This window comes from Delphinus delphis, chromosome 20 (genome assembly GCF_949987515.2).
Source record: "Delphinus delphis chromosome 20, mDelDel1.2, whole genome shotgun sequence".
Taxonomy (NCBI): domain Eukaryota; kingdom Metazoa; phylum Chordata; class Mammalia; order Artiodactyla; family Delphinidae; genus Delphinus; species Delphinus delphis.
In genome coordinates this window covers 16,467,280-16,611,458 of record NC_082702.1, presented here as the reverse complement: position 1 = coordinate 16,611,458, position 144,179 = coordinate 16,467,280, and the positions used below count along the sequence as shown (strand labels likewise).

Sequence of the window (144,179 nt, the reverse complement as noted above, 5' to 3'; positions counted from 1 at the left end):
TATATATATATATATATATATATAAACTGAATCACTTTGCTGTACACCAGAAACTAACACAACATTGTAAATCAACTATACTTCAATAAAAATAAATTATAAACAAACCAAAAAACAAAACCTTTGTCTCCTAATCAGATGCTTGGAGATGGTCTTAGGACATTAGTGCAATTTTCCCAGGTTGCCGCCTCCTGAATAAAGCAATTTTTCCTTTTCCAGCAACCCTTGTCTCTCCAGTATCCACCTTTCCAACAGTGAGCAGCTGAATTTGGGTAGGATACCAGCCTCCTCCAGTTACGCTCCTGGGTTGAACACAGTCACTGACTACATAGACAGGGATGTTTACTGTGGGAACGGCAGCAGAGTTCCATACTTGACCACCTGCTCAGTCACCCAACATCCCTCCCCCATTTTCCCCAGTATGACCTTGTCTAGACTTTTTCTCTCTTGTCACTGCCCAAATATACTGTAGCCCATAAAATTGACTTCAGCCCACATGTATTTGAAGAGAAATAATATTTATTAGCTTGCAGATAATAAGTGGATTCACTGCGTATGGAAATGACAAGCTTTCGTGTGTCTTTTGATTTTGTAACTTTGTGAAGCATAATACAATGTCTATTTCTTTTTTTTCTTTCTTTTTTCTTTTTTTGTTATTATTTTTTACATCTTTATTGGAGTATAATTGCTTTACAATGGTGTGTTAGTTTCTGCTTTATAACAAAGTGAATCAGTTATACATATACATATGTTCCCATATCTCTTCCCTCTTGCGTCTCCCTCCCTCCCACCCTCCGTATCCCACCCCTCCAGGCGGTCACAAAGCACCGAGTTGATCTCCCTGTGCTATGCGGCTTACAATGTCTCTATTTCTGTGATCGGTTGCAGAGTACACACCACGGAAATCTTCGTGCGCCCCTTTGAAAGGAGCGAGAGCGAGACCCCATCTCTTTATGGAAACTTCGGGTCACCACTTACGAGAAAGTCTTGCTGGGCATCTTGGCCTTTGCCGAGAGGTCTGGAAAGGGTGCCCCTAGCCAGCGTCCGCGTCTGAGTGAAAACTACATTACCCAGATGTCTCTGCGCTGCGCGTCTGCGGCGCTGGGCCAATGAAGGCCGAGGAGAAGGACGCTCTCTTACTTTGCGAAACCTGTCAAGGAGGGACTTCCGGCGTTCTCCTGGCGGCGGTCATTTTGGTGACCATGGGTCGGTCGGCTTGATCCGGTTATGCAGCTCTTGGTCCGGCCCGAGGTAAAGTGAGCGGGAAGGGGCGAGAGAAGACGGTGTCTGCAGCTCATAGAGGCGGGTGTGTGGCTCGGAGAGGGCGCCGCCTGGTGTGACTCCGCCCAGGGGCTGGGGTAGGGGTTTGGCTGAGCCCGCGGCGCCCGGGCTTTGTCGCCCGACTTTCCCGGCTTCGCTCCGCTACAGGCTCTCTGGCGGCTGTGCTGAGGGACCCAGCAGAGGTTGATGCTCTGTGCCACAGGCCTTCACCTGCCCAGACCCCCACCTCCGAACCCTAAAGCTTCGAATGAGGGGCGCTTGCCCAGGTCACTTTAGGTTGTCCCCTTTAAGACAGTGGAGCGTTCCTGGGTGGAGTCCCCATTTCTGACACCCAGTGTAATGCGTAGAGGACTGTTACATGCAGAGGGACCAACATGTGCAGAGCCATGGAGGTGCGATAGAGGAGCATTCGGGAAACCTGGGGCGAGTCTCCTTATGGAAACATTGTGAGCGGATGAGCGCTATGTGGAATGGTAGTTGCCCGAGCAGCTGGGCCTGCATTCTGAATACACTGGTAGCCACGGAGAGTTGTGAGCAGATAGACTAGATTTGAGCTAGAATTCTAGAAGTTTCCTAAAGGATGCTGAGAGATCAAACTGCGTGCGGGGTAGAGGGTAGGGGTGGGCAGTTAAGGATAGTGGATATGGGGTGACCTTGTGGAGGCTACTGCAAACAGACCAGAATTACCATGGAGGCTGGACCGGAGAGGTGGCTGTAGAGTGGGGAGAAGTGATCCAATTATGAGACTTTTTTTTTTTTAATAATTTATTTTGGCTGCTCTGGGTCTTAGTTACGGCACGTGGGATCTTTGTTGTAGCATGTGGGCTCTTAGTTGTGGCATGAGAACTCTTAGTTGCGGCATGTTTGCAGGATCTATTTCCCCGACCAGGGATTGAACCCAGGCCCCCTGCACTGGGAGTGCGGAGTCTTAACCACTGGGCCACCAGGGAAGTCCCTATGAGAAGATTTTAAAGGATAGAAAAATTAGCATCCACTCAACCCTCTTTCCCCATTTTTAACTAGGAGTTTATGAAACAACCACTCATTTCCACTGAGAGATCAGTATTCTGAATGTGTAGGTGTAGGTAGGCGTTTCAGTTCAACACTGAAATGTGTGAATTTAACAAGTTTATGCGAACACTTAATATTTGGTTCACACCTGAATATACCATAAATCAGTATATTAAGACACTAAAAAGTCTTAACTATTACATTTTCTCAAATACTCAAAAGGTAAATATAACACACATCTAAAATTTCAAAATCCATTAAGTCATTTGCACTGAAAACATTGACAAAAGCCTCAATTCTGTGGATGGTAGTTATAGCTCATATTTAACACCTGACATACCCTAAGGCATATGATACCAACGTTAGCCCTATGAGGTTGGTACCATTTTTATGCCCATTTTAGAGATAAAAACACTGAGGCACAGGAAGATTGAGTTCTAGTTTAAGGTTACACAGCTAGTAAGAGGCAGCACCAAGGACTGAAGCCCAGAAGTTAAAGTCAGGCCATCTTGCTTCAGGGTAGGCATAGGACGTTGGATCAGCCCTTGAGACCCCACCATGGATGCCCTTCACTCATAGTCTCACTCTTCCTGCAGGTTTCCATGGCTTCAGAAGCATTTCATGAGCAATGTATAGGTGAGTAAAGATTGGCTCAGGACCTCACTCTCCCCATCTCCCACTCATGGTCTCCAGGATGTGTCCTGGGACCCCCTGCCTGCCACTCTACTGTTGTCATTGGTTCTGAGGCCTCTCCTCAGACTCAAGACCCTGAATCCAGGCCAGGGGTTGTATGGAGGGGTCCCTGGTTTCTGGCCACTAATAGTCTGTCCTGTAGAAGGTATTAAATGTACGGGAATCACCATGTGCAAATGCTTAGAGGTGAGACTGAGTGGCAACCGCAGTTCTCCATTACGTCTTATGGGATCAGAGAGCCGGGGTGCAGGAGTCAGGCCTGAAATGGCAGGCTGAGGAACTGTGCCTCTATTCTGGGGACACTGGGAGCCATGGAAGTTTTGGAGTAGAAGAGGGTCTGAATCAGGTCTAAACAGACTTTCTCTGGTTGCAGAGTGGAGAGCAGACAGTAGGAGTGAGGGAGGCTTTTGCAGTACTCTAGATGAGTGTGGTGACAGCGGGACCAGGTTGGTGGCTGGATCAGGGTAGTGGCTGTGGATGGGGATTTGTGGATGTGTTTTTAAAGTAGGTCCAACAAGACTTTCTGACTAGAGAGGGGAGTTGTCTAAGTGTTGGCCTTTGCAGCTGGAAGGAAGGAGATGCCATTAACTGGAATGGGGAAATCACTTGTAGGCATGTAATTTTCAAGAGGGAATATTAGGAGTTAGATTTTGGCCATGTTGAGTCTGAGAAGCAGAGAGCCCCCCAAGTGGAGGCATTGAGTGGAAAGCTGGACACAGGTCTGGTTTTCAGGGGAAGAAATCAGGTTGGAGACACCACAAGCTGGTGGCCTGTGTGTGGACTGGGGTGGAGCTGTGAGTCATTTAGTAGGGGGAGTCTTCAGATCATGGTGACGGTGTTGTTAGGGGACAAGGAAGAGGAGGGCCAGATTGGAGGACTGGGCCTCTCTCTTGAGCACCTGAATGGGGCTGGTGCACATCACAAAGGCAGATGAGGGAGAGTAGCGGCCGTGCGGGAGGAGGTAGGTGTGGAGGAGAGGTGGGTCTGGTAGGGGACCATGGCTTCCAAGGGGGAGTGCACATGAGGTGGATGTGGGAGCATAGCAGTAATGGAGGTGAGATGGCAGTGAGGCCGAGGCCTACTCCCCCTCTAAAAGCACGCTAGAGTTTTGTGACCTTTGGTGAGGCCTGCAGGGTTTCACTTAGGCTGGCAGATAAGCTCAGGGGCAAATGGGTCAGCTGGGAGAGTAGCTGGGCCTGGGCTGGGGGATGGGAGGTTCTGGGTTTTGAATGAGGCTTGACTGGAAAGAGGAAGGCTGAGACTGGTGAAGGGACAGCATGTGTAACACAGCAGGAAAGAGAATTTAAAGTATGTGGCACCTGCATGTGGTTCTAGGTGGCTGAAGCTGAAGCAAGGAAAGGGCGTGGTGGAGAGGCCTTTAAAGCAGGGCTGGGGCTTCCCCTGCCAGCGTGGGCCATCAGGGCTCTGGGCAGGTGGATCGTAACTGCGTTTGGCAAGCACTTTCCAGATGCCTTGTGCAGAGTGGCATGTGGGGAGGCCAGGGAGATGCCTTTGGTGTGGGCTGAGGTGGAGGAGGTAGCAGTGTTGGTGGGGGGTTGGAAATGTGGGGGAGGTGTTGTCAGTGGAGTGGTGCGCTCAGTGGGGAGAGTGAGAACTGAAGGTCCCAGGGACTTGCTCCCAGCAGCTTAAAGGAAGAAAACTGAGCCCATGTTTGGTGTGTCTGGGAGGCATGATCTGGGAACCCTTGTGGAACTTGCTGGCAAGAGTGGAGGTGGAGACTTTCATGCCATACCCAGTGCTTGGATGGCATTTATTTGCCCACATGCCTATCGTGGATGTGGGATGGCACATTGATCAACAGGAAGGAGAATGCTGGCACCAGTGGCATCTGGGCCTCGTATATCCTGAGTTTTGGAGCTGGAGAGGAGTGGGGGCAGGGAGTGGATGTCTGGGGGACTAACTGAGGGTCCTGGGGAGAGAGGCTGCTCAGGGACGTTGCCTTCCCCATCATGGTAGGGCACTGTAACCTTTGAGGATGTGGCTGTGGACTTGTCTCAGGAGGAGTGGGAGCTTCTTGAGGGACTCAGAGGCTCCTGTACCATGATGTGATGTTGGAGAATTTTGCACTTGTAGCCTCACTGGGTGAGTCCTTCACACTCAGCCGAGTGTCTTTGACTGGTTTCTTTCCTTCCTTGTTTCTCCAGGGGCCACTCTTTCCTTCACAGCCAGACTGTGGACATTGCTCCCTTCCTGTGTCTTCTTTCATAGGTGCTGTGGGTGCCAGGCTTGGCTGAGTGTACTTTCCCATCCTCTCCCAAGCAACCCTTCAGCATCCCTGAAGCCTTTCAGGGAAGGATATGGGAGTAGGAAGTCTGCAATGAAACCAGTGGATCCCAAAGACTTGGTCACCCTAGCAGAGTGACTGTCCAGATATATTGCAACTCTCTGCCCCAGGTCTGCCCCCTTCCCTCCAGCTGGCATTTCCTCATGCCTGACTGTGCCAGGAATTGCAGGCACCAACATGGTCACTACTTGTGGGGACCACTGGGCTGTTCCTATGAGATACTCCTCCAGGTTTCTTTTTGTAACATTAGTTTTTTTCCCTGTGTTCATGGGGTGGGTTGCTCTGCACCAGTGTTGTCTACTCACCTGCCTTGTCTTTCACTTAGGACTTGTGTCTTCCAGGTTCCATGTAGTTGCCCAACTGGAGTTGCAGGGAGAGATGTGGGTGCCTGACAGGGTAGGCCTGACTCCAGCCATAGCAAGAGGGCCCTGGAGGGGGACTGGCCTTGGGAGGTGGGACCTGAGGGATGGCTTCATGTCAGGGCTGGGTTCACATCACACCAGGAACCTCTCTGGTGCCCATTGTTGTTTTCATGCCAAGGTCAGGGGCCATAATTTACTTCTATCTTTTAATCTCCATTCTTGACAATTTGCCCCTTTATCATTTCTAATCTGACTTCTGGCCAGGGCTAATCCATGCCTGTCTGGCCTTCAGGTCTCCCCTGTTCCTCTCCACGGCTCCCTCAGAAGGGCTCTCCAACATTGAGCTACACGTAATGTATTGGTGAGATGTAGACATATTCTAAGCAGTACATGAACACCAGCTACTTGGTTGCAGTTGATTTCCCCTTTTGTTCAGTGCTCATGTCACTAGCAGACAAGCCCCTGCTGAAAGCCATTTGCAGAGAAGTGAGTTGGGAGACCCAGCCTCTTCTTCCTGTACTGCATCCCACCTGTTTCCTTGCCCATAGTAGACCTCCCCATTGTGTGATCTCGCCAGGCTCAGAACTGCACAGCAGACCCTTTCTTACCTCACTTCAGCCCCTTTGTCCTTCCAACAGTCCTATGTACTAATTCCTGGGTTTGTAAGAAGTACATTTGTGATAGGGCTGCCCCCTCCCACCAGAGGCTGCATGCTTTCAGATTGTTGGTTTTGAATGAAGGATGAGGAGGCACTTTCTCAAGGCGTGTTACAACTCAGGACTCCCAAGGCAGGTCCAACCATCCAGAAGGCCTACCCTTGTGGGATGTGTGGCCCAGTCTTGAAAGACATTTTGTACCTGTCTCAGCAGCAGGGAATATACCCCAGGCAGAAACTGCACGTGTGCAGCATGTGTGAAACAACTCTGGTTCAGTGTAAGCATTCACCAGCAACAGAAGCAGCACAGTGGAGAGAAACACCTCAGAAGGGTTGAGGACTGGCTTTTGTTTGTTAAGAATTGCAGAGTCCACATGTCAGAGAATCCCTTTATGTGTGGGGATTGTAGGAAGGACCTCCTGCCCAGCTTGGGCCTTCTCCAGCGCCAGAACACTCACAGCAAGGGGAATTCACCTAGAAGCACTGAATGCAGGGAGACTTTTCGCAATGGAGAAGGGCACGATAGGTGAATGTGGGAAAGCCTTTAGCCACAAAAATAAGTTCGTTGAACACCAAAGAGTTAACACTGGAGAAAGACCTTATCAGTGCGTTGAATGTGGAAAATTCTTTAGGCACAACTCTAGACTTATGGTACAGCAGAGAGTTCACATGGGTGTAAGGCCTTATGGGCGCAGTGAATGTGGGAAAGCCTACAGCAGAAGTTCCCACCTTGTTTGGCATAAGAAAGTTCACACTGGAAAAAGGCCTTATGAATACAGTAAATGTGGGAAAGCCTATAGCAGCAAACACTTGTTCAACACCAGAGAGTCTACACTGGAGAAAGGCCTATGAGTGCAGCAAATATGGGAAACTGTTTAGCCATAACTCCAGCCTTATTGTACACCAGAGAGTTCACAGTGGAGCAAGGCCTTATGAATGCAGCAAATGTGGGAAAGCCTTCAGCTATAGACACAGACTTGTTCAACATCAGAAAATTCACACTGGAGAAAGATCTCATGAGTGTAGTGAATGTGGTAAAGCCTTTAGCCAGACTTGTCCAGCACCAGAAAATCCACACTAGAGAAAGACTTACGCATGTAGTGAATGTGGGAAATGCTTTAGGCGAAGCTCTGGCCTTATTGAACATCAGAGAATTCACACTGGGGCAAGACTTTATAAGTGTAGTGAATGTGGAAAATTCTTTGGCCACAAAATCACACTTGTTTGGCACCAAAGAACCCACACTGGAGAAAGGCCTTGTAAGTGCACTGAATGTAGGAAATCCTTTAGCCAAAGTTCTGGCCTTATTGTACACCAGAGAGTTCACACTGGTGAAAAGCCATACGAGTGCATAAAATGGGAATTTTTTTAGCCAAAGATCCAGCCTCATTTTACACCAGAGAGTTCACACTGGCAAAAAGCCTTCTGAGTGCAACGAATGTGGGCAACCCTTCTGCCTTAAACCCACACTTGTTCAACACCAGAGACTACACACTGGAGAATGGCCTTATGAATGCAGTGAATGTGGGACATTCTTTAGCCACAAGTCCAGCCTCATTAAACATCAGAGAAGTCACATTGTAAAAAAGCCTTAAGCTAGTGGCCTTTCCTCATTTGTTACCAGAAAGTTCAAACTGGAGAAAGGCCTCTGCAGTGCAGGGTGTTTGCTTGGTCAACGGGAATGACACCAGGGAGAAGTTCTGACAGTAGTCTTTATAAAGTAGCCATCAACCAAAAGTTGTATCTCACACATCTGAACGTCCACAGTGGGGAGATTTCCTATGAGTGCCAGTTATGTGGGAAGCTCTCAGGACCTGTAATGCAGTTTGACCTGCTCAAGGCCCTTGCCTGAGTTAAATCACTGCCAGTACCTGTGGCAGAAGCCATCTCGCCTCTGCCTTCTGGCTAATGTGCATCAGGTTACCCAGTGTGCCCAGGGAAGGCAGACCTCTGTACTCTCCCCTTCTCTGGAGGAAATCAAGAGTGGTCTAAGGTCATTGGAGGCATAATTACATTCACACACTGGGTGTGATTAGAGTTGGGGGGAGCGAGCTAAAGAGGATGTACCCCATCTGAAGTGCTTCCAGAAATATTCTGCTCACTAAAGCTGTGAGGGATGAGCATGTATAGATATTCTCAGTACTTCTAGATTTACATTTCTTCTATGGACAAGGGTCACCGGCAGAGCAAATAATCTTAAAGCTTTCTGGATTCCTGGGGCTACTTGGGCTGTTTACCTCAAAGCCACTGTTAGACAGGCAAGAAAATGGAGACTGAGAGAAGAGAGATATTGTAGTCCAAGAATGTGACTTTTGTGACTCACAGTCTTTATTGCTTGCTATTCTTTCCTTCCATTGAAGTAGGGGTGTCCCACCAGAGGGCTGAGAATAGTTATGGTCAAGTCAATATGTTTGTCAAATATTCCAGTTCTTCAAGAGAAACAGGAGATCCAGATTTTTTGAAAGCTGGATTGAGATATAATTGATGGGTAGTAAACTGTGTATATTTAAAGTGTAAAATGTGATGTTTTGTCATGTATGGGCATTATACATATATGGTTTAATGATATTTAACAAATTCATCACCCTCCAAGTTACCTTATCCTCCTTTATAATCCCTCCTGTCCTCCCGCCCTAGCTCCCCATTCTCACGTCTTTCACTAAAAACTTCCAATTCTAGAATTTTGTATAAATGGAATAACAAGATGTTTACTCTTTTTTGCCTTTTTTTCCTCCACATATCATAATTATTTTCAGATTTCTCCATGTTGCATGTATGGGTACTTTATTTGCCTCATTAGAGAGTAGTATTTACTTGATGGATATATCACAATTTGTTTTTCTATTAATCTTTTAATGGACATTTGGATTGATACTAGTTTGGAGTTACTGCAAATAAAGCTGCTATGGACATTCATGTACTAGGCTTTCTCTTGGGTTGTCAACTTAAAGAAAAACACAACATAAGAGTTGTGAGTTTAAGTTTTATTCAGGGTCTTACTGAGGACTGTAGCCCAGGAGACAGCTCTGAGGAACTGCTCCAAAAACGTAGGGGAGGAGCCAGTATATATATGAATTTTTTGGCTAGGAAATACATGTAGTCAAGCATACATCTTGGTAAAAGATTACTGCTAATCACAAAGAACAGATATCTCAAGTTAATGATTTTAGTGCTTTTCTATGTATGAGAAGATGCAAGAATCTGGGGTCACTAAAGTTCTTCCTGAGATATGCATCTAATTATCTAGGGGACCATTTATCCAAAGCACAGAGTGACTCATCCTGTTTTTTCATCCTGAATTCCCCTCAAGGTACACTGCTGGTGGTGACTGCAGTGGGTTGTGGCTTAACCCCTGTGTACCTGGATGATGAGTGATGCTCTTTGTTCTTTTTTTTGTTCATGTTCCAATACTTAGGAGTAAAAGGCTTGAATGTCTCATTTGTGACCACAGCATTTTAACTTATGCAGTGACTGAGTGCTAACACAGAGATGTTAATACCATTGAAAGATTTTATTACATTTCCCAAGGGAAAGGACACATAGGGCTACATGGAGATCACCACTGTTGGTCAGGAGGCAGAAAAGAGTGAGGGGAAGGCAGAGGCCACAGCCTTTATTGGGGTTTTTGTGGGAGGAGCAAGGCAGAGTAAACAGCTTAGGATTGGCTAGTTTGAATAATGACAGCAGGTTTTGGACTAGGGAACTGGTCTCAGATTGTCTGGTACCTGGCCTTGTGTTGATTTAGGGCAGGGGAAATATTGGCTTTGTGTGTGACTTGGTGGTTGGGGCTATAGATTTGGATCAGTTGGTTTGTACGTTAGAGACATACTTCTGGCTAAACCCTTTGCTGTCTCAAGAATGGGATAGTCCTGGGAGGGGTGGTCTCTCCAGCAAGCTTTTTAAGATGTCAAAACATCAAAAAATACAGAAAATAAAGAACATGATAAATACACTGAGTCAAAGAGTAAGTGGATGTATATCTTTTTATAAACTGACAAACTGTTCCAAGGTGGTTATACCATTTTACATTCCCACCCGCAGTGTATGAGAGTTTTATTTGCTCTATATTCTTACCAGCACTTGGTGTGGTCAGTGTTTTTGATTGTAGCCATTTTCCTTAGGTGTGTAGTGGTATTTCTCTGTGACTTTATTTTGTATTTCCCTAATGGCCAGTGTTTAGAATTTTTACATGTGCTTACTACCATCCCTCTGTTTTCTTTGGTTAAGTGTTTGTTCAGATCTTTTGCCTATTAAAATCTTTTTCTGATGTATTACTGATTTTTCAGATTTCTTAAATTCTAGATTCAAGTCCTTAATTAAGTATGAGATTTGCCAGTACAGTTTTCTAGCCTGTGGCTTGGTTTTTCATTCTCTTAACAGTTTTCCTATGGCAGAAAATTGTAATGTTGATAAAATAAAGTCCAATATATTGTTTTTTTCATTTTATTGAACATGTGTTTGGATTGTATGTAAAAAGTCTTTGTCTAACCCATAGTAAGAAGATTCTCTCTTATGCTCCCTAATGGAGGTTTTCAGTTTTAGGTTTATAATCCATTTTGAGTCAATTATAATGCACTGTGTAAGGTTTGGAGTCAGAGTTCTTTAAAAAAAAATGATACTCAGTTGCTTCACAACATTTGTTGAAAGAACTATCTTTTCTCCACTAAATTGCCTTTACACATTTCTCAAAAATCAGTTGCTCTTATATGTGCTACTCTTTTTCTGTACTTTTTTCATCTATATTTTTGCAAATATCTTAGTCTTAATATAATTTTATAATATGTCTTGAAATCATGTAATGCAGTCCTTCAACTTTGTACTTCTTTTTCAAATTTCTTCTTGCTATTCTGAATCCTTTGCATTTCCATATGAGTTTTATTTATTTTTATTATTATTTTTTTGCGGTACACGGGCCTGTCACTGTTGTGGCCTCTCCCGTTGTGGAGCACAGGCTCTGGACGCACAGGCTCAGCGGCCATGGCTCATGGGCCTAGCCACTCTGCGGCATGTGGGATCTTCCCGGACTGGGGCACGAACCCGTGTCCCCTGCATTGGCAGGCGGACTCTCAACCACTGTGCCACCAGGGAAGCCCTCCTCAATCATTTTTAATTAATTTGAGTCCTCTTCCTTTTTTCCTTGTTAAGTCTGCGTAAAAGTTTGTCAGTTTTATCTTTCAAAAAAATTGACTCTTGGTTTCATTGATTCTCCATTGTTTCTGTATTTTACATATTCACTCTGTTCTTTATCTCCTTCCTTTTGCTAACTTTGGGTTTAGTTTGTTCTTTTTCTAGTTCTTAGAGTTGAAAAGTTAGATTGTTTATTTGAGATCTTTTTTCTAATGCAGGCATTACTCACTATAAAGTTCCCTCTTAGCACTGCTTTTGCTGCATCCCTTAGTTTTGGTATGTTGTGTTTTTATTTTCCTCTGTTTCAAGGTATTTTTTCAAATTTCCCTTTTGTTTTCGTCTTTGGTTATTTTAGATTATATGTTTAACTTCCACATGTTTTTGAACTTTTCAGTTTTCTGTTATTGATTTCTAGTCGATACCTTTGTGTTTAGAAAAGGTACTTGGTGTGATTTCAATCTTTCTGAATTTGTTGAAACTTGTTTTATGACCTAACATATTATCTATCCTGGAGAACATTCCATGTACACTTGTGTATACACATTCCATGTGTATAGTTCAAGTCCAATGTTTTGTTACTGATTTTCTCTCTGGATTTTCTATTCACTGTTGAAAGTAGGGTTGAAGTCCCCTTCTATTATTGTATTGTTGTCTATTACTCTCTCCAGTCTGTTACTATTTGCCTAATACATTTAGGTTCTCCAATGTTGGGTGCATATATATTTACAGTTATTATATCCGCTTAATGAATGAACTGTTTACTATTACATAATTAACTTCTTTGCTGTTAAACTTTTTGAATTAAGGTCTGTTTTGTCTGATACAAGCATAGTTACCTGTGCTGTCTTTTAGTTTTCATTTGCATGGAATATCCTTTTCCATGTCTTCACTTTGAGCCTGTGTGTGTCCCTGAAGATGAAGTGAATCTCCTCTCTGCAGCACCTAGTTGGATCTTGATTTTTCTTTTTATCCACTCAGCCATTCTGTGTCTCTTGATTACAGAATTTAATACATTTATATTTAAGTAATTATTGATAGGGACTTGCAATTGCCATCTTGCTTGCAGTTGTTTTCTGGCTGTATTGTAGTCCCTTTGTTTCTTTTTTCCTCTCTGTTGCCATCCTTTGTGAATTTATGATTTTCTGTAGTGGTATACTTTGAGTCCCTTTATCTTGTGTTTATCTACTATAAGTCTTTATTTTGTTACCTTGAGTGTTATGTGAAATATCTTATTCCTGAACAGTCTGTTTTAAGCCAATGACAACTTAACTTTGATTGCATAAAAAAACTCTACCCTTTTACTCCACCCAACCATCATTATGCTTTTGATGTCACAATTTGTATCTTCTAATATTGTGTATCCATTACCAAATTTTTGTAGCTATAGCTATTTTTAATGCTTCTGTCATGTAACCTTTATACTACAGTTAAGTGTTTAACACACCACCATGATACAGTATTAGAGTATTGTGACTTTTAACTATATATTTACCTTTACCAGTGTGTAATACTATTTTCATATGTTTTTCTGTTTCTACTTAGCAACTTTTTGTTTCAGCTTGAAGAATTCATTTCAGCAGTTCTTGTAAGGCAGTTCTAGTGGTCATGAACTCCCTCAGCTTTTCTTTTTTTGGGAAAGTCTATCTTACCTTTATTTCTGCAGGACAGTTTTGCTGGGTAAAGTATTCTTGGTTGACAGTTTTTTTCTTTCAGCACTTTGAATATATCATCTCATTATCTCCTGGGCTGAAAAATTCTGCTTAGATATCACTGATAGACTTATGGGGGTTCCTTTTTTTAAGTGTTATATCCTTTTAAAAATATCTATCTATCTATCTATATTTGGCTGCACCAGGTCCTAGCCGAGGCACACGGAATCCTTGCTGTGTGCGGGGTCTTCTTTGCAGCATGTGGGATCCTAAGTTGTGGCGTGTGGGATCTTTTACTGGTGGCATGTGGGATCTTCAGTTGTGGTATGAGAACTCTTAGTTGCGGCATTTGGGATCTAGTTCCCCGACCAGGGGTAGAATCCAGGCCCCCTGCATTGGGAGTGTGGAGTCCCAGCCACTGGACCACCAGGGAAGTCCCTGGGGGTTCCTTAATATGAGAGAAAATTTTTTTCTCTTCATGCTTTGAAAATTCTCACTTAGTCTTTGATGTTACACAATTTTATGGTATTTTGGAGATGACTGTTTCAGAGTGAAATGTTTTGGTTTACCTATTAGCTTCATGAACTTGAATGTCAGTATCTCTCCCCAGGTTTGGGAAGCTCTCAAGACATTTCTTTTTTTTTTTTTTTTTCTTTGTGGTACGCGGGCCTCTCACTGTTGTGGCCTCTCCCATTGCGGAGCACAGGCTCCGGATGCACAGGCTCAGCGGCCATGGCTCATGGGCCCAGCTGCTCCGCGGCATGTGGGATCTTCCCGGACCGGGGCACGAACCCGTGTCCCCTGCATCGGCAGGCAGACTCTCAACCACTGTGCCACCAGGGAAGCCCCTAGACATTATTTCTTTTAAAGAGTCTTTCTTTCTCTCTCTCTTCTTCTGGTATTCCAATGATGCATAGATTGTTTCTCTTAGTGGTGTCCCATACGTTCTGTAGTTCTCAATCTTCTTCTTCATCCTTTTTTATTCTTTTTTTCTCTTTCCCTTTCTGATAGGATAATTTAAAATAATCTGCCTTTGAGCTCACCAGTTCTTTCTTCTCCTTATGCTATTTTGATGTTAAAGCTCTCTATTGAATTCTTCAGTTCAATCGTTGTATTATTCAGCTCCAAAACTGTTTGGTCTTTTTATTTAAAGCTCTCTATCTTTGTTGAACTTCTCATTTTGTTCTTGTATTGTTTTCCTGATTTTGTTAAACTGTTTAGCTGTTCTCTTGTAGCTCTCTGAGCATCTTTACATCAACTATTTTGAATTGTCAGGTAATTCATGTAGTGCCTTTTTTGTGTGAGTCAGTTATAGGATGTTTACTGTGTTCCTTTGGTGGTATCATGTTTCCCTGATTTTTCATGATCTCTGTAGCTTTGCATGGGTGTCTGTCCATTTGAAGAAGAAGTCACTTCTTCCAGACTTTATGGACTGACTTTGGGAAGGAAGAAACTTCACCTGCAGGTGGAGGCATGCTGGAACATGTTGAGACCCTGGTTCTAGTGCTGCAAGGCATGAAGTGTGAATATGTGTGTTGTCTCTGGGTCTGGGTGGAAGTGGTGACTCTGGCTTAGGCTGCTGGGGTACAAGGCATCAGCAACTTCATGGTCATTGGTGAGTGATGTAGGGGGTCCACAGAGGCTGCAAGGATTTTTGGGGTCCTCAGCAGCACCGCCAGGTCCAGTGGCTAGGGAACAAGGCATGGAGCAGTGGTAGCCAGAGCTGGTGGTGTGTATATGCTCACCTGTGGGGGCCAGCTGTAGGTGCATGTAAACTGTCAGGGGCCAGTTCCAGACACATGCGTAGCAGTGGGGGCCAGGGTCAACTGTAAAGGCCAGGGTCAACTGTGAGTGCACTGGCAGTGTGCACAACCAGGGCTGTTGTGTCTTGCCACGGGTGCATGTAGTAGAGGCCTGGGGTTAAGAGTTAGGCTGGGGGTATGCAGGCACACAGCTAGAGGGGTTAGCTGAAGGTGAATCCAGGAGTGCAGGTCAGTGACATGAGATGGGGTCAAATCTGAGGCCACAAGGAGCTGTGGAGGCCCTGGCTGTTGACATGCACTACTGCGGCTGCAGGATCTCCCCAGCCATGTGCCACAGCACTGTAGGCCAGCAATGGGGGTTTGGGCCAGACAGTGCACTTCAGGAGGCTAGTTGTAAGTAAGCCCAGTGGTGTGGCCTGGAACAGGAGATAGGGCTTAATTCAGGCCTACAAGCAACTGTGGGGGCCCTGGCTGTTGGCATGCCCTTCGGTAGCTGCAGGATCTTGCTACAGGTGTGCACAAAGCAATGGAGGCTATTGACAGGTTTCAGGCAGGCAATGTGTAAGTGCACAGAAGGAAAGGCTAGCCCTGCACATGTGCATGGCAGTAAAATTCATTTTTACTTACCTGATTGGACCCCTTCATTAGCCTATAATTTTTCTTAAGACAAACTTCAGAATTCCTGGTCTGTCCCAAGTGCCTATCCAGAACCATCTGTCGGTTTTTTTTCCAGTTTCATATCGTGCTGTCCTACCCATGTCTCTATTCTCAAAACATCAGATTTCTACCATTACCCTGAGGCTGCACAAGACTTCCATGAGATTCCTCCAGTTGGTTGTCCTAATGTCAGAAGCACCTGAACTATGCTTAGAAAATCCATCAAACTTTCATAGTGAGAGGCTTCTTTCAGATCTCCAAACAAAAAATTTTCCTCTACCACACTATTTCAGAATTTCGTGGATTTCTTCATTGAAGAACCTAGTATAGTTAATTTGAGTAATCTTTATATAATTAATTATATGCATAATGTTAGCATGTACATCTGTTATAGGATTTATGAGTTCTGGGACATTATTTCTCCATCCACTGTTCACTGAATCACAGATTCCTAGGGAGAATCTGAAACTCCTAAATATTAACAGATGATGGAAAGAATGATTGAATGCCCTTTAGAGAACAGAGTCATACAGTTACAGTTTCACTGTCCAGGAAGCAAAGCAAAACTGAGAGACATGGGTATCACTGACAATGACTATAAAAGGGCCAAATGTGGGCTTCCCTGGTGGTGCAGTGGTTGGGAGTCCGCCTGCCGATGCAGGGGACACGGGTTCGTGCCCCAGTCCGGGAAGATCCCACATGCCGTGGAGCAGCTGGGCCCGTGAGCCATGGCCGCTGAGCCTGCGTGTCCGGAGCCTGTGCTCCGCAACGGGAGAGGCCACCACAGTGAGAGGCCTGTGTACCGCAAAAAAAAAAAAAAAAAAAAAGGGCCAAATGTTGAGAAACATGAAGCAACAAACAAGATATGTTCACCACTCACTGGCCTAAAATAACAATAGAGTCCTCTAAACAGTCAAAATGAAAGAGGGTGAGGAAAAGGAAGCAACACCTCACTAGGTATAACATGATGTGTGTGGCTCTGGTTTCATGGTTAGGACTGGGGGAAGGGCTGTTTTTTTGTGACTGGATTGGACTCATGGCTTCAACCTATGTAGGACGAAGACCATGGTGACACTACCCCAGACGATGGGGCCCAAACACATAGTCAATTGTAGAAACTATAACTGTAAGTAGAGGGCTTAGAAATCTGTCTGGAAAGAGTAAGGAACATACCCATAATTTATTATTACACTTAAGCTTTGGCTGTTCAATGTACTACTTTCATAGGAACAAAGGTATTAGCAAGAGATTAAAGATCCAGCAAATAGAGGAAGCCAGTGCACTTCTGGGAGCCAGTCTGAGCTCCATCCTCCCTGACTTACTGGGGAGAAGCTTAATACCCTGGGAGCCATTCATGAGGCTGGTCGTGCTGAGGGGCACCCCTGTGCCCACTCTGAAAATACAAGTCGTCATCCTGTGTCATCCCGGAAATATTTTGATCCAAATGCTGCCACTCTCTGAGGCTACCTTGCCTTGTGTTCATGTCACATATATTCTTTCCACATTCCTTTTTCTGCCTCTTAAGGTATTGACTTAGGTCTTTTTTTTTTTTTTTTTTAATACTCGGGCCTCTCCTCGTTGTGGCCTCTCCCATTGCGGAGCACAGGCTCCGGACGGGCAGGCTCAGCGGCCATGGCTCACGGGCCCAGCTGCTCCGTGGCATGTGGGATCCTCCCGGACCGGGGCACGAACCCGTGTCCCCTGCATCGGCAGGCGGGCTCCCAACCACTGTGCCACCAGGGAAGCCCCTCACTTAGGTCTTCTTTAATATTGCATTTTATCAAAAAATTTTTGATACACCGGTTTTTAAAAATGAAGTGGTTCTCAACAGGTGACTGTGTTGCCCCAAGGAGACATTATCAATGTCTCTTGAAATATTTATTTACTTACTTAAAATTTAAAAGCATATTGTGGTAAGACTATTTAACATGAGATACACCTTAACAAATTTTTAACTCTTAACAAATTTTAAACTGCATAATACAGTATTGTTGGCTCTAGGTACAATGATATATATAGTAGATCTCAAGAATTCATTCATCTTGATGAACTGAAACTTTATGCTCATTGATTAGTAACTCTTCATTTCCCCCTCCCCCCAGCCTTTGGCAACCATGGTTACACTCTATGATTGTATGAATTTGACTCTTTTAGATACCTCATACAATAGTGGAGTCATGTAGCTTGTTTTTCTGTGATTGGCTTATTTCACTTAGCATAATATTCTCAAGGTTCATCCATGTTGGCACATACTGCAGAATTTGCTTATTTTCTGAGGCTGAATATTCTGTATTTTATATATGAAAGAAATATTTACATACTTATATATACATTTATATATTTAATATAGTATTATCCAGCCTAAAAATGTGATAGGCTAAATATCTAATATATGTTATATATAATATAGTAATATATATTATAAAATTATATTGCATATATGTATATTTTCTTTATCCATTCATCTGTCAATAGGTTGTTTTCACATCTTGAATATTGTGAATAATGCTATAATGAACATGAGAGTGAAGATATCTCAATACCCTGATTTTGACCCTTTGGGATAAATACCCAGAAGCAGGATTGCTGGATTGTATGGTAGTTCTATTTTTACTTTTTTGAGGAACCTCCACATTGTTTTCCATAGCTGCTCCAACACTTTGAATTCCCGCCAACAGTGTACAAGGGTTTCAATTTCTCCACATCCTCACCAGCTCACCAGCACTTCTTGTCTTGTGGTTTTTTGATAATAGTCATCCTGTCATTTGTGAGGTGATATCTCCTTGTAGTTTTTATTCGTATTTCCCTGACAATTAGTTATGTTGAGTACCTTTTCATATATACCTGTTGGCCATTTGTATGTCTTCTTTGGAGAAATATCTATTCAAGTCTTTAGCTAATTTTTAAATCAAGTTACTAATTTTTAAAAACTGTTGCTCTGTATATATTTTGGATATTAACCTCTTATCAGATATATGATTTGCAAATATTTTCTCCTATTCTGGAGGTTGCCTTTTCATTCTATTGATTGTTTCCTTTGCTGTATAGAACTTTAGTTTGAAGTAGTCCCACTTGACTATTTTTGCTTTTGTCACCCATGCTTTTGGTGTCATATCAGTGAAATCATTGTCTAGACTAATGTTGTGAATCTATCCCCCTTTTTCTTTAGGAGTTTTACAGTTTCAGGTCTTATGTTTAGGGGTTTGTGTTTGTTTCTACAGTAGATCTCCAGAACTTACTTATCTTGTATATCTGAAACTCTGTACCCTTTGACCAACATCACCCCATTTCTAAGCCCCTGGAATCCACCATTCTGTTCTCTGCATTGGGCTATTTTATCTTTTTTCCCCAGGTTTATTGAGGTATAATTGATAAAAATTTTGTATATTTAAGGTGTACAATGTGATGTTTTGATATATGTATACATGTGAAATGTTTACAAAATCAAGCTAATATTTCCCTCATCTCACATAGTTACCATTTAAGTGTGTGGTGAGAACACTTAAGCTTTACTCTTAGCAACTTTCAAGTACACAATATTATTAACTATAGTCACCATGGTGTACATTAGATCTCTAGTAGTTATTCATACTGCGTAACTGAAACTGTACCTTTGACCATTATGTCTTCATTACCGCCAAACTCCAGCACCTGGCAACCACAATTCTACCCCCTTCTTTTATAAGTTTTGACTTTTTTAGATTCAACATATACAGTATTTATCTTTCTCATTCTGGCTTATTTCACTTAACTAAATGTCCTCCTGTTTCATCCATGTTGTAGCAAATGGAAGGATTTCCTTAGTCCTTAAGGCTGAATAATATTCCATTATATACAGGTTATATACTGGAACTGATTTTTTATATTGTGTGAAACTTCCTCTTTCTGCACGTTTTCCCAACACCATTTATTGAAGAGTCTGTCCTTTTGCCATTTTGTGTTCTTGGCACCACTGGCAAAGATCAGTTGCCTGTAAATGCATACCTTTATTTCTGGGCTCTCTATTCTGTTCCTTTAATCTATGTGTCTGTTTTAATTCCAGAACTATACTGTTTTTTTTGTTTGTTTGTTTTTTGTGGTACACGGGCCTCACTGTTGTGGCCTCTCCCGTTGTGGAGCACAGGCTCTGGCTCACGGGCCCAGCTGCTCCGCGGCATGTGGGATCTTCCCGGACCAGGGCATGAACCCGTGTCCCCTGCATCGGCAGACAGACTTTCAACCATTGCGCCACCAGGGAAGCCCTATACTGTTTTTATTAGTATAGCTTTGTAGTGTATTTTGAAATCAAGAAGTATGATGCCATCAGCTTTGTTCTTGTACAAGATTGTTTTGGCTATTCAGGGTCTTTATGATTCTATATTAATTTTAAAATTGTTTCTTCTATTTCTATAAAAAATGCTATTGGAATTTTGAGAGGGATTGCATTAAATCTAGGCATTTTAATAATATTAATTCTTCCAATCCATGAACACAGGATAAATTTCCATTTGTTTGTGTCTTCAGTCTTTCACTTAGTTTTTACTTTCACTCTATAGTTTTCAGTGCACAGATCTTTCACCTCCTTGGTTAAATTTATTCTAGGTATTTTTTGGTTTTGATGCTATTGTAAATAGGATTTTCTTTTTCAGAATGTTCATTGGTGTACAGAAATTGAACTAATTTTTGTATATTAATTTTGTATCCTGCAACTTTACTGAATTTGTTTATTAGTTCTAACAGTTTTTTGGTAGAGTCTTTAGGATTTCTATATATCATGTCAGCTGCAGAGACAGTTTTTCTTCTTTTCCAATTTGAATGCCTTTTATTTCTTTTCGTTGCCTAATTGCTCTGGCAAGGACTTCCACTACTTTGTTGACTAGAAGTGGTGATAGTTGACTAGAAGTGGTGATAGTGAGCACCCTTGTCTTGTTCCTAATCTTAGAGGAAAAACTTTCAGCTTTTCTAACTATGTTGTTAATGGTGGATTTGTCACATAGGGCCTTTACTATGTTGAAGTAAGTTCCTTCTATACCTAATTTGTTTAATCTTTATCACGAAAGAATGTTAAATTTCATCAAATGCTTTTTCTGCATCTATTCAGATCATATGCTTTTTATCACTCATTTTAATGTGGTATATCACATTTATTAATTTGCATAGGTTGAACATCATTGCATCCTAGGGACTGCCAGGGAAATCCTGTAGTTTTCTTGTAGTAGCCTTATTTGGCTTTGGTATCAGCTTAAAACACTGGCCTCATACAATGCATTTGGAAGTGTTTCTCCTCTTTTAATTTTTTGGGAGAGGTTGAGAAGGATTGGCATTAATTCTTCAAATGTTTGGTAGAATTCACTAGTGAAGCCATCTGGTCCTGGGATTTTGATTACTGATTCAATCTCCTTACTCATTGGTCTGTTGAGATTTACTGTGTCTCCATGATTTAGTCATGGTACACTGTATGTTTCCCGAAATTTGTCCATTTCTTGTAGCTTATCCATAATAGTTGGCATACAGTTGTTCATAGTAGTCTCCTTTGATCCTTTTCATTTCGTTGGCATCAGTTGTAACATCTCCTCTTTTATGTACAATTTTCTTTCCTTGAGTCTTCTCTCCTATGTTCATGGTTAGTCTAGCTTAAGATTTGTCAATTTTGTTTATCCTTTCAAAAAGTCAACTCTTAGTTTTGTTGATGTTTTGTTTTTCTAGTTTCTATTTAATATATTTCTTCTCTAATAATTATTTCCTTCCTTCTGCTAACTTTGGCCTGTGTTCGTTTTTTTTTTTAGTTCCTTGAGGTATGAAGTTAGACTTTTGAGATCTTTTTTCTTAATGCAGGCATTTATTGGTATAAACATCCCTCTTAGAACTGCTTTTGCTGCATCTCATAAGACTTGGTATGTTACATTTCCATTTTCATTTGTTTCAAGGTATTTTAAAATTGCCTTTTTGATTTCTTCTTTGACTTGAGTGATTTTTCTCAAGAGTATATTGTTTAAATTCTCCATTTTTCATTTTCTTTCTGTTACTAATTTCTAGTTTCATACAATTGTGGTCAGAAAAGATACTTGATATGATTTTAATCTTATTAAATTTCTTAAGACTTGTATTTTGGCCTAACATATGATCTGTCCTGGAGAATGTTCTGTATGTATTTAAGAAGACTGTGTATTCTACTGGTTGGATGGAATGTTCTGTATATGTCTCTTAGGTTCAGCTGGACTGATAGTTCAAATCTGCTGTTTCCTAATTGATTTTCTCTCTGAATGATCTGTCCATAATTGTGAGGTATTGAAGTCCCCCAACTATTATTGTATGGCTGTCTATTTCTCCCTTCAGACCTGTGAAAGACTGCATATATTTTTAGGAACTCTGATGTTGGCTACATATAAATTTTAAATTTTTATATTTTTCTTGATAGAGTGACCCCTTCATCATTATGCAGTGACAATCTTTGTCTCTCTGACAGTTTCTGACTTAAAGCCTATTTTGTCTTATATAAGTGTAGCTACCTTCTTACCATTTTTGGTTACCATTTGCATGGAATATCTTTTTCCAGTCATTCATTTTCAGCCTATGTCTGAGAGTAATTATTGATAGTAAGGAGTTACCATTGTGATTTTGTTGTTTTCTGACTTTTTAAAAGTCCTTTTTTACTTCCTCTCTTCCTGTGTTCCTTTGTGGCTTTTTTTTTCTTGATTGTGGTATGCTGTGATTCCTTTCCCTTTATGTTTTGAATTGACTAGAGGTTTTTTCTTTGTGGTTACTATGAGGCATACATAAAACATAGATATAACATCTGTTTTAAGCTAATGATGACAACTTCAGTTGCATGCAAAAATTTGTAACATTTCACTTCTCCAACCCACATATTATGTTATTGATGTCACAATTTACATTTTAATATTGTTTATCCATATCAAATTACAGTAGTCACAGTTATTTTAACAGTTTTGTCTTTTACCTTTTATACTAGACTTAAAAGTGATTTATGCATACCACTACTATATTGGCATATTCTTTTTTCCAGTTTTATTGAGATATAATCGACATACAGCACTGTATGAGTTTAAGGTGTACAGCATAATAACTTGGCTTTCATATATTGTGAAATGATTACCACATAAGCTTAGTTAATACCCATCATCTTACACAGAAACAAAAAAAAGTTTTTTCCCTTGTGATGAGGACTCTCAGGATTTACTCTAACTTTCAAATATACCATACAGCAGTGTTAACTACAGTCATCATGTTGTACATTACATTTCCAGCACTTATCTCATAACTGGAAATTTGTAGCTTTCTATATTAGAGTATTCTGAGTTTGACTATATATGTGCCTTTACAGTACGAATTACACTCCCACATTTTAATATTATTTTTTAGAAATTTAACATTTATTTTTGGCTGTGTCGAGTCTTAGTTGCAACACGTGGGATATTCATCGTGGCACGTGGGATCTTTCATTGTGGCGTGCAGGCGTCTCTGTAGTTGAGGCGCACGAGCTCAGTAGTTGTGGCGTGCAGGCTTAGTTGCATGTGGGATGTTAGTTCCCTGACCAGGGATCGAACCCGCGTCCCCTGCATTGGAAGGTGGATTCTTTACCACTGGACCACGAGGGAAATCCCTAAAATTTTTATTGAAGAATTCCATTAGGACTTCCTGTGAAGCAGTTCTAGAGGTGATAAACTACTCAGGGTTTTTTGTTTTGTTTTGTTTTTTCCTCCTGGAAAAAATCTGATCTTGCCTTCATTAAAAATTTTCTGACATACAACTGACAAAAAATAAATTTATATATATTATGTACTTTAAATATAAATATATTTAAAATATACAAATTGATTATTTGATATAAGTACACACTGTGAAAATATAACTACAATCAAGTTAATTAACACATCCATCACTTTTTTTGGTAAGAATGCTTAAAATCTCTCCTAGCAAATTTCATGTATGTGATACAATACTATTAACTATAGTCACTGTTCTGTACATTAGATCCTCAGAGTTTATAATGGAAAGGGTACAAACGTTTCTGAGAAGAAACCCACGACATTCCTCCAGAATCTCTTGTGTATAACAAACTGCTTTTTCTTTGCTGCTTTCAAAAATCTCTGTCTTCGATTTTGACAGTTTGATTATAAAGTGTCCTGTTGAAGTTTTCTCTCTGTTGAAACTGACTGGGGAACTCTGAGATTCATTTATCTGGATGGTCCATATCTCTCTACATATTTGGGATGTTTTCACCCATTATTTCTTTAAGTAAGTTTATTGCCACTTCTCTTCTCCTTCTACAAGGACTCCCATAATGCATATATTGGTTCTTTTTTTTTTTTGGATTAAACAACAAGAATTTATTTCTCACAGTTCTGGAACTGGAAGTCGGAGGTTAGGGTGCTAGGAGGGTGGGTGTCTGGTGAGAACTCTGTCTTTGGATTGCAGCTGGCTACCTTCTTGCTGTGTCTTCACATTTCACATGGAGGAGAGAGAGAGCTCTTCTTATAAGGACACTAATTCCATCATGAGGGGTCTTACACCCCACCCCACCCTCCCTGCCGCAATGCATATATTGGTTCTTAAAAGTCTCATAGGCTTTCTTCACTCTTTATCATTCTTTCTTCCCCTCCCCCAACTGTATAATTTCAAATGATCTGTCTTTGAATTCATTGGTTCTCCTGCATGATCAAATCTTCTGTTAAAGCTTTCTATGGAATTTTTGATTCATCATTATATTCTCAGCTCCAGAATATATGTTTGGTTGTATGTTAAAGTTTCTGTCTCTTCATTTAACTTATTTTGATCACGTATTGTTTTTCTGATTTTGTTGTCTGTTTTAGCTCATAGTTTTTTTGAGATGATTATTTTTCAATTCTTTGTGCATCTATTCATAGATCTCAATTTCTTTTCGACTGGTAACTGGCAAATTATCGTCTTCCTTTGGGGTATCATTTTCCTATTTTACTATCTCTGCCTATGCTCTGCATCCCACCCTTTTCCAGCCATTCATTCATCTATCTTCACATTTGTCAGATAGAAGCAATCCCTAGCTGCATTATCTTCCTGGCTCTCTACTGTAAAACCTCAAGATGACACTTGGCTTTGTCTGGCCCACATCTGGGCTGCTGAGAATAGTTGGAGTCATCAAGTGTCTAGATTGGCACTACTGCAGAGTAATGCTCTTGCCCCTCTCCTGCTTCCTTGCACAGCTCAGTCAGTTGATGTGTCTCTAACCCCCTCCTCAGCCCGACAGCCTCTTCCAACTACTTACTTTTGCATTATATCCCACATGTTCCATCGAATTCTTCATGCATAAGAAGGAAATAATGATCTTGCCCACTCCTCCATCCTCCACAGTTTCAGTAGATGGCCCTGTTTTTCAGAGAGTTGAGAAGGTGGGACCTTGTGCAAACTCGTAACACTGTGCCTCCTCTAACCCAACATTCAGCCACCATCATCATGCTTATTTTGTTTTCCATATTGCATGAATCCATCATCTTTACCACCTCCATGGGTTCCACCACGAACATCCTGCTCTAAGCTCTCATCATCTTTTGCCAAGATGCCGCCAAAACACTTCTAACTGGTTGGCTCACATCTGCTCTGTGTTTCTTCTGATCAGCTCTCTCTCCTGCACCAGCTCTGCCACCCATGCAAGCATTGATCCATCCATTCACCACTCACTCCCTGAGCCACTGATGTCTCAGCATACAACCTACTTCATGGCCTTCTTTCTTGCTGCTCAACCTTACAGAGCATCTCTTATCTGTCTCATACCTGTAGCTTCACTTCCCAACTTTGGAAGAGGTCTCGCCCCCTGCCGTAGCTACTTCCTGCACCAGAGACTAAATCACACCTTCTCCTGCAACTTCGGAGGCTTCTCATGCTTCCTCCTAGAAAGGTAACCGGTATTTAGACTCTGTCACCATAGATTAGCTTTGACTGTCTTGACTTGATGTAAATGGAGTCCCACAGTTTATTCTGTCATGTCTGTCTTCTTTTGATCTTCGTTATGCCTGTGAGAGTCATTCTTGTGGTTCTATGTAGTTCAACTCTGTTCTTTCTCAGTGCTCAGCAGTATCTCATTGTATGTCCATTCTCCTGTGATTACCATTTTAATTTTTTCCTATTTCTTGTATTATGAACATTCTTGTTCATGTTATTTTTGGAGATATATACTATGTATACATAATATAGTACTCATTTTTGCGGGGAATATACAGAGAGAGGAATGACTGGGTCTTAGGCTATGTATATGTTTAGCTTGAACAGAAACTGCCAGACAGTTTTACCGAGTGGCTGCACCCTTTCACGCTCCCACGAGCCATGTGTGAGAGTGCCCATTGCTACATTCCCATCAGCACTTGGTGTCTTCCCCTTTCCTTTCTGAGGCCCAGTGGTGAGGTGGCTCAGAACCACAGCACTGAAACCATTCTTGATGAGGTCATAGCTTTTATCCTAATTACCAAATGTAAGAACAGTACTAACGACAGTGGATAATGGCCCACAATATACTGAACATTCAACCTGTGCCAGGCACTATGCTAAGTACTTTACAGGTGTGGTCTTGTTAACCCTCATGGCAGCTGGTGAATTAGGAACTGGGCATCTCCCAGTGTTTCAGGTTAGGAAATGGTGATTTACAGGTGGTTAATAACTGTCAAGATGACTGCTTGGTAGAGGCAGGGTTTGAACTGAAGTGACATTCTTCACCACCACGGTGTACTGGTTTTCGATGCAGCAGAAACCTGTTCCACTTTTCTGCACCTCAGCTTTGGTAGCACTTGGTTCCAGTGGTCCCTCTTTTCCAATTCTGACTGGATTGTTCTCTGCCTCTTACTCTAATCGCCTCCTCAGTATTGGCTTTGCCTGACATCTCATGGCCCCTTCTTTTTATTGTAATTAGTCTCCCAGAATGATCCGCCTCTACTCTTAGTTCTTCAGCTCATGCATGTTGTGTCCCATATCCATGCCGCAATATAGGCAGGATAGTTAACAGGTATTCATTGCTTTTTGGTGCTTGTAAACACTGTATATACACTGTTTCAATTCATCCTCACAGTGATTTTTTGAGACTCTACTTGTACTCTGATTTGTAGGTGAGGAAGCAGAAGCTTGTGGAAGTTGAACGCTTGCTGAAGGTCAGAAAACTAGCAAGGGGGTGTTGCTGGGATTTGAGCCTGGGCTGATTCTCCCCAGGTACATGATGTCAAACACAATACTCTGTTGGCTTCTAACATTTATATTTGACTACAGTTGTATACGTTTATATTAATCATAAACTTTGGTTTATGACACACTCATCATCTGGCAATGTACTATCATGTTTAATTTATTTTTAAACTTTTCCCAGTCATTTATTTATTTCTCCTAAAAAGATTATAGTGGGAACTTCCCTGGTGGTCCAGTGGTTAAGACTCCATGCTTCCAATGCAAGTGATGTGGGTTCAATCCCTGGTCAGGGAACTAAGATCCACATGCCACGCAGCACGGCCAAAAGATTAAAAAAAAAAAAAATTATAGTGAACGCCATCAACCAATGCAAGAACAGGAGTATTACCAACCAATATCCTACCTTGATCTATATATTTCTCCCTTTCCCATCCTCTCCCTTCCTGACAAAGATAATCACTGTCTTGAACTTGCCTTCATAAGTTCACTACTTTATATGTGGGAGTGTTTTATATTATAAATAGAATTTCTTTTGTAGATGTGGTGGCTTTCAGATTTTCTGTTTCTTGTGCTGGATTTGTTATTTTGCATCTTTCAAGCAGTTTGTCTATTTCATTTAGTTGTCAATTCATTGGTTTAATTAAAATCGTATCATACCTGTTTGTAAGCATACTTAAACAGCATATTATATGGTTTTCTGTTTTTTAATTTCTGATAAATGGTTATCATACTTGATTGCTATGGCTTGAATGTGTACCCCTCACATTCATTTGTTGAAATCTTCATCTCCAAAGATGATGGTATTAGGAGTTGGGGCCGTTGGGAGGTGCAGAAGTCATGAGCGTTCAGTGTCTTATCCAACAGGCTCCAGAGAGATCCCTCATCCCTTCCACCATGTGGGGACACAGCAAGAAGGCACTGGCTATGAACCAGAAAGAATGCCCTCACCAAAATGTGACCATGCTGGCGCCTTGATCCTGGACTCCCCAGCCTCCAGAACTGTGAGAAACAAATTTCTGTTGTTTGTAAGCTACCCAGGCTTTGGTATGTTACAGCAGCCCAAATGGACCAAGACATTGATGTAGTTTTCTGATACATGCTTTTAAAGAATTCAGTGTTAAATTATAAGAATCACTGTGTGTGAGCTGTAGTGTTTTTTTTTCCTTCTTCTCAAAATATTGTTACGTCAATATATCACAATGTATTTATCGATTTTTGTGGACATTCACCTATTTCCATAATTATATCCAAAAATTCTCACTATACTACCTTGTTCAATGAAAGATACTTGTTTCCTTTTTCTTTCTTTTTTTATTTGGTGGTTATCCACCTTGCTGCACACACGTGCAGGAGTTTTAGTTGTAATTCTTCTTATGAGTGGAATGACTGATGGAAAACAACTTTACAAGATGTTGCCCAGTGTTTTCTAAAGTGACGTTATCAATTTGTTAACTTCACCAGCAATGAATGTGAGATTTCATACACCACATCCTGTCCCACATATGATATTTTTGGCCTCTATAATTTCTTCCAGTTGAATAGGTTGCTAACTGGTTTCTTACTCTGGTCTTCACTGGCATTTACCTCATTACCACTGAGGTTGAACTCCTCATTAAAAGTTTTTTGGCCAGTGTGTATGTTCTTGTGGAATAGAATAGAGAGCCCAGAAGTAGCCACTTTTTAATTGAAGTATAGATGATTTACAATATTATATTAGTTTCATGTGTACAACATAGTGATTCCATATTTTTATAAATTATACTTCATTTAAAGTACTTACAAAACAATGGCTCTATTTCCCTGTGCTGTACAGTATATCCTTGTTGCTTATCTATTTCATACATAGTAGTTTATACCTCTTAATCCCATACAGCTATCTTGCCCCTCCTCCTTTACCTCTCCCTACTGGTAACCACTAGTTTGTTCTCTATGAGTCTTGTTCCTGTTTTATATATATTGGGTTGGCCAACAAGTGCCTTTGGTTTTTAAGTAAAAATAAAAGACACATTTTTCATTTTCACCAAGAACTTTATTTATTTTTTTAAAAGGATTTTTTTTTAATGTTTTTATATTTTATTTTATTTATTTTTGGGGGCATTGGGTCTTCGCTGCTGCACGTGGGCTTTCATCTGGTTGCAGTGAGTGGGGGCTACTCTTCATTGTGGTGCGCAGGCTTCTCATTGCAGTGGCTTCTCTTGTTGTGGAGCACAGGCTCTAGGTGTGTGGGCTTTAGTAGTTTTGGCACGCAGGCTCAGTATTTGTGGCTTGAGGGCTCTAGAGTGCAGGCTCAGTATTTGTGGCACACAGGCTCAGTTGCTTCACGGCATGTGGGATCTTCCCAGACCAGGGCCTGAACCCATATCCCCTGCACTGGCAAGCAGATTAACCTCTGTACCACCAGGGAAGTCCCACTACTTTTGTGTTTTGTCTTTAACCTCCATAGTTTGTGTGTAGATGATTTCCTACCTATACTTATGTTCGCCTTTACTGGTGAGCTTTCCCATTTCATAATTTTCTTGTTTCTAGTTGTGGCCTTTTCTTTTCTGCCTACAGAAGATCCTTTAGCATTTGTTGTAAAGCTGGTTCGGTGGTGCTGAATTCTTTTAGCTTTTGCTTGTCTATAAAGCTTTTGATTTCTCCATAAAATCTGAACTAGAGTCTCGCTGGGTAGAGTATTCTTGGTTGTAGGTTTCCCCCTTTCATCACTTTAAATATATCATGCCATTCCCTTCTGGCCTGCAGAGTTTCTACTGAAAGTCAGCTGATAGCATTATGGGAATTCCCTTGTATGTTATTTGTTGCTTTTAATATTTTCTTTCTTACCATGTGTCTTGGCATGTTCCTCCTTGGATTAATCCCATATGGGACTCTGCACTTCCTGTGAACTTGGAGTGACTGTTACCTTTCCCGTGTTAAGGAAGTTTTCAGCTATTATCTCTTCAAGTATTTTCTTGGCCCTTTCTCTCTTCTCCTTCTGGGACCCTATAATGTGAATGTTAGTGTGTTTGATGTTGTCGCAGATATCTCTAAACTGTCCTCATTTCTTTTCTTTCTTCTTTGTTCTGTGGCAGCGATTTCCACCACTCTCTTCCAGTTCACTGACCCATTCTTCTGCCTCATTTATTCTGCTGTTGATCCCTTTATAGTGTATTTTTCATTTCAGTTATTGTATTCTTCAACTCTGTTCGGTTGTTCTTTATATTTTCTAACTCTTTGCCAAAAACTTCTTGTAACTTAAACTTCTCTGCATCCTTTCTTTTCCCATATTCTTGGGTCATCTTTACGATCATTACTCTTAACTCTTCTTGGGTAGATTGCCCATCTCCACTTCATTTAGTTGTTCTTGTGGGTTTATTTCTTGTTGCTTCATCTGGAACATATTCCTTTGCTGTCTCATTTTGTCTGAATTTCTATTTGCATTTTTATGTGTGTTAGGTTCATTATGTTTTTCAACCTTGGAGAAGTGGCCCTCTGTAGGGGATGGACTATTTGTCCCAGCAGTACACTCCCCTCTCATCACCCAAGGGGCAGAGGACAGCTGGTCCTACAGTAGTTTCTGACCTGTGTTTGAGGACTTAGTTACACAAGCTTAGGGATCATAGTTCTCTTGCTTATGGACTGCCCCCTGGTGAGTGAGGCTGGTCAAGAGGCTTGTGCAGGCTTTCTGGTGGGAGGGGCTGATGCCTACCCACTGGAGGGTAGAGCTGGGTTTTGGCTTTCTGGTGAACAGGGCCATGTCAAGGGATGTCTCTAGAGGTGGCTGTGGACTGAGGAAGTCTTTAGGCAGCCTATCTGCCGATGGGTGGGGCTGTTTGGTCTAAAGCATCGCAGCATGGGAGCCTACAGGCTTTTGGGCAGGGTTAGGTCTTGGTGCTAATGACCCCAGAAAGACTTCTGCCTTCAGTGACAAGTTAATGTAGATGAATACTCACCAATATCTCCGCCTCCAGTGTGTACGTCCCCAGGGTGAGATACAGCTGCCCCCTGCCTCCCCAGGAGACACCCTCCAAGACCAGCACGTAGGTCTGGTCTACACTCCTATGAAGTCACTGCTTTTGCCCTAGGTCCCAGTGTACATGAGACTGTGTGTGCACTCCAAGAGTGGAGTTTCTGTTTTCCCCAGTCCTGTGGAGCTCCTGCATTCAAGCCCTGCTGGCCTTCAAAAGTCAAATGCTCTGGGGCTCCTCCTCCTGATGCTGGACCCTCACGCTGAGGAGCCTGACATGGGGCTAAGAACTCTCCTGTGGCAGAACTTCTGTGATATAATTATCCTCCAGTATTCTCCAGTTTGTGTGTCACCCACCTGGGAGGTATGGGATTTGATTATATTGTGAGTGTGCCCCTCCTACCATCTCGCTCTGGTTTCCTCTTTATGTCTTTGGCTGTAGAATTTTTTTTTGGTAGGTTCCAGTCATCTTTATTGATGGTTGTTCAGCAGTTAGTTGTGATTTTGGTGTGCTCATGAGAAGAGTTGAACACAAGGTCCTTCTCCACCATCTTGTTTCCTCTCACTGTCACTAGTTGTTTACTTTCCTGTTTTTGCCACATATTGTGTCTTTTTTCTATATTCAGTTCTGGAGTTAGGAAAGTCCAAGATCAAGATTCCTATGGGGTTCAGTTTCCTGGCTTGCAGAGAGCCACCTTCTCGCTATGTCCTCAAATGGAGAGAGAAGTCATCGTGTTCATAAGTGAGGACACACAATATGTTAAATATGTAACTTCTTCAGAATAAAAAGAAAAAATAATTTATACAAAAAAGAAAAAAAACATTCCAACAAATGAAAGTCCAGGACCAGATGGCTTCATAGGTGAATTCAATCAAACATTTAGAGAGAGAAGACCTAACACCCATCCTTCTCAAACTCTTCCAAAAAATTGCAGAGGATGGAACACTCCCAAACTCATTCTACAAGGCCACCATCTCCCTGATACCAAAACCAGACAAAGATACTACAGAAAAAGAAAATTACAGACTGATATCACTGATGAACCTAGATGCAAAAATCCTCAACAAAATACTAGCAAACAGAATCCAACAGCACATTAAAAGGATCATACACCATGATCAAGTGGGATTTATCCCAGGGATGCAAGTATTCTTCAATATACGTAAATCAATCAGTGTGAGACACCATATTAACAAATTGAAGAATAAAAACCATGCTCTTCTCGATAGATGCAAAAAAAACTTTTGAGAAAATTCAACACCCATTTATGATAAAAACACTCCAGAAAGTGGGCATAGAGGGAACCTACTTCAACATAATAAGGCCATATGCCATAAACAACAAACCCACAGCAAACATCATTCTCAGTGGTGAAAAACTGAAAGCATTTCCTCTAAGATCAGGAACAAGACAAGGATGTCCACTGTTGCCACTATTACTCAACATAGTTTTGGAAGTCCTAGCCATGGCAATCAGAGAAGAAAAAGAAAGAAAAGGAATCCAAATTGGAAAGGAAGAAGTAAAGCTGTCACTGTTTGCAGATGACATGATACTATACATAGAGAATCCTAAAGATGCTACCAGAAAACTAATAGAGCTAATCAATGAATTTGGTAAAGTAGCAGGATACAAAATTAATGCACCGAAATCTCTTGCATTCCTATACACTAGCAATGAAAGATCAGAAAGAGAAGTTAAGGAAACACTCCCAGTCACCACTGCAACAAAAAGAATAAAATACCTAGGAATAAACCTACCTAAGGAGGTAAAAGACCTGTACTCAGAAGACTATAAGACACCGATGAAAGCAAACAAAGATGACACAAACAGATGGAGAGATATACCATGTTCTTGGATTGGAAGAATCAATATTGTACAAGAATCAATATTATACTACCCAAAGCAATCTACAGATTCAATGCAATCTCTATCAAATTACCAATGGCATTTTTTTACAAAACCAGAAGAAAAAATCTTTAAATTTGTATGGAGATGCAAAACACCCCAAATAGCCAAAGCAATCTTGAGGGAAAAAAACGGAGCTGGAGAAATCAAACTCCCTAACTTCAGACTATACTACAAAACTACAGTAATCAAGACAGTATGGTAGTTTCACAAAAACAGAAATATTGACCAATGGAACAAGATAGAAAGCCCAGAGATAAACCCATGCACCTATTGTCAACTAACCTATGACAAAGGAGACAAGGATATACAATGGAGAAAAGACAGTCTCTTCAATAAATGGTGCTGGGAAAACTGGACAGCTACATGTAAAAGAATGAAATTAGAACACTCCCTAACACCATACACAAAAATAACTCAAAATGGATTAAAGACCTAAATGTAAGACTGGACACTATAAAACTCTTAGAGGAAAACATAGGCAAAACACTCTATGACATAAATCACAGCAAGATCCCTTTTGACCCACCTCCTAGAGAAATGGAAATTAAAAAAATAATAAATGGGATCTAATGAAACTTAAGAGCTTTTGCACAGCAAAGGAAACCATAAACAGGACGAAAAGACAACCCTCAGAATGGGAGAAAATATTTGCAAATCTCCAAAATATACAAGCAGCTCATGCAGCTCAATATCAAAAAACAAACAACCCAATCCAAAAATGGGCAGAAGAGCTAAATAGACATTTCCAAGAAGACATACAGATGGCCAAGAGGCATATGAAAAGCTGCTCAACATCATTAATTATTAGAGAAATGGAAATCAAAGCTACAGTGAGGTGTTACCTCACACCGGTAGAACAGGCATCATCAGAAAATCTAGAAACAACAAATGCTGGAGAGGGTGTGGAGAAAAGGGAACCTTCTTGCATTGTTGGTGGGAATGTAAATCGATACTATGGAGAACAGTATGGAGGTTCCTTAAAAAACTAAAAAATAGAATTACCATATGACCCAGCAATCCCACTACTAGGCATATACCCAGAGAAAACCATAATTCAAAAAGACACATGCACCCCAATGTTCACTGCAGCACTGTTTACAATAGCCAGGTCATGGAAGCAACCTAAATGCCCATTGACAGACAAATGGATAAAGAAGATGTGGTACATATATACAATGGAATATTACTCAGCCATAACAAGGAACAAAATTTGGTCATTTGTAGAGATGTGGATGGACCTAGAGACTCTGTATACAGAGTGAAGTCAGTCAGAAAGAGAAAAACGAATATCATATACTAACACATATATGTGGGATCTAGAGAAATGGTACAGATGAACTGGTTTGCAAGGCAGAAATAGAGACACAGATGTAGAGAACAAACATATGGACACCAAGGGGGGAAAGCAGGGGTTGGGGGGGGCAGTGGTGGGATGAATTGGGAGATTGGGACTGACATATACACAGTAATGTGTATAAAATAGATAACTAATAAGAACCTGCTGTATAAAAAATTAAATTTTTTAAAAAAGAATCTGCATATAACAGCAAGGTGGGTAACCACAAAAAATAACTATAAATAAATAAATAAATAAATAAAAAGGAAACAAGTGAGTATCTTTAACTGAACAGTATAGTCAGAATTTATGGGTGTAATTATGGAAACAGGTGAATGTCCACAAAAATTGATAAATATACTGTGATATACTGGTGTAACAATATTTCAAGAAGAAAGAAAGCTATAGTGCACACATTGTGATTCTTAGTTATTTAACACTGACTTTTTTAAAAGCATATATCAGAAGACTATAGTAATGTCTTAGTCATTCAGGCTGCTGTGACAACGTACCACAGCCTGGGTAGCTTACAAACAGAAATTTGTTTCTCAGAGTTTTGGAAGCTGGGAAGCCCAGGATCAAGGTGCCAGCATGGTCACATTCTGGTGAGGGCCTTATTCCTGGTTCATAGCTGGTGCCTTCTCGCTATCATGGTGGAAGGAGCGAAGGATCTCTCTGGAGCCTGTTTGATAAAACACTGATCCCATTCAGGAGGGTTCCACCCTCATGACTTAACACAGTCCCACCTCTTAATACCATCATCTTTGGATGAGAGGATTTCAACATGTAGGGGACACATTCAAGCCATAGCAATCAACAATGATACTACTTATCAGAAATTAAAAAACAGAAAACTATATTTTCTTTAAATATACTTGCAAGTATGATGTAATAAAGTGATGAACTGACAACTAGATGAAATAGACAAGTTGCTTGCAAGATGCAAAATAACACATCCAACACAAGAAACAGAATCTGAAATGCACCACATCTACAAAAGAAATTCAATTTATAATACAAAACACTCCCAATATAAAGTAATGAAATTATGAAAGCAAGTTCAAGACAGTGATTCAGGAAAAGAGAGGACTGGAAAAAGAAGAAATGTATAGATAGAGGTAGGATATTGGTTGGTAATACTCCTGTTCTTGCATTGGCTGATGGTGTTCACTATAATCTTTATAGAGAAAATAAATGATTGGAAAAAGTTTAAAAATACGACAGTGCACTGACAAATAAAAGTGTGTCATTAAACTAAGGTTTATGATTAATATAAACCTATACACCTGTAGTCAGTTATAAATTTTAGAAGCCAACAGAATGTATTGTGTTTGATATCATGGTACCTGGGGAGAATCAGCCCAGAAACAAATCCAGCAACACCCCCTTGCTAGTTTTCTGCCCTTCAGCAGCCATTCAGCTTCCACAAGCTTCTGCCCCCTCACCTACATATCAGTACAAATAGAGTCTCTCAAAAATCACTGTGAGGATGAATTGAAACACTGCACCTACAGTGCAAGGACCAAAAAGCAATGAATACTTGTTAACTATCCTGTCTATATCACAGCATGGACATGGAACACAACATGCGTGAGTTGAAGCTGAAGAACGAAGTAGAGTTGGATCATTCAGGGAAACTAATTACAGTTAAAAGAAGGCCATGAGATGCCAGGCAAAGCCTTTTTTTTTTTTTTTTTTTTGGTTTGGCTGTGCTGCACAGCATACAGGATCCCAGTTCCCCGACTAGGGATTAAACCCATGCCCCCTGCAATGGAAGCACACAGCCCTAACCAGTGGACTGCCAGGGAATTTGCCAGGCAAAGCCAATATTGAGGAAGCAATCAGACTAAGAAGCAGGGAACAATACAGTCAGAATTGGAAAAGAGGGACCACTGGAACCAAGTGCTACCAAAGCTGAGGTGCAGAAAAGTGGAACAGGTTTCTGCTGCATCGAAAACCAGTACACCGTGGTGGTGAAGAATGTCACTTCAGTTCAAACCCTGCCTCTACCAAGCAGTCATCTTGACAGTTATTAACCACCTGTAAATCACCATTTCCTAACCTGAAACACTGGGAGATGCCCAGTTCCTAATTCACCAGCTGCCATGAGGGTTAACAAGACCACACCTGTAAAGTACTTAGCATAGTGCCTGGCACAGGTTGAATGTTCAGTATATTGTGGGCCATTATCCACTGTCGTTAGTACTGTTCTTACATTTGGTAATTAGGATAAAAGCTATGACCTCATCAAGAATGGTTTCAGTGCTGTGGTTCTGAGCCACCTCACCACTGGGCCTCAGAAAGGAAAGGGGAAGACACCAAGTGCTGATGGGAATGTAGCAATGGGCACTCTCACACATGGCTCGTGGGAGCGTGAAAGGGTGCAGCCACTCGGTAAAACTGTCTGGCAGTTTCTGTTCAAGCTAAACATATACATAGCCTAAGACCCAGTCATTCCTCTCTCTGTATATTCCCCGCAAAAATGAGTACTATATTATGTATACATAGTATATATCTCCAAAAATAACATGAACAAGAATGTTCATAATACAAGAAATAGGAAAAAATTAAAATGGTAATCACAGGAGAATGGACATACAATGAGATACTGCTGAGCACTGAGAAAGAACAGAGTTGAACTACATAGAACCACAAGAATGACTCTCACAGGCATAACGAAGATCAAAAGAAGACAGACATGACAGAATAAACTGTGGGACTCCATTTACATCAAGTCAAGACAGTCAAAGCTAATCTATGGTGACAGAGTCTAAATACCGGTTACCTTTCTAGGAGGAAGCATGAGAAGCCTCCGAAGTTGCAGGAGAAGGTGTGATTTAGTCTCTGGTGCAGGAAGTAGCTACGGCAGGGGGCGAGACCTCTTCCAAAGTTGGGAAGTGAAGCTACAGGTATGAGACAGATAAGAGATGCTCTGTAAGGTTGAGCAGCAAGAAAGAAGGCCATGAAGTAGGTTGTATGCTGAGACATCAGTGGCTCAGGGAGTGGTGAATGTTTGGATCAAGGCTTGTATGGATGGCAGAGCTGGTGCAGGAGAGAGCTGATCAGAAGAAACACAGAGCAGATGTGAGCCAACCAGTTAGGAGTGTCTTGGCATCGTCTTGGCAAAAGATGATGAGAGCTTAGAGCAGGATGTTCGTGGTGCAGCTCACAGAGGTGGTGGAGGTGATGGAGTTACCCAAGATGAAAAACATAAAATAAGCAGGATGATAATGGCTGAATGTTGGGTTAGATGGAGGCAGAGTGTCATGAGTTTGTACAAGGTCGTTTCCCACCTTCTCAACTGTCTGAATGACAAGGCCATCCACTGATACTGTGGAGGATGGAGGAGTGGGCAAGATCATGATTTCCTTCTAAGGTATGAAGAATTTGATGCAACATGTGGAATGTAATTGAAAGGTGAGTATTTGGAAGAGACTCCATCGGGCTGTGAAGGGGGCTAGAGACACACATGAACTGGCTGGGGAGTGCAAGGAAGCAGGAGAGGGGCAAGACCGTGACTGCAGTGGCACCAATCAACACACTTTGTGACTCCAACTGTTCTCAGCAGCCCAGATGTGGGCCAAACAAAGCCAAATACCATCTTGAGGCTCTACGGTAAAGGAGGGCCAGGAAGACAATGCAGCTAGGGATTGCTTCTGTCTGACAAACGGAAGGATAGATGAACAGGTGGAAAAGGGTGGGATGCAGCCTACAGGCAGAGATGGTAACATAAACTCTCTTATTCTGAGTCTAGGAGGACATGTGAGGGATTATGCATTGTTATTGTTATTATTACATGAAAGATCCTAACAGCTTTTTTTGAGCTTGTAACTATAACTCAGGCATGGTGCTAACTAATTTCATGCATCAAATGATTACATCTTCAAACAGCCCAATGAGTTAGAAATTATTATCACTGTCATTTTTCAGGAGTAGGCTGAGTGCAGCAGACTGGTTTGATGTAAACAAAACCCAGAAACCCATCTGCTCTCCTCCTTGGACACAGAGCTAAACCTCAGTTCCCAGCTGCATCGAAAGAGGGATACAGACTCACAGACATAGAGAACAAGCTTGTGGCTGCCAAGGGGGAGGGCGGGGTGGGGGAGGGATGGATTGGGAATTTGGGATTAGTAGACGTAATCTATTATATGTATGTATGACTGAATTGCTTTTCTGTACACCAGAAACTAACACAACATTGTAAATCAACTATACTTCAATAAAATAAATTGAAAAAGAAAAAAGGGATGGCCAACTGCCGAGTTCTTGTCAAGAGTGTGAGGGGAAATAATGTAGGTGTGACTTCCATACTTCCTCTCATTTCCCCTCTGCCAGTAGAATGATGCCAAGGTAACCATAAAGCCAGACAGGCGACACCTGGGTCTCTGAATAACCGTGTGATACAAGCTCACACGCTGACCCACACGAGCCCTGCCATGAGTGAGAAAAATCCTTCGTGTGTTGAGCCACTCAGCTTTTGGAGATTATCTGTTACTGCAGTGAACATTAACAGCCTAAATTAACTAAAGGAGGCCCGACAAAATCATGCAACTTCCCTATTGCCACTGGGCTGGTGACCGGCAAAGGCAGGTTTTAATACCAAGCAGTTGGAGCCCAGAGCCTTGCCCTTATACATAAAACAGGTTCTTTACCCTGTGGCAGAAAAGAATCTGTTGAGGTGGGAGGACAAAGGGACTTCAAGACGGAGAGCTCTACCCTGACCCAGGCACCCAAGGAGGCCACAAGAAGAAGCTTCCCACGGAATTCCAGAGGCAGTGGTCCCCTCAGTTGAGGTTGCCATGACCCCTCCTGCCCAACACTTGGTCACCCACCTGGACAGGCACTTTGGGAGAGGCTTCTCTTCACCACCCACAGCTCCTGCCTGTGCTTCAGTGGGTGGATTAGATCTGGTTTGGGAACCGGATATCCTGTTTGTGGAGAAAGAAATAAGATATTCGTATTTTAGCAAAGACAAAAAGAAATGTTTCAGTCCTGTCTGGGACTTTGAGATGGAGAGGAGACCTCGGAATGAGGCTGCTCTTGTCCATACTGATCTGTGACCTGGGAACCAAAGCCAAGAACGTTATCATTAGGCCCTAAAGGCTGAGTAGGGTAGTGCTAGCTGTCTAGGGTGATCCATCTCCCTAGTCCTGGAGGACCCCCCAAAACTGTCCAGATGCAGTCATGGGACCCAGATGCACTAGTGTTCATGGAACATTAATTATGACCATTGCTAACAACTGCCTTCCTTGACACTGACCCACTTTTTATTTAACTTTAATACATGTCTTCATATAGGGAATCTTGTGTCCATATAAGAAATGGAAAAACCAGTTTCATTTGCCACAAATGCAAAGTTACTGCAAGAAAATCAAAACAGAACTATCAAGTCTCAATGAACTCATGCTGCCTGCTCAGGGCTCTGAGTCTGAGGCTGTCCCTTCTGTTGAAGAGAGAAATTGCCAGCAGTCAAAGGGGCATTAAAAGACAGCATGAAACAGCAACAGGAAAAACAAGAGAAAAAGGAATGGCCTTCTCTGATTGTCCATCATTGCCACTTGCCATGTTTGTGCACCCTCTAAAATGATCTCCCATACCAAGAGACGATCATGGCCCAGACTTAAGTACACGAGGGATGAGCATGTAGGCATCAGGGGCAAAAAAAGCCTTTTAAAGGAGATTCTGTTTTTCAGAATGACTGCCAGTAGGACTCACACAGATGCCTCCTGATGTCCTGTCTGCTTCACTCACTTGCTGAACAACATGCCATTACCCAGGGGTTCTGCTGACTGGGCTATAAACCAATCAAGCTTGGCCACTCAGTCTCCATCCTGTAGGAATCTGGAGAAGGAGCAAATTAGGGCCAGCCTGTGCTGAGCACTGGAGTAAGAGGTAAAAAGAAGTGTGGGCTCGGGTGGCTGTTTCCTGCCACTAGAACACCCATGCAGAGACAGCCAGACGTAGAGAAAGACAGATATATGAGGAAAAAAAAAGTACAGCAAGAAGTAGAGACAAGGAATTGAGGGGTTTCTTAGATCAAGGGTAGGGGTGACCATTTCTGGCTATCAGCTCCCTGCAGCAGAAAAAGCCAATCTGCTGAGAATGGCACAAGGAGACCCACAAATAGATCAGAAGACACCAAGGCCAGTATCTAATCAGTATTTCTTCCATTTCCTGACTTTAGTCTCTCATGGTGCCTGACTGGACCTCCTACCCCTCAATATTATAAGACACCCATATTTCCTCCAACAAATCCTTCTCCTCTGCCATCTGAGCTGTTGAGGGGAACTAGGTTTCTTGCTCCAAATTCCTTGTGGCAGACACAGGAGCCTGAAGATAAACCAATACATGTCAGGGCCGTGGGGAGGAGGGAGAGTGTCCTCAGAAGCCTCCTGAAAAGGGCAGCATGAAAGAGGTTGCAGGTCCCCACAGAAAGAGCAGTGAGGCCTTACCCACAGGTCTCCAGCATCACCTCCCAGTACAGGCTCCTCTGGGCAGCATCCAGCTGCCCCCACTCGTCCTAGGTAAAGGTCACTGCCACGTCCTTGAAGGTCACGGATGCCTGGAAAGTCAAACAGAGGTAGCTTTGTTGGCCCTGGGACAGACAGATGTGATTAGAGCTCAACGTTCAGTCGTTGGTAAAGGACCAGAGGGCCCCAAAGTCAATAACACTCAGCACTTCCTGGGAGCCCAGCTCTGTGTCAGGCTCCAAGGCGAGGCAGACACTGCCTTTGGGCAGAATGTGACTGTATTAGAGCCAAAGGTCTTCTATGCTGAAATCATTCACAAAAGACATAGAACGATGCCAAGGCCGTGTGGCCTAAGAGACATGCAAGCATTCTGGCAATGAAGGGGAGGGAACAGATGACAGTGATCATACTAATCAGCAGTTGAGCATAATACTAATCAGCTGGTCCTCACCGTGTGCCTACACCATGGCCTCTAATTCCCTGTGTGAGCGGGACCAAGAGGGGCGGCAACCAAAACGGGTCCTGTGGGCTCCCTCTAACCCCCCCCACAAGGTCTTACAAGGCGCAGAGGTGGTTCCTACCTCTTTATGGTGATTCTCTCGGAAGTTCTGAAAGGTCGCGGGCAAGGGAAGCCCGTGAACAGAAAAGAAACACGTTTCAAAAGAACTAACGCCCCCAGGACGCCGGAAGTCCAAGCCAACAACACAGGAAACGCCCGTTTTACCGTCCCTATTGGCCCAATTCTTACTGCTTCCTCCCAGCACAGACTTCTGGGTAGTGTAGTTTCTCTCCTGCAGGGAGCCTGGCCAAGAACCGGAAAGCCTTCAGGGAACCCTAGGCGGGGTGCTAGGAAATGATGGCCTGAGGCTCTTAGGAAGGGGCCGGGCCTCGCACCTTCTTAAAGGGGAAGTACACAGATTTATCCGCCACCTGTCACAGATAACTTTAAAGATTTCAGATGCTCCAAAGGTTACAAACCTAATTGGATACACCACACCAAACTATGACTCAGAAAGTGTGTGTCTGTATCTAAGAGGAAACATATGATATCTAGCTACTCTTCAAATACATGGAGATTGAAGCCTTAGAGTTGGTCCTGTGGACCAAAAAAAATGCACAACAGTGAGTTGTGAGTTAAGTTTTATTCGGGGCAAAATGAGGACTTTAGCCTGGGACACAGCGGCTCAGATAGCTCTGAGGAACTGCTCCAAAGAGGTGTGTGCGTGCGTGCGGGTGTGTGTGTGTGTGTGTGTGTGTCAGTATATATGTGGTTTTGGTGAAGAGAGATACATGCAACCAAGCATACATTTTTGCAGAATGTTGCCACTAGTCGTGAGGAGCAGATGTCTCCATTAATGATTTTAGTGCTTTTCTAGATATGAGAAGATGTAAGAAATTGGGCTGATAAAACCTTCTCCTGAAAATATCTAACTATCTAAAGGCCTGTTCTGCCAGTTTTTCCTAGAGCACAGAGTGCCTTATTCCTGATCTCTGCTCTGAACTCCTCTCAAGGTGTGTTGAAAGTCAGCAACTGCAGTGGCTAGTAATCTAATCCTTGTAGAGGCAGATGGCTAGTGACAATTTTTATTTGGCAGTTTTGTAAATTTCAGTATGTTTTGTTAGGGATAAGTGAGAAAAGTCTCCAGCAGGGATGCAAAGATGGAGGGGAGGGGAGGACTTTCAGAGGCTCTGAAGCTGGTGAACATGGGTGGCACTCTGCCTCTGGTTGCCTCAGAAAACGTCTGTCCTGTTGGTATAATCAGTGATGTGTCCAACCCAGCAAGCAACATTATTTTATCCAGATACTGTTTCCTAATCCACATCCTAAAACACATTCAATTTCTTTTAGGAATCTGGAAAGGAAAGCCACTTACACAATGTCATTTCCTGCCAGGAAAGAAGCTGTCACAACGCCTGCAAGTGTGCCAAAGGGGCCTCTGAAACCTGAGACAAATATTTGTGACTTCAGGGTCTCAATTCCTTACTAAGAAGTGATTATCGCTTCACCTGTAATTTCACAAACAGTAGTAACTGCATGCAGAGAGTATCACTGAAACACACTTGTAAATTATTTAAATTCCTGAAAGTCATTAATAATAATTAAGAATTCATTCAAAGATAGTGGCAGAAATACCCCTGGGAAAGCACACTGTGAGAAGTGGAAAAAGTTAATATCTTAAGGAACTTTGAGCATAAGAAACTGAAGTCTGAGGAGTAATAGTATGAGAAGTAATAGCCTGTGCTATCCTACAAGTTTTACCACACTTGAGGATTTCTCTTTTAAACGTGTGCCTTTTTTATTCTTAACACACTGAGGCAAAACCCACTAGAAGAAAGTGGTAAAGAGGACATTTGGAAGGATTTTCCAGAACGGTGAAAATGAACAGGAAGGGGGGTCGTTGTCATGTTTATTCACTGCTCTAACCTATGTTCAGTGAGCAAATAATGGATTTTTGGGCACTATCATCAGTGTATGGGAGACAAAGGAAAGAAGAGACACAAAGAAACCTGCCCTCATGATACGTACATTCCATTTGAGAACGACAGGCAGGAAAAATGAAAAAAAAATACTAAATTAAATAGTATGTAAAACATGGTAGACAAAATGGGGAAAAGGAGAGAAGGTGAGGGTGCCAAGAAGGTGGTGGAAGAAATGTTGAGTCAGGGAGTAAAGGAAAATAATTTTTCAAGTAGAAAATATGAATTAATGATGCCGTTTTTAAAAAGAGCTTATGTAGGTGTAGATAGAGTAGGAAGCACCAGGATTTTCTCTCCTCACATAGACAACAATTTCAGCAGAATCTATCTAGTGTAAGTATTTTGGAACTCTGTAGTCTACTGCAGTCAAATTCCGTAAGAAGACTTGGGCAGTAAATTGTGGTTAATGTTAGTCAATTTCAGCCCTTAGCACAGTAGCAGCTACCAGTCCTCCACCTCCAGCCCTGTGACAGACCACTGTGCATGTGTTCCTGGAGCAAGCTATGTATAGCTTGTGCCAACCAGGGCAAAAAGAACCCTGTCCTCGAAACAACAGGGATCTGTTCTTTGATTTCTGTTCTTGATTAGAGAGGAGCAGACAACTGAGGGCTGTGAGGTGCATTGTTCTTGCACCTCCCCTCATTGTTGAGCCCCTCCCACTCTGGCTGATGTGACTTCTGGGAGGATTTAAAGGGCTAGAACCCTTTTTTTCCTCCCTTCAGTTTTCTCATTTTCCCACTTTGGGAGCTAGAAATCAAGGACTAGGACAGTGAAAAGCAACTTGCAAATATGAGAAAAATTAGAAAGTGATGAGGGAAAGGTGCAGGCCCAGAAAACACCTGAGAAGACTGAAAGTTTAAACCTCAGGAGATCCTTCCCACAGAGTTAGCCTACAAAATGAAAATAAAATAAGCAAAAATAGCAAGCCCTGGAAAAAGGGGAGAGTCTGATTTCCAGAATTACCACATTATTAGATTTAAATGTCCAGTGTTCAACAACAACAAAATAAAACAAAAAAGAGAAAGAAAGAAAAAACAGAGCCAAAGAGAACTGCTAGATACCATGTAGAAGACTAACACACATTACAGGACTCCCAGAAAAGGAGAGAGAGAAAGGGGAAGCGAGAATATTTGAAGAAACGTGGCTGAAATCTTTCCTAATTTGATGAAAGGCATAATTATAAATATCTCAGAAGTTCAACAAACTCCAAGTAAGATGACTGCAAGGAGACCCACTACAAGACACAATATAATCAAATTTTGAAAGACAAAGACAAAAGAGAGAGTTTTGAAAGTAGCAAGAGAGTAGCAACTTATCACATGCAAGGGATCAACATTAATATCATCAGTCTATTTCTCATTAGAAACTTTGAGGGCCAGGAGGCAGTGGGCCAATACATTAAAATGCTAAAACAAACCACCACCAACAACAAAACAAACACCCACACCATCAACCAAGAATCCTCTATTTGGCAAAACTTGGAGCCAAGAAATTAAGACATTCCTACATAAATAAAAGCTGTGGCAGTTTGTTACCACTAGAGCTGTCCTGTGTGAAATGCTCAAGGGAGTCCTGCAGTCCTGAAATAAAGGGAAACTACACAGTAACTTGAAGACACATGAAGGAGTAAAGATCTCAATAAAGGTAAATACATGGGAAATTATAAAATCTAGTATTATTGTAACACCAGTTTCTAACTCCACTTTTTGATTTCTACATTACTTTTTAAAATTATTAGTCTAAAACTAGTACGATTGTAACTTTGGTTTGTAACTCTGCATTTTGTATCCTACATATCTTAAGATACTAATGCACTTTAAAGAATTATTAGTTTATATTTTTAGTCACACAATGTAAAAGATATAATTTTATGATATCAAACACCAGGGTTGGGGACGGAGTTGTAAAACAGCAGAGTTTTTGTATGTTATTGGTTAAGCTGGATAAATTCAAATTAGAATGTAATGACTTTAGTATGTTAAATGTAATCCCATGGTAACCACAAAGAAACAGCTATAAAATATATACAACAGAAAATGAGAAAAGAATTTAGATGTTTCACTACAAAAAATAGACCAAACACAAAAGAATACAGTAATGCAGAAAGTTAGGAATAAAAGAGCTACATCTTTGTTTTCTTTAAGTTATGTAGAAAACAAAAAGCAAAATGATAGAAGGAACAAGATAAAACCCTAGAAGAAGAAGTGGAGATATGCAATCTACCCCATAGAGAATTCAAGGTAATGATGGTAAATATGTTTAAAGAACTTGGGAAAAGATTGGATGAACAGAGTGAGAAGTTAGAAGGTTTTAATGAGTTAGAAAATATAAATAAGAACCAAGCAGAGATGAAGAATACAATAACTGATATGAAAAATACACTAGAAGGAAGAAACATTAGATTAAATGATACAGAGGAATGGATCAGTGAGCTGGAAGACAGAGTAGTGGAAATCACTGAAGCTGAACAGGAAAAGAAAAGAGAATAAGAAGAAATGAGGACAATTTAAGAGACCTCTTGAACAACATCAAGCATACTAACGTTCTCATTATAGGGGTCCCAGAAGGAGAAGAGAGAGAGAAAGGGGCATAGAACATATGTGAAGATATCATAGTCGAAAACTTCCCTAACCTGGAAAAGGAAACAGACATCCAGGTCCAGGTAGCATAGAGAGTCCCAAAAAGGATCAACCCAAAGAGGACCAAACCAAGACACACGGTAACTAAAATGGCAAAAATTAAAGATAAAGAGAGAATATTAAAAGCAGTAAGGGAAAAGCAACAAGTGACATACAGGGAACTCCCATAATGTTAACATCTGACTTTTCAGCAGAAATTCTGCAGACAAGAAGAGAATGGCATGATATAGTTAAAATGATGAAAGGGGAAAACCTACAACCAAGAATACTCTGCCCAGCAAGGACTTCATTCATATTTGATGGAAAGATCAAAAGTTTTACAGAGAAGCAAATGCTAAAAGTGTTCAGCACCACCAAACTAGCTTTACAAGAAATGTTAAAGGGACTTCTCTAAAGAAATGGCCACAACTAGAAACATGAAAATTATAAAAGGAAAAATCTCATTGTAAAGGCAAATATATAAAAAATATATATATATATATTTTATATATATATATATATATATAGAAAATATATAGAAAAGGTAGTAAAGGTAGTAAATCAACCACTTATAAAGCTAGTAGGAAGGTTAAAGACAAAAGTAGTAAAATAATCTATATCCACAATAAGTAGTTAAGGGATACAAAAAAACCCACAAAAAGATGTAAAATATGATGTCAAAACATTAAAAGTGGTGGGGAGGGCTTCCCTGGTGGCGCAATGGATGAGAATCTGCCTGCTAATGCAGGGGACATGGGTTCGAGCCCTGGTCTGGGAAGATCCCACATGCCGCGGAGCAACTAGGCCCATGAGCCACATCTACTGAGCCTGCACGTCTGGAGCCTGTGCTCCACAACAAGAGAGGCCGCGATAGTGAGAGGCCTGCACACCGCGATGAAGAGTGGCCCCCGCTTGCCACAACTAGAGAAAGCCCTCACACAGAAATGAAGACCCAACACAGCCAAAAATAAATAAATAAATTAATTAAAAGTGGTGGGGAGAGTAAAAATGCAGGTTTGTTAAAGTACATTTGAACTTAAGACATCAGCAACTTAAAATAATTACATATCTATATTGCTATCTAGTTATAGATAAAGATATGGATATAAATTGTTATATGTAAACATCACAGTAACCACAAGCCAAAAATCTATAACCGATAATACATACAGAAAAAAAGAAAGGAATTCAAACATAACACTAAAGATGGTCATTAAAGCACAAGGGAAGAGAACGAAGAAGAAAGGAACAAAAATAACTGCAAAAAGAACCCAAAAAACAATTAATAAAATGGTTATAAGTACATACCTATCAATAATTACTTTAAATGTAAATGGACTAAATGTCCCCATCAAAAGACATAGAGTGGCTGCATGACCCGTATATAAGCTGCCAAAAGAGACTCACTTCAGACCTAAGACACACACAGACTGAAAGGGCATAGAAAAAGGTATTCCATGCAAATGGAAATTAAAAGAAAGCCAGGGTAGCAATACTTATATCAGATAGTATTATATCAATACTTATATCAGAAAATAGACTTTAAAACAAAGACTATACAAAGACAAAGAGGATATTCCATAATGATCAAGGGATCAATCCAAGAAGAAGCCATAACAATTGTAAATATATATTCACACAACATAGGAGCATCCAAATACATAAAGCAAATATTAACAGACATAAGGGGAGAAATCAACAGTAACACAATACTAGTAGGGGACTTTAACACCCCACTTATATCAATGGACAGACCACCCAGACAGAAAATCAGTAAGGAAACACTGGCCTTAAATGACATGTTAGATCAGGTGAATGTAATAGCTATATGGAGAACATTCCATCCAAAATCAACAGAATATAAATTCTTTTCAAGTGCCCATGGAACATTCTCCAGGGTAGATCACATTCTAGGCCACAAAACAAGCATTGGTACATTTAAGAAAACTGAAATCATATCAAGCATCTTTTCTGACCACAATGCTATGAGACTAGAGATCAACCATAACTAAAAACCCCCTGCAAAAACCACAAACACATGGAGGCTAAAAAGTATGCTACTAACCACCTATGGGTCACTGAAGAAGTCAAAAAGGAACTAAAAAAATACCTGGACACAAAGAAAATGAAAACACAACACAAAATCTATGAGACACAGCAAAAGGAGTTCCAAGAGGGAAGTTTATAATGACACAAACTTACATCAGGATACAAGAAAAATCTCAAATAAACCACCTAACCTTACACCTAGTGGAATTAGAAAAAGAACAGACAAAACACAAAGTTAAAGAAGGAAAGAAATCATACCTCTCAGAGCAGAAATAAATGAAATAGGGACTAAAAAACCCACAATAGAATACATCATTGTAACTAAGAGCTGATTCTTTGAAAAGATAACAAAAATGGTAAACCCTTAGCCAGTATCATCAAGAAAAAATGAGAGAGGGCACAAATAAATGAAATCTGAAGTGAAAGAGGAGAAGTTACAAATGATACCACAGAAATATAAAGGATCATAAGAGATTACTACATTTATATGTATTTATATATTTAGATACTAAAATTATATGCCAGTAAAATGGATAACCTAGAAGAAATGGACAAATTCCTACAAACCTACAATCTCCCAAGACTGGATCAGGAAGAAATAGAAAATATGAAAGAACCAATTACCAGTAATGAGATTGAATCAGTAATAAAACAACTCCCAACTAACAAAAGTTCAGGTCCAGATGGCTTCACAGTTGAATTCTACCAAAAATTTAGAAGACAGTTAACACCTATCCTTCTCAAACTATTCCAAAAAATTTCAGAGGGTGGAACACTCCCAAACTCCTTCTATGACACCAGCATCACCCTGATACCAAAACTAGACAAAGATATCACAAAAAAAGAAAATAACAGGCCAATATCATTGACAAACACATATGCAAAAATCCTCCACAAAATATTAGCAAATGGAATCCAACAGTATATTAAAGGATCGTACACCATGATCACTGGGATTTATCCCAGGGATGCAAGGATGGTTCAATATCCACATATCAATCAATGTGATAAAACACATTAGCAAACTGAAGAATAAAAACCATATGATCATCTCAGTAGATGCAGAAAAAGCTTTTGACAAAATTCAACATCAATTTATGATAAAAACTCTCAACAAAGTGGGCATAGAGGGAACATACCTTGACATTATAAAGGCCATATATGAAAAGTCCACAGCTAACATCATATTCAATGGTGAAAAGCTGAAAGCATTTCCTCTAAGACCTGGAACAAGACAAGTATGCCCACTCTCACCACTTTTATTCAACATAGTATTGAAATTTCTAGCCATAACAGTCAGACAAGAAAAATAAATAAAAAGCATCCAAATTGAAAACGAAGAAGTAAAATTGTCACTGTCTGCAGATGACACAATACTACATAATACATAGAAAATCCTAAATATGCCACCAAAAAGCTACTAGAACTTCTCAATTAATTTGGTAAAGTTGCAGGACACAAAATTAATATATAGAAATCTGTTGTGTTTCAATATACTGATAATGAACTATCAGAAAGAGAAATTTAAAAAAACAGTCCCATTCACAATCACATCAAAAAGAATAAAATACCTGGGAATAAATCTAGCTAAGGAGGTAAAATACATGTACTCAGAAAACAATAAGACACCGACGAAAGAAGTTTAGGTTGACAATGCATATGGAAAGATATATTGTGCTCATGGATTGGAAGAATTAATATTGTTAAAATTTCCATACTACACAAGGCAATGTAAGATATAATGCAATCCCTATCAAAATACCAATGGCATTTTTCACAGAACTAGAACTAAATAGTCTAAAATTTGTATGGGGACTTCGCTGGTGGCAGAGCGGTTAAGACTCTGCGCTCCCAATGCAGGGGGTCCGGGTTCAATCCCTGGTCAGGGAACTAGATCCCACGTGCATGCCGTTAACAACTAAGAGTTCGCATGCCACAACTAAGGAGCCTACGTGCCACAACTAAGGATCTGGTGAGCCTCAACTAAGGAGCCCTGGAGATGCAACTAAGACCCCATGCAACCAAATAAATAAATATTTAAAAAAATGAAATTTGTATGGAAACACAAAAGAACTCACAAAGCTAGAGGTATCAAGCTTTCTGATATCAAACTATACCACAGAACTACAGTAATCTAAACAGTATGATACTGGTACAAAAACAGACACAGAGATCAATGAAACAAGATAGAGAGCCTGGAAATGAACCCACACTTATAAGGGCAATTAATGAATGACAAAGGAGGCAGGAATATAAAATGGGGGAAAGATAGACTCTTCAATGAGCGGTGTTAGGAAAACTGGACAGCTACATGCAAAAGAATCAAACTGGACTACTTTCTCACACCATATAAAAAATAAATTCAACATGGATTAAAGACTCGAATGTAAGACCTGAAACCATAAAATTTCTAGAAGAAAACATAGGCAATATGCTTTTTTACATTTTTCTTAGCAATATTTTTTGTATATGTTTCCTCAGGCAAGGGAAGTAAAAGCAAAAAAAATAAACAGTTGAGACTACATCAAACTAAAAAGCCTTCTCACAGCAAAGAAGCCATCAATAAAACTAAAAGACAACCTACCAAATGGGAGAAGATACTTGCAAATGATATATCCAATAAGGGGTTAATATCCAAAATATATAAATAACTCATATAACTCAAAAACAACAACAAAAACAAACAACTCAAAAAATGGGCAGACGAGTTGATTTGACATTTTTCCAAAGAAGACATACAGATGGCCAACAGGTACATGAAAAGATGCTCAGCATCGCTAATCACCAGGGAAATGCAAATCAAAACCACAATGAGATGTCACCTCACATCTGTCAGGATGGCTATTACCAAAAAGACAAGAAATGACAAGTACTGGAGAGAATGTGGAGAAAAGGGAACACTTATGCACTGTTTGTAGAAATGTAAATTGGTGCAGCCACTATAGAAAACAGTATGGAGATTCCTCAGAAAAAATTAAGAATACTACCATATGAACCATCTAAGTCACTTATGGGTATTTATCCAAAGAATGTGAGAACACTAATCAAAAAAGATATGCGAACCCCCATGTTCATTGCAGCATTATTTACAATAGCCAAGACATGGGAACAACCTAAGTGCCCATCAAAGGATGAATGGATAATGAAGATGTGAGATACACGCACACAATGGAATATTCATACTACTCAGCCATAAAAAGATGAGATCTTCTCATTTGGGACAACATGGATGGACCTTGAGGGTATTATGCTAAGTGAAATAAGTCAGACAGAGAAAGACAAATACTGTATGACTTCACTCCTATGTGGAATAAAAAAACTAATAAACAAAAACATAATAAATGAACAAACCAAATCAAACAAAAACAAATACATAGATACTTAGAGAACAGAATAGTGGTTACCAGAAGGCACAAGGGGGAGGAAGGGCAAAATTGGTAAAAGGGATCAACAGTATGGGGACAAAGGGAAAATAAATGATTGCATTTATATGGAATTCCCAAAATAGACAAATCTATAGAATCTTAAAGTAGATTAGGGTAGGGAGGATGGGAAGATTGGATAGACTGGAAAATGAAGAAGCATATAAGATGCCTTTCTTTCTTCCTTTCTTTCCTTCCTTCCTTCCTTCCTTCCTTCCTTCCTTCCTCCCTCCCTCCCTCCCTCCCTTCCTTTCTTACTTATAAAGTACCTTCAATACCCCAGTACTGATCTTCATGTTGGAGATGCATTGGTGAAAAGAGACCTGTATTCTTTCAGTAAGTTTCAATCAAGTGCTTGCTGACAAATAATAAACAAACCATAGTGAATTACCATAGGAGTAACAAAAATTGATGAGTGTTGGGTGAATAATTAAAATAGGATGGTATACAGAGGGACTAGATGACACCTGCAGAGAGTGGTGAGGAACGACCCATTTGAGAAGGTGACAATAGAGCAAGGATCTAGAAGACAAGATAGAACAGCAGTGAGGTCATGAGGAGGAGCCTCCAGGCAAAAGGCTTGTTTAAAGGCTTAAAGATGCACAAATGTGGCTTATGAGAGGTAGAGAAGGCAGGTCACTGAATTAACATGTGTGTCCTTGTGAGCAAGGAGAAGCATGGAAGGAGGCAGAGCCAAGTCAGGTAGGCCTGTATAAGCCAACATAAAGAATTTGGATTATATTCTTTGAGAGATCAGAAGATATTAAAAGATGTTACAAAATGGAATTCTATTTATGTAGTTTAGAAATCATCTAATTTCTGTATAGAGAATGGACTATATGGATGCAAGCGTGAAAGCACAGGACTGGTTAAGCAGTCCTTGCAGTGCTTCAGGTGAGAACTGGATGCAAATAAATGAAGGCTGAGGCCCCATCACTTTGAGGCAGCATTGAAAACAACACTGTCTGCTGGAATGAATGTGCAGGGAGGGTAAGTGAGGACAAAAGAGGGATATAGGAAAATGTCTGGATGTTCAGCTTTGTCTGGTGGGTGGATGGCGATTCCATTTGCTAAGTGTGGGGGCTTGAAAGAGGAGGAGAATAAGGAGAAAATCAAGATGTCTGTGTGGGCCCTATGAAGCATGTGGAGTTTGAGTTGACAATGAACAACCAAAATGAGCTGGGAGGTAAAGAGCTGGATGTATGGATAGAGAGTTCCAGGGAGAGGCAAGGCTGGGTTATAGATAGACTTGGGAGTCTTTTTGTAAAGGATGAGTTATAAACACATGGAAATGCAAAAGAAAACATGTAGGAAATGTGGAAATGGAGGCCAAATATGGTCTTGGGGCCCTTTAACATTTAGAGATCAAAGGAGAGATGAAGAACAAGCAAAAGAAACTGAGAAGCAGCAGCCATTAAAATAAAAATTAAGAAAAATGTAGCATCATAGAATCAAGAGAAGAGACTGAAGAATGAAGAAGTTGTCAATTGTGTCAAATGCTAACAGGTCAAGAAACATAGTGACAGAAGAGGGACTCAGATTTAGCAATGTGGAGATCACTGTGACCTAGAGAAAAGCAGTCTCAGGAAAATAATAGGAATGTTCTCTGATAGGACATAGTTATGGAGAGATTGTGGAGTGAAAAATTAAAGAAAATTAATATAGAAAAAATTTCCAAGAAGCTTTTCTACTGAGAATAGAAGTGGTGTACTTGGGCTTCCCTGGTGGCGCAGTGGTTCAGAGTCTGCCTGCCAATGCAGGGGACACGGGTTCGGGCCCTGGTCTGGGAAGATCCCACGTGCCGCGGAACAACTGGCCCCGTGAGCCACAATTACTGAGCCTGCGCGTCTGGAGCCTGTGCTCTGCAGCAAGAGAGGCCGCGATAGTGAGAGGCCCGCGCACCGCGATGAGGAGTGGCCCCCGCTTGCCACAACTAGAGAAAGCGCTCGCACAGAAACGAAGACACAACACAGCCATAAATAAGTAAATAAAATTAAAAAAAAAAAGTTTCTAAAATAAATAAATAAATAAATAAAAATTAAGAAAAAAAAGAAGTGGTGTACTTGCTGGAGGGGGTTTTGGGAAAAGAGAGGGTTTTTAAAAGGTGAACTATTCTAGGTGAACTATTCTAAGCATATTTTTAAAAGGTGAACTATTCTAAGCATATCTGAAAGATGATGGAAAAGATCTAGTAAAGGCAGAAAAAAATGTTGATTAAAGAGAGAGAAGGGATAATGGCAGGAAGCACATGTGTTCCTATGGATATTATTGTCTCGGGATCAATAAAGGTTATTCTTAAGAAAGAATTTTCTAATAGTGATGACCCAGAGTAGTAAAGCTTGAATTATCAGTAGAGCATGGTGACACTCCATAGAATAAGCTCAGTGAGATGGCAGCTGTGTTTGTCAGGATTCTCCAGTGAAAACAGAACCAATAAGGGGTGTGCGTGTGTGTGTGTGTGTGTGTGTGTGTGTGTGTGTGTGTGTGTGTAGATCAGATAGGTAGATACTTAGTTACGTAGACAGAGATAGAGATACTTATTTTAATGGACTGAGTTACACAACTGGGGGGGATGGCAAGCCTTAATTCTTGCCAGCAGGCTGGAGACCCAGGGAAGAGTTGAAGTTGCAGTTTGAGTCTGAAGGCAGAAATCCTTCTTCCTCAGGGTATCTCAGTCTTTTTCTCTTTGGATCTTTGACTGGTTGGATGAGGCCCACCCACATTATAGAGGGTAATCTGCTTTACTCGAAGTCTACAGATTTAATGTTATATGTTAATCTCATCTAAAAAATATCTTCACAGCAACATCTAGACTAGTGTTTGACCGAAAATCTGGGCACCATAGCCTAACCAAGTTGACACATAAAATTAACCATCAGAGCAGGGTACATATAACATGTACTGAGTACCAACTTTATGTCTGTCACAGAGGACATAAGACAGATAAAAGAATGTTACTGGGATTCCTCCTTCACTGAACGCTGACGAAGGTGCTGTGGCAGAGAGGGTTCTGGAAATAGGACTGAGTTTAAGTTGGCAGGATCCTCTGACAGTGGAACCAAGCTGGGGGTCCTCTAAAACTTGGACCAGGGCAGCTTCTCAAGGGCACTGATGAAGAACATTATGCTCAACTTCTTTCTGACAATGTCCTTGTGTCCTTTTCCCCACTTAAGGAATGTGCTGAACCAAAAGATGCCTCAGTCCCCCCTAGTAGGTACAGATCACTACAGCCTCAAAAGATGCACCAGAGGAATCTTTCATGCCTTTAGTATTGCCTTCAGAAGCATTTCTTAAATGACAGGGACCCACTGGCAGCTCACAGGAAACACCCTTATTTCTGTTTGTGGCCCTAAATCCCCACTCAGTACAGGTAGCCCAGAGCCCCACATGCCCTTTCCCTCCTACAGTTTGGATGGAAGAGAATACACTGAAAAGGGGTTCCAGAAACAGGTAGGTCCCTTCACCAGTTACCTGAAATCTTGGAACTAGATTCTAAAAAGCTCCAGACTTCCTCCTAAGGCCAAAACATGGAATAGAATAGCCTTCATAGAGGCACTCTGTTGGTATGTATTAAAGAAGCCTAGAGACAGGTAAATTCTTTGACCAGTAGCATAGAATCTAGGGATTTACCACTTAAAAAAACCAAGTACATATGCAATGATGTATGTACAAGGATATTCTTCACAAACTTAAGTAAAAACTTGAGCACAAAGCAAATGTTCATCAAGGGGAGGGCACTTAAATCTATTACTGTTATGATTCCTGATATGGAACTGTGGACATTCTAATGATAATGTAGGTTGTATGTTGTTAGTATTGTAAGACATTCACAATGGATTGAGTGAAAAAGAATATGAGCGTACACGTAAAATAAATCTGTATTTTAAAATAAATGATACCTTTCTCTCAATAGATTAGCATGATAAGTCACTTTCTATGGGTAAATAGAATGAGTTAAAATTTTCTTTTTCTAAATTTTGCAATAGTGTTTATTGAAGTTTTGTAAAAAGAACAGTGACACTTTACTTCCATCCACATACTTTCCCAGACTGACATACATATTGGACTTCACCTCCCATAAGTCTTTTTTTTTTTTGAGAAATCATGCAAAATCAATAGGAAAAACTTGAGCTCTCTACCTAGTAAGCCCCCGAGGGTATTCTCAGCCTTAAAGTCTAAATGAAACCCCTTCTTATGGAGCTAAAGCAAGACTTATTCCAATTCCTCCATAATCTAAGAGGGAGGAAAGGAAGTGAGATGGGCACCCTCCTCCCCATCATACCCAGACAGTGCCCTTGATACCCGTCCTTAGTTTTCCTCAGGGAACCCAGCCAACCTATCAAGCAAAGTCTTTATACTATTGTCAAACATATGCACACCTGACACTTCATACTGAAGTGTCTGGTGTTACCTGATACTAGTCACATAAATAATCAGAGATGTGGGATATCAGAGGTCCTCTTGGACAGAAGGAGAGAACACAAACGTATTGTTGGAGGCTCTGCACAGGTTCTACATTGGGCATTCCAGGGTCAGGCTTAGGCCAGACTGGGAATGGATAGGTCTTCAAACCAGTGACAGGAGAACTAGGACTAGGCTCTTGGATTTAAAACTTTGGTCCATAGTGGGATGTGTAGGCTTATTACAAAGTGATAGATGGAGAATGAGCCAGGAACAAGGACAAAGATTTCTAGCAGAGGTCTCAGCAGGAGTTTCTCCCTATGGCAAATACATATAATTTTTTTTGATGTCTCTGGAAGCTTAGAGTTCCAAACTTCCTTATCACCCTGAGCCTTGGAACAGTTTCAGCATCAACATGAACTGGCTTTTCTTCTCCCAGTTCATATTCTTTTTTTAAAAAAATAAATTTTATTTATTTATTGGCAGCATTGGGTCTTCGTTGCTGCGCGCGGGCTTTCTCTAGTTGCAGTGAGTGGGGGCTACTCTTCGCTGTGGTGTGCAGGCTTCTCATTGCTGTGGCTTCTCTTGTTGCGGAGCATGGGCTCTAGGCACAAGGGCTTCAGTAGTTGTGGCACATGGGCTCAGTAGTTGTGGCTCATGGGCCGTAGAGCACAGGCTTAGTAGTTGTGGCGCATGGGCTTAGATGCTCCACAGCATGTGGGATCTTCCCGGACCAGGGATGGAACCCTTGTCCCCTGCGTTGGCAGGCGGATTCTTAACCACTGTGCCACCAGGGAAGTCCCTCCCAGTTCATATTCTAAAATGCGCCCTTGAACAGATAAATTCCAATAGCAAAATCATTTATTGTAAATATTGCCTAATAGAAAAGGGAACGAAGGCAGCTCAGGGCTAGTGGAAGGGGGAGGGTTCAGTATGGCATGTAAAGTATTTTCCTGTCTCCTTATTGATCTCTCTTGGCCCTATTTTCTTTCTCAAGTGACTGGTGTATTTGTTTAAAACTGGTTTACTTATGCCCGAGTCCCCAGTCCATCTGCCCCTGGATTTCTTTTTCTTAGTCTTGCTATTCATCAGAGTGCCTCTATCCTTTCTGTTAAAAATGCAAACCATAAAGCACTCACATGTTAGGGGTTCAGCTTTGAAGTAATGTTCCTTAAGCACTGGTCATAAATAGCTACTGAAATAGAAGCTATTGAACTAGCTTCTCACCTCTGCCCCCAGTCACATCTAGTCCTTTAATGTTAACCCCCCTTCCCCATGAACTTAATTTATGTCCCAGACATCTGAGGACCCATAATGGGAAGGCTTCATAATTCTTCCAAGAAGCTCATGAGGAAAAGCAGCAACAATGAGGAATTCCTATATAAGATTTTCTGGAAGGACTGAGCAGGGACTTTATGTCTTGGATTTAGTTTAAAGTGGTTCCAGAGTGGTAGTAATCCCAGATCTTCTCTGAAAATAAAACTATATAATCTCTAGAAAAGAGAGGCACTTTCATCCAAGGATATTGGGGAGCCCAGTAAAATCTCTTTTCAAGGACTGAGTGGCACACAGATAACCAACCAAAAAAGGAAACAAAGCAAACTGAGTAAAGAAATTAAAAAATAAATTTACAAAGGTTCATAAGATCCTCAATTATTGGTATTATCAAATGCATATTATGAATCAACTGTGCCTACCATGTTACAAAAATCTTTGAAAAACTGAAAATTAAAAAAAAAATCCCCTGGAAAGGGAATTATGAATGTTAGATAAATAAGAATAAATCACCCAGATTGCACTACAGAGACTGAAAGATGGAAATTACAGAGGATAGAATGGAAAAACCTACCTAACAGCTAACTGGAGTTCACAAGAAGAGGAGGGGAGTAGAGGCAATGTATGGAGAAGAAAAATTTGCTGAGCACAAGAAGATGCCACTTCACAGATTCAGACCGCTCAACAATCCCAAGCAGGAGAAAAATCAAAGAATTTCACACTCAGAAACATTATGCAAAAACTGTAGAAAACATATTTGGTTACCGAATCCAGTTCAATGCCCAGGGTTCTCAGGGGAAAAATTTTAGTATCCTAGTCTCTGCATTCTCCCTTTAAAATCTTGCATTTTTCTGTGTAACTTGTATTTTAATATTAAAAAGGTCATTGTTCTAAAAGAACATTGACCAAGAGATGTGCAATTCTCAGAGAAGGAAATACTAAAGCCAACAGACACGTGAAAAGATTCTCAATCTTATTAACAATAAAAGAAATGCAAATTTAAGCCACAATGAGTTATAATTTGACACCTAGCAGATTTGTAAAATTTGAAAGTTTCACAAAAATCAAGTGCTGGCACTAACAGTTGCCAACCAAAATAACTATAAACTATGGCAGGAGTACAAATTGGTACAACTTTGAAAAAAATGTCACTGTTTAATAAAGACATAAAAAGACATAAATGGGAATATACTTTGCACTGGCAAACCTTTCCTTGTTACATACTCTAAGCCTTGAGAGGAATCCAGCTGATGCCACAATGTTTTTAAAAACCACTGCTGCTATAGGGACTGAACACCACACTCACAAGATATACCAAGGTGGAAGCATTACCTCGTGAATCTTATGCATATAAGTACTTGATATATGCAAGAAAATTCATAGTGATACTATTTATAATTTTTTAAAAATAAGTAAAATTTAACTTACTTAAAAAAAAAAGTAAAGGCAACAACACAAACTCACAACAGTAGAATGCTCTGGCCTAGATACATCTTTGTCCAGGGCCCGTGTGGGTGGGCTGGGCAGTCAGAGACTAAGAAGCGCTTCTGGGGCCGGAGGAGGGTCAGAGGAGTGTTTTTTCCCAGGATTGAGGGTCTTGGTCCTCAGTGCCCTCACTCGAGTCCGATAATCCTGAGCCCTTCGAGGACGTGTAATGCACATCACACCGGCAGTCACTGTCGTAGCGAAGACGTGACCCCTCGAACTTCTGGGAAGTGTCATTGGTCCGCAGACAGCTAATGTAACAGCCCGGACACAGGGCATTTGGGAAAATACAGTCCTGGACAAGTGGGCGCCAAATACTCAAGACCTATACAAGCTGGACAGCGTGACAGCAAAGTTTTGGATGACAGGAGACCTTTGGCTGGTAGAGGCCACTTCGTGTCCCGCATTAGCAAGGCTGCCCTTCTCCGGGCCGGACAACACCTGTGCGAGCAGAGGCATGACCCGAAAGACGTTTCGCGGCTGCATAATTTTCTGGTAAGTGTAGTTTCGCGGTTCGGGCGCCATTGTCTTCACAGTGCATCTAGACGGCTGCCGTTGGCTCCGGGAAGCAGAGTTCGCCAGAAACGACTGTTGTCCTCCCGGTACTTAGCGTGTGTGCCCGGTGGAGCAGCCCTGCTGTGTAATTTCTCACACAGCCCAGGCTGTGGTCTCGCGGTGCGCCGAGATCGCGCGGTCGCAGTGCCTCCTGGGAAGTGTGGTTTTTTGGGAGGCGACCGTGCGAAGCACCGGCAACTTTTGTATCTGACGCGTAGGAGTCTGAGAAGTGCAGCCAGCCGTGGACTCCGCTTTTGGCCCGCCCCGCGGTCGTCTCCGGCCCTGCAGCGGAATTCTCGGTCCTGGAATCGCGGAGGACTCTGGGCAGCGCAGTTCCCGCAAGGCGGGGGGCCATTGTCCGCTGCAGCGATCCGGCGCGTTAGGTACAAGGAGGTGCCCACTGTGGACGGCCGCGCACGGCTTCGGTGCCGGCGGGCTCCGCTGAGGTTTAAGGCAAGTGTGGGTCCCGGGAGGGCCGCCGCAGGCCTCGGGCTGATGGCACCCGGGCGCTGGGCATGGCAGCCACAACGTCGCTGGTCCCAGGGTCTGCCCCGCGGTGTGAGCCCAAATAGGCCCCTAGCTTCTCTGGGCCTCTGTCATGCTTTGTAAAAGGGGAGTAAGGATGGCGCTTACCTCAGAGCTGTTGCGAAAAGGAAAAGGGAGAGCCAGTGTGCGTTGTACGCACTGAAAGAAAACGCCATCTACGTTAAAAAAAAAAAATCCAGTGTGTAAACCTTGAACAAATGGCTTTAATATCGCCGAGTTTCAGTTTTCTCAGAGTTTAAAAAAAGAAATCTGGAATAATGTGAATGCCTACTATGCATAGTGGTGAAGATCGAAAGAGTTCTTATTTAACAGTGTTATTACTGTTGTTTTATGAGTTTGTCACTTATGTATATGATAGTTGATTTACACGCAAATGGCACCTGGTTACCTCTTGCCTAGGGAAAGGTTAGAGCCCTAGAAAGTGATTCCCAGGTAACCTCTTGCCTAGGGAAAGGTTAGAGCCCTAGAAAGTGATTCCCAGTGTGATTCTCCATGCAGGTGTGTCCAGAGCTGCAAGATAAGCCTGATTTTTCATGACTGCTTTTTCCTGTCCTTGATCTGCCTTTTCAGGCACTGCCCTTCTATAAGAAGAGAGCCTGGAAAGAGGACTGTGTTGACTTTTGGAAATTGCAGAGTCATGTTTCAGGTAAGTTGGTATGTCCCCAAATCTTCCTGAAACACCTACTTATCAGGACTCTTGAGTGTTTGCTTTGCCTTTCCTACCAGTTCCCACCTCACAGAGTCCTTTTAGGGACTGGATCTATGATTCCTTTCATTATAGCACAGGATGTAGACTGCAGAACTCCGAAGTACTGTCTTCTCTCAGTGCTTCTGTTTTCTACCAGTTTCCTGCTAGAAGCCTCTGAAGAGTCTTGAGCAAAACTTTTTTTTAAACTTACAATTCAAAGTTCAAGTTTGGAATTATTTGCTTTGTAGTTGTCCAAACTGTATCATGTGGTCTCAGTTAATGGTGTATGTCAGTCCTTTCAGTTGTTCAAGTCGAGAGGTTTGGAGTCATCCTTGAGATCTCCCTTTCTCTTATAACTAACATTCAGACACTCTAGTTGGATCTAAAATATACACAGTGTATCTACACAATCTGACCATTAGTTACCCCATCACTGCCACTACCACTGCCACCCCGGTACAAGCCACTTATATTTTGCAGTAGTCACCTTGCTGGATTCCCTGCTTCTGCGCTTGACCCTCTTCAGTCTCTTCTCAATACAGCTGTCATAGAGATCCTCTTGTTATATAATATCCTGTCATTCCTCAGCTTAAAACTCTTTGGTGGCCCTAACTCATAATAGAAGTCAGAGTTGGGTCGTGACATAAAAAGCTTTGTACAGTTAGGCTCTCTTATTACCTCCCTGATCTCATCTTCCTTCTCTGTCTCTTTGTTCCCTGTGAGCTCCAGCCACACTGGCTACTGCCTCCAGGCCTTGGAATCTGCTGTACCATCTACTTGGAATATTCTTTGCCTGGATATACACAAGCTTGCATTCTTACCTCTGTATCTCTGCTCAGGGGTTACTTTCTCGGTAAAGCCTCCCTGAACACCTATTTAAAATTGCATTCACCTTCTCTCGACTGTCACTTCCACTCCTCCATCACTGTGTTTTCATAGCACCTATCACTCACTAGCTGATACACTATGTGTTTAGTATATGCATACACTCATCGTTTGTCTCCTCCCACTGGAAGGGATTTTTTTTCTTTTTTGTTGACTGTTTTATCTTCAGTGTCCAGAGTGGTATCTGGCATAAAACAGATGCTTAGTAAATAGCTATTGAGTGAAAGAGTGATGAGAAAATGATGGGACAGAATCATGGCGTGGAAGTGAAGCCTGCACAGGAGATGGTATGAGTGGCAGATGTGCGTGTTGGGCAGAGTCTGTTTCTTGGGTATATTAGATAATTAGAATTGAAAGAACTTTCTTTTTTTAAGTAAAAGCTAAAGTGAACTAATTGCCAAAATCACTCATGGATTCATTTTCTAAACACTTAATGAAGTACCTGTTAGGAAGACTCTTACATAGGTTTGGGTGTACACTGACATGCAGGATTTCATGATCTCGTGCAATACTGTCCAAGAGAACTTTCTACAGGGGGGTAGTGTTCTATTTGTGTACTGTCCAATGTGGTAGCCACCAGTGCCGTATGACTATTGAGTGCTACAGTGACTGAGGAAGTGAATTTTTAATTTTATTTAAATTTTATTTTAATTAATTTAAATTTATATAGCCAAATATGGTGGCTACTGTACTGAGCAGTACAGGACTGGTAGAAAAGTAAGAAAGCATAAGAAATTAAGGTATTTATTTAATATCCTAAGTTCTGGGGACAAAGGTGAATTAACATCCCAGGCTGCTCAGGCAATTGAAGGGGAAGAAAGAGTTGAAGCATCCCTGGGGAAGCAAGGCTGGAGTTGTTTCAGTGTCTCATAGTACCAGGGCGGCAGAGGTAGAAGTGAAGTTCTACCAAACTGAGAAAACACCTTGCGTGTAGGTAGAGAGGCCCAAGAGTCTTTCAAAGAAGTGCAAAAATTTTGTACAGCAGTGGTTTTCAAAATGGGGTGACTTTATCCCCCTTAGTCCCACTCATAAGGGACATTTGATAATGTCTAGAGACATGTTCAGTTGTTATAACTGGGGGTGGGGGTGGTTAAGGGGAGTTGCTACTGGCATCTAAAGGGTGGAGGCTAGGGATCCTACTAAACATCCTAAAATGCACAGGACAGCTTGCACAATAAAGAATTGTCCAGCCTAAAATGTCAGTAGTGCCAAGATTGAGAAACTCTGATTTAAATAAAGATCAAAGAGTATCTATTAGATGATGTGAGGTTTCTTCTCTAGACTATTAATACAATGATATTCATTAATATCAAAACTTAAAATGTAAAATATCTTTGCATTGGTGGAGTAAAACATAGTGTTTTATTCATTTAATGTAGTGTTGATTTTTTAATTTGGCTTATCATTTGGGATTTTTAAAAGCTAATCATTTAAAGACCACTGTGGGGGGCTTCCCTGGCGGTCCAGTGGTTAACTTCACCTTCCAGTGCAGGGGGTATGGGTTCAATCCCTGGTCAGCGAGCTAAGATCCCACATGCCTTGCGGCCAAAAAACCAAAACATAAAACAGAAGCAATATTATAACAAATTCAATAAAGACTTTAAAAATGGTCCACATCAAAAAAAAAAAAAAATCTTAAGAAAGAAAAAGACCACTGTGGAAAATAGGAAAAGATGGAAATTTTCTCAGTTCATATGATAAGGCTAGCGTAACCCTAATACCTGGCTAAGAGTAAATACAAGTGGAAAAAAGAATTTTCCCTGGTGCCAAAAGAGAGACCTTCTCCCCCTTCCTTTTCTTAGAGTGTTTCCTTGAGAAAAATCTGTAATTGTATATCCTTTCCCTCTCCCTTTGAGATGCTTGTTCATCTTTTTCAAAGCTAAATAAGCCTCTGCCAGTTTTGCAAAGCATTAAAGTCTTTCTTAAGGGCCTTGGAGCCATCTCTTCAAAATGGAAACATGAAGGAAGATGCACCCCTATCTCCCTATCTGTATGGGAGTTTAGCCTAGACTCCTGGCTGCAGATTCTAACTACTTGCTTGTCATAAAGATATGAGTTTTAAAATTTTTCTTTGGGGTAAAGGCAGTTAACACAGATGACTACCCCAATTACCAGGTGAATTTAGGATGAACTATGTGTAGCAAATGATGCTGTCAAGTCCTCTTACTTAAGGACAAGTTATTATTTACTTTGAAAACATGTGTAATAGATTGTATCCGCCTGAGTTTATAAAAGGGTGAAATTTCTTTCTGTCCTTGGAGTCTCATTAGTGATTACCTGTGAGTGCATTACAGTCTGGTTTAATGCTTATTCAGTAATAAAACTGTTTTTTTTTTTTTTACACTGTAGAGAGGATTTTCTTCTTGGTAGATTTGATTTTTAATTATTTCCCTAACACCTGATGAAGGTAAATTCCCTCTTTAAAACCAAAGACCAGTGTCACTGGTGAACACGTGTATTAATAAAATATCCAAATAAAGTAACAGAATATTGAATCTACACTTGGAGTGAAAAATTTACAATAGCCAAACAATGCCTATTTCACCAGTGAAAAGTAATAATAATGACATTTTAAATGCATACTTTGCACATATTTTAATTTGACTAACCAGTAAGCTATTATTAAACATTAAAAGTTTTTCTAAAATTTTGCTATTTTAAATAATACTGTGAATGAGTACTATTGGGAAGAAATCTATTTTCTTAGAATATTTTCCTTGAAATGTGTCTTTTTTTTTTTCTTTGCACTTCCTTTAAGGTTCTATTCAAGAACTACCTATGGCATGAAACCATCCTTCAGTCTTCTTGCCCAGGGGTCTCAAATTATTTTAATTATAGATTATGAATATGAGGTTTAATTATGTACCATAAATATTTTTGCTTTTTGTTTACAAATTGGTTATGAACGTGTCTATCTTTAACATAAAGGTGTCTTTTTATTATGAACCTATTGGATTCTTCTTTTTTTTTGAACCTTAATTCATGTTCTTTTACCTGGCATGTAAACTATAAAAAACAGAGCTAACCACTTGACTATATGCCAAAAGTTGAATGCTGATTTTGAAAAATTTTATAATTCTATTCCCTACTCTCCTGAAGCAGAGCTCTTATATTTATCTCTTATCCTTATTGTATAACAATGCCAAGCACATAATTATCCAATTATTACTTAACTTAGATCAGATTTCTGATCATTGTCACAACTGCTGGATCTTGTTCCCTTTCTTCCACCCCAGGGTAATTTTACCTCTTAACCAGTGACAAAAGAGGCCAGGGCTATGGTTGAGCCTAAATGTGTTTGCTATTTCAGGTGACATTTAGTGATGTGGCCATAGACTTCTCTCATGAAGAGTGGGGATGGCTAGATCCTACTCAGAGGAATTTATACAAGGATGTGATGGTACAGAATTATGAGAACCTGGTATCTCTAGGTAAGCATATTTCTGCCTCCACCCCAATGAGGGAGATCTTTTTTCTGCCACTCCAAATTGCTAGAGATCCTCCTTAGTAGATGTTCTGAGGAAATGTATAGCTCTGTTGTGTCCTGCCTGAAGCTTATCTTCCCGTTTCAGTGAACATCCTTCAGACCTTTCTTCGGTCCCTTTTTTGATGATAGTCTCTCCTCCATGAAGGCCACAGCTTAAACAATGTTTGTTCTATATTTTTCCTGTAAGCAGGTCTTTCCATACCTAAGCCATACGTGATTGCTTTATTGGAGGATGGCAAAGAACCTTGGATGGTGGAGAAAAAGCTGTCAAAAAGTTTGTTTCCAGGTAAGTCATGGTGAATCAGGCAAAGGAGATCTTTGTTTAAAGATGCTTGTATAAAGTATGGAGGCATTTTAGTATATTTTAGGGATACTGTCATCAGAGATTCCAAATGTAACAAAATTGAGGGATCCTTAGCTTAGATTTCAAAACAACCATTCCTCTATCCTAAATTATTATTTTTCTGTATTACTCATGTCATCTCATCAAAAGTGGAGGGTTTTGGCATCATAATAATTCGAATTGTTATTTATTTGAAATGAAAATAAGGCAATTCTTTTTGAGTCCACTTAAGGAAAAATATACAAATGGTTTTAGGCTGAAAAAGCAGAACTTCAAAGAACAAATATGAACATAAGTGTTAGAGGAAGTAAGGGACAGATAAGAAGGTTTCTGAGAACAGTATTTTCTTTATTTTTTCTTCTGGCTGCATTGGGTCTTCATTGCTGCGTGTGGGCTTTTTCTAGTTGTGGTGAGCGGGGGCTACTCTTTGTTGCGGGCTTCTCATTGCAGTGGCTCCCCTTGTTGGGGAGCACGGGCTCTAGGGCACGCGGGCTTCAGTAGTTGTAGCGCACAGGCTGTAGAGCGCAGGTTCAGTAGTTGTGGTGCAAGGGTTAGTTGTTCTGCGGCATGTGGGATCTTCCCAGACCAGGGCTCGAACCTGTGTCCCCTGCATTGGCAGGTGGATTCTTAACCACTGTGCCACCAGGGAAGTCCAGAACAGTATTTTTTAATGTCAATAAATATGATTTCACACAGATCCTACATAAACTCACAAAGCTTAAATCTTTCTGAGCCATAAAGAGTATTTAGATTATTTTGTTTTCATTGTAGCTGTTTAGCACAGTGCTATATATTCTTCATATTAAGCATACTAATCTGACAGCAAATTTAGATTAATCAAACGTTGGAGAACCAAGGCTGTGTGAGATAAAATGTAGTCTTTCACATAAGTATAGGTACAAAATGTTGGCTTGGGATCCAGAATGCCTTCTGCATTTTCTTTCTGATAGTTTCCTTTTTTCCCCCCAAACTGATTGCCTATATTAACCCATTTCTCTTATTATACTCTGTTCCTGCCTCTGTGAGCTGTCTGTATTCTCTGTGCTGCATTTGAACTTTGTTCAGAAATCATTGAATATATGAGAGTTGTCAGAGGCATGTGTCTTGGGGGTTAGAGGGGAATGACTTTATTTTTTTATCCAGTTCTCCTATTTCTACCATAGAAGTTTCTTTTCAAGAAGTTCAGAAAAAGCAGTGTTTTGCTGTCTTGATATATTACAGATTGGAAATCAAGATGGGAAAGCAAAGAATTATCAACGAAGGAAGATATTTATGATGAAGATTTTCCCCAAATGGTAATAATGGAAAAAACTATAAAACAAAGTCATGAATTTTCAAATTTTAACAAGGACTTGGATTATATAGAGAAGTTGGAGGGGAAGTGTGAAAATCAGGTAGAACATTTCAGACCAGTGACCCTCACCTTTAGAGAAAGTCCCACCGGGGAAAGTGTTTACAAATGCAGTAAGTTTAGAAGCATCTTGCCTTTGAAGTCTATTCTTTCTGAACCACAGAGAATTTCTGCTGAAGGGAAGTCACATAAACGTGATATATTTAAGAAGAGCTTACCAGCAAATTCAGTTATAAAAAATGAGAATATCAGTGATGGAAAGAAACTTCTGAATTCTGATGAAAGTGTGGCAGCCTTCAGCCAAAGCAAATCTCTTACCCTTCACCAGACTTTTAATAGAGAGAAAATCTATACATGTAGTGAATGTGGGAAAGCCTTTGGGAAACAATCAATCCTTAATCGCCATTGGAGAATTCACACAGGAGAGAAACCCTATGAATGTCATGAATGTGGGAAGACTTTTAGCCATGGCTCATCCCTTACTCGACATCAAATAAGCCACAGTGGAGAGAAACCTTACAAATGTATTGAATGTGGGAAGGCCTTTAGCCATGTCTCATCACTTACTAATCATCAAAGCACTCACACTGGAGAGAAACCATATGAATGTATGAACTGTGGAAAGGCTTTTAGTCGTGTTTCACATCTCATTGAACATCTGAGAATTCATACTCAAGAAAAACTCTATGAATGTCGAATATGTGGGAAGGCCTTTATTCACAGGTCATCTCTCATTCACCATCAGAAAATTCACACTGGAGAGAAACCTTATGAATGTAGTGAATGTGGAAAAGCCTTTTGCTGTAGCTCACACCTTACTCGACATCAAAGAATTCACAGTATAGAGAAACAATTTGAATGCAACAAATGTCTGAAAGTCTTTAGCAGCCTCTCATTTCTTATTCAGCATCAGAGTATTCATACTGAAGAAAAACCCTTCGAATGTCAAAAATGCAGGAAATCCTTCAGCCAGCCTGAATCACTGAATATGCATTTGAGAAACCACACTAGATTGAAACCTTATGAATGTAGTATATGTGGGAAAGCCTTCAGTCATAGGGCATCCCTGTTTCAACATCACAGAATTCATACTGGAGAGAAACCCTATGAATGTATTAAATGTGGGAAGACCTTCAGCTGTAGTTCAAACCTTACTGTACATCAGAGAATTCATACTGGAGAAAAGCCATATAAATGTAATGAGTGTGGGAAAGCATTTAGCAAAGGCTCAAATCTTACTGCCCATCAAAGAGTACATAATGGAGAGAAACCCAGTAGTACAATAAGTGTGGAAAAGCCTTTAGGCCATATAAATCACTATACATGTGAAAGATCATATAAGAGAGAAACTGCATAAATGCAGAATTTGTCATAATATACTGTAGCCATAGATCCTCCCTGATTCAAAATCAGAAAATCTATACTGGAGAAAATTCTTATGAATGTAATGAATATAGGAAACTCTTTAGCAATGATACAAGCTTTATTGTCTATCACAATTCACACTGTAGAGAGACTATATGAAGGCAGTAAATGTGGGAAAGACTTTAGCCAGCATTAATCCCTTAATTGACGTAAGTAAATCCACACTGGGGAAAAACCCTTTACATGTTACAAGTATGGGAAAGACATTAGGTGATATGACTCTCTTAAAAAACATTAAACACATACAAGAGAGAAGCAATATGAATATAAAAATTGTGGGAAGTCCAGTTAAAATGCATCCCTCATTTTACATCAAAGAACTCACACTGGAAAGAAAGCTTATGTAAGAAATGTAGCAAAGTGTTCACTAAGCATTCTTAGCTTGCTAGACATCAGAAGATTAATGTTAGAGAAACCTGAAGGATTTAGGAATTATGTGTAAGTCTTTCTTTGCAATGATGCTAATTTGTAAACAATTCTACAGGAGAGCAAACAAGCATATTATAAATGAATATGCATATCTTATAGTAGCAGCATGCATTTTACTCAAGAGTCCTACATAGAAATTATCTTTAGCTAATGGGCATGTGAAGATATTTAGTCACCCAGTGGATCCAATAAATGTTATAATTGAAAATTAAAGTTGCAACAGAAGTAAAAAGTGGTGTGAATAAAATTTTTGGTCTCTAGTAAAATCATTTTGTATATATTGGACTCTTTCACTGACACACTGATATTTCTTACAAAATTTTCCACTACTTTCCTCTTGAAGAATTAGGATCAGCTTTCCTATATAGCCTTCAGTGGGAGACTAACAAACCTAGAAAAAAATGGCCTGATCTCTGAGCTAAGAATGTCTCTATTTTGATAAGGATAATCCATAGTCCATTTCCAGTTGGTTTAATTGACACATTTTAATTTTTACAAGTGCTGTGAGAACATAACCAAGAAACTATACATACTATGAGGGATTAGAGCAGAGAGGATGTGCTTTTTAATCCAAATCCTAAGGAATGAGTCCTAATTACAGTGATCCTCCATAACTGCAGATTCTGCATCTGCAGATTCAACCACTCGCAGTTGGAAAATGTTAAAAAAAAGTTTTAATCTAGAAAGTTCTAAAAAGAAAAACTTGAACTTACCGGCTGCAGGCAGTTATTTACATGGTATGTACATTTTGTTTACAACTACATGGCATTTACATTGTATTAGGTATTATAAGTAACCTAGGGATAATTTAAAGTATACAGGAGGATGTGCCTAGGTTATAGCAAATATTATGCCATTTTATGTAAGGGATTTGGAGCACCTGCAGATTTTTGTATCCATAGGGGGTGAGGGAGTATGTTGGTCCTGGAACCAGTCCCTCACAGATGCTGAGGACAACTGTATGTAAGGCACACATGCTCTTGGAGTTCATTCTAGGCAAAGCAGACAAGCAAATTCTATCATGTTTTCTGCATCCGGAATACATTATTCAGTGCCTAGTTTCAAGTTTTGTGGCTTTGAGGTACTACTGTTGGCAGCAACACTAGTAACAGCAGCAGTCATTTCCCCATCCCTTGATCATTGTTATGGGAGGTTGGAATTTACTAGTCCAGAGCTGTTCCCATTACTTCTCCAGCCTGCTCACCAATTTTGAGAGCACTAGTATCCTGCAACATATCTTCTTAAAATAGTTTTTGTTTTCTACACTGAACCTTGACAGATAATTATAAGGGGGATGGCTTCAAATATAAGTTTCAGATAAGAAATGGAATAGCCTTACGGGCTTCACAGTTTCCTTTCTTGTGACTGGAAAGGTGATACAGATCAGTGATTAGGATTGTATGGACACAGCTGCAAGTAAAGGGCAGTTATATAATTTATATTTCAGATTATGTTCTCTATGGCATTTGATAGTTGTAAGACATTATTTTAAGGAAGAATATTATATTGGTGATATAATTCTGGTATGGAATGAGTAATAGGGTTTCCAACTTTAGACAAAATATTCTACTCTGGTACATATGCTACTTTTAACAGAAAGCTAAGAGGTGAAGGCACATAGCAATTGTCACCAGGTATAGTGGGTCTGGAATGGGATGGTGAAGTTTTAATATTAAGCAGAAATTTATCTTTCCTTTGATTTAGTTTTAGTTATAAGATTTATTTCGACATTCTATGGCATGTTGAAGGATCTTCGAGAAATTTATAATTAAAGGAGTATGGGATGGTATCAAACAAGGATAAGAACATTTATAATTATGGATAGACTGGCCCCTAGAAGTATATTTAGTTGTGCAATAATGGCAGTAGCTTTTTGTTTCTCCCGTGCTCTGTCCTCTGCTCTCCTAAGCACTGATACAGCAAAGATGAAGTAGTCCTTTAATCCCCCAGATTTTATTCGCTTTCACTACACATAGTTTTTTGCCATCTTGTTATTTTGTTATGAGGATTCGTCCAAATACTCATACTTTGTCATTTAAAAAGCATGAGCATACACGATAATGTTTTACAATTCTTGATTTAAAGTGCCTTCACAATAATACTGAACTAGGAAAAGAAAGCCAGAGACTTAAATATTTGAGATAGTGACGGTTTTAAGAAAGCAGTAAGAGTATATACCTGAGATCATAATGATGTTATAACGTCACCAATGGAGAATCATACTCAGTCTTATCTCTTAACCATTTCTTGATGTGTATGAAGAGCACAGGCTCTGGAGTCATGTTACCTGGGTATAAAACCAAGTTACGTGTATACTGGCTTTGTATGACCTTGGACAAATTACTTTGCTGCACCATGCCTAAGTTTCTCCATCTGTAAAATGATGATAATAAGATCTCAGGATTATTATGAAGATTAAGTGGGTTAATTGATGTAAGATGCTTATAATGCCTGGTACCTCAAAAGCACTAAAATAAATATTAGCTATTAATTTAATCATCATTATCTTCACATGGCTGCTTCATCATTCTGGTCTCAAATGTCACATCTTCTAGTTGGTCTTCCTAATCACCTGTCACCCATCTACTTACTGTTTCACCTTTTGGGGGGCTCTTACAAGACACTCCCATTTGCTTCCAACAAATCTTCCTTTGGTATTTGAACCATCTTGCAGGGGAATATATTTATTATCCAAAATACTCTGAGGAGACACAAAGGACACTGGATAGGAAAAAGTGAGACAAGAACACAGCAGGGCTGCAGGAAGATGGGAGGGTGTACTACACATGTGTTTTGGAGAAAGAGCAGAATGAAGGAGGCTCCAGGTCCCTGTGGAGAAGAAGTGAGGCTTTGCCCAGTGAGACCAGAAGCCTAAAGGTCTTCAGCATCACCTCTCAGTACAGGGTCCTTTGAAATGAGTGCAACTGCCCTCAGTGTTCCTGAATAGAGTTTACAACCATGTTATTGAAGGTCACTGATGCCTGGAAAGTTGTAGTAGCTTCAGTAGCCTTGGGCTAGTCATATGTTGCTGGAGACAATTGTGCAGTCATTCGTAAAAATCCTGAAAGAACCAAGGCACACATCACTGAGCACTTTGTGGGAGACTAGCTCTGTGTTGGGCACCAAAGGGGAGTCAGATACTACCTTTTAAACAGGATGCAATTGTGTTAGAGAAAAAAATGCCTATGATTTCGTTGATGAAAGAATGACAAGGCTGTGTGGCTTGAGGGGCACAGAAAGTAAGTTCTGGCATTAAAGATGAATAGGGAAAAAATTATAATGGTAACAAACAATATCGCTAGCAGCAGTATTTTAGTCTCATGGCTGTATACAGTGCACTGTATACCTGCACTGTATGCTGAGAACTTTGTATGCAGCATTCAAGCAATTAAATATTCCCAGCTCTGGACCCAAATTCCCAGGTTTGAATCAGCCTATTGGTACTGACACTTGCTTTTCATTAATCTTAGAAAAGTTACTTCATTTCTCAAGCTTTGATTTCGGCATCAAAACAAAAATAATTCCCACTTCACCAGGTGGTTGTGAGAATTTATTTATTCATAAAGCAAACAACGGAGTGATTGGCACATGTAAGTTGTTTTGTGTGTTTTTCTTTTATTAATCCTCCCAAAAATGCTATAATCTTTTCTATGGCACAGTCAGCAACCTGAGACTCAGGCAGCACTAGCAAATCTCCCAGAGTCACACATCTCAGGAACACAGGCTGAATTTGAACATCCAGTGAAAGACATACAGTTGCCTCCTGGCAATATTGTCTCTCAGAAGATCAAGGTTCTCTTTGCAATCTCACATGTCCTCTCATGCCTCCTTGAACAAAAAATATTCCCTTTGACCATGTGGTTCATTCAGCCTAGAGTGTTTCCAATATCTATCAAGTTCACCTGCCAGAAGGACTACTGCCTACCTTACAAAGTTCACTTTAGGTGTCTGACAATAATTCCTCAGGCAAAAATGGAGAAAATGAGAGATTAAAAAAAAGTAATAAGGCACTTGGAAAACAAAGAGCAAGCTGGCAGAAGTTCCTCCTTTCCAGTAATTACTTTAAATGTAAATGGATGAAACTCTCCAATCAAAAGACAGAGAATGGCAGAATGGATTAAAAAGCCAAACATTATCCAGCTACATGCTGTCTATGAGTGACTCACATTAGATCCAAAGACACAAATAGGTTGAAAGTGAAACAGTGGAAAAAGCTATTTTATGCAAATAGTAACAAAAAAAAAGAGCTGTGGTGTCTATACTAATACAAGACAAAACAGACTTTAAATCCAAGATTACAAGTGACAAAGAAGGTCATTATAAATAAAATGTCAACACAGCAAGAAGATATAGCAATTATAAGCATTTACACATCTAATAACAGATCCATCAAAATATATAAAGCAAACATGGAAAGAATTGAATGGAGAAACAGTTCTACATTAATAATGGGAGATTTCAATACCCCACCTTCAATAATGGATAGATCAACCACATGGAAGGTAGGTAAAGAGACAGAGAACTCAAACAAGTCAATAAACGAACTACACCTAACAGATAAATGACACTCCACCCCCAAAGTGCAAAACACACATTCTTCTCAAGTGCATGTGAAACATTCTCCCAGGATAGATTATACATTAGGCCACAAAACAAGTATCAATAGATTTTAAATGATTGATATCATCATACAAAGTAACTTCCTTGACTACAGCCAAATGAAATTAGAAATTAATAGGAAAACTGGAAAATTCACAAATATGTGGAAATTAAACTGCACACTCTTAAACAACTGCTATGGTCTGAAAATTCATATGTTGAAATCCTACTGCCCAATGTGATGGTATTAGGAGGTGGGGCATTTGAGAGTTGCTTAGGTCAGGAGGGTGGAGCCCTCATGAATTGGATTAGTGCTTTTATGAATGAGAGTCCACAGAACTTCCTAGCCCATTCTGCCATGTGAGGACTCAGTGAGAAGTCTACAACCAGGAAGACAGCCTGACAATTCTGGCACCCTGATCTCAGACTTTCAGCCTCAAGAACTGTGAAAAATAAATTTCTGTTGCTTATAAGCTAGCCATTCTCTTGTATTTTGTATAGCAGGCTGAATGGACTAAGACAAAAATCCATGTGTCAAAGAAGAAATCACAAATTGAATCAGAAAATACTTAAAGACTTATGAAAATGAAAAGACAACATACCAAAATTTATGGTACACAGCAAAAACAGTGCTAGCAGGGAAATTTATAGCAGTAATCACTTACATAAAAAAGAGATCTAAAATCAATAACCTAACTTCACACCTTCACAAACTACAAAAAGGACAAACTAAACCAAAAGCTACAGAAAGTAGGAAATAACAAAAAACAGGGTAGAGATAAGCCAAATGGAAAAAGGAAAAACAACAGAGAAAATCAATGAAACCAAACGTTGGCTCTTTGAAAAGATCAACAAAATTATTAAACCTTTACCTAGACTAACAAAGAGGAAAAGAGAAAACACAACCAAAATCAGAAATGAAATTGGAGATGTTACCACCAACCTTACAGAGATAAAGAGGATTATAGTACAATATTGTGAACAACTATACACCAACAAATTAGATAACCAAGCAAAAATGGAAAAATTCCTTGGAACAGAAATTACCTATACTGACTCAAGAAGAAATAAAATATTTCAAAAGACCTATAAGAAGTAAAGAAATTGAATCAATAATCAAAAACCTCCCAACAAAGAACAATTCTGTACCAGACTGCTGCACCAGTGAATTCCACCAAACATTTAATGAAAAATTAACACCAGCCTTCCTCAAACTTCCAAGAAATTGAAGAGGAGGAAACATTCCATAACTTATTCTATGAGGCCAGTATTTTTCTGATACCAAAGCCAGATAAAGACATCACAGAGAAAGAAAATTACAGACCAATATCCTTTATGAATATAGATGTAAAAATCCTCAACAAAATATTAGCAAATTGAATCCAACAACATATTAAAAGGTTTACTCCCCATGACCCAGCAATACAAGGGTGGCTCAACATAAGAAAATCAATGTAATCCTTCCCACTAATAAAATGAAGGAAAAAGCCCCCACATGATCATCTCAATTTATGCAGAAAAGGCATTTGACAAGATCCAACGAACTTTCAGGATAAAAATGCTCAGAAAACTAGGAATAGAGGGAAAATTCCTCAATATGATAAAGTTACTTGTGAAAAACCTACAGCTAACATCATACTCAAAGGTGAAAGACCGAAAAATCAGAAAAAGACAAGGAAGGAGACCTGCTTTCACAGTTGCTATTAAGCATTGTACTTGAAGTTCTACCCAGAGCTATAAGACCAGAAAAAAACGTCATCCAAAGTGGAAAGGAAGTTGTAAAATGATCTCTTTTTTTTTTTTGCAGATGACATTATCCTCCTATACATTAAAAATCCCCAAGAACTCACAAAAAATAATAAAGCTAATAAAATGGATTCAGCAAAGTTGCAGGGAAAATCAATACCCCAAAATCATTGGTGTATCTATAGTAGTGAACAACCCAAAAAGGAAATTAGGAAGCTCCTTCTATTTACAACAGTACCTACAAGGATAAAATATGTAGTAATAAATCTAACCAAGAAGGTGAAAGATTTGAATGCTGGAAACTAAAAATACACTGCTGAATGAAATTAAAGACCTAAATAAATGAAAAGATGTCTCATGTTCAAAATAAAATAGGAAGACTTAGCATTGTTAAGATATCAATATTACCCAAAGAGATAACAGATTTAATGCAATTCTTATCAAAATTCCAACAGCCCTTATTGCAGAAATGGGAAAGCCAATCCCCAAATTCATATGAAATTGCAAAGGCCCCCAAATAGCCAAAACAATCCTTTAAAATAATAAAGTTGGAGGACTCATATTATCCAACTTCAAAACTTAACAGTGTGGCACTAATATAAGGACAGACATACAGACCAATGAAATAGATTAGAGATCCCAGAAATAAACTCTCACATATATGGTCAATTAATTTTCAACAAGGATGATAGGACCATGCAAGGGGAAAGGACAATCTCTGAAAAAACTGCAGAGGAGGAAACACTTCCTCATTCTATAATGACAGAATTGCCTTGATACCAAAATCAGACAAAGACACCATAAGAACACAAAACCAAAACCAAAACTATAGACCAATATCCGTTATGAATATGGATGCAAACATACTCAGAATACTAGCAATAGACACTTCTCCAAAGAATATACATAAATGGCTAATAAGCACATGAAAATATGGTTAGCATAATTAGTCATTAGAGAAATGCAAATCAAAACCTCAGTGAATTGCTTCTTGGCCTTTTGGCTAAGATCGAATGCAAAACCACGAGATACAAGTTAACACTGCCAGGATGGCTATAGTAGGAAAAAAAAAAAAGAAGAAAGAAAGGCAAGTAAGTGTTGGTGACGCTGTGGAGAAATTGGGACCCTTTGTGCATTGCTTGTGGGAATGTAAAATGGTACAGCCATTGTGGAAAACAGTATGGTGGTTCCTCAAGAAGTTAAATATATTTATAGAATTATATTTTTAAGCAGTTCCAATTCCAGATATACATTCAAAAGAGTTGAAAGCAAAAATAAAAACAAAAATTAAAAAAGAGTTGAAAGCACGTACCCAATTGCTTAGGACTCAGATAACTGCTCACGGATATTTATAGCAGCATTATTCACAGTATCCATAAAGGCAAAAAACAACCCAGATTTTCATCAACAGATGAACGGATAAACAAAATGTGGCATATACATACAATGGAATATTCTTCAACCTTAAAAGGAATGGAATTCTATACAGGCTACAATACAGATGAACCTTGGAAACATTATGCTAAGTGAGATAAGCCATACACAAAAGGACAAATGTTTTATGATTCTATTTATATGAGATACCTAGAATAGGCAAATTCATACAGACATAAAGTAGAATATAGGTTGCCAGAGACTGGGGGCAGGGTGGGAAGGGGAGTTATTTTTTAATTGATACAGAGTTATTGTTTGGGATGATGAAAAGTTTCTGTAAATGGATAGTGCTGGTGGATGCACAACATTATGAATGTATCAATACTTAATACTATTTTTTTTTTTTTTTTTGCGGTACGCGGGCCTCTCACTGCCGTGGCCCCTCCCTTTGCGGAGCACAGGCTCCGGACACGCAGGCTCAGCGGCCATGGCTCATGGGCCCAGCTGCTCCACGGCGTGTGGGATCTTCCCAGACCGGGGCACGAACCCGTGTCCCCTGCATCGGCAGGCGGACTCTCAACCACCGTGCCACCAGGGAAGCCCAATACTTAATACTATTAAATTGTACATTTAAAAATGTTTAAAATGGTAAAATTTATATTATATATCTTGCAATAAAAAATGAAAGGAAAAAACCCCCAATACACAATACACAGCTAGCCTTCTTTATTCTTGAGAAATTAGATGCTACATCTTAGATTCTAGCAGAAGTATGGCAAAAGGGAGAAGCCCAAGCAAATTATCTAAATCCCATATGAAATCATATATATTTCAGGGTAATTTTCAGAGTGCCACAAACCATACCTGCTAGCTTTTATCTCCAAAAGAGATAGATACTTTTGTAACTGAGCTAACCTATCTCTATTAGGACTCACTAGTAGACAAGTTAATGGAAATTACACACCAAGACTGAACATGTAAAGAAAGAGGCAGAAAAAAGTTTGTAAGTGGTCACCAATTACACTGAGAAAAATCTTTCTAAAAGGGTGGCAGGTTCGAATATGTAATGACATTGCTTAATTGTTTATAGTTTTATTTCTCCTTTAAAACTATTTTTGTAAGAATAATAGTCTCATACAGGATTACTCATTAATAATTAGTATTTATGTGAGAAAACAACCAAGTCTGCAACCATTTGTTGATGACCTTAGTTTGCTATATTATATAATGATTTAAATTTTGTAATTGATATGGAAGATAACAACCCATTTCCTAGTTGTAAATCATGTGAGAATTGAGGCAGTAAAAATAAGGCCCAAGACAAGGACACAGGAAATGTTAGGATAATATGTGAATTTTTAAATAATTGAATGAATCGGTAGTTTACAACATGTGGCCCCTGGACCAGCAACATCAGCATCACCTGGAAACCTGGGAGAAAAGTGAATTCTCAGGAGACTGTTCCTGGCAGAGAGGAACATCTGAACATCTGATAACTGGATAGACTGGGCTTTAGGGAGAGAAAGAAGGTTTGTTGAGTAGAGGTACTTTCGGGTGGCTGGGAGTATATTCATCAAAACAGAGCAGGGAGGGATTGGAGCATAAGGTATCTTTCCTGACATAACAGAGGTCTGGATTTCATCCTAAGAACAAAGGGGAACCTGGAAACAAAGGGGCACCTTCCTCATGTGCCAGGGACAGACTGGGTCAATAAGGGAACAAGTGCTGGGCATGGCTATGGTACACTGAAGAGTGGATCCCACCTCCAGGAGTTACTGTTGCAGGCACCCAGCTTCTACTACAAGGTCTTCCAGTTTCTGCAAAGAAGCCCAGGCTCAGAGACAGTGTAAAACTGCACAGATTCTCCATGGTGGGAACTGATTCATATTTTTTTAAAAAACAAACCCTTTGGGGAGCCTTAACCTACACCTCTAGGCCCCATGTAGACTCCCAGGTAGTACCTGGTTAAAGACAGAACTGAGGGGCTTGGTCCTACAAGCAATCCAGTTATGCTTCCATATATCAGACCAATGCAAATAGAAGAAACATGGATAGATTACTATTTGTACCTGTACAAATAGTGTAGCCTTGATAAGGTTTCATTTTATTAAAACATAAAAGTTGATCACAGTGATCACTTGAACCCCTAGGAGACATATATGAGTGCAGACCCACAGGTGCCTAAATGCAGAGAATTGAGAGAGGTCTTGATGGTCCTTCTGAGGACTCCATCTTTCACAAGCATTGTCAGAGTTGTCAGTTTACATTTGTTTATGTAATTTTTTTTGCAAGAATGCCAGTCTCCCTACTAGAATATTTACAGAAATACAAAAATATTCCCAAATCACAATGTCTGACATCCAATCAAAAATAAACAGTGATACACAGGAGCAGGAAAATATAACCCAAAATGAGAAGAAAAATCAATCACTTAAAACAGGCACAACATGAAAACATGCTCATCATCACTATTAGAGAAATGCAAATCAAAAGTACGAGGTACCACCTCACACTGGTCAGAATGGCCATCATTAAAAAGTCTACAAATAATAAATGCTGGAGAGGGTGTGGAGAAAAGGGAACAATCTTACACTGTTGGTGGGAATATAAATTGGTGCAGCCACTATGGAAAACAGTATGGAGGTTCCTCAAAAAACTAAAAATAGAGCTACCATATGATACAGCAATCCCAATCCTGGGCATATTCCCAGAAAAAACTATAATTTGAAAAGATGCATGCACCCCTATGTTCATAGCAGCACTATACACGATAGCCAAGACATGGAAACAACCTAAATGTCCATCAACTGATGAATGGATAAAGATGTGGTATACACACACACACACACACACACACACACACACACAATGGAATATTACTTAGCCATAAAAAAGAATGAAATAATGCCATTTGCAGCAACATGGATGAATCTAGAGATTATCATACTAAGCGAAGTAAGTCAGAAAGACAAATATCCAATGATACCACTTATATGTGGCATCTAAAATACAACACAAATGAACATACCTACAAAACAGAAACAGTCACATAGAGAACAGATTTGTGGGTGCCAAGGGAAAGGGGGGCGTGGAGGAGGGAAGGATTGAGAGTTTGGGATTAGCAGATGCAAAGTAGTACATATAGGATGGATAAACAGCAAGGTCCTACTGTATAGCACAGGGAACTATATTCACATCCTGTGATAAAACATAATGGAAAAGAATATGAAGGATATATGTATGTATTACCAAATCACTTTGCTGAACAGCAGAAATTAACATTGTAAATCAACTATATTTCAATAAAAAAAAAAGATGCAGAATGACAGATAGTAAAAGTAGAAGACATTAAAACAGAAAAATTTATTCCATATGTCCAAGAAGCTAGAAGAATGAACATGTGAAGTAGAGACATGAAAGACATAAGGAAGACCCTAATCCAACTAAAAGAGATAAAAACTATAAATTATGATATGAAATACACTGGATGGGACGAAGGGGAGAGTGCACATAGAAGAAAAGATTAGGAAACTGGAAGATGTAGCAGTAGAAACTATTCCAAATGAAGCCAAGAGAAAAAAAAAAAACAAATATAACAAAATTCATCAGTGATCTTTAATAAGCAATCCTCATTATTTGCGAATTCACCTATTCACTGAACTTTATTTGTAACTCCCAAATCAATACTCATAGCATTTTTGCAGTCATTTGCAGACATGTGCAGAGTGATAAAAAATTTGAAGTTGCCCATCATGCATGTTACCAGCTAAGGTCAAACACGGTGTCACTCTGCCTTCTGGTGTCAGCTTTCATATTATAGTGTCCTTTTCGCAATCTCTTTAGTGCCACACTTTTTTGAATTTTTGTGCTTTTTGGGTGATTTTGCTGTTGAAAATGGCCCCCAAGCAGTGTTGAAGTGCTGTCTAGTGTTTGTAGTGCAAGAAGGCTATGATAGAGAAAATACACGTGTTAGATAAGCTTCATTCAGTCATGACTTATGCAGCTATTGGCTGTGAGTTCAATGTTAATGAATCAACAATACGGCACATCCAAAACTAGGAAGAGGAAATTCACCAGTCTCTACATGTGGCCACTCCAGAAATGTTAAAAGTGTCAGGGGAAACTCTGACTACTGAAACTGACTGCCCTGGCCAGGCAAGATAGTAGCCACTTGTATGAGTTACAACAGGAGGTCCTGGTAAGGAATGCGGAACTAACAAGCTACCACCAACTGGAAGAATTCGGGAAAGGTCAAAAGGAGAAAGGAGACACCAGTCCATATGTCCTTCCAACCTCCCAGAATCCTTCTCACTGGAATCCATCTTGGCTAAGCAATGCGTGCGCCAACAGGAAGGACCCTGAATCAGAATGACTGGCCAGAGACAACCCAGAACCTAAACCCATTTCCATAAAACCCGAGATTGCAAGCCACGTGGCAGAGCAGTTCTCCTGGTTTCCCTTACCCTGTTGCTCTCCACACGGGGAACCCCTTCCCAATAAAGTCTCTTGCTTTGTCAGCATGTGTGTCTCCACGGACAATGCATTTCCGAGTGTTAGACAAGAGCCCACTCTCGGGCCCTGGAAGGGATCCCCCTTCCTGCAACAAAAGTAACATCTATAGTAGTGTAATGAATCTAAGAAAAAGATGGAAAAGTGGCAAAAGCTGTGGATTCATGAGATGAAGACCGACTAAAAAAAAACAAAACTGTACAAGACAGCACTGAAAATACCCACTCCAACCTAAACGATCTTTTCATACCCCTCAATACTACATGTTATCCAACCTCTCAATCAGGACATAATAAAAGCACAACATGAGGGAGCTTTTTAGCAAAGTTCTCAACACCAACAAAGAAACCACCATGGGACTTCCCTGGAAGTCCAGTGGTTAAGACTGTGTTTCCACTGCAGGGGGTACGGGCTCAATCCCTGGTCAGGGAACTAAGATCCCATGTGGTGCATGGTGTGGCCTAAATAAATAAAGAAACCACCATGATGGACTACTGGATGTCCGTCACCATATGCACTATTATTGTGTTGGCACAGCCTGGGATAATAACAAGCAGACTACTATCATTAACTGTTAGGAAAATGCTTGGCCAGACTGCCTGAAAAATTTCAAAGGCTTTGAAGGTGTTACAGAAAACATAAAGGACAGTGTCAAACACATAATGCACATCACATGGCATATAAGTAAAAAAGGCTTCAGTGACATGATGGAAGACATGGAAGAAATTCTGGCAGAGAAGGAAGTGGAATCCACCAACAAAGACCTGGAAGAGATGGCAAAACAAGGCAACAACCTCTCCTTTGGTTTTCCTGGGTCAAGCCAAGGTCAGGAGATTAATCCACTCAGGGCACTGCCCCATCACACATCCTGCAGTTCTATCAAAATCAGAGTTTTAATGTTTTTAATTTTGGTTAATTTTTAATTGTTTCTAGGACTTTCTTTGCATGACTGTACTGTAGAGCAGTGTACTGTATAGTGTTTACATGTTTATTTTATATGAGTACTGCATATGTGTATTGTTTGTATGTATGACTGAGTGAAAAAGTTAAAGCAGTACAGTAAAAATACACAAAAATGATATAATTAAAATATTTTTATTATAAGAAAATATTGGATGTAACATAAGAAACATTTATTAAATAAGGTATCTTTAAAAACAGAAAAAAATTCCATAAAAGATTATGTATTGGGACTTCCCTGGTGGCGCAGTGTTTAAGAATCCGCTGCCAATGCAGGGGACATGGGTTCAATCCCCGCTCCGGGAAGATCCCACATGCCGCAGAGCAATTAAGCCTGTATGCCACAACTACTGAGCCTGCATGCCACAACTACTGAAGCCTGCATGCCTAGAGCCCGTGCTCCGCAACAATAGAAGCCACCACAATGAGAAGCCCATGCACTGCAACAAAGAGTAGCCCCTGCTTGCCACAACTAGAGAAAGCCCATGCACAGCAACAAAGACCCAATGCAGCCAAAAAAAAAAAATTAAAAAATAAATAAATAAAAAGATTATGTACTGATTGGTTGATGAAAATGTGAACAGAGGCTCACAGGAACTTAAACCTGTATTGCCACTAGGAGCAATGGTTCAGTATTCACTAGTTCAGTGTTTGTGGTGAATTTATAGACTATAACTACCATGAATTAGAAGAATTGACTGCATATGTAGGTGTGTATGTATATGTATTTCATGACTCAGGCCTTATATTCAAGGGTAGACATGACAGTGTTTTGTAACAAAGAACTTTTAATAAATGTTAGCAGAGCTGCCCCAATGGTCCAATTCTCCTGACTATGGATATATAAGAAAACACATAAAGGTGATGAGGCCTTTTGATCTCTCCCTCTTCATCCCCTCTGCATGTGCACACACACAATTGACAAACTGTCATAGCCTGGCAGGGAAATCAGAAAGCAGCCACACATGCATTTCTGTTTCCTTTCTTCTACATCTCTTTGTTCTTTTAAAATACTCTTGAGATGGATTTATAGTATAAACATAGAAAGAACTGTTGCTGACATTTTCCTCAAATGCATGACAACCACTGAGTCTCTCTCGTGGATGATTCTCAGGTGTAGTGCAGAGCTGCAGGCTGGGTCAATTTCTAGATGACCTGCCACAGAAAGCTTTCACAGAGATGAAAATTATGATGTTTCTCTTCAGATACTGAGTAAGATATTTCTCTGGCCAAAAGACTTCCCTGAATAGTTATACTCAAAAGGAAAGGTATTTCACCAGTATGAGTTCACTAAAATTGACTGAAGTGAACACATTTGCAAAAGGCCTTGTTACATCTTTTAAACTCTGGTGTGAATCTTTCGATGGTGAATGAAGGATGAACTATGGCTGAAGGCCTTCCCACATTCACCACATTCAAAGGGTTTCTCTCCAGTGTGAGTTCTCATGTGTTGAGTTAAGGCAAAGTTGTCACAAAAGGCCTTTTCACATTCTTTGCACTCATAGGGTTTTTCTCCAGTGTGGATCCTATTATGCCGAACAAAATTTGCAGGTTGGGTAAAGGCCTTTCCACATTCTCTGCATACATAAGGCTTTTCTCCAGTGTGAATCCTCATGTGGCGAGTAAAGGAAGAGCTATAGTAAAATGCTTTTGCACACTCTTTACATTCCAAGGGTTTTTCTCCACTATGGGTCCTATTATGTCGGATAAAAACAGAATGGTGTGTAAAGGCCTTTCCACATTCACTGCACTCGTAGGGCCTCTCACCAGTGTGAATCCTCATGTGTTGAATTAAGGAAGAGCTGTCACAAAAGGCTTTCCCACATTCTTTGCACTCAAAGGGCTTCTCTCCAGTATGGGTCCTCTTATGCCGAATGAAAGTGGAGCGGTGAGTAAAGGCCCTTCCACATTCGCTGCACTCATAGGGTTTCTCTCCAGTGTGAATCCTCATGTGTTGAGTGAAGGATGAGTTCAGGCAGAAAGCTTTTCCACATTCTTTGCACAAAAAGGGTTTTTCTCCTGTGTGGGTCATATTATGCTGGATAAAAGTGGAGCGGTGAGTAAAGGCCTTTCCACATTCACTGCACTTGTAAAGTTTCTTTCCAGTGTGAATCCTCATGTGTTGAGCAAAGGAAGAGCTGTAGTAAAAAGCTTTCCCACATTCTTTGCACAAAAAGGGCTTTTCTCTAGTGTGAGTCATATTATGCTGGATGAAAGAGGAGCGGTGGGTGAAAGCTTTACCACATTCTTTGCACTCATAGGGCTTGTCTCCAGTGTGAATACGCTGGTGCTCTGTGAGGTGAGACCTGCGTTTGAAGGCCTTCCCACACTCAATACACTTGTATGGCTTTTCCCCAGTATGAAACCTCATATGTCGAATGAAGTCTGCCATATAACGACAGGCTTTCCCACATTCACTGCATTCATAAGGCTTCACTCCAGCGTGAATCTGTTGATGCCGAACAAGGGCCCAATTCTTGCTAAAACCTTTTCCACATTCCTTGCATCTGTAGAGATTATTCCTTGCATCAGTAACAGGGTCTCCTCCTGGTTCTTGGGAATCACGTTCATGCAGAGCATCTCGTGTAGTGACTCGCTCCTGTAAAACCCTTAAATAAAGGCTATCATCTGTCTCAAAGTCATCATGTTTATGGCTCAACTTCCTAGGGCATGTCTCCTTGTGGATGTCTGTTCCTGGCCTCAAGTTCCCTTCCTGCATTTCTGACAGTTTTTCCTGATCCCTTGCTTGCTCCAGCCTGGAATGCCTTGAGGCTCCATGTGTCACTCGTTCCTCAAAAGGGGCTCCCTCAGTGAGGACCAGGTGAGAAGCAGTAAGCTCTGTGATCTCAGGTTTTGCTTTTTCACCTGAAGGAAATCCAATATAAGAAAGGTGCCTATTAGTGATGTCAACACAGAACAAAATAAATTAACACTTTAGTGGAAGAATGAAGGTGAAAATAAAGCCTCTACTGTCTATGGCATTTTTACATCTTTTAAACCCAGGTTTAAAATTTCTTTCTTTACTGATCCTTGGACTCTTGACATCTTTAAAAGGTAACCCAGGAGGAAAATCTGGTGCAGAATAGAAAATCTGGAGTGGAGACTCCTCCTCACTCTCCAGAATGGGGTAGGGTGGACAGAGTAATGATAATGACTGTGTTCCAACATCTCATAGTGCTATGACAGCACAGGGAAGGTGGACCTAACTTGGCCCAGATGGAAGACAGAAAGAGGTCAGTGGAGGCTACCTGGACAAGGTGCTACATGAGCTTATTTCTAAAGATGAGTAGGAATTCCCTGACAGAGGGATTAGGAGGAAAATTGTAGCAGATGACTGAAAGTACAAAGGTTCGGGGTTTTGAGAGAATGTTGAATGCCAGGCAAAGAGAAGAGGATGACAGGATGGTGGAGAGGGAGGCAGGGAAAGAGGAGAAACAAAATCTTAGGATTGTGGAGTGTGTGAAAGTTGGGGCAGGGGCAGTGATAAGCAACTGGGTGCAAATATTGAGTCTATTATATCTAGTAAAGACTAGGTGAACAAACTCAAAATAGATAATATTTAGATGAAGTAAACCAGAAAACATATCACATTAATGAAGATTTATATGAAAAGAGATTAATAATATAAAGTTGCCAATTTCCCTCAAATTCATCTATAAATTTAATACAACTTCAGATAAATCCCAGTAGGGTTTTTCATGGTTATTGGCAAGCTGATTGTGGAATTTATATAAAATAACAGAGAGACCAGGATATCTCTGAAGAAGAATAAAGCAAGGGGACTTGCCCTTTGAGGAATTAGGATTATGATGAAATCATATACACCAAGGCAGTGTGATATAGCATAGATATAAGATAAGCTGTCAAATTGTCAAAGGAAAAAACAGAATTGGGAGCTCAGAAATGTATATATGGAACTTTGATATAAGACAAAAGCAGCAGAGATGCCAGTGGAAAAAGGAAGGAATACAGGAAGTCCCCTACATACGAACCTTCAAGTTGTGAACTTTCAAAGATGCGAACAAGGAGCTTACTAATGAAGACTGGATGGAATTGGAGGCTCAGAGAAAGAATGAAGAGAGACAACAGGAAGAAGAAGTAACTGAAGAACCAAAGAGATTCATGACGCAGGAAATGGCAAGGGAATTTTCTTTATTTGAGGAGGCACCGTTAGTCTTTGAGGCACAGGACCCAAATGTAAACAGTACACAAAAGTTGCAGCAGCCATTCAGAATGCAATCCAGCGTTACCGTGTCATCTATGACAAGAAAAAAATAGCTACTATCCAGACATCATTGGATCATTTTTTTCAAGAGGGTAGACAGAATTGAATCCAGCACAGAACCAGAACCTGTGCCATCAACGTCAGGTGTGAGTGAAATTGCAGCTTGCTCTTCTCCTATTGCTGATGATCCTTCAGCTCTACCATCTCCCACCTCCTCCAGTCAGTAACACTTCTTGCCAGTTCACTCTATGCCAGCTCCTGTATACCAGCTGTTGTACTATACTACTGTACTTTTCAAAGTACTGTACTGTAAGATTAAAAATGTTTTATTTTTTGTTTGTTTGTTTTTTATGTATTATTTGTGTGAGAAGTCTTGTAAACCTATTACAGTACAGTGCTATATAGCTAATTGTGTTAGTTGGGTACCTAGGCTAACTTTGTCGGACTTACAAACAAATTGGACTTATGAATGTGCTCTTGGAACAGAACTTGGTCATATGTAGGGGGCTTGACTGTATTCAATAAATGAATGTAGAAAAATTATTTGCCACAATGGAAGAAAATGAAATTGTATTTCTATCTTGTACAAAACAAAAAATTAATTCCAGACTGATTAAGACTTAACTGTTAGAAGCTAAAGATTAAAAACTTTTAACAAATAGTGAAAATGACTATCTTTTAGATCTTAGGGCAAAGATTTCATAAACATACAGAAGCATTCTTTATAAAAGACTAATCAATCTGACTAAACTAAATATAATTTTTAAAAAGGTAAACAAAGAAAGATGGCTATATTAACATCAGGACTATATTAACAGACTACAGAGCAAAGAAAATGGGACAAAGAGGGACATTATATAATGATAAAAAGATTAATCCACCAGGAAGACATAACAATCCTAAATCTGTATGTACCAAATATAAGAGCCTCAAAATATACAAACCAAAAACTGCGTTGAAAGGAGAAATAGACAAAACTACAATTACAGCTGGAGACTTCAACACTCCACACCCAAAATGAAAACTGAACATATTATGAACTGATATTTCACAGATGTATATTGGCCAATCAACATATGAAGAGATAACTCAAATTTCTTAGATATGAGGGAAGGGCAAATTAAGACTACAGTGAGAGACCATTTTATATTCACCTGATTGAAAAAACTTATCAAGTGTTAGAGAGGGTACGGATCCATGGAATTGTTCATACAAGGCAGGTGAAGTGTAAGTGGGTATAAATAACCATTTTAGAAAACAACAGGGCATCATCTAGTAAAGTTCTCCTTTTGCTTAACTTATAATCCCCAAATTCTAGTCCTAGGAATATTACTAAGAGAAATTCCTACACATGTTTGTGAGAACACATGCATATGAATTTTCATGGCTGTATTGTCTGTGGGTACAAAAAATTAGAAACAAGAAAATTCCCATGAAAATGGATGAATACATTGTGTTATACTCATATAAATGACCATAGAAGAAAAAAATGAGTAAACTATAGCTTCATGCATCATGAATCTTAGTAATGTACTGTTAAATGAAAAGTACAAATCCTATACAACAACATAAATGGATACTTTTTATAGTATTCAAATAAAAAAGCAAAACATACACACACAAGTACGATGAACAATCTTTATTTTTTTGAGAATGTCAGTTGTTTTTTATTTTTCTTTTTTGCGGTACGTGGGCCTCTCACTGTTGTGGCCTCTCCCATTGCAGAGCACAAGCTCTGGATGCGCAGGCTCAGTGGCCATGGCTCACGGGCCCAGCCGCTCTGCGGCATGTGGGATCTTCCCAGACCGGGGCACGAACCCGTGTCCCCTGCAACGGCAGGCAGACTCTCAACCACTGCGCCACCAGGGAAGCCCAAGAATGTCAGTTTTTAATGGCATTATAAAAATGATATGTACAATACATACCTAAAATTTAAATTGTGGTAAAATATACATAACATAAAATTTACCATTTTGAGATGAAACCATCTTAAAAAGTAATGGATAGAATAATTAGATGACGTGGACAAATTCCTTAAAAGACTCAAATTACCAAAACTGATACAAGAAAAAACAGAATATCTGAATAGACCTGTATTTACTCAAAAAACAAATTTTGGTATGGACTGAATGTTTCTGTTCCACCAAAATTCATGTGTTGAAGCCCTAACCTCCAATGTGTATTTGGAGATAGGGACTTTACAGAAGTAATTAAGGTTAAATGAGGTCATAAGGGTAGAGACCTGAGAGGATTAGTATCCTTATAAGAAGATACACCAAGGGACTTCCCTGGTGGTCCAGCGGTTAAGACTCCTCACTCCCAATGCAGGGGGCCCGGGTTCGATCCCTAGTCAGGGAACTAGATCTCGCATCCTACAACGAAAGATCCCTCATGTCGTAACTGAAGATCCCTCATGCTGTAACTAAAGATCCCACATGCCACAACTAAAGATTCTGCATGCCACAACTAAAAGATTCCCACGTGCCAGAACTAAAGATCCCGCATGCTGCAACAAAGATCCTGCGTGCCGCAACTAAGACCCAACACAGCCAAATAAATAAATAAATAAATATTTAAAAAAAGAAAAAGAAGAGACACCAGAGAACTCTCCTTCTCTTCCCCACCACCCCCAGCACCACACACCACACCTAGGAAAGGCCATGGTCTCTTTGTCTTCATATAAGAACACTAATCCCATCATGGGTGCTCCATCCTCATGACTTCATCTAAACCCAATCACCTCCCAAAGGCCCCACATCTTAATTTCATCACATTGGGGTGTTAGAGATTCAACATACAAATTTTGGGAGGACACAGACATTCAGTTCATAACAAGGTTACATGAGAAAATGTAAATCAGTCATCACAGTGCATGGCAAGTGTTCTGTAAATTTTAGACCACTGTCTCCTATCATTATCACAGTTGTTGCATTTGTCCATCAGAATGTCAACAATAACCTGTAAGAACATTTTTAGTACTGTGGTGCTGAGAAATACCCCTACTCAAAGAGTAAAGGGGCAGATACCACCTGCTCACTAGTATCTGAAGCAATGAGGACTCTTACATGTGGCCGGTGGGAATGTGAAACAGTGCAGTCACTTTGAAACTGATTGATGGCTTCTTTTAAAGCTAATCATGTAACTACACCATGATCCAGCCAGTCCACTTGTATGTATACTCCCAACAGAAATGCATGCTTACGGCCAACAAAAAATATGATCAAGAATATTCATAGCAGCATTCTTCATAATATTCCAAAAATGGAGAACAGCCAAATGTCCATCAACAGGAAAACAGGTATATATATAATCTATTAATTCATTGAGATATTGCACAGCGAGAAACTAACTCCAAATATATGCAACCACATGGGTAAATTCCAGAGTCATAATGATTATCAAAAGAAGACAGAGATAGCAATATTGTGTACTGTGGAGTTCCATTTATAAACCTTCAAAACTAATCTATGGTGACAGAGTCTAAACACTGGTTACTTTTGTAGAAGGGGATATTAATAAGGAGAGAAGTACAAAAAGCCTGAGAGGTGCTGGAAATACTATATTTCTTATCCTGTGTGGTGGATACTCTGGCTTATATATATGTAAAATTTCATGATGATGAACTTTAAGATTTGTACATTCACTATGTGTAAATTACCCCTCAGTACAAAAATTACAGAAAATAGTAAAGGGGAGGTCTGTGTAGATGTCTCTTCTGAGAATGAGAAGAGTCCTCGAAGAAGCTTGGTAGTTCAGCTGAAATAGAGTCAACAACTTTTGGACGGCACTGGAGAGCCAAGATCATTTATTTTTTAAAATGTTTCCCTCAAGTGTCAGAAACTTGACCACGTTTTTTATGTTGAGTAGAGAAAAGATGGAGATATACAAGAGGTAGGAAATAAATGAAGATGCACATTCCCTGATGCAGTGGACAGACTCATGTATGGTTCCCCATAATCCCTGCCTCATGGTGTTCACACAGTTTTGATACCCTCTGCCTGAATCCTAGTAGGACCTTGATTTACTTCTAAAGAATAGAATATAACAAAAGTGACAGAATGTAAGATGTAAGAGATAAAGTATATGTGTAAGATCTCTCTTGCTGGAGTCTCTCACACCATTACTTGATTTGAAGAAGTAAGCTGACATGTTGCAAGCGGCCTACGATTGCAGCTTTGCAGAGGACCCAGCTAAGCTGTGCCTGGATTTCTGATCCACAGATGAGAGGTAATACATGAGTGATATTTTAATATTAAATAATGAGTGATTTTTAATATTGCTATATAGCAACAGATAACTAATACACCTGAGAAGGTAAGTGAAGGTATGACCGAGATGCTGCTTGGGGAATTAGCCATGGCTGGGGATGAGAACTCTTCTGAGAGGTGAGAAGGAACCCACAGGGATAAATCAGTAAGGGTTAGAAGGCAAGAAAAACAAGTGAATGGCCTTTATTTTCAAAATGAACTAGGTCATGTGCTGAGATCTCAGTGGCTAGGGAGGTGGTGATATTTGGAATAAGGTGTGAGTAGACAGGGAAGTGGATGTAAGACATAAAGCTGATCAGAGGCACAGAGCAGATATGGGGGGGACCAGTTAGGAATCTGTTAGCATCATGCAGATATATATAAAGATGATTATAGCCTGGACTAGGGTGATAGTGCTGGAACTGATGGAATTGGTGGAGACGATGGATTCAGGAGAAACGTATGATGAAATATGATCAAGATTCAGGGATGGCTGGATATTGGGAATGATGAAAATGGAGGTGTTGAGGGGTTGTTCAAGTTTGTTTTTGGCTTTCTCATCTTAGTGAATGGCAAGGCCATGAATTGAAATGGGCAGACGAGAGGAATGGGCAAGATCATGAGGTCCTTTTTAGGCATGATGGGTGTGAAGTGCCTTTGAAACATTCACGTGAAGATGGAGAACTGCAGGAAGGGGTGAAGGCTTGAGACAGACTCAGCAGGGCTGAGGAGGCGCTGGCCAGAGATACTCACTGGCTGGCTGAGCAGCCTGAAGGAACCCTAGTGGGGAGAGATCATGAATCTGCGTCAGTGCTATCCACGCACTTGAAGTGGAGCTGACAAAGGCAAATGTCCCCTTGAGGTTTTACAAGACAGGAGGGTAGGAAGATGACAAGGCTAGGGACTGCTTCTGAACATCTCATTTACAAATGGAAGGATGGATGCATGCAGGAATGTATAGATAAATAAATGATTGGATGCAGGTAGAAAAGAGTGGGAATGCAAAATATAGTTGGAGATAGTAATCTGCAGAAAAAGAAAGGACTGTCTTTTCTGAATCTGGAAGGAAGTTTGAGATATCATTGTTCTCTATTCATTATGAGTAATAATATATGAATATTACTAGTAGGTAAATTTATTAAGCCACTAACTTTGGGTCAGGCAATGTCCTAATAAGCAGTTTCAAGTTATCTAATTACATTCCCAAACAATACAGTGATGCAGAAACTATTATTACTCTATCTTTTTCTAATATAGGCTAAGTTTAGCAAACTGAGTATATGTTCATCATATCCCTGGTATTTTGTCCTTGGGCACAAGGTTAAACCACATTTCTATGACAAAACACGTAGCCTAATGCCCAGTTCTTGTCAATGGAATGTGAATGGAAGTGACTGTGTATGCAAGTGGATATGACTACTCCCCTTCTCTCCTGTTCCTCTTGGCCAGGTGGATGATGCCAGGGCCACCTTACAGGCACATACTGACAATAGAATACACCTGGGTCCCTGAATAGATATGTGGTACAGAGCTCCCCTGCTGACCCACATTATACCATGGCACAAATGAGAAACAGTCTTAACCAGTTGACCCACCAAGATTTTGGAGTTATCTCTTACAGCAGGTAGCACCAACTCAGCCTTGAGTTGATATCAAAGGCACAGGGAGATCATGCAACTTCCCCAGGGTCATGAGGCTAGTAAGTGGTCAAGTTTACAGCCCATCTCTTACCCAGTATACCACATTTCAACCCTAGTAAAGGCAAAGAGTGTGATGGGATTGGGAAGACAGAGGAAACACAGTTCAAAGTGCTCCATGACCACCTAAGACCCCAGGAAGGCTGCAAAAAGAAACTGCCCATGGAATTTCAGACACAGTCATTCCCTGGTAGTCTGCCAGCTGCCATGCCACCCACCTGTACAGGTGCTTCTGGAGAGGCCTCTCTTCACTGTCCTTAGTTCTTGCCCATGCTCCAGTAGGTGAATCAGCTCTGGTTTGGGAACAGGATGCCCTGTGCATGAAGAAATAAATGGGGCATGGGTATATAGGTAAAGACAAAAGGAAAACTCTCAAGTATACTGGAGTGTACACCTTTAACACACCACCATGAAACCCCAGAAAGGGGATGACTCCTTCCAGAAGGTTTTCCCTAATAAATCAATAAGATTCAACCTTCCCATGCATCAGAACTACTTAGACATGCCTGGTTCTACACACAGAACAAATTAAACCAAATCTCTGGGCATAAAAACTGAGCTCTGGTTGTTTTCAAAGCTCCCCAGGTGATTCTGGTGCCCAAGGATGGCTAAAAACACTAGACTAACTCAACTGATAGTCAGTTATCTGAGGTAGGCCATGACCTAAATTGCTACCCATTCTTAAGAAAAAGCCTTCAATCCAGGTTGGGAAGACAGGGCTGAATGTGGGGACCTGCTGCCTTACTTGCTGCTGCATCATCCTGTGGCCACTTCAAGGATGCTGGCCTGATGATCTGGGCCAAGGAGAGAAAGCAGACAAACAGAGACAACTGGGTTGGTAGATACCAACCCAGGAGCCAGCACCACCTCAGGGCTTCTCATTAGGTGAAGTAATAAACTTTTTTCAGGGTGAAACCTGTATGAGGTGGTTTTCTGGTACATGCAGCCAAATATATGTTGCCAAATTTGAAGGCTAAGGGACAGGAGGACTCTGGAGAGAAGTCAATGACTTAGAAACCAGGACCACAGAAACTCTGATTAGAAAATCCTGTACTGCAAGCCAGAGTGCACCCAGCTGTCACTGAGCAAATGTTCACTGATGTCTGCCATACTCCTGGCACCAAGCTCAGTGATGGGGCCGTGGAAAAAGAGAACCAGATATTCCTTCGCTTCTGTTGAACCTGAGCTCCCTGACCCCTCAGGGACTTGGCTCGTGTTGGTCCCTCCACCTGGAATACTATTCCCCAGATGTCTCCTTTCAACAACTAATCACAATTGTCATAAAATAACACAGGATTTACTTCACTGATGACTGACCTCCTGGGAGAGACTATGTGGACACAAGGCTGGGAGAGCCCTGTCAGAGGTAACCATTTCTGGATAAAGTGGACATTTAAGGTTTAGGTGGGAGAACACTTGGGATTTTTAATTTATTATACATAACAAATGCATGTGTGGCACTTGCTGTGTTCCCAGTTCTATTCTAAGCACTTTACAGATACTAGTTCACTGGGGCTAAGTGGAAGGTTACTATAAAAATATGATAAAACAAAAATAATCATGGTCCCAGCAAGCTCATGCTGCTGACTCAAGTCTGTGAGTCCTGCGACTGTTCTTTCTGCTGAAGGGAAATCAGCCAACAGCCATGTGAACGCTGAAGACTCAGCACTAAGCCCAGACTCTCTCAACAACAGTCAAGAGGCAGGAAAGAAGGGAAAAAGAAATAGCCTTCTCAGACGCCCATCAATGCCATTTGAAAATATGTCTGTGTACTCTCTAAAATTAACTCCCATAGCCTCAGAGAAGCAAGGCACAGGCCTTAGGACGTAAGGGACGACTGTGCAGGTACCAGGGGTCAAAGAAGTCTTTTAGCTGAGATTGTGTTGCTTAGAAAGATACCAGTAGCACCGATGACAAATAGCTTCCTGTCTGTCTAATTCACCATGTTCTTGGAGAACATCCCATTAACCACAGGTCCTGTTAACTGGGCTCTGAGGACATTTGACCCAATCAAGCTGAATTCCAGATCATGGGCATCTGGAATAAGAATGTCAGATTGAGGTCAGCTTATGTTGGACACTTGGGTAAACGTGTTGAGAAGAATTGCGTTTGTTGTACAACAATCCTTGATGCAGACAAGGAAACCAAGCAAGAGGAGGTTAGATAAGAACATGCTGGGGCTGGAGGGAGAAGGGAAGGCAGGTTCCTCAGGTCTTCTCAACCAGCCATGCTTAGAGAGAGAGAGTGGAATGAAAGAGGCTGTGGGTACCACACAGGTGAGGCCTTACCCAGTGAGACCAGGAGGCCACAAGTCTCCAGCATCACCTCCTGGTATAAGGTCCTCTGGGCCAGGTCCAGATGTCTCCATTCCTCCCCAGTGAAGGTTACAGCCACATCTTCAAATGATACCAATGCCTGGAAAGTCAAACAGAAGTGGTGGGGTGCCTGTATGAGTCTACTGCTTGGTTAGTGGCAAAAGTCCAGAGAGACCCAAGGCCTGAATCACTGAGTATCTCCTGAGAACCAAGGTCTCTGCTGGGCTCAGGAGGGAGGTAGATGGTGCCTTTGACAGAATACAAAGGTGCAGGAGAGAAAAGCCACCTATATGGGAATCCACTGGAGAGCGACACAAAACAGTGGTAATCTTGTGTGGACTGTGAGTCCATTACTGTAATTCAAGTAATGATAACACAGCAGCAGCTGAGCCTCACTGGTCTGCACTGTTTGCCTGCACCTAAGGGCTTTAGATGCTGTGTTAAAGCAACTAAAAGTCTCTAGATCTGGAGCTAGACTTCCTGGGGCTTAAATCCAGCCTTTTGATGCTAATTTCTTTGAGCCTCAATTTCCACATTACCAACTTCACCATGTTGTTGTGGGAATTTAAGTGAAAATGTTCATAAAGCAAACACTGCAGTGCCCAGCACATGTCAGTGCTCAGTGTGTATTTGTGAATTTCATTAATCCTCCTGCAGCCCATGGGGTAAACACCATCACTGTCTCCATTTCACACTCAGCAAATGGGGACTCAAAGTCAAGCTGCCCAGAGTCACAGGTCTAATGAGAAGGGGCAAGATTTGAAACCAGGTCCCTCTGGTTCAGCCACGGTGGGGGAGTTAGATTTAAGTATGATGGGAGCCCCAGACGGTAGAATCTTTCATTCATCAACTGCTTACTGAACACCTGGTACAGGCCCCGCACTCTTCTAAGCCTGGGGATAAAGCAGAGAACAGGACTCACACTCTTGTCAAGGAAAGATCCTTGACAAGAAACTAAATAAATGATCAAGATAAAGTCATATGGCCCTAAGGGCTCCGAAAAAAACCCCAAAAGTGAGTGAGATGACTACAAAGATTATGGGAGACTTTACGATACGGGAGACTTTAGATGGGGCAACTGGGGAAGACCTCTCTGAGTGGATGTGGAACAAGGCTGGAATGAAGTTAGGGAGCAAGTCAGGTGAGGAAAAATGGGTAAATAAGAGAAGTTCTGAAGGTGATCTGAGCTATGATGAGAGCAAACAAGGTGGCATGCTGAAGAATAACTTAAGGCCTGTCCATGTGTTTACATGCCTTGAGAAACAACATTCCTATGCACTGTCATTAAGGAATACTGTAATGGATTCACTTTTCAAATATAAGTAAATGTGCTAGGAAAATGGGTTCACTGCCATAAGTGGCAAGCCAACTTCACTTGTAGTACCCAGATGGCATCTGCAAAGATAAATTCAGTGACTGGCTTGTCTTCTGGTCTGTCCAGGGAACTTCTACTCCTATTAGAGGAGCAGCAATTCCAAAAACGCTGCTCCCACCTCACCTCTGCTCTAGAGGCGCTCTCATCCCAGTCTCCCAGCTTTCAGCTGGGTTGAGGCCCGAGGCAGGGAGGCCTGAGGGTCAGACTCCACCTGGGTGTGAGACTAAGATAACAGCAGGACCAGGAGAGTCCCTCTCTGGAAACCACATCGAGAGTGATGCTCTCTGGGTCCTGCTGAGCACTGAAGGTCACACGTCACACGCATATCCTCTCCAGTTCCCTCAACCGAAAGAGAAAAATAGTTAATAGTCCAATTTTAGACCCGAGGGAATGGAGGCCAAGGGAATGGAGGCCAATCGACAAGCTCAAGGTTAGAGCCAGAAATGGGTGCCTCTCCACACCTGAACCCCTGGCCCGGATTCAGAAGCCTGGATTGGAAGTGATTAGCACTGTCGTTCCCACACCCCATTCTCACTGGACCTCCAGATCCGACAGTATTAAGAGGAAAAGGCGAAAGGTCCCAGGATTCCCTATATCATAGCGAGTGGAACTGTGCTGACAGCGACCCCAGCGCACATGGGCCTGCGGAACCCTCCACTCACCAGCTCCGGCGCCGCCATGGGGCCCAGTGGGCAGAGTGGGACGACGAGAGGCGGCGACGAAAGCCGGTCCAGCGGGCTCAGCCGACTCCTCAGGCCAGCCCTGGGCGGGGGCACCTGGGACCTGAGTGTCCGCGGTGTGGGGTGAGCACAAGGCCCCGGGAGCCGCCTCCGGGACCTGCGGAGACCGAAAGCTGGGAACGAGCTCGGAGAGTGCTCGGCTGACAACCCGCTCGAGAGGGGGTCACGGCTCATACAAAAGCGTAGAGGTGGGTCCCATTCTCCTCGCGGTCCTTTGCTCGGTCTTGAAGACCTTTTTCTAAGAAGCGGCCAATGCCCAGTGTTCCAGCCAGAAAGGCCAGTAAGGACATACCGGCCACTTCCAAACGACGTCCTAAGACCCGACGCCAGAAGCTCCGCCCAAGCTGCAGCAGGGAATACCGGCCTCCGCCGTCAGTCATTGACTCAGCGCCCGCCGCCGACGTTCGAGGCACTGCCTTGTGGGTAACGTAATTTCTGACTGCATCCGGTGAACTGGGGAGCTCACTTCCTGTTTTCTGTGAAAACTGTACCCTGAGGTTCCAAAGAGGGGGCGTGGCCTCGTTTCTTCTTAAAGGCACGCAGATTTCCTTGTCCCTTCAGGCAATGCCCCGCCCTTAAAGGTCTGTAACACGTGACCCATGCCTTGACCTTCCGCACTGTACTCCTGCCCCAGCGTTTCACCTCTCTGAGCCAGGATTTACAATGAAAAATGAAGATTATTCTTTAAGATAGTAATTTAAAGTGTTCCCCTAATCCGTGGTTTCCAACCCACAGACCACATCAGCATTACCTGGGAATTTGTTACAAATACAAGGCCTCAGACCCCACTTCAGACATACTGAATCATGTACTCTTGGGTGGGGCCCTCATACCTGTGCTTAAGCCCTCCACGGGATTTTAATGCTCCAACACAGTTAAGAACCGGACTCTTTAAATTCCAGTGAATGAGACAAAACTATCTACTTCCTGGGAGATAACTAAAAAGTGCTTAGCACTAGGCCTAACATAATGATAAGTACTTAAGAGCTTTTGCTGTCATTTTATTATTATTTTATATTAGTATTATTGGCAGTGTCTTCACAAGGATATGGCATACGCTGCTGTGAGAATAAGTCTGATATACTTCTTTGCAGAGTCATTGGTGATATTTGTCAAAACATGAAATATATTGACTCTCTGGCTCAATAAGAAGCCTCCTAAGTAGTGTTTAAGACTTCTACATAATACAGTGTTGTACCATTTGGCTCACGTCATTTTGTTTTTTTTTAATGGTCCATGCAGCAGAGTTTCATAATATAGGTAAATCTATTTCCCAAGGGATACTTCCTTACAGGCCACATGATTCAAAATTTAGCATCACCAGGAGTAATTGCCTGCAGGCCTAAGTGAAGAGTAAAGTTGACATGGTTTCTAGTTTGTTGGTTAAGATGACGTTATTTTTCATCTTTAATTCATAGGAACCAGGACCTCACCCCTCCAGCCCTCAGGGCAGCCAGGCACAAATGAATGGTCGTGAGACAGCCAAGTCTAACACTCAGGGTCTCAGGGTCACCAAGTCTTGTTCTCATCAAGGGACTGTCAACCCATCACCCAAATTTAGAGTCCACAAGAAGATGGCAGTAAATCCTGGGGGTTGTGAGAAGTGAAAGCATTAAGTCCAAAGAGGCATTCCGAGGATGGAGCAGAAATGAGAAAACATAATGACGACAGCTTCACAATCACTTCTGCCCATATTCCATTACCCACAACTCATTCACATGGTCCCCAAATGGATTGATGACCACCCGGCCATTTTCTAGCACAATCCTTTAATTTGGTCATCAGGTATCCTTTTTATTATTTATCCTCTACATTCCACACTCTCACTTACTCCTTAATGTGACAAGCCAAAACCCTGTCCTGTCTCTGACCTCATCTAAATTTTAGAATCTCAGAGTGATGTGTCATATTATGCATCTGGTCCAGATTTTGTTCCTCTAAGATCAGGAAGCTCAAAACAAAGCTAAATGTGGCTTCTACCCAGACCTGATGTGCAACTGCCAATCAAAGACATGATGGAAGGACATAAACTACTGGGAAAAATACCCCTGCCAGCTGAAATTTCTATGCACAGCAAAGTACCTTCCAAGAACAGTGTGAAATAAGACCATTTAAGGCCAAAAATGTGAAATGAATGGAAAAATAACCCTCACAAAATGACAATCTAAAGATCATGTTTAAGGTCAAAGTAATTCCAGTTGAAAATTCTGCAATGATAAAAGGAATAAGTATACAAGAAAGGTGTGTTTGTGCATTTATACAAGCACTCATTAGCTATATGAAATCATTATATTTCCTTTTCGAGTTAGAAAGATGAACTTACCATATATATCCTCAATAACACATAATTTAATATGGGGAAATTGTTCTAAATCCATTATATTGTCCAAATGGAAGTAATTTATAAATCTATACTTTAATATGTTAAAGATGTAAATAGATGGAAAGATATTTTGTGTTAATGAATTGGAAGACAACACAGTAAGGATGTCAAATCTCCCCAGACTGATAAATAGGTTTAATATAATTCCTATCAAACTAACAGACAGGGCAGGGTAAACAATTTATAATTCAACTAGTTTGAATAATTTCAATGGGCTCTAAGTTATAGGTGTGGTAGCTGGTTGCCTGGTACCTGGCCCTGGAATGATTAAGGCAGAGGAATATTGCTTCCTGGGGCACACAGGCAGATAGAGGAGGTAGAGCTCTGGATTGATTAGTTTGCATGTTCTGGGCTGAGTCCTTTGCTATCCTCAAGAATTGGCTAGCCCTGGGAGGGCTAGTCTCTCCCCAGTCAGAGCTGCCCCTTCTAGGGCTAGCCAATTCTTTTTTTTTTTTTTTGCGGTATGCGGGCCTCTCACTGTTGTGGCCTCTCCCGTTGCGGAGCACAGGCTCTGGACGCGCAGGCTCAGTGGCCATGGATCACGGGCCTAGCCACTCCGCGGCACGTGGGATCTTCCCGGACTGGGGCACGAACCCATGTCCCCTGCATTAGCAGGTGGACTCTCAACCACTGCGCCACCAGGGAAGCCCTAGGGCTAGCCAATTCTTAAGGGCAGCCATACCTCCTGAATATACATTGTTTACCCTGCTCTGTCTTGCCTTTCTCATGGAAACTCCAATAGTCTGTGGCCTAAACCTATCTCTTGCTCTTGCTTCTGTTTTCTGACCAAAATCTCCTGTGGCCCTGCATGGCATGCCCTTCCTCTTGTTTCCAGGGGAACTGAGTGACATTATAAGCTCCTTTCAGTGGCATTGAGAGAGAGAGAGGAGAGGGAGAGAGAGGAGGAGAGACTATAAAGGGATAAAGGGATATCATGAGGGAGATTTTCACGGAGATAGGATGGTTCTGTATCTTGATTGCAGTGGTGGTTACACAATTCTTCACATGATGCAATGATGTAGTATTACATGTATACACATTGTATGAGGATTAAATTCCTGGTTTTGATATTCTAATAATTACCTAAGAAGTAACCATTGGGGAGAAACTGAGTGAAGGGTAACATGACTTCTCTACTATCTTTATGACTTATTTTGAATCTATAATTATTTCAAAAACAGGTCATGTCACTATCCTACTGAAAACCTCCTATGGACTCCCAGAGCACTTAACATAAAATCCAAATTTCTCATCATGACCTATGAAGACTTATGCCCCAGCCCCCTGTGCCCTGTATCTCACTGCCTTGCACTTTCTTCCTTCAGCCACATTGGCTTCACTTGCTTTCTTCACTAGACCAAGCTCTTTTCAGCCCAGGGGTTTTGGCACATGCTAGTTCCTTTATCAGGAATGCTGTTCCCCACCTTTGAACCTGGTGAGACTATTCCGTCCTGCAGGGGACTGCATGATGTCAGCTTCTGTTTACTCTGCTGTCCATCCTGAAGTTTGTACCTTAATGTCCATTGTCCCTCTTTTACCAATGAGAACACTGAGAAGTGATATTAGCAGGAAATGACAGATCAATATCCCTTACGAATATATCAATAGATACAAAAATCTTCAAAAAAATATTAGAAAACCAAATCCAACATCATTTAAAAATTTATAAAGGGTTATACACCACAACCAAGTGGATTTATCCCAGGAATGCAAGAGTGGTTCAATATAAGAATATCAAGTGGGGACTTCCCTGGTGGCGCAGTGGTTAAGAATCTGCCTGCCAATGCAGGGGACATGGGTTCAAGCCCTGGTCCGGGAAGATCCCACATGCTGTGGAACAACTAAGCCCGTGCGCCACAACTACTGAGCCTGTGCTCTAGAGCCCGCGAGCCACAACTACTGAGCCCATGTGCTGCAACTACTGAAGCCTGAATGCCTAGAGCCAGTGATCCACAACAAGAGAAGCCACTGCAATGAGAAGCCTGTGCACCGCAACAAAGAGTAGCCCCTGCTCGCTGCAACTAGAGAAAGTCCACGTGCAGCAATGAAGACCCAATGCAGCCAAAAATAAATAAAATAAAATAACATTAAAAACAGAAAAAATAAAATCAATAGACCACATTAATAAACAGAAAAAGACATGATAATCTTAATTGACAAAGAAAATGCATTTGATAAAGTCCAACACCTTTTTATAATAACAATAATAGTAATAAACACTCAGAAAACTAGAGATAGAGGAAAAATTTCTCAATGTGATAAGTGGTATTTACAAGAAAGCCACTGTTAAAATTATACTCGATAGTGAAAGACTGAAAGCTTTCTCCCCAAGATTAGGAACAAGACAAGGATTCCTGCTTTTAGCACTATCATTCAACAATGTACTAGAAGTTTTAGCCAGAAATTAGGCAAGAAAAAGAAACAAAAAGCATTAAATTTGGAAAGGAAAAAGTAAAACTACCTCTATGCACAGGTGACATGATTCTAAATATAGAAAGTCTCATAGAATCTACCAGAAAAACTACATGTATTCAGAAAAGTTGCAGGGTACAATATCAACATGCAAAAATCAGTACATTATTGGTGGGAATGTAAAATGGGTCAGCTGCTGTGGAAAAAGAGTTTGGTGGTTCCTCAAAAAGTTAAGCATAGAACTACCACATGGCATATGATTCCATGGCTAGGTATACACCTCAGAGAATTGAAAACAAGTACTTCAACAAATACTTTCACACAGTGTTAATAGCAGCACTATTCACAATAGCCAAAAGGTGGAAATAATTGAAATTTCTGTCAATGGATGGATAAACAATGTGTGCTATAAACATACAACAGAATGTTATTCAGCTATAAAAAGGAATGACACAAGGAATTATACAATGTGGATGAACCTGGAAAACTATGAAAGATTTATAGAAAAATAGAGAAAATGGTGAAGCCTAGATAAAGAATTCTTAGACATGATTGCACAGGACAGAAGGGAAAAAACTGATAAATGAGACTTTATCAATTTTAAAGCTATTTGTTCTGTGAAAGTATTTTGAACTGAATGGAAATGAAGACACAACATATCAAAATTTGTGGGAGGCAGCTAAAAGAGTATTTAAAGGGAAATATATCACATTAAACACATTTTAAAAAGGAAACGTCTTAAATTATGGAACTCAGTTTCCACATTAAGAAATTAGAAAAATAAGAGAAACCAGGAAAAGGATATAATAAAGATCAAAATGGAAACCAGTGAAACAAAGAAACAAAACTAGAGAAAATCATTGAAACTAAAAGCCTTAAGATATGTAAAATTGATAAACCTCTAGCCAAATTTTATCAAGAAATAGAGAATACACAAATTATGAAATCAAGAATGAGAGAGTGAACAGACATCACCACAGATTCTATGGATATTAAATGTTAATGCGGGAATATTGTGAACTTCTTTTATGGCATTAATTGAAAAACTTAAATGAAATGGACAATTTCCTTTAAAGACACAAACCATGAAAGCTCATTTAACTTATTTAGCCCTATATCTATTATAGAAATTAAATTTCTATTTAGAAACATTCCCACAAGGCAAATTGCAGGCTTAAATGGCTTCACTGTGAATTCTACCAAACACTTAAGGAAGAAGTAATAATTCTACACAAACTCTTCTAAAAAGTGGAAGAGTAGGGAATGTTTAACCAATATATTCTGTGAACTTAGCATTCTGTTGATACCACAACCAGACTAAGGCATTACAAGAAAAATGCAGACCAACATTCCTTATGAACATCCATGCAGAAATCCCAATAAGATTTTAGCAAATCAAATCCAGCAATATATGAAAAGGATTGTGCATCAAGACAGAGAGGAGTTTATTTCGGAAATGTAAGGTTTGCTTTTCCACTTTCACTGCACTCATAGCTCAACTCTTCATTGTCAGCTCTTTGATGAGCAATGAGAGTGGAGGTCTGTCTAAAGAATTCCCCACACTACGTCACTCATAAGGCCTTTCTCCAATATGGATTCTCTGGTGCTGGCCAAGTGTGAAATTGTAGCTGAAGGTTTCTCCAAATTCACTTCACTTGTAATGCCTTTGCACAGTGGGAAAGGCCACTGCACACTTGATGCTCCTGTGAGGTTTCTCCCCTTCCTGGTCATTCCCTGGTGAGTGACCTGACACTGGAGAAAGCCTGATGTGACCAAGCAGTCCTTCCCAACCTCCCTGCATCTGAAAGGTTTCTCTGATGTGTCATCTCTACAGCTCTTTACAAAGGAGCCCCTTCCCTCCTCCCAAAATTCTGATGGACTTCTTGACATTCTGCTGCATCTGTTGCCGGTGAATTTTTACACTAAATCAGAACCCTCTCCGCATGCCACACGAGTGTGTGGTCTCTGCCCTGGGTGTATGGCTTGGTATCCAGCCAGGTGCAAAATGTTTTTCAAGAGTAGACCATGCATGTCACAGGGGTAGGTCTTCTGAGTGGAAGGACCTAACTGAGTGGGATTCCTAACATGCGACACTCCTACTATGCTCAGAAGGGGACCCCTCACCCTCCACTCCGTGCCAGAACACTGAAAGCTGAGACATGCTGGAGAAATTATTGTTAACTTTTGTGGGAAGAAACAGCCCATCACAAACATATGCCTGACCCAGGAATGAGGGCATGGGATTGTTGGGAAGATGAAGGTGTTGAGGTCAGGGTAAGGAAGGCATGCTGTGCACTAGTAAGCCTCTAAGGGTTACAGAATCTAGGGGCAGCCTTAAGAGTGCCACATACTCACCAAAGCCAAGAATACAAGGATGGGACACGGAACTGGATGGAGAGGCAGGGTTCTCAGGTTACTTCTCTGTAAACACTTTTTAGCAAGGCCTTGGCTGCCGGTAACACACGAACCCTGTGCAGAACCAGGCCCCAGGAAAATCTGATTACAGCTGAGCTGCTGGTGTCCAGGGGCTATTAACGGAAATGTGCACAAGTCACAACACATTAATCATAGGCCACGTGGGAGAGCCCTGAGGAGTAGTGGAGAGGGTGAGATGTGGAGACTGCAGGGGGGTGGGGAGTGCAGCCAGGGACCCACAGTCAGAGTAGAAATAACAAGTGGTCAAGTTTCAAGAATGGGGAAGGAATGATGTAGAGGAGGTATGGCCATTAGTTTTGGAACACAACAGTAAACAGGAGACATGTCGCTGGTGTGATTTGAACCTAGTCCTGACGTCATGCCATCCCCCAGCTCCCACTCAGCAAGGCCGGACCACCTTGAGCACCTCTTGCCACAGTTGCAGTAATGTTTGCTCTGCTCGGGCACATAGGGCTCTTCCTTCAACTCCAGTTGGGGACTTAGAAGATGAGAGTCCTAAGGGAAAGATATGGTAGGTAGAGTTGCCCAGGTGAACTACTCTACCATAGACTACAGGAGAGAAAACCTAAATGAAACAAAATAAAACAAACAAACCCCTCTGAGGAATGTCTGGCAGGAATAATCCAGTGGTCCCAGACAGATAGTGCCTATGTCAGTGTCTATAATTCCTGGCACAGCCAGAACCCAGGAAATGTCAGCTGAAAGGGGTGGCAGAACCCAAATCACAGAACTGTCCCAGAACTGGACAACCATCTAAGGAGGGACTGGCTAAGCCAGATGGGATCCACCAGGCTGACCTCAAGATTAATGACTCTCGCCCCTTAGGTGCAGGGCTTCAGTGGCAGCTGTTGGGGCTGATAGAGGACTATACTGCTTAGAGTAGTGCATACAGCTCAGCCCTGGAACCCTGGCACATAGGCCAGGGAGGTGGGAAGGAAGACGTGCCCATGCTCCAGCTGTGGGAATGAGAGCTGCCTCTGGGGAGAAGGGGACAGGCAGAAACCAGCTCAGGTCACTGGGGTAGATGTGAAGGCCTTATGCAGTGAAGCTACACGTGCAAAGTTGTCCAGCACCACTTCCCAGTACAGGATTGTCTGAGCCTCATCAAGCTGTCCTCACTGCCCCCAGGGAAAACTAAATGGCAATATCCTCAAAGGTCATACAGCACTTTGTGTGGGGGCAGTTCATTCCATGATCGGCAGGGCCCCAGTCCATCCTCCCATAATCCATCCCATGCTCAACTTCTTCCCCAACTTCGCAATTCAGAGGAGATACCAGACACTGGTGCTCACTCTCAACTAATACCCCACTGATCGCTGTGTTAACCCACAGTGACAACAGACAGGCAGGCAGATAGACAACAACTAAGCTCTGGGCCTTGTAGGCAGGGTATTTTAAGATGTGCCTGGGGTTTGTTTTTATCAGGTACGGTAAGACGACAGACATGGAGAAAACTGTCTTTGAAAGAAGAGTTTATTACTTACAACTCCCAAGAGGAAGGAGCACAGCAGGCCATGCTGGACCACATGGGGAGGCACCAGGATTGGTCAGGAGACAGAGGAGTGAGAAGAAAACAGGCGCCAGAGACCACTGTGGTTTTTGCAGGAAGGAATGGGCAAAGCAGGGTAGGCAAGCTGAGCAGGTTTAGGATTGGAGAGTTTGAATAATTTTGGTAAGTTCTGGGCTATGAGGTGGCATCTAGTTGTCCAGCACCTGGCCCTGGGGCACTTTAGGGCAGGGGGATAGTGTCCTAGGCTGCAGGAGCCTGATAAAAGGAGGTGGGTGGGGGTATGGACCCAGATTGTTTGGTTTGCATATCAAAGACTTGCTCACAGGTAACTTTTTTACTGCCTCTAGGAGCTAGCTGGCTCTGGGAGGGGCAGTCTCTCCAGGATCAGCAAGGCCCCCAAGACGTCAACCCATCATGAATGCAGAAAATAAAAAGACATGATGAATACACAAGGCCCAACCCCATCTCCTGGTGGTACCAAGATCATAACTCAGTCTTCTTCAATCCCCAAAACCAGGGCCCTGGAGCCAACAGTTAACACTTCCTCCCTACATGCATATCACTCTTTAGACCCCCCTTCCCCATGAACCCCCAACACCACTGCTACCCAATCCCTGGCCCACACCCTAGCCTTCTCCATAGACTCCCCACAAATCACTCTGCACCTGGCATTCAGAGAGCGTTTTGCAAATGCAACCAGGATCTCATCCTGCCCAAGACCTTCTGTATTAGTTTTCTTTTTTTTTAAATTAATTGATTTTTTTTTGGCTGTGTTTGGTCTTTGTTGCTGTGCGCAGGCTTTCTCTAGTTGCAGCGAGCGGGGGCTACTCTTTGTTACAGCGTGCAGGCTTCTAATTGCGGTGGCTTCTCTTGTTGCGGAGCACAGGCTCTAGACACGTGGGCTTCAGTAGTTGTGGCACGTGGGCTCAGTAGTTGTGGCTCGTGGGCTCTAGAGCGCAGGCTCAGTAGTTGTGGCGCATGGGCTTAGTTGCTCCACAGCATGTGGGATCTTCCCGGACCAGGGATCGAACCCGTGTCCCCCACACTGGCAGGCGGATTCTTAACCACTGCGCTATCAAGGAAGTCCCTGTATTAGTTTTCTAGTGCTGCTGTAACCGAGTACCACATACTGAACAACAGAAATTTGTTATCTCCAGTTCTGGAAGCTAGAAGTCTGAAATCAAGGTGTCGGCAGCACCATGCTGTCTAACGGCTCTAGGGGAGAATGCTTCCTTGCCTTGTCTAGCTTCTGGTGTTTGCTGGCAGTCCCTGGTGTTCTTTGGTTTGTAGATGTACTGCTCCAGTCACCTGGCCATTTTCTGTGTGTCTTCACATCATCTTCCCTTTGTGAGTATCTGTCTCTGTGTCCATTTTCCCCTTTTTCTGAGGACACCAGGCATATTGGATTCAGGCCCAGTTTAATGACCTCATTTTAGCTTAATTACCTCTATAAAGACTAATTACAAGTGAGGTCACATCCTGAGGTGCTGCATGTTAGCACTTCCACATATATTTTAGGGGAGACATGACTTAAGCCACTGGCAAGGGCGGCACCCAATCCTGCTCTGACGGCCTCCCACCGGACTCTGTTCCTGGCTTCAACCTCAGTCATAACTACACACAGATGTCTGATACCCTCGATCATTTTCTCATCTGTGTTGCACATTCTGTCCCTTCATCACCAGTGGTCACCAGGTCAAAAGCCTGGTATGTCCACAGAGGGGTGAATAAGCATTAGGCCAGGCCCTATTGTATTTTACTTCCATTCCTGCTAAACCTCAGTGTCCATCTAAAATCCATTCCCCCTTGGAATGTTTGGCCACCTGCTAGGCCCTGATCTTCCTGCAGGCACCCCTCACGGTCACTGTATTCCCTCTCCTGTCCGTGTGATGCCCACCATCCTCACTCATTTCCCCGAGCAAGATAACCGGTCCTCGGGCCCCACCCTCTCCTTTCTTTCCTTGCATTTTGGTTGCCACCATGACCAGAAGATTCCACCTCCTAAATCTAACCCACAATTCCATACTCATCCATACACCAGATGCCACGTTTTGGATGCTTATAACCCGAAAGGCCCCCCAGCACACCATAACTGTGTGTCTAGTTCTGCCTGTTCATAACCTCCACTCAGGGGTCTCTGCAGCGTCAGACTCAACATGACTAAAACCTAATTTGCAGCATTTGGCTCCTTTAAAATTTTTTATTCTTAAAAATAGATCACGAAGAAGGGTTTCATAACTATAGGCAGGCCTATTGCCTAACAGACGAATTCTTACAAGGCCAAATGATTCAACACTTGACAACATCGTGTCTAACTGCCCCTCAGGCCAAAGCTGGAGTGGAAGTGATGTGATTTCAAGAGTGTGACAGCAGTTGACAAGTCACCGCTCGTCGCTAATTCTCAGGAGCTTCACCTGGCTCCTGCCTCCCCTCTGGCTCTCAAAGCAGCCACACCCAGGTACATATGTTTGACCAGGAGATGGCACAGCCTGATGACCAGTGACTCAGAGACACCAGGGACTGCCCGCATCAAGACCTTGTCAGTCCATCACCTGAACCTGCCATCTGCAAGCGAGCACCAATTAAGTGTAAGGGAAGCTGGGTGTCCAGGAGGAGAAAAAGGGATTGCTGAGCACCTAGCCAGTTTCTACACGATCAATCAATTTGGCCACGAGATACCTGTTATATTATTTCTCTCACACCCTCAGCACGCTCATCCTTTTTATGTGACAACCCCACAGCCCATTCAATCACTGCCTCCATCGATGTTAGAATTTCTGTTCCTAACCTAACCTCAGACCTGGAGACTACAAACATATAGTTGTGGTTCAGAGACACAGTGGAAGGGACCTATTCAAACTGCTGAAGAAATAACTACTAACCTAGCTTTCTAAACAACTCAATAGTGCTTCTGAATCAAGAGTATGAAATAAACTACTCCACATCATAAATGAGAAATTTAATGTAAAATTAACCTGCAGAAAACAAAATTCTTCTTTAAGGATTTTCTATTTAATGATGAAAAATGATCCCAGGTGAAAGATCTGCGATGATAGAAGAAATGAGGATCCATGGAGAGGTGCATCTGTGGATTTAAAAAGTGCTCATTATCTGTGTAAAACATGAATAATATTCCGTTATGAAGTTAGAATGATAGCATTACCATGTATAGCCTCAATAACATGTATATATATATATATATTTAAATTGAAAACCAATATTTTATATTTTAATAATATGTATAAGGGCTTCCCTGGTTGCACAGTGGTTGAGAGTCCACCTGCCGATGCAGGGGACATGGGTTCGTGCCCCTGTCCGGGAAGATTCCCGCATGCCGCGGAGCGGCTAGGCCCGTGAGCCATGGCCGCCGAGCCTGCGCATCCGGAGCCTGTGCTCCACAACAGGAGAGGCCACAACGGTGAGAGGCCCACGTACTGCAAAAAAAAAAAAAAAAAAAAAAAAAGTATATATTGAGATGGGACAAATTGGTTAATGTTCTAAGTCTCTTAATATGGTGGAGGAGGAAGGTAAAGTGTTTGAACTTCCTTGTTCTAGTATGTTAAATGTTTGTAATTTTTAGATTAAGCAATATGTAATTTTTAGATTAAACAATACTAAGAATCAGGGTATACACTTCCGAACTAGAAGAAAGAAAATTTGGATTGTAAATAAGTAATCAATGGAAACTTTATAAAAAATGACCACCTAAAGAACAGTGAGGCAAAGAAATCTACAAAATAAAAGAATATATTTAAAGCCAAATACATCAACTGTTACATTAAGTGAATATGAGAGAAATGTTCAAATTAGCAGTCAGTGATCTTTATTGGCCCAAAATACCCTGTATGAGGGATTTAATTTTCGGTGAATTTAAATTTTCATTCGAAGTACGACTAATTCCATGGCATCCTCAGCCACCACCAGTGGAAAAGGAGCCAGAGCGTGGGTAGGGATGTCCTACGTTTGGCTGGAGAGGTGCCAAGATCTTATGTTGAAGGTCATCAGGGTCACAGCCAAGGTACTTTAAGGCCTAAAGCCAGCTGAGATGTCATTGGGAAACTGTAGTACGTGTGCTTTTATTCAGAAAATCCCTAGGTCAGCAGCATTCTCTGGTGAGGGAGATGGGGGTGGGGAAAGGACAGTACAAAGGAGGAAAACTGTGATAGTAATTACAAAAATAGCTGCCCTTTATTAAACATGTTCATATATCAAGCATACATATGTGTACAGACTCTGTATCCTTTAATCTACACAGCAGCCTGGAGAGGTGATCTGTCCAGTTTACAGAGAAGGAAATCAAGACTTAGAGATCCCTGAGTTGCCCTCAGTGATGGCTTGGTAAGTAGCTGGGAATGGTGCCCCACAGAGTTGCAGCTCTGCCCACCACCCACATGGTCTCCTTCCCAGTATCATCTAATCTGGGCAGGGCCAAGGCCCGTCTGTGTGAGAGAAACAAAGGCATAGAAAAATGAACTGCCCAAGTAACCCTCCTGGGGACAGGGAAGAGTCTTGCTTTTTCTATGCCCCAGAAATGGCAGCCTTTGGCTTCACTCACTCAACCTGTTACTGTGTACTGACTGAGAAATCTAAACATGAGAATAGGACACGCCCTGCAGTCCCATGTATGCAGTGGGTTTTTACGAGATGGGAAAAGTCATTCCCTGGGGTTCACCCCCTTATCTCAACCACCCATACATCCATATATCCTGTTAGTTCTGCTTCCTAACATGTCCCTGGTCATACTCTTCCCCCTAAGCTTAACACTGCAGTCCTGAGCCAGTCCACCATCAACACACTCCTGGATTATACTGCGGCTTGGCCACAAGCCCTGCATCCGTTCTTGGCTCTACTAAGTACCTTCCTCACACACTAGTTAGAGGGAGATTTAAAAACAAATCAGATCATGTCTTTGTCCTAGTGAAACCCTCCCACAGCCTCCCAGAGCAATTAGGATAAAATCTACATTCCTCACATGGCCTACAAAAACCTGTGCGTCCATCTCTGCATCCCACTCCATTTCACGCCTGCCACTCTCCTCCTCTCCACACTGGCCCAGCTCTTGGCAGCCTCAAAATCTTGGCCCATGCTATTGTCTTTTGCAGGAATACTATGCCTTATCTTTGAACCTGGCTTCCACGCCTACAAAGGAGTCTGCATGAAACCTATTCTGCTCTCCTTATTGTACTTTATAATTTATTGATCATCTTCCCATTTCTACTGACAAGAATGCTAAAGCCTGGAGAAAAGAGACTTGTCAAAGTCTGGTGATGGGAGTAGCTCAGAAGTGCTGGAATTCCAATCTGTACTCAGTATCCAAGCCCTTAGCAACCAGCAACTAGACTACTCTTGCCCCTGTACATCTTTCCTCCAAGACCCAAGTTTTGAACCTACTCTTCTTTATGCCTTTGGGGGCCCTGGACAGGTTTCTACTGTAGCAGCAGAGTTGTTTTACTGCACCTGTTTTCATGTGTGTTTCCCACAGTAGACGGCGAGTTCTCTTCCTGCTCAAGACCCAAGTCTTGGTCACCCACGTGTCTTTACTACCCGTGATGTGTCAAGGACACAGTGTGTGGTAATGTGGATGAAGGATGACTCATGACTCTTGCTTATACCAGCAAGAACATACCAGACCCCTTTGGACACAGAAGTGAAGACTGAATGAGAGAACTGAACCCCAGGGTGTCCTTCCTCCATTGGACTGTACTTCATTCCTGCTTTGGAACAACTGGAGGCTCGTGTTTTTGTGTGAGCCATGTTATAGCACAGATCTTCCTGGTGAGGAACCAAGGTGTGATCTAGGAGAGGAGGACCTTCAACCTCTGTGATGCAGGGGTTCAGCTACCTGAGGCAGCTGAACCCCTGCATAGCTACAGCAGAGACTGTGTACCTGAGGGATGATAGGGTTTCTCTTCAATATGAATTCTCAGATGTTGAGTAAGATTATTCCACTGACTGAGCAATTTGCCACAGTGGTTGTATTCAAAAGGCATTTTCGTACTATGAGTCCTCTGAAGTAGACCGAGGTTGGCCCATGCGTGAAAGATCTACCCACGTTTCTCATACTCATCGGGTTTCTCTCCACTATGAATCCCTCAGTGGCTAGTGAGGGATGAACTAAGGCTTACAACTTTTCCACATTCACTGCACTCATAGGGCTTCTCCCCAGTGAAGAAGACCTCACACGTCTAGTTGAGGATAGCTTGTCACAAAAGGCTTTCCTACATTCTTTACAGTAAAAAGGGCTTTCCTCCGGGGTGGGTCCTATGATGCAGATAAAATCAGAGTGGTAACTGAAAGTCTTTCCATATTCACTGCATTTATAGAACTGCTTTCCAGCATGAATCCATGTATGTCAAGTTAAGGAAGAGCTGTCACAAAAGGCTTTTCTACATTCTTCGCCCTCCAGGAGTTTTTCCCCACTGGATAAAATCAGAGTGGTCTATGAAGGTATTTCCACATTCACTGTACCCATAGGCTTTCTGTCCAGTGTGAATATGCTGGTTCTCTGTGAGGTGTGACCTGTGATTGAAGGCCTCCTCACACTCCATGCATTCATATGGCTTCTCCCCAGTGTGGATGCTGTAGTGTTGAGTGAGGCCAGCCCTCTTGAGAAGGGTTTTCTCATATTAATCACATTAACAGGGCTTCACTCCAGGTTGAGTCCACTGATGTTGAAGATGGAAGCAATTATATTTTTAACATGGATTTGGTTATTTACTGAGACTTCAGCAACTGCGAATTTGTAATAAGGTCTGAGTGGCTGAGGAAGCTGATGCAGGAGAGGGAGCTGACCAGAGGCACAGAGCAGATGTGCAGAGATCAGGTGGGAATCTGTCAGCATCATGCAGGCGAGAGATGATGATAGCATGGACAAGGTGTTAGTGGTGGAGCTGATGAGCTGATGGATTCAGGAGATGTGTATGATGTAGAATGGACAGACCTCAGGATGGCTAGATGTTGGGCTTGATGGTGAGAGAGGTGTTGGGCTGTTGCCTGTGTTTCCTGCCTTCTCAACTTTCTAGATGGCAGGGTCATTCACTACAGCTAGGGAGGTAGGAGGAGTGGTCAAGATTATGAGTTCCTTCTCAGGCATGATGAATATGAAATGCCTTTGAGACATTCACGTGGAGACGTGGGATTGAGGAGAGGGGTGAAAGTTTGGAACAAACTCCAAGGAGCTGAGGAGGGGTTGGGCAGAAACATGTAGCTGGCTGTGCAGCCAGAGGGACTACCAAAGAGAGACCATCACTCTCATATGGTGCCAGTCAACACAGTGATGGCTTCTGGTGCTCTCAGCAGCCCAGCTGTGGGACAGGCAAGGTCAAAGACACCTAAACGTTTTACTGAACAGAAGGGATGACATGGGGAAAGGATTGCTTCTGAGTGTCTGATTGACAAACAGAAAAATGTATGCATATATGGAGAGATAAATGGATAAAGAAGGTAGGAAATGGTGGGATGCAGAGTATAAATGGAGGTATTAATAGTAGAGAAAGAAAGGCTCTTTTCATCTGAGCTCTGAAGGAAATGTATGATATTACTCTTATTCATTACGATTAATGTCATTACATACATGATATCAATATCAAAGCTAACTTTTTGTGAGGCACTATGTGTCAGGTACTACACTAAGTTTACATATTTTCTAGTTAGATCCTCAAACAATCCAATGGGATAAAATGAGATAATATTGAGTTGGCCAAAATGTTCATTCGGGCTTTTCTGTAAGATGTTTCATTTGGAAAAACACAAATGAACTTTTTTGGCCAACCCAGTATTATTACTATCATTTCCTAACTGTAGGCTGAGTGTAGCAGACTAAGTAGAGGTTCACCAAACCCATTTTCTCTTCTCCTTGGGCACACAGCTAAGCCATTTCCTAGCTCTGAGAATACAGGTGTGGCCAAATGCCCAGGTTTCATTAGTGGGATGTCAGTGCAGTGGTGATGGCAATGTTATGTGTACAAGTGGGTGTGACTTCTTTCATTCCTCTCTCATTTCCCCTCTGCTGGACAGAGAATGCCAGGAAAGCCTAAATTAAGCCACATGTTGACAATAAAAGGTACCTTGTTCCCTGAATAGCTGTGTGGTACAGAGCTTCCCACTGACTTACGCAGATCTTGACATGAATGAGGAAAAGAAAAAGACAAAAACAAAACTCCCTGTGCTTAGCTGCTGAGATTATAGTTTCTAGCATTAATTTAAATAAGCTGGCATTAACTTAGCTTATTTCTAACAATGATGAGATCACTCAACATCCCCATGGTCACAAAGCTGAAGAGAGACAAAGCCAGGTGTTAATCTCAAAGATATGGAGCCTACAGTCTGACATTTACCTGAGACAACCTACTCCTCCCCGAGTAATGGGGAAGAGTGTAACTGGGTGAGAGGACAGGCCAAAGGGCTCCATGGCCACTGGGCCCCCAGGGAGGTCACAACAAGAGGCTTCCCAGTGGTCCCCTACTGGTCTGCAGGGTGCACTGACCCACCACCTGCTGGCTATTGGTCACCCACCTGGACAGGAACTTCAGGAGAGGTCTCTCTTCAGCATGCATAGATTTTGCTCATTCTTCAGCAGGTGGATCAGTTCTGGTTTTGGAATAGGATACTCTGATCATGGAAAAACAGGACAGCAGTGTTTGAGTAAAGGCACAAATGAACCTCTCTTATTCAGTATGATATTCAAAGATGGGATCTTGGAATGAGGCAGCTCCCACACCTGCAAAGAAAGTGCTGACCTGTGAGTGACCTGGAAACCAAGAGCACAAACACCATCCTTGGACCAAAGGTCTGTAGAGGGTAGTGATGGCTGTCTACCTAACACCCATTCCCCCCGATCTCCATCCCACAGAGTCAAATTCAAGGGTACCCTTTCCTTTATACACAGCCATGGGACCCCAGGAAGGTGACACCCTCATCTTGGAAGCTATTTTCAGTGTTCCAACCTCCCTGGGCATCAGAAGCACTTGGGAATGCCAGGTTTTGACCATGAGCCAAATGGAACGAAATTTCTGGGGAAGAAGCCTGGACAAGAATGCCTTAAAAGCTCTCCAAGTCACTCTGATTCACTCCGTTATAAAGCAGAAACTAACACACCATTATGAAGCAATCATACTCCAATAAAAATGTTTAAAAAAATAAAAAATGAATAAAGCTGTTAAAACAAGTGATCCAGGTACCCAGGGAGGACTGAAAAGTATAAGTCAACTGATGCCTGACTGTCTGACCTCTTTCTGTTTCATTTGGGAAAAGTTGAGTGTTCTGCTATTCTGGAGCTATGATTTGTGATGGTGCAAAGTGAGGCAAAGGGAATCTGTATAAACCAGAAGACATCGGCATCAACAGTCTCAGGACAGAAATTAATCCTTGTACTACGACTCTCACGAAAAAGGATGTTGAGTGAAAGACTCCGAACATAAAGCGGTGTACACTGTGTGATTCCATTCATATAATGTTCAGGAACGGGCCAATCCAATCTCTGGGTGTGGAGGTCAGCAGAGTGGTGTCTTTGGTGGGGAACTGACTGAGAGACTGGGGAAACCCTGCTTTGGGGCAAAAAACGCTCCACAACTTGATCCAGGTGGAAGTCATATGAGTGGGTACACGGAAATATGTACAGTTGAGCCAGACACTGAAGACTGTACATTTTATTGAATATAAGTTATACCTCAAACAAGCATATTCAAATAATAACTCATGCTAAAAACTGTCATAGTTGTCTTTGGGCAGCAGCTTCCTGGAGGGGAGAGAACTGGGTTCAGAATGAGCAAAAGATACTGTGAGAATTAGTGGAGTAGCAACAGTCATGTCAGGAGCAGGGCCTGCCATGGGGTGTGAGTGACCAGGGAGCATTAGCTGTGTCCACTATTATAAACTGCTTTTTTAAAAACAGTTGACCCATAGTTTGTTTACTTAAACTGATTTCTTCAGAAGGGGAATCTTGTATCACTTGTAAATGGTAAAAATAGATTCCCTTTTCACAAATAGGTTACCATCAAAATATAACAATGAAAGCAGAATAATGTTGTAAGTTCCAGCAAGCTTATGTGGCCTTCCCTGCAGTATGAGTCAGGGGCTGCTCCTTGTGTTGAAAAGGAAAATTAGCCAAAGTTAGGGGAGACATCAATGATTTCTCACTAAACTAAGACTCTCCTGACAAGAATCAGAGGCAGGAAAGAGAAGGGGAAAAGGAACGGCTTTCTCAGGTATCCATCAACGCCAGCTGATATTGTCTGCACACCCTCGAACATCATCTTCTGTACCAGCAGAGGATTGTGGCCCAGGCCTTAGGAAGCAAGGGACGATCATGCAGGCATCTGGGAAAATAGCCTTTAAACCGAGATTGTGTAGTTTCACTGTTGCTGGGTGGCCTGCCTGACCCATGGACGTTTTGGAAAATGGTCTTTCATCTCTAGCCCCTGCTCACTGGGTTATGGGGACACCTAATCCAACAAAGCTTGACCATTCAGTTTCGCTCCAGTGAGAATCTGGAATAAGGGCCTGAGACTAAGGCCAGCCTGTACTAGGTATTGGAGTGAAGGTGGTCTTCATTTAGTTCTTGATTTTACTTCCTGTTTTTTGGCCCTTCATCGTGCTTGGCTGGACACAGGGAGACCAGGAAAGAGGAGGTGGGACAGGAACACAGCAGGAGTTATGGGTGGGAGGGAGGGTGGACTCCAGGGGCCTTGTCTACCAGTCAGGCCTGGAGTAAGAGGGTAAAATGAAGAAAGAGGCTGCGGGTTCCCCACACGGGAGGGAGGTCATCCTTACCCAGTAAGACCAGAAGACTGAAGGTCTCCAGCATTACCTCCTGATACAGGGTCTTCTGTGCCAGATCCAATTGCCCCCACTCCTCCCAAGTGAAGGTCATGGCCAAGTACCTGAAGGTCATCGACACCTGGAAGGTCAAACGGAGACAGCCACCTTGACTTTGGGACTGTTAGATGAGATTAGAGTCTGTTGCTTGATCACTGCTAAAGATACAGAGAGACTCAAGGCCTTAATCACCAAGCACATCTAGTGAGCCAAGCTCTTTGCTGTGTTCAGTATGGAGGCTGATGCTGCCTTTGACATAATGCAGTTGTGCCAGAGAGAAATGCCATCAATGGGGGAAGCCATTGGAGAATGACACAAGGTTAGGACAAGTCCATAGGACTATAAGGTGCAGACAGTAAGTGCTCTGGTGTGTCAGAGAATGGGAAAATAAGATAAAAATTCCAATAATAATGGCAGCAGCAGCTGAGCCTCACTGTGTATCAGCACCATGCCAAGGGCTTCATATGGTCTGTTAAAGTGTCTAAAGTCCCAGGTCTGGACCCAGATTCCTAGGTTTCAGTCCATCCTTTAGAAACAAAAATTTGCCAGGTACATGACCTTGGGGAAAGCACTTCATTTTTTTTTTAACCCTCTTAACAAAAATTATTTTAAATTAATTTTTATTGGAGTATAGTTGCTTTACAATGTTGTGTTAGTTTCTACTGTACAGCAAAATGAATCAGCTATACATATACATATATCCCTTTCTTTTTTGATTTCCTTCCCATTTAGGTCACCACAGTGCATTAAGTAGAGTTGTCTGTGCTCTACAGTAGGTTCTTATTAGTTATCTATTTTATACATAGTATCAATAGTGTATATGTGTCAATCCCAATTTCCCAACTCCTCCCACCCTCCCTCCCACCTTGGTATCCATACATTTGTTCTCTATGTCTGTGTCTCTATTTCTGCCTTGCAAATAAGATCATCCATACCATTTTTCTTTTTTTTTTTTTTTTTTCAGTACGCAGGCCTCTCACTATTGTGGCCTCTCCCGTTGCGGAGCACAGGCTCCGGACACGCAGGCTCAGCGGCCATGGCTCACGGGCCCAGCCGCTCCGCGGCATGTGGAATCTTCCTGGACCGGGGCACGAACCCGTGTCCCCTGCATCGGCAGGTGGACTCTCAACCACTACGCCACCAGGGAAACCCCCATCCATACCATTTTTCTAAATTCCACATATATGCGTTACTATATGATATTTGTTTTTCTCTTTCTGACTTACTTCACTCTGTATGACACTCTCTAGGTCCATCCACATCTCTACAAATGACCCAATTTTGTTCCTTTTTATGGCTGAGTAATATTCCATTGTATATATGTACCACATATTCTTTATCCATTCCTCTGTTGATGGACATTTAGGTTGCTTTCATGTCCTGGATATTGTAAATAGTGCTGCTATTAACATTGGGGTGCAAGTGTCTTTTTGAATTATGATTTTCTCTGGGTATATGCCCAGCAGTGGTGTTGTTGGGTCATATGGTAGTTCTATTTTTAGTTTTTTAAGGAACCTCCAAACTGTTTTTCATAGTGGCTGTATCAATTTACATTCCCACCAACAGTGCATGAGGGTTCCCTTTTCTCCACATCCTCTCCAGCATTTCCTGTTTATAGATTTTTGGATGATGGCCATTCTGATTGGTATGAGGTGATACCTCAGGGAAGTTTTGATTTGAGTCTCTCTAATAATTAGTGATGTTGAACATCTTTTCATGTGTTTGTTGGCTGTCTGTATGTCTTCTTTGGAGAAATATCTATTTAGGTCTTCCACCCATGTTTTGATTGGGTTGTTTGTTTTTTTGATACTGAGCTGCATAAGCTGTTTGTATATTCTGGAGATTAATCCTCTGTCAGTTGCTTCGTTTGCAAATATTTTCTCCCATTCTGAGGGTTGTCTTTTCCTCTTGTTTATGGTTTCCTTTGCTGTGCAAAAGTTTTAAGTTTAATTAGGCCCCAATTGTTTATTTTTGTTTTTATTTTCATCACTCTAGGAGGTGGGTCAAAAAAGATCTTGCTGCAATTTATGTCAAAGAGTGTTCTGCCTATGTTTTCCTCTAAGAGTTTTATAGTGTCTGGCCTTACATTTAGGTCTTTAATCCATTTTGAGTTTATTTTTGTGTATGGTGTTAGGAAGTGTTCTAATTTCATTCTTTTACATGTAGTTGTCCAGTTTTCCCAGCACCATTTATTGAAGAGGCTGTCTTTTCTCCATTGTATATTTTTGCCTCCTTTGTCATAGATTAGGTGATCATAGGTGCATGGGTTTGTCTCTGGGCTTTCTATCCTGTTCCATTGATCTATATTTCTGTTTTTGTGCCAGTATCAGAGTGTCTTGATTACTGTAGCTTTGTAGTATAGTCTGAAGTTGGGGAGCCTGATTCCTCCAGCTCCGTTTTCCTTTCTCAAGATTGCTTTGGCTATTCAGCGTCTTTTGTGTTTCCATACAAATTGTAAAAATTTTTGTTGTAGTTCTGTGAAAAATGCCATTGGTAATTTAATAGGGATTGCATTGAATCTGTAGATTGCTTTGGGTAATATAGTCATTTTCACAATATTGATTCTTCCAATCCAGGGACATGGTATATCTCTCCATCTGTTTGTGTCATCTTTGATTTCTTTCATCAATATCTTATAGTTTTCTGTGTACAGGTCTTTTGCCTCCTTAGGTAGGTTTATTCCTAGGTATTTTATTCTTTTTGTTGCAGTGGTAAATAGGATTGTTTCCTTAATTTCTCTTTCTGATCTCTCGTTGTTAATGTATAGGAATGCAAGAGATTTCTGTGTATTAATTTTGTATCCTATGACTTTACTAAATTCACTGATTAGCTCTAGTAGTTTTCTGGTGGCATCTTTATAATTTTCTATGTATAATATCATAATTTTCTATGTATAATGTCATGTCATCTGCAAACAGTGACAGTTTTACTTCTTCTTTTCCAAGTTGGACTCTTTTATTTCTTTTTCTTCTCTGACTGCCATGGCTAGGACTTCCAAAACTATGTTGAATAATAGTGGCGAGAGTGGACACCCTTGTCTTATTCCTGATCTTAGAGGAAATGCTTTCAGTTTTTCACCATTGAGAATAATGTTTACTGTGGGTTTGTCATATGTGGCCTTTATTATGTTGAGGTAGGTTCCCTCTATGCCCACTTTCTGGAGAGTTTTTTTTTTTTTTTAACATAAATGGGTATTGAATTTTGTTGAAAGCTTTTTCTGCATCTATTGAGATGATCATATGGTTTTTCTCCTTCAATTTGTTAATATGGTGTGTCACATTGATTGATTTGCATGTACTGAAGAATCCTTACATCCCTGGGATAAATCCCATTTGATCATGGTGTATGATCCTTTTAATGTGCTGTTGGATTTGGTTTGCTAGTATTTTATGTCTATGTTCATCAGTGATATTGGCTTGTAATTTTCTTTTTTTTGTGATATCTTTGTCTGGTTTTGGTGTCAGGGTGATGATGGCCCCGTAAAATGAGTTTGGGAGTATTCCACCCTCAAGCACTTCATTTCTTTGAGCCTCAACTTCCCCATAGATATAGTAATAGTTACCACATCACTAGGTTGTTCTGAGAATTAAAGAAAAAATGTTGCAAAAGCAAACACTGGAGTGAACGGCTTATGTAAGGACTGAGTGTGTGTGTGTGTGTGTGTGTGTGTGTGTGTGTGTGTGTAAGAGTTTGGAAGTTTCTACTTTTTTTGTAATTACTAGTAATTATATTTCTTAGAACCATATCAGATTTACAGAAAAAGTCAGCAGATAATAGAGAATTCCCATATTTACCACTTCCCTCCCCAGTTTCTCCTATTATTAACATCTTACATTAGTATGGTATATTTGTTACAATTAATGAAACAGTATTGATATATTATTATTAACTGAAGTCCATAGTTCATTCTGACTACCTTAGTATTTATCTACTGTCATTTTTCTATTCTAGAACCCCATCCAAGATACCACACTGCATTAGTTATGCCTCCTTAGGCTCTTCTTGGCTGTGACGGTTTCTCAGACTTTGCTTGTTTTTGATGATCTTGACAGTTTTGGTCAGGTATATTGTAGGATGTCCCTCTATTGGAACTTAACTGTTGTTTTTTTTTTCATGATTGTGGGACTTTTCTAATGGGCCTATCGTTGTGGGGGAGGAAGATCACAGATGTAGAATGTCATTTTTACCACATCATAGGAAGGGTACATACTATCAACATGATTTATGGCTGCCTATTGATGTTCACTTTGATTACTTGGCTGAAGTAGTGTTCATCAGGGTTCCCCACTGTCCATGCTATACTCTTAGAAAGTAAGTCACTATGCACTGCCCATACTTGAGGAGTGGGGAGTTATACTCTCTCTCCCTTAGTGTGGAGTATCTACTAAGTTTTTTAGAATTCTTCAGCACAGGAGATTTGTCTTTTATTCCCCATTTATTAACTTATTCAATAATCTATTTGTATCAATATGTATTCATATACTGTTGTACTTTGAGGTCTAATTATATATATATACACACACACACACACAGATTTTATATATATATATATATATATATATATATACTGTTACTCAAATTTTTCCATCTTTGGCTAATGGGAGCTCTTTCAGTTGGTTCCCTGTGTCTCTTTGACATACTCCCATAATTGTGTGTTTTTTTGGAGAACTTCCTTACTTTCTGGCATTACTAGATTGACCCAGTCCTAGACTCAGCCACTTCTCCAAGGAGCCTTGATTCATTTTATTAGAGGATTGTATTAGAATTAAGATCTGAGCACTAGGTGTGCTCACTGTTACTTGGGATGTCATTGCTTTCAGGCCCTCTCAGCTATAAAACAAAGAAATATGTGTATACACTAATCTGTATCTGTATAGACCATCTGTATCTATATAAAATTAAACATGAGTTCTTACTGATGCCTCCACTCTAATCCACTACCACATGGATCATTCTAGTCTCCTTTCTTTACTTATCTGTTAATTCCTGCTCCAACAGTGAGACACCTGGCTCCTACTACCCACCATCCATTTACTTAATAGTTCATTTCCAGGGTACATATATAGCACTATCAGAATTGTTAACCTGTACTCCTGCGGGGACAACTTTATCAACTAAAGTGCATATTTGCAGTTCAATTTGCCTTTAGTCTTATAGAGCCCATTCATTTCCAAAGTTACTTAGATCAGCACCTTTTCCCCATTCCCTCTGTGAGGCTGTTTCATACATTCATAATACAGTTAGATTCTCCGGTTGCAGTATGCTTTATTTTCTGGGATCTCTCAATCTCCTAAATTGTTATTTTAATTTGCACACATTAAGGTTCACTTTTTGTATTGTACAGTTCTATAGGTTTTGACAAATATATAACAGTATCAGAGAATAATTTCACAGCCATAAAAATCCCTTGTGCTTTATATATTCATCCCTCCAACCTTCCCTCTAACCCCTAGCAACCACTGATCTTACTGTATCTATAGTTTTGCCGTTTACCGAATGTCATATAATTAGAATCATACAGTTGCCTTTCCAGACTAGCTTCTTTCACTTAGCAATTGCATATAAGAATACACATTAAAAAGAAGAATTTAATGAGTCCCCACATACAGATCACTCAGTTTCGACATTTATCCTAATTTTTGCTACTCTTGTTTCATCTGTTCCCTCTTTTTTTTCCTGGTTGGAGCAGTTTAAGGAAAATCCTATAATTACTTCGGTATGCATCTCCCACAGATAAGAACATTTAAAAAATATAACCATGCCAATATCATACCTAAAAAATGTAAAAAGATTCCTTAATACTCAGTTTGTAGTTAAAATTTCCTGATTATATCAAAGATGGCATTTTATTGTTGGTTTGTTCAGTTCATCATCCAAACAAAACCAGTCTCTCTCTCTCTCTCTCCCTCTCTCTTTCAATCTCATAAAGAAGAAAAATCTTTTGTCATCACAAATGAGATGTTGGGCGATGGAATAAACTCTTACATCAAGCTAATTTTGGTGTTGTTTACAAATATAAACATCAAGAGATTTTTTTTCAGAGAGCCCAAGAGAGAGTAGATATTAATTAGAATGAAATTTCAGCAAAGCAAGCTGAATTTTGTTTTGTTTTGTCCTGGTGTTGCATTATTTCTGCATGATACCCACTTAACATGAGCAGAAGTAAGAAGAACTACAATCCTGCAGCCTGTGGAACAAAAACCACATTCACAGAAAGACAGACAAGATGAAAAGGCAGAGGGCTGTGTACCAGATGAAAGAACAAGATAAAATCCCAGAAAAACAACTAAATGAAGTGGAGATAGGCAACCTTCCAGAAAAAGAATTCAGAATAATGATGGTGAAGATGATCCAGGACCTCGGAAAAAGAATGGAGGCAAAGGTCGAGAAGATGCAAGAAATATTTAACAAAGACCTAGAAGAAATAAAGAACAAACAAACAGAGATGAACAGTACAATAACTGAAATGAAAAATACACTAGAAGGAACCAATAGTAGAATAACTGAGGCAGAAGAACGGATAAGTGACCTGGAAGACAGAATGGTGGAATTCACTGCTGTGGGACAGAGTAAAGAAAAAAGAATGAAAAGAAATGTAGACAGCCTAAGAGACCTCTGGGACAACATTAAATGCAAGAACATTTGCATTATAGGGGTCCCAGAAGGAGAAGAGAGAGAGAAAGGACCCGAGAAAATATTTGAAGAGATTATAGTCAAAAACTTCCCTAACATGGGAAAGGAAATAGCCACCCAAATCCAGAAAGTGCAGAGAGTCCCATACAGGATAAACCCAAGGAGAAACACGCCAAGACACATAGTAATCAAATTGGCAAAAATTAAAGACAAAGAAAAATTATTGAAAGCAGCAAGGGAAAAATAACAAATAACATACAAGGGAACTCTCATAAGGTTAACAGCTGATTTCTCCGCAGAAACTCTACAAGCCAGAAGGGAGTGGCATGACATATTTAAAGTGATGAAAGGGAAGAACCTACAACCAAGATTACTCTACCCGGCAAGGATCTCATTCAGATTCAATGGAGAAATCAAAAGCTTTACAGACAAGCAAAAGCTAAGAGAATTCAGCATCACCAAACCAGCTCTACAACAAATGCTAAAGGAACTTTTCTAACTGGGAAACACAAGAGAAGAAAAGGACCTACAAAAACAAACCCAAAACAATTAAGAAAATGGTAATAGGAACATACATATCGATAATTACCTTAAACGTGAATGGATTAAATGCTCCAACCAAAAGACACAGGATCGCTGAATGGATACAAAAACAAGACCCATATATATGCTGTCTACAAGAGACCCCCTTCAGACCTAGGGACACATACAGACTGAAAGTGAAGGGATGGAAAAAGATATTCCATGCAAATGGACATCAAAAGACAGCTGGAGTAGCAATACTCATAACAGATAAAATAGACTTTAAAATAAAGAATGTTACAAGAGACAAGGAAGGACACTACATAATGATCAAGGGATCAATCCAAGAAGAAGATATAACAATTATAAATATATATGCACCCAACATAGGAGCACCTCAATACATAAGGCAACTGCTAACAGCTATAAAAGAGGAAATCAACAGTAACACAATAATAGTGGGAGACTTTAACACCTCACTTACACCAATGGACAGATCATCTAAACAGAAAATTAATAAGGAAACACAAGTTTTAAATGACACAATACACCGGACAGATTTAGTTGGTATTTATAGGACATTCCATCCAAAAACAGCAGATTACACTTTCTTCTCAAGTGCACACAGAACATTCTCCAGGAGAGATCACATCTTGGGTCACAAATCAAGCCTCAGTAAATTTAAGAAAATTGAAATCATATCAAGTATCTTTTCTGACCACAACGCTATGAGATTAGAAATCAATTACAGGGAGAAAAACGTAAAAAAACACAAACACATGGAGGCTAAACAATATGTTACTAAATAACCAAGAGATCACTGAAGAAATCAAAGAGGAAATCAAAAAATACCTAGAGACAAATGACATTGAAAACACGATGATCCAAAACCTATGAGATGCAGCAAAAGCAGTTCTAAGAGGGAAGTTTATAGCAATACAATCCTACCTCAAGAAACAACAAACATCTCAAATAAACAACCTAACCTTACACCTAAAGGAACTGGAGAAAGAAGAACAAACAAAACCCAGAGTTAGTAGAAGGAAAGAAATCATAAAGATCAGAGCAGAAATAAATGAAATAGAAACAAAGAAGACAATATCCACTTAGCACTTCCACCTGTGCAGAAAATAATCTATGCAAATAGTTGGTCTACAGAAGTCATGCTCAAAGTGTGAAGCAGAGACTACTGAAGCAGAGACTCTGGCAATGGAGCCCAGCAATCTCTGTGTTAACAAGCCCTCCAGGTGATTCTTTGCTTAAAAAATAAGTTTCTGGTGTACAGCATTATAATTCAATATCTGTACAAACTGCAAAGTGATCACCACCACAAGTCTACCATCCATTACCATACAGTTGACCCCCTTTGTTTTTGCCCATTCCCCATCCCCATTCCCCTCTGCTAATGACTAATCTGATCTCTGCATCTATGAGTTTTATTTCACTTTTTTGTTTGTTTTTAGAGTCTACATATGAGCGATATGAGTGATAAGTGATAAGTGATACATTCCAATATATGTAAAGAACTCATACAAGTCAACAACAAAAAACCAAACAATCCAATTTAAAAAATGGGCAGGGGATCTGAATATTTTTCTTAAAAAGACATACAGATGGCCAATTCAGGCACATGAAAAGATGTTCAACATCACTAATTATGGAAAATGCAAATCAAAACCACAAAGAAAAAGGTATATGTAGGGCAAACAAAATGGAAAAAAAAAAACCCCACAATGAGACATCACCTCACACTGTTAAAATGGTTATCATTGAAAAGATAGGAAATAACAAATGTTGGAGAGGGTGTGGAGAAAAGGGAACCTTAGTACACTGTTGGGACTGTAAATTGGTGCAGCCACCATGGAAAACAGTATGGAGATTCCTCTTAAAAATAGAGCTACCATATGACCCAGCTATTCCATTCCTGGGTACTTATCCAAAAAACACAAAAATACTAATTTGAAAAGATATATGCACCTATATGTTCATTGCAGCACTATGTACAACAGCCAAGATACAGAAACAACCTAAATTCCATCGATGGATGAATGGATAAAGAATATGTATATATACACAATGGAATACTACTCAGACATAAAAAAGAATAGAATCCTGTCATTTGCAACATGAATGGTATTATTATGCTAAGTGAAAAAAGCAGATGGAGAAAGACAAATATTTCCATGTCTTTTGTGAATTGACAGCTCTTTTTTTTTTTTTTGCGGTACACGGGCCTCTCACTGTTGTGGCCTCTCCCGTTGCGGAGCACAGGCTCCGGACGCGCAGGCTCAGCGGCCATGGCTCACGGGCCCAGCCGCTCCGCAGCATGTGGGATCCTACCGGACTGGGGCACGAACCCATGTCCCCTGCATCAGCAGGCGGACTCCCAACCACTGCGGCACCAGGGAAGCCCGACAGCTCATTTTTAAAAATCACTGAGGGGCTTCCCTGGTGGCGCAGTGGTTGAGAGTCCACCTGCTGATGCAGGGGACATGGGTTCGTGCCCCAGTCCGGTAGGATCCCACATGCTGCGGAGCGGCTGGGCCCGTGAGCCATGGCCGCTGAGCCTGCGCGTCCGGAGCCTGTGCTCCGCAACAGGAGAGGCCACAACAGTGAGAGGCCCGTGTACTGCAAAAAAAAAAAAAAAAAAAAAAAAAAAATCACTGAATTCCATTGTATGTATATACCACAGTTTTGTTTTGTTTATTTTGTGTGTGTGTTATCGCTGTTGTTGTTTTAGTCCAGTCACATATAGAATGACATCTTGCTTTTGGTTTTGGGAAATTATGAATAAGGCTGGATTCATGTGCAAGTTTTTGTGTGGACATAAGTTTTCAACTCAATAGAGTAAATACATAGCAGCATGACTGCTGGATCATATGACAAGACAAGTTTAACTTTTTAAGAAATTGCCAAACTGTCTTGCAAAGTGGCTGCATTAGTCGGCTCGGGCTACCATAACAAAATACCACAGACTGGGTGGCTTAAACAACAAAAATTTATTTCCTCACACCCCTGGGGGCTGGAATTCCAAGATCAAGACATCAGAAAATTCAGTTTCTATAAGAGCTCTCTCCCTGGCTTGCAGATGGCTGTCTTCTTGTTCTGTGCTCACATGGCCTTCCTCTGTGTGCACACATAGAGAGGGAGAGAGACAGATCTGGTATCTCTTCCTCTTTTAATATAGACACCAGTCCTATTGGATTAGTGCCCTACCCTTCTGCCCTCATTTAACTTTAATTAGCTCCTTAAAGACCCTGTCTCCCAATACAGTCACACTGGGGGTTAGGGCTTTAATACATGATTTGCGGGGGGAGGGGACCCATAACAATAGCTATACCATTTTGCATTCTCAGTAGCAATGAATGAGAATTCCTGTTGCACTACATACTTGCCAGAATTAGCTATTATCAGGTTTTTAAAAATTTATTCAGTCTAATAGACGTGTGTGGCTATCTCATTAATTTCTTAATTTACAATTTCCTAATGACATCTGATGTACATCTTTTTATATGCTTGTTTGCCCTATCTATATCTTCTTTGGTAAGGTATTTGTTCAGATCTTTTGCCCATTTTTCAACTGGGTTGTTTGTTTTCTTACTGTTGAGTTTAAGTGTTCTTTACCTCACATATTTTGAAGCTCTGTTGTTAGGAACATCCACGTTAAGGGTTGTTATATCTTCTTAGAGAATTGACTTCTTTATCATTATGTAATACCTCCCTGAAAAATTCCCTTGCTTTGAAGTCTGATATTAATATAGCTACTCCTACTTTCTTTTGATTAGTGATAATATGGTGTAGCTTTCTCTATCCCTTAACTTTTAACCTGTCAATGTCTTTATATTTAAAGTGGGTTTCTTGTAGATAATATACAGTTGGGTCTTTTTTTTTTAAATCCACTCTGAAGTTTCCATCTCTACAGTTAGTATATTTAGGTCATTCACATTTAAAGTAATGATTGATATAGTTGGATTAATAACGTATTTATAACTGTTTTCTACTTGTTCTTTTCTTAATATTTCCCTTTTTTTCCTGCCTTCTCTGCTTTTAATTGAACATTTTATATCATTATTACAGCTCCTGAGCTGTAAATACCTTTACCTCTCTTCCCCAAGACCTGTTCATGCCCCCATTTAGGCTGGGACTCCCAGATTCCTCTCCTGCGCAGATTATCTGCTGAGCCTCAGACCATTAATTAACCACATTGCAACATCTCTACCTTGGACTCCCTAGCCCCTCTTCTATGAGGGGCCCTTTCTGAAAACTTTCTACCCTCACTTGAAAGCTGTTTCCATGGATGGGGTCACCACCTCCAGGGCATCCCTAACAGGGCCACTGGTGTCACCCAGATGCACCCCTTGCTCTCATTGCCACATGCAATGATTCATCTCCAAGGTCCTGTTGGTCATCCCTCAAATGCCAGTTCAGGGTACCCCCCGCCATGTCTCAATATTCAGCTGTCACTTCATTATCACTGTTAATATTGTGCATGTTGGGAGAGGCCCTGAAGGATTGAGAATTTTCAATGTGGCCCTCATATGTGTGGGTACCTCCATGTACCTTCTTGCATGTGACCTTAGCCCTGATTGCTAATACCTACCCCTCTGGGTAAAATGCAAAATGCCCAACAATGACTGCTAATCTGCAAGAACATTCCCTACCTCTCCTAGAACCACCTTTGACTAATGATTCCCAAACTGGCTGTAAGACCTGTAAAGTCCTTGCCCTACTGCCCTGGTCAGATTGCTACTTCCAGGCCTTCCCAGCAGGCATTTCAAAGCAAAGGCTTCTGCTACTTGGTTCAAGCTATTCTCTTCCCACCATGTGTCCCATTGTGCTCACATCCAATCATCAAATATGGGCAAGTCTCTAGGTTGTGCCGAGAGGTGCACTCTGGCTCCCTGTTCTGACCCCCATCAGTGCATCATGATGGAGGGAGTTTTGTTCTCTCCAAGCCAGGGGGGTTCCTGTGTTATCACACTCAATCCATGAAAACTGTGCGATGGCAGCATGTGGCCTATACACCAGGCATTGGGGCACCCCTATCACATGGCTGCCTCACAAGTCTCCATAGAGTATTTGTGTCACCATACTTGCTGTGGTGTGTCAGTACCTCCATCCTGTCTCACAGATCACTGGTGTGTTTTGCATGTCAGTTGAATGTGTCTCATGTCTGTCACACATCTTTTCTTTATGAATGTGGTATATGTGTCTGGGTCCTGGCTGTGTTGAAGAGTGTTAACATCCCAACATGTCACACAGTGTCCCAAGGGTATGTGGCAAGATTCCAAGGTTGTATTTAGGTATATCACAAACCCATCACACACAATCCCCAAATATATGTGTATGACTCTAGATTGTGCTGCAGTATCACTACACACCTGGTACATTTAGTACCTGACGTATTTGTGTGTTTCTAGACTGTGCTTCAGTGTGCTAGCAAAACACACTGTCACACCACATTTCCAGGTGTGTCACCCTCACACATCTGTCATATTTGTGTATCTCCAAGTGTTACCATTACATGCCTGTCTGCCAGGAGCAGACCCCCATTATCCATCTCTTCAATATTTAGTTTACAGGAAAGATGGGAGAAGGGTAAGTACACTAAATCAGAAAGGTGCAAGAAACCAAATCTAGAATGAGATCTATTGTAATGGACAAGTGACCCAGCAACTTCAACAAATAAATAGGAATAAAAGGAGGTAACTGGCAGCTATTGGTTAGCAGACTTATGAAACATACCTATTAAAAGTCATATGGATACATTTTGGATGCTAATCACAATGAATTACCTTAAAAAACAAACATATTTTGGAAACAATTGAGAAAACTGAGTACTGAAAACATATCTTATAAGATTTTAAAGTATTTTTATTTTGTGTGATAAAGCCCTTACATTTTGGAAACACATCATGAAGAGGTTATGAATTAAATGACATGATGTGTATGATTATAAATAACTCAGTAATAAGCATGGGGATAGATGAATCAAGAATGGCCATGCCATGATAAATAATGGAAGACTGGGGAATAGTTCATGAGGCTTCATAACAGTCCTGTCCAGTTTTATATATATATATAAATATATAAAATACCTATTGCAAAAGGGAGATTATATCTTTGTAGTAATAATTTTATGTTAATAAGAATAGGTTAAAAAGAGCAGAAGGAAATATTTTGGTTTCAGGAGTGTAAGCATATATCAAAAACATCAAACTGTACACTCTATGTGCAGTTTAACTGAATCATACCCAATAAAGCTGTTAAAAAACCAAAGGTACTAAATACTCAAAACTTGTCCTTCCTAGTCATTTTACTGTTATCTGTGTTCTTGGGTTTATTTATCGCAACTCTACCAGTATGGTGGAAAAAAATATAATGATGAGCTACTGTGCCTCTCTTCTCATTCCATGTTCAGTGACATCATGTTGGAATCTTGAAATTGGCCACTGTGGGGACCTGCCAGGTGTAAAGGTGAGATGGCTTCTACAACAGAAACTTGCAGTGACATATCTGGCAAGGGACCTGGACAGGCTAGCAAGTGCAAGACAGCTCCTGAAAGCTTGCCACAAACTTGGAATTTATGGAGAATCTCCTCACTGTGGACGTTCATTTATAAAAGGTTCAACATCAGGCAGATGTCTTCCTCACAAAGGCTCTCCTCCAGTGTCACTATATTGAACAAGGAGATTGCATATTCCCTGTATGTGTATGGTGACTCCTCTTTGTGAATTTCCTGCTGCTTAATGAGGTCAAACTATCATCTGAAGGTTTTCCTACATTCACTATACTCACAAGGTCTTTCTGTAGTGTGGACTTTTCTGGTGCTGAACGAGGTTAGACCTTTAGATGAAGATTTTCTTAATTCACTGTACTCATAAAGCCTATCTGATTGAATACTTGGTGCTGAATCAGAGAAGACCTTTGACTGAAGGCTTTTCCACATTCACGGCACTTGTAAAACCTTTCTCCACTGTGGATTTTCTCATGCTGAACAAGGACACACCTTTGGCCTAAAGTTTTCTCTTCAGACAAGCTTTCAGTGATAAATCAGAGCAGATCTTGAACTGAAAGCTTCTCCACATTTGCTCTATTTCATGAGGCCTTTTTCTAGTGTGCAATCTCCAGTGCTGAATAAGGTGGGTGCTTTGGCTAAAGAATTCCCCACATTCTTTACATTCATAAGGCCTTCCTCTAATGTGAACTATCCAATATTTAATGAGGCTGAAGCTTTCCTAGAGACTCTCCCATACTCATTGCATTCAGAAGGTCTTTCTCCAGTGTGAAATCTCTGGTGTTCAATAAGGCTGGAGCTTTGGCTAAAGGATTTCCCATATTCATTTCATTAATAAGGCCTTTCTCCAGTGAATTCACTGGTGAGAACAGGTCTGTATTTGCAAGCTGAAGACTTTCCCACATTTGTGGAAAGCCTAAGTCCTTTTTCCATTGTGGACTCTCTGGTGCTAAAGAGGCGTGTGTTTGTGGTTGAAGGCTTTCCTGAAGTTGTCACACTTCTAATCATTTTTCCTACTGTGAACAGCCACCCCACACTCAGTGCTGCTGTGTGGCTTCTTCTGTTGTAAGTGGCCTGCGTGCTACAAGAGGCCCAAACTGACCAGGAAGCACTTCCCAACTTTGTTACAGGTGAAGGAATTCCTTGGCACACGGAATGTGTAGCTCTTCACAAATGAGGCCCTGCCACATCACTTCTGAAAGTTTTTCTCTACAGTGCTGCTTCTGGTGAAGGTTTACTCTGAAAGAATTGTTTCCCACATGCTCCATAAGTGTATGGTTTTTGTCTGGGATGTGTGCCTCTTTCCTCAGCCAAGTGCAAAATGTCTTTCAAGACAGAGACACATGTCTCACAGGGGTGGGCTTTCTGGGGAAAGGGACCTGCTTCGGGATTCCTGACCTGTGATATTTTTCCTACAGAAACACTCTGCTCAGAAGGTGCCTCCTCATCTTCCACTCCATGCCAATAACCTGAAATCAAAGAAATACAGGTGAAGTGCAGTTGGCTCTGGTGGGAAGGGGCAACCCCAATCACAAACGTGCATCTGATACACTAATGAACGACTGTATGTGAGTCCATAGGATTATTGTCAGGAGGAGGGAATTAGAGTCAGGTTGAAAAGTAGCTGCTGTGCAGTAATGGTCCTCTAAAGGTCACAGCATGGGGAAAATGAAGGATACAGCGAAGGACCAAGTGAAGGAGAAAGGATGGGGTGCAGCACGAAGAGGAGAGCCAGGTCTACAACTCACTCTGAATGGTTTTCAGCACTTGCCTGCTGATGACACAGGAGTGCTGTGCAGAAGGATGTATATGGGCCCAAGAAAACACAATTGCATCCGAGTAGCTCTTGTTCAAAGACTACTTAAAGATATGTGCACATCTCACAACATAATACGTGTGGTGCAATGGTGGAGAACACTGAGATGGAGCAGTGGAGAAGAATGGGTGAGATGTGGAATCCATTGTGAGAACTCAGGATTCACCCTGGGCTGAGAGTCAGTGTAGAAATGACAAGTTGGCAAAGTGTCAAGAATGAAGAAGGAAAGGTAGAAATGAGGTGTGGCCACTGGCACCAAAATAGTAATGGAAACAGAACGGAGTTATGGTATGAAGTGAACACAGCCCTGATGTCACATCCTCTTACCTGCTACTCAATAGGGCCAGGGACCCTCTGAGCCCATTTTGTGGAGCTGGAATCATGCCCACCCTAAGAGGCACCCATAGCTCTTCCCCTATCCCCAGGTGAACATAATACCTGGATGATGCAAGTTCTAAGGAGAAGACTGGACAGGTGAGTGGCCAGCACTGGCCAGAGCAACTCATAGGAAAGAAAACTCAACATTACCAAAAAACCCTCAGAGGAGGATCTTGCAAGAATAGTCCGTGGGGGACTTCCCTTGTGGCGCAGTGGTTAAGACTCTGCGCTCCCAGTGCAGCGGGCCCGGGTTCGATCCCTGGTCAGGGAACTAGATCCCACATGCATGCTGCAACTATGAGTTCGCAGGCCACAACTAAGGAGCCAGTGAACCGCAACTAAGGAGCTCACCTACTGCAACTAAGACCCAGTGCAACCAAATAAATAAATAAAATAAATATTAAAAAAAAAAGAATAGCCCATGGGCCACAAAAGTAGCGACCATGTCAGTGACTGCGATTACTAGCATAGGCAGATATAAGGATACATCAGCTAAGGGAAGGGAGTAGACCCTAGGGCAGAGGCGTCACCTGGCCAGAGAAAGGGAAAGCAAGGTGAGGTCCCAAAGGCTAACTTCAAGACTCCTGACTCCTTCCCTGCAAGGCTTTGGGGCAGCAGGTATTGGGGCTAAGTGGGAAAAGGACAGTACAAACAGCTCAGCCCTAGCAACCAGAGCACCTACCCGGGGAACTGGGGAAGAAAGCAGTGCCCATGGTCCTGATGTGAGAAAGACTAATCTGTTCCTGGGGAAAAGGAAAAGGTATTGGGGCAGGTATGAGGGCCTTACCTACAGAGGCCATAAGTGCAAAGTTCTCCAGCATCACATCGCAGTATAGGAGTTTCTGAGCCTCATTAAGGAGAGCCCATTCCTCCCAGGAGAAGTAAACTGCCACGTCCTCAAAGGTTATACTGCCCTGCCATGATGAGGAGAGAGGAAACCATGAACAGCCTCTCTCTCAAGGACCTCCAATCCATACCCCCACATATCCAGCCCACACTCACACTTCTCCCCAGCTCCACAACTCAGATGAGGTATCGGACCCTGGTGCCATTTGTGCCTACTCTCTCCTCATGGCCCCGTTAATTACTGTGTCTGGCCCTTGGCAACATTAGGCAGGTGGGCACATGGATGCCATTAATATCTGGACCTGCCATGCAGGAAGTCTCCCAGATGGTGCTTCCCAAGCACCACCTGGGCCCAAACTTGGGTCCACCTTCATCCTTTAGTCCCCAATACCAGGACCCTGGCAACATCAATTCATACTTCTTCTCCACATGCACATCGTTCTTTAAACTGTGCCTCTCCCGTATCTCCAGACCCCACAGCCACCACCACCACCTCCCTGCCCCATGCACGTGGGGAGACGATAAATCTCTCCCTGGCTTCCCCATGTGTTACTTCCCTCATGGCATCAAGATTATGCAAATGCAAACAGGATTCAGTACTACTCCAGACCCTCAATGGCTCCTGCTGCCAGGGCAGCCTTGAATCCTGCTACGAAAGCCTCAATTTCTGGTTTATTGCTTGTGTCACCCCCCGGCCATTCAGAACCATATGCAGACTTCAGATCCCACTGGTCCTCTTCCACTTCTGTGCTGCACTTGCTGTCCCCTTATTAGTCACAACCCTCCTTTCTCAACCTAACCCTCATTCAGAGACCAACCTCAGGGCTCCCCTCCCCCAGCTTAGTGACTCTATCAGACAACCACATTTTCCCCTGAGCTAATCCACCAGCCTGACTGAAACACTCCAGTGTCCCCAAAAATCCTGGTAAGTCCATAGATATGTAAATAGGAATCAGCCTCAGCCTCATGTTTCCTCAATTATACCTAGGCCTCTTCATCCGTCTCAGTGTCTACCCTACCCTTGGAAGTCTTGACCACCTGTCAGACCATCCTCTTCTCAAATCCCCTTTCATGGCCGGTTCTCTCCCTCAACTGTGCTTGTGACACATACCACCCCTAACCAGGTGCTCTAACAAGAGACCCAGTCCTGGGGCGCCACCTTCCCTTTCCTGGACTGCTAATAGCATTACCCCCATAACCTGAAGATTCCTCCTCCCAAGTGTGATCCACAGCTCCACCTCCTCTTTTTTTAATTAATTAATTAATTTTTGGCTGTGTTGGATCTTCGTTGATGCGTGCAGGCTTTTTCAAGTTGCGGCGAGCTGGGGCTACTCCCCGATGCAGTGCGCAGGCCTCTCACTGAGGTGGCTTCTCTTTGTTGCAGAGCAACAGCTCTAGAGCGCAGGCTCAGTAGTTGTGGCGCATGGGCTTAGGTGCTCTGCAGCATGTGGGATCTTCCCGGAACAGGGCTCAAACCCGTGTCCCCTGCATTGGCAGGCGGATTCTTTTTTTTTTTTTTAACATCTTTATTGGAGTATAATTGCTTTAAATGGTGTGTTAGTTTCTGCTGTATAACCACGTGAATCAGCTATACATATACATATATCCCCATATCCCCTCCCTCTTGCATCTCCCTCCCACCCTCCCTATCCCACCCCTCTAGGTGGTCACAAAGCACTGAGCTGATCTCCCTGCACTATGCAGCTGCTTCCCACTAGCTATCTGTCTATTTTACGTTTGGTAGTGTATATATGTCCATGCCACTCTCTCACTTTGTCCCAGCTTACCCTTCCCCCTCCCCATGTTCTCAAGTCCATTGTCTACGTCTGCGTCTTTATTCCTGTCCTGCCCCTAGGTTCCTCAGAACCATTTTTTAAAAAATATTCCATATATATGTGTCAGCATACGGTATTTGTTTTTCTCTTTCTGACTTACTTCACTCTGTATGACAGTCTCTAGGTCGATCCACCTCACTACAAATAACTCAATTTCGTTTCTTTTTATAGCTGAGTAATATTCCAATTGTACATATGTGCCACATCTTTATCCATTCTGTTATCTGTTGATGGACACTTAGGTTGCTTCCATGTCTGGCAGGCGGATTCTTAACCACTGTGCCACCAGGGAATTCCCTCCACCTCCTCTTGGATACACAGAGTAGCCACCACCATTTGGATGTCTCCACCCTGAACCATTCCCTGGAGTTTCAGACATTTATGTCCAGCTGCCAACTTGATGCCTTCAAGCAGTATTCTCTGAAACATCTCAGATTCTTAACATGGCTAATAAAACCCCAAACTCCAAATAGTCCCATTAAAAATTATCGCCAACCTTCCTTTTTTCCTTCCAAAACCTCAGGGTAATCCCTGACTCCTACCTTTTTCTCTCTCACCCTCAACATTAGAAAATCCAGTCAGCCATACACAAAAACAGATCCAGAATCCAAACACTTCTCCCACTTCCATGGCCACCACACTGTCCAGTCACCACCAATACTCATCTGGACTATTGCAGTAGCCTCATCCCTGGTCTTCCTGCTTCCTCCCTCACTCCCTCAAATCTGTTCTCCACTCTGCAGCCAGAGAGAGCCTGCTAAGACCTGAGTCACATAACCTCATTGTTCTCATCCCACTGCTCCCATCCCTCTAGGAAAACATCCAGCTTCTCAGCCTACCATTCCAGGCCTGACTCTTCCTCTCCCGACTGCCACAAAGGAAAGAGAAACACCGAACACTCCCAGCTCAGCCTCACCTTCAAGCACTTGGACATGCTGCTACCTGTGCCTGGGATAAACGACCACACCTCATTCCCGTGGGTGCCAGACATAGGAATTATTTCATATGAACTCTGGCCTAGGGTTTGGCGTTTCTCAAGAGTCCTCAGGCCAAAGGGCTAGGAGAGTGGCAGTCTGAGTCCTAGAGCATCACAATCCCAGAGAACATGTGTGTGTGAGGAGGTTGGGACTGGTGAGAGCCCACTCACCTGTGTAGGGTCCTTAAGCACGTCTATGGCCATGGAACCTGTGGGAAGAGGGAAACTGTGAGAAGCAAGCCACCATGGAAGGGCTCCATGGGCTCAGGCCTCCCTTGTACCCTTGCATAGCCCTGGAACCAAGTGACCTTGGGCTTACCGTACCCTGGCCTTCAGTAATGCCTCTTGCCAGTTGTGTGACTTTGGAGAAGGACTCACACTTCCTGTGACTCACTGTCCTCATCACCCCTTTTCCAGTTTGGGGGACTTTAAAAACCCTGACTCAGACCATGGTCCTCCTTTGTTCACAAGCTTCCATGGTTCTAAGCACCGTAAGAACCTAGGTACACCTCCTCCACCTGCCATTCCAGGCGTGACTCCCCTTCACACTCTGTTCTGTACAGACACAACATGAAGCCCAGGTTTCCCCAACAGTCCTGGACCAGTAGCCCCTCCAAGCCTTTGCACATGCTGATCCCGCTGCTTGTAACACTCCCACACCTCATCACACTGACTTTCAGAAACGGGCCCCCTCTCACACCCCTGCAGGTGCTGGATGTTCAGGCCTAGGCTTCAGTGATCTGAACAGGCTCCCAGTATTTGGGGCTTTAGGATTCAAAAGTGGGGGTGGTTCGGGTGAAGGCCTGAAGGTCTCAGCACCAACTTGTGTCAGGTCCATCAGTGAGGCTTCTGAGAACTGAGCCTGTGGGCGGACAGTGACGGGAGTGACGGGTGACCAGGGTGGGGATTCCAACGCCACCACTTCCAGCCCAGCCCCGACGTGCAGTCCCCCTCCGAGCCTCAGATTCACCTCTTTGCAGTGAGGACAACACTTTCTCTCGACTTTTCAGCCTCCCGTTGCCTCCAACCTGACCCAGCGATCGGGAGCTACCGATCAAGTAAACCAGACCGAAGCCAGTCAAAATGACCGCCACAAAGTGAGACCGGAAGTCCCGCCCCTATCTTTCACGCCAAGCACGGATTGCCCCTGTCCTGTGCCTTCATTGGATCAGCGCTGCTGCCGCTCTGCGCAAAGCGCTCTGGGTAATATAGTCGCAGCTCCTAATGCGGTAAAGGGCGCGTGCCTCATCCCCTGCAAGCCACAGAAAAGGCGCTTTGCTTTTTCTCAAAGGGAAGGCGCCCGGATTTCTGGGCAGTGTTGTCAGCAATCGAGCCAACGCCAAAGTGTCGATACATATTATTTCATAGTCCATCGAGCTCAGCATGCTCCTAGAGGCTAAACGTATTATTTCCAATGCTCCAAAGGCTACAAATCCAAATGGAATTATCATTCCATGGTGTCACTGAGACCCAAAGTGCTTCCACACCTAGCTGTTATCTAGGATGTTCCACACCTAGGATAGGATGTTACCTCCAAATGTGATTCTTTTTCATTCTTGAAAATACTGAGCATTCCCTTCCAGCTTAGAGGGAAAACTGGAGAGGACATGTAGAGTTACCAAAATGGTGAAAATGAACAGGGATCTATGGTGGCGTGTTCATTCACTGCTCTAACAAATGTTCAGTGGACATCTGTTCTAGGCGCATGGGAGACATCATGAAACAATTGAGACAAAACCTCCTGCCCTCACGGGGCTTATATTATTTTTGAGGAAGACAGGCAACATGAAAGAAGAAATACTAAGTTATATAATAAGTAGAATGTAGTAGGTAGAATGGATAGGAGTGATTGTGTGCTGAGAAGTAGGGAGATAGGCTGTAAGATTACACAGTGCAGTAAGGGAGGTCTCTTTAGTAAGAAGATAATTGAGTAAACACTAGAAGGAGGTGAGGAATGAGCCATGTAGGGTTTTCTGTTTTCTTTTTAAGTTCCAGGCAGAAGAAACAAGTGGCTTGGGGCCCTCTGTGGGTGGAGCTTGGCCGGGGTTTGTGATCACCTGCATCCTGGGGCTTCCTCACAGGGTCCCTTATCAGTGGAGGGACTAGGACCCCCAGGTGGCCATTTCTCTGTTTTACACACTGCAGAGACCTTCAGGAATGTCGGTGAGAACCCCTTGGAGTGAGCAAACCTCCAGCCCTGTGGACTGGGGCCTGGCACAGCATGCAGCATTGCCTTTCCTGGAACACTGCTTCTCTGAGTTTGATCTTTGAACCAGAGGCAACCGCATCACATGGGAACTCTTTAGAAGTGAAACTTCTCATTTGTGAACCCAGAACTACTGAATCAGACACTCTGGGGTTAAGGAGAAGTCACAAGTCAGGATGGCTGCTGCTGGCAGGCTGGCCCCTCCTCGGGCGCCTCCTGGCGGCTGCTGGTCAAGGTTGGGACTCGGCCTAGGAGCCAGCATGGAGCACTCGGCCTGTGGAGGGAGAAGTGGAGGCAACCTCTGGAGCCAAAGGTCAAGACTTAGTCCCCTGGGCGGAAAGCGGGACGCAGCTCCTGACCAACTGAGTGATGGGGACTCAGCTTCTGAGACCAGGTGCTGAGAGGAGCCAGGGACTTAGGCTGGTTTCCTACCCTGGGAAAGCGCCCTTGAGAGGACTAAGCATCCTCTCAGGGGCCTGTCGGTTCTCCCTACTAGCAGGAGACCAATTAGCTACAAGAACTGACAGGGAAAGTTAAAAAGAACTTTAAAACGAGTTGAAGAGAAAGTTTCCATCTGCTGTGGGTCAGCTGTGCCTGTGACAAGTTCCTCTGAACCCCTCTACCAGCAGCCACCGGCCCTCTGGAGAAGGGGCATGCATGCTGGGGCACAGGGTTACTTCTAAGGTGTGGTCTCTCTGGAGTCTCCACTGAACACCCAGGGTGTTCAGGGAGGAGGGCTCTCCCCTCTGGCTGCTCAGGATTCAAATGAATCTCACACTGTAGACCTCTGCAACCCCCATTCGGTGCTCAGCCCCCAGCAACCGTTCTCACCAGGTCTTATAGAATCTTGTCCAGGGAATTCCCTGGCGGGCCAGTGGTTAGGACTCTGTGCTTCCAGTGTAGGGGCATGGGTTTGATCCCTGGTCGTAGAATTAAGATCCCACAAGCAGAGTGGCCAAAAAAAAAGCCAGGGGAACCCATACAGATTTCTGTGGCTGCTTCTCTATACATATCCCATTTTATGGGAGGCCTACACGCAATTGCCTGAGCAGCCTGAAGCTCTGATCTCTGTTGATTCCACCCTATCCTCTCTGGCCTGCACTTCCAGGAATAGTTGTTTTGGAAAATGGGGAACCGGGTGGGAAGAGTAACCGATTGCTTTGATTTGACCAGATTGTCTTGCTTTTAGCACTGAAAGTCCCAGGTACTGGGAACACTCTTCCCATGACAAAAGTCTCAGTGTTCAGTGATTGGTACAGGAGTTTATAGCAAAGTACAAAACTCATACAGTGGCCAAAAAATATGGGCTGAAAGCAAAAGTTTTTTTTTTTTTTTTTGCGGTACACGGGCCTCTCACTGTTGTGGCCTCTCCCTTTGCGGAGCACAGGCTCCGGACGCGCAGGCTCAGCGGCCATGGCTCACGGGCCCAGCCACTCCGTGGCATGTGGGATCTTCCCAGACCGGGGCACAAACCCATGTCCCCTGCATCGGCAGGCAGACCCCCAACCACTGCGCCACAAGGGAAGGCCCGTAAAAGTGTTTTTAATGTCAAATAGATATGGTATAGATGACCTGTTTTCTGTAGTTGCTGTAGCTGACCCAGTTCACACCTGAATAATTTTATGGTGAAGCATCATATATGAATTATACCTTAACTTCATTATACCTAATGTATATAATTAATCAATGAAGCCACAGAAAATGAAGCAGTTTCCTTATCCACATTGATCCCACCCCATCTCACAGTCAGAACGACCTCACAGAGCAGTGACCTTCGCTGACCTGCTCTAAATTCTGTCTCAGTTCTTTCTTCTTGCATGTCTGTCCCTGATGTGTTTTCTATCATTGCTGTAAAAAAAAAATTACCACGAACTTAGCAGCTTAAAACAACACATCTTTCACAGTCTCTGTAGATCACAAGTTCGAGGGCTCAACTAGGTCTTCCGCATAGGGTCTCACAAGACCAAAAATCAAGGTACTGGCTAGGATGGCAGTTTTCATCTGGGGCCCTGGGTGCTCTTCCAGGATCATTGTTTTTGTTTTGTAGAATTCGTTTCCTGCGCATGGTTTCCATGTGATCTCCTTGATGTTCAAATTAGCAACAGTGGGTTGAGTGCTTCTCTCATGCTTTGACTCTCTCTTTTTTTCCTCTTTTACCACCAGCCAAAGTTATCTGCTTCTAAGGGTTCATGAGATTAGAATAGGTCCACCCAGACAATCTAGGAAAATCTCCTTATTTGAAGGTCAGTTGATTAGTAATTTTACTTACATATGCAAAGTCTCATTACCATGTAACCTAATATATTCATGGGAGTAACACCAAGAGGCAAAAGATAGTAGGTTCCAAAATTCTGCCTACCGCAGTTCCCTTTCATCTGTAAGCTTATCTGTATCTATATATCCATATCTATCTGTAGGTTCTATAGCAGATTTTATATTTTCTTTACAGTAGGTCTGGAATTATTTATATGAATTTAGTAACAATTTATCCACACAACTCAGCTTTCCTCACGTCAATTTAGAACATGAGAAAACTTATTATTACAGGCTCTGGATGCCAGCCACCACTGCACAGCACAACCTGACTCAAATTATGGTTTGTTGGACTTTCAGACAATGGTCCTAATCATAATAGTTTGCTTCCAAGTAATTCTGATTATTCCTGGTTTTGAAAACAAATGAATCATTTTGGAGAAAGTTTTAATTTTATTTCACTCACTTTTATGGATTTATCTTTCTACTTTACCTAATATTCCCCTGGGGCTTCATATGCTGGGTCTGTGAGGAATTAATACTGACTTCTGTTGACATCTCACTCCTGTCCATGATGACGAACAGACCTGGGACTTAAGCCTAATACCCAGTCTTTTTTTCTTTTTAATCAACGTTCCATTTACACAACTCTTTTTCTTCGTGTTTTCATTGCAGTAAGTCAGGTATTTTTTTTTTAGCTGCATTAAAATTCACACGTTCTGTCTGTTTTCATATGGTGGTTGCACTTAATGTAAGAACCACACTTACATTTATCCCAATTTTTCCCTTAAAGAAAACTTAGTATGTGCATTAGTTTGCCAGGGCTGCCATAACAAAATACCACATATTGGGTGGTTTAACCAACAGAAATTTATTTTTTCACAGTTTCTGGAGCCTGGAAGTCCAATATTAAGGTATTGGAAGGTCGGTTCCTTTTGAGGCCTCTCCTTGGCTCTCTGTGTCCTCACGTGGTTGTCCTTCAGTCCATGTTGTCTGTGTCCCAATCTCCTCTTCTTATAGGGACACCAGTCATATTGGAGTAGGGCCCACCCCTATGACCTCATTTTACCTTAATTATCTCTTTAAAGACCCTATCTCCAAATACAGTCCCATTCTGAGGTACTAGGGGTTAGGACTTCCAACATATGAATTTGGGGGAAACACAATTTCACCCATAGCATTGTGAATTGGGCATAAACATAGGAAATTTTAAAATATTTATGTAGGTTTTAATGAATCTTTCTAAAGTTGATACCTATGTAACTAACTACCACTAAAGACAATACAAAAGAATATTAGCAGTGCCCATAGTCCTGAGTGATCCATTCCAGTCACCATGGGATCTTCCCCCAACACCAAGAGGAATCCCATATCCTAATTTGAAAAGTATGTATTACCTGACTTTTGAATAGTTCTTACTATGGCTTATGAGTCCTAAAAATAGAATTTGATTGTGGCTGTTATTGATCTTTATATGAATGGAATCATATATTACGTGTTCTGTTTGCCCTTATATCTTCTTCACAATAAATGCTTTTAAGATTTGCCCATGTTGGGACTTTCCTGACGGCACAGTGACTGGGAACCTCCCTGCCAGTGCAGGGGACAGGGGTTCGATCCCTGGTCTGGGAAGATCCCACCTGCAGCGGCACAACAAAGCTCATGCGCCGTAACCACTGAGCCTGTGCCCTAGAGCCTGAGAGCCACAACTACTGGGCCTGTGCGCCACAACTACTGAAGCCCGCATGCCATGGAGTCCGAGGGCCGCAGCTGTGGAGCCCAAGTGCCACAACTACTGGAGCCCGTGTGCTCTGGGGCCTGCATACCACAACTGCTGAGCTCACGTGCTGCAACTGCTGAGGCTTGCACGCCTGGAACCGGTGCTCTGCAACAGGAGAGGCTGCCACGATGAGAGGCCTGCACACTGCAGTGAGGAGTGACCCCCACTCGCCGCAACTAGGGAAAGCCCCTGTGCAGCAAGGAAAACCCAATGCAGCCAAAATAAACAAATAAATGAAGATGTGCCCATGTTATTCCATGTACCTGTGTATCATCCATTTAAATTGCTGTTGAGCAAGCAATTTATCTATCCATGCTACTGCTGATGCACCTTTGTATTGCTTTCAGTTACCAGTAATCAAAAGGATGCTGCTGTGAAAGTTTCTGTCCATGTATTCTGGTGCACATAAAAAAATGCATTTTTTACAGCAGAAGACACACTTTTCTTAAGGACTCTTCATTGGGAAGGTATAAATATCTTAAATATTTATGAACTTAATAGAGGAACTTAAAATATATAAGGCAAAATAAATGATAATATACAAATTACAATTATAATTGGAGATTTTAACATTTCTTTCTCATGAATAGTTAGAACAAGTAGACAAAAACCAAATGAGTACAGAAATTTTATCTTGACTTAATTGCATTTGTAAACAATATACCCAAAATTATTTGAACACACATTCTTTTTCAAGTGAACATAGACTATTCCTAAAGATAGGCATATACTGTGTGAAAAAATAAGTCTCAGCAAATTTCAAAAGATTGAACACATACAATGGAATTAAAGTAGAAACCAAAAACTAATGTATCTAGAAAGTCCTTAAATATATATATATATATATTTTTTTTTTACATCTTTATTGGAGTATAATTGCTTTACAATGGTGTGTTAGTTTCTGCTTTATAACAAAGCGAATCAGTTATACATATACATATGTTTCCATATCTCTTCCCTCTTGCATCTCCCTCCCTCCCACCCTCCCTATCCCACCCTCTAGGTGGTCACAAACCACCGAGCTGATCTCCCTGTGCTATGCGGCTGCTTCCCACTAGCTATCTATTTTACGTTTGGTAGTGTATATATGTCCATGCCACTCTCTTGCTTGGTCACAGCTTACCCTTCCCCCTCCCCATATCCTCAAGTCCATTCTCTAGTAGGTCTGTGCCTTTATTCCTGCCTTACCCCTAGGTTCTTCATGACATTTTTTTTTCTTAAATTCCATATATATGTGTTAGCATATGGTATTTGTCTTTCTCTTTCTGACTTACTTCACTCTGTATGACAGACCCTAGGTCCATCCACCTCATTACAAATAGCTCAATTTTGTTTCTTTTTATGGCTGAGTAATATTCCATTGTATATATGTGCCACATCTTCTTTATCCATTCATCTGATGATGGACACTTAGGTTGTTTCCATCTCGTGGCTATTGTACATAGAGCTGCAATGAACATTTTGGTACGTGACTCTTTCTGAATTATGGTTTTCTCAGGGTATATGCCCAGTAGTGGGATTGCTGGGTCATATGGTAGTTCTATTTGTAGTTTTTTAAGGAACCTCCATACTGTTCTCCATAGTGGCTGTACCAATTCACATTCCCACCAGCAGTGCAAGAGTGTTCCCTTTTCTCCACACCCTCTCCAGCATTTATTGTTTCTAGATTTTTTGATGATGGCCATTCTGACCGGTGTGAGATGATATCTCATTGTAGTTTTGATTTGAATTTCTCTAATGATTAATGATGTTGAGCATTCTTTCATGTGTTTGTTGGCAGTCTGTATATCTTCTTTGGAGAAATGTCTATTTAGGTCTTCTGCCCATTTTTGGATTGGGTTGTTTGTTTTTTTGTTAGTATTTGCCTTATATATTGAGGTGCTCCTATGTTGGGTGCATAAATATTTATATAAATGTTATATCTTCTTCTTGGATTGATCCCTTGATCATTATGTAGTGTCCTTCCTTATCTCTTCTAACAGTCTTTATTTTAAAGTCTATTTTATCTGATATGAGTATTGCTACTCCAGCTTTCTTTTGATTTCCATTTGCATGGAATATCTTTTTCCATCCCTTCACTTTCAGTCTGTATGTGTCCCTATGTCTGAAGTGGGTCTCTTGTAGACAGCATACATATGGGTCTTGTTTTTTATCCATTTAACTAGTCTGTGTCTTTTGGTTGGAGCATTTAATCCATTTACATTCAAGGTTATTATCAATATGTGTGTTCCTATTACCATTTTCTTAATTTTGGGGGGCTTGTTTTTGTAAGTGTTCTTCTTCTGCTGTGTTTCCCACCTAGAGAAGTTCCTTTAGCATTTGCTGTAAAGCTGGTTTGGTGGTGCTGAATTCTCTTAGCTTTTGCTTGTCTGAAAAGCTTTTGATTTCTCTGTTGAATCTGAATGAGATCCTTGCTGTGTAGAATAATCTTGGTTGTAGGTTTTTCTCTCATCACTTTAAGTATATCCTGTCACTCCCTTCTGGCCTGCAGCGTTTCTGCTGAAAAATCGGCTGATAACCTTATGGGGATTCCTTTGTATGTTATTTTTTGCTTTTCCCTTGATGGTTTTATATTTTTTCTTTGAATTTAATTTTTGTTAGCTTGATTAATGTGTCTTGGTGTGTTTCTCCTAGGGTTTCTCCTGTACGGGACTCTCTGTGCTTCCTGGACTTAGGTGAGTATTTCCTTTCCCATGGTAGGGAAGTTTTCCACTCTAATCTCTTCAAATATTTTCTCAGACCCTTTCTTTTTCTCTTCTTCTTCTGGGACCCCTATAATCTGAATGTTGGTGCATTTAGTATTGTCCTAGAGGTCTCTGAGATTGTCTTCAATTATTTTCATTCTTTTTTCTTTATTCTGCTCCTTGGCAGTTATTTCCACAATTCTGTCTTCCAGCTCACTTATTCATTTTTTTGCCTCAGTTATTCTATTGGTTCCTTCTAGTGTATCTTTCATTTCCGTTATTGTGTTGTTCATCTCTGTTTGTTCTTTAGTTCTTCTAGATCTTTGTTAAACATTTATTGTATTTTCTCAAACTGTGCCTCCATTCTATTTCTGAGATTCTGGATCATGTTTACTGTCACTACTCTGAATTCTTTTTCAGGTAGGCTGCCTATTTCCTCTTCATTTATTTGGTCTTGTCTGTTTTTACCTTGCTCCTTCATCTGTGACATAGTTTCTGGTCATCTGGGTTTTTTTGTTTGTTTGTTTTTTGTTTTTTTTGATGGGTGGGACTGTGTTCCTGTCTTACTGGTTGTTTGGCCTGAGGCTTCCAGCACTGGAGTTTGTAGGCCAGTCACTCAGGGGTTCCTCCCAACTCCTTGGGCA

At 41.4% G+C, this 144,179-nt stretch overlaps 3 protein-coding genes, 2 long non-coding RNA genes and 1 pseudogene across 7 annotated transcripts; 3 read left to right on the top strand and 3 right to left on the bottom strand.

Annotated features, from left to right (window-relative positions):
* The first annotated feature begins 1,180 nt into the window (after positions 1 to 1,180).
* LOC138413913 (uncharacterized) lies at positions 1,181 to 28,584 on the top strand. The gene is made up of 3 exons (XR_011246309.1): positions 1,181 to 1,251; positions 2,889 to 2,928; positions 27,513 to 28,584. It is a non-coding gene; the product is annotated as an uncharacterized lncRNA (long non-coding RNA).
* On the top strand, positions 4,034 to 9,094 carry LOC132416888 (zinc finger protein 547-like; annotated as a pseudogene).
* Positions 28,585 to 38,743: 10,159 nt separating the features above from the next.
* Positions 38,744 to 41,040, bottom strand: LOC132415848 (uncharacterized). The gene is made up of 3 exons (XR_009517420.1): positions 40,891 to 41,040; positions 40,292 to 40,401; positions 38,744 to 38,767 (listed from the first exon to the last, which is right to left on the bottom strand). It is a non-coding gene; the product is annotated as an uncharacterized lncRNA (long non-coding RNA).
* Positions 41,041 to 58,791: 17,751 nt separating this feature from the next.
* Positions 58,792 to 71,328, top strand: LOC132415845 (zinc finger protein 181). 3 transcript variants are annotated; one of them, XM_059998967.1, is made up of 5 exons: positions 58,792 to 58,975; positions 59,709 to 59,784; positions 64,022 to 64,142; positions 64,386 to 64,484; positions 65,763 to 71,328. In XM_059998967.1, exons 2-5 carry the CDS (start codon positions 59,776 to 59,778, stop codon positions 67,247 to 67,249), a joined length of 1,716 nt encoding a protein of 571 aa, XP_059854950.1. In that variant the 5' UTR covers positions 58,792 to 58,975; positions 59,709 to 59,775; the 3' UTR covers positions 67,250 to 71,328. The 3 variants fall into 3 exon arrangements, with proteins under 3 accessions (XP_059854950.1, XP_059854951.1, XP_059854949.1); XM_059998968.1 differs by having other exon boundaries at positions 58,792 to 59,045; positions 64,389 to 64,484; XM_059998966.1 differs by having other exon boundaries at positions 58,792 to 59,045.
* Positions 71,329 to 81,011: 9,683 nt separating this feature from the next.
* ZNF599 (zinc finger protein 599) lies at positions 81,012 to 95,687 on the bottom strand. Its single transcript, XM_069540181.1, is given in 6 exon segments — positions 81,012 to 82,362; positions 82,364 to 83,799; positions 91,322 to 91,417; positions 93,392 to 93,518; positions 94,277 to 94,311; positions 95,456 to 95,687. Coding segments are annotated over 4 exon segments (1,704 nt in total). The 5' UTR covers positions 93,426 to 93,518; positions 94,277 to 94,311; positions 95,456 to 95,687; the 3' UTR covers positions 81,012 to 82,224.
* Positions 95,688 to 107,266: 11,579 nt separating this feature from the next.
* Positions 107,267 to 137,477, bottom strand: LOC132416034 (zinc finger protein 560-like). Its single transcript, XM_059999279.2, has 8 exons — positions 137,442 to 137,477; positions 136,987 to 137,092; positions 134,784 to 134,821; positions 131,743 to 131,869; positions 130,160 to 130,230; positions 115,045 to 115,171; positions 112,789 to 112,884; positions 107,267 to 107,359 (listed from the first exon to the last, which is right to left on the bottom strand). The coding sequence occupies exons 1-7, from the start codon at positions 137,475 to 137,477 to the stop codon at positions 112,802 to 112,804; spliced, it is 588 nt and encodes a 195-aa protein (XP_059855262.2). The 3' UTR covers positions 107,267 to 107,359; positions 112,789 to 112,801.
* Between the last annotated feature and the right edge of the window lie 6,702 nt (positions 137,478 to 144,179).

Bases quoted from the DNA above. Each gene is read 5' to 3' on its own strand.
- LOC132415845 (XM_059998967.1), top strand. The intron at 64,143-64,385 runs GTAAGCATATTT...TTTTCCTGTAAG, and splicing joins TGAGAACCTGGTATCTCTAG to CAGGTCTTTCCATACCTAAG. The intron at 64,485-65,762 runs GTAAGTCATGGT...GATATATTACAG, and splicing joins GTCAAAAAGTTTGTTTCCAG to ATTGGAAATCAAGATGGGAA.
- LOC132416034 (XM_059999279.2), bottom strand. From the start codon at position 137,477: ATGCATGCCCCTTCTCCAGAGGGCCGGTGGCTGCTG. The intron at 131,870-134,783 runs GTGAGTGGGCTC...TCATCATGGCAG, and splicing joins TGCTTAAGGACCCTACACAG to GGCAGTATAACCTTTGAGGA. The intron at 112,885-115,044 runs GTAAGGATGACC...TTCCATGATCAG, and splicing joins CAGTCTTCTGGTCTTACTGG to AGTATCCTATTCCAAAACCA.